This window comes from Adelges cooleyi, unplaced genomic scaffold, assembly GCF_023614345.1.
Source record: "Adelges cooleyi isolate 19-005CV unplaced genomic scaffold, UGA_ACOO_1.1 ACOO_flye_CR_arks_rails_tigmint_CR_PRNA_30, whole genome shotgun sequence".
Lineage (NCBI taxonomy): Eukaryota > Metazoa > Arthropoda > Insecta > Hemiptera > Adelgidae > Adelges > Adelges cooleyi.
Window position 1 is genome coordinate 23,512,396 of NW_026095971.1, and position 144,179 is coordinate 23,656,574.

Sequence of the window (144,179 nt, forward strand, 5' to 3'; positions counted from 1 at the left end):
AATATTCGATTTTTTCAAATTTAAGCAGTATACTATTGTAAGACTAATAAATATACCATGTTGTATGGTTTAAAAAATGTTTAACACTATACATACAGTAGTTATTAAACTATTTGCAAATTTCGATGGGTTCATTCTTCAAATTTTCAAGTTTAGTATTCAGAAGAAATGCAACTTAAAAATAATTAAGAATATTCATAGAGCCGATACTGAATTTAACAACAACGGAAACCCTACTTTTATAAATTAATTTCTTAGGTATTTCCTAAATACTATAGTGCGGTACCTAATAATTCTTCAATTGTGGTTGTAATGCTTGTTTTTATTGATAAACAAATAATTTTGAAAAAAATCACAATATAATAAATATTATTATAAAAACTATATGCCTTAAGTTTAATTCTATACAAACGCTGTTTTACATATACATTATAACTAGTTGGATAACTTTGAAAATGTTTTGATTTATATTAATTTTAACAATAACATACAAATAAGACCGAACAAAGGCAGATTAAACAGTGTGATATTATTTTTTATTAATAAGGCAACTCTCTTCGACTTTGTCGATCACTAAAAGTTGTATTTGGTTTGCAATTAACCAGTTTTATATAATTTTATAGAAAATATAACGGTCATTTTTTTTTAGTTACTTATTAAACAGATTTTTATTTGGCGTGTTGGTTTTTTTTAAATGTAACCGGGTAAATAAAAATTAGTTAATTAATTAATTTTATTTATATTGAACAAAATAAGCTTCAACAACAGATTAAGTACATGTACAGTATGTTATAAAAACATTTGTGTAGATATAAAATAGTATTGAGCGCAAAACTTTTTCCATAACATATCTATAAAATAATATACTGATTTCTTTACAGTCGAGTTGATATTGGCAATTGTCAGTATCTATAAGACTAAGACGTTTTGTCCAAAAAATATGGACGTCCGTTGTTACTCAGTCGTTTGGTCAATACTTCTACACCGGTATCGGTGACCAGGAGAGTTTCTTCGAACTGCGCCGACAACTGTCCGTCTACAGTGACTGCAGTCCAATTATCTGGCCAACATTTGTCTCGCCAACTACCTGAAATTAGTATTGTTTTGTTGTTGAAAAAAATAAAAACCAATAATAATTACCAAATTATACAAAATATGTTAAATTTTATAACAATATAAAATTTTAAATCGGTTCGGTAAACACGTTAGAAAGTGACTTTACGCTTTCAGTCTTTATTTGTACAAAATTTGGCGCTTTCCGTTCACCTTAGGTTAAAATCTCCACAAGAAAAACATGCATTTATAGTGAATTTTTATTTTTATTTTTATGACATTAAATTACTTTGTTTAAAGTAAAATATATAAATATCGGCTAGAACGTACTTAGCACCTCTGCTTTAATAATATATATACACTTTATAATTGGCTTACCTTGTGAAATCATTGGTTCAATAGTAAATGTATGGCCTGGTTTCATCACACCTACTGCTTTGTTTTCTGTAAGATTTCAACATAAATTAAGTTTTATAATAATAATATGAAGAACTGCTGATCGTGTGTTGTAAAAAAACAAAACATTTTATAATTTTCTAAGCCAAAAGTTATAGTAGATTCTACAAATTATCTTACTAGCGTAATGTGGGACTCCGGGGGAAGTGTGGAATAATTGGTGTATTCCATGGCCGCAGTAACTTTTAACTACTGAAAACCCATTGGCTTGAGCGTGTTTTTGTATAATATTTCCGAGTTCTCGATACTTTTCACCGGGCTGAACTAAATAAAAAAAAAAAAAAAAATTGTATCCATGACGAATCGTCGAGAAAAGAATTACGTACCTGCATTTATGGCTTTCTGTAAACATTCCCATGTTACATTGACTAATTTTTCAGCAGTTTTAGACACATTCCCTATTAAGAACGTTTCATTCAAATCGCCATGATATCCTCGATGACATACAGTTACGTCGACTGTAAATAATAATAATAATCGGACTTAAAAAATGGGGTACCTAATTAAAATTTGGGTATTTTTATCTTTTAAGTATGAACGTGTAAGTGTTTGTGTAGTGTTAAAAAAAACAAACCATTGCAAATGTCTCCGTCGGCTAGAGGTCTCATGTCCGGTATACCATGACAGATAACTTCGTTAACAGATGTGCAACATGACTTTGGATACTTGTAATAGTTCAGCGGCGACGGATAGCATTCTCTTACAACACACGCTTCGTGACATATTCTATCAATTTCATCGGTTACTACGCCAACATCGATCATTAATGCTACTTCATCCAAAACTTCACGGCCAAGCTTCAAAAAAAAAAATATTAAATTACATTTATTTACATTTTAAATGGGAAAATGTTATATTTGTAAATTTCTTTTTTTTTTCATACCTTACAAGCTATTTTCATTTCTTCTAGTTCTTCGTCATTCAACACTTTGATGTGAGATGCTAGTTTAACTTGTTGTTCACTTAGGGGTATACCTTCTGGATGATCGGCATAATCAGGTCGCGGTATATGATCGGGAACAGTACGCGGTGCAGATGTTTTATGGGGGCGCAACGGACCTAAATTAAAAAAAAAAAAGATATAATATTATAATGTCAACTTAAAGATCGCTAAAATCTAAAATGGTAGTGTAAACAGATTATAACATTAAATTACATTTTTTGTACCTGTAAATGCATAATCTGGCCATGGATTATAAACGTCTGGAGTACCATTTGTTGAATTGTTTTTGCCCTCTGAAAAATAATAGAAAATATTGTAAAATACAAAAATACTAAGCGCAGAGTGGACAAACGGAATAAAAATGTCTATGAATTCAATGGCAAATCGAGGTACAGGAGGTCGTGGTGTTGGTGGCCGCCACTGCAGATTCCCAGTCTGCAATGAGAATAATATAACCGAAACACTGCCACACATCAGGGGCTCCTGTCCTAAAACCGAACTCCTTCGAAACTCTGCACACCACAAAGTACGTTCATCCTTCGCGAAACTATTCCGGTGTAAAGGCTTCGAAACCTATGAAGAGGTTCACTGCGAGATTCATGATGATTCCAGCACCCAGAATAGAAGAGTGGATATTATCGTCCTAGATCGAAGAAGGGGTAGAGGTCTTATTCTGGATCCCACTATTCGATGGGAAACGAACGACGATAGGCAAGATATATCAGTTGACGAGGAAAAAAAAACAATCTACATTCCATGCATACCATACCTAATACAACGCTATGGCATAACTCATTGGGAAGTCACCGGATTGTGGTTTGGGGCCAGAGGAACAGCTTCGTCGCTGCTAGTCTCATTCTTCAAAGCGAACGGTCTAGCAGTCGACGAACTGCGTAAGATGTGTCTTTTAGTCCTGAAGGACACATTGTATATTATCAATTTCCACCTATATTCTACGTAATTGTTGTATTTTTTATTCAATCGTCCATTTATTGGATTATTAGTCTTATTACTCATTTATTAATTTTTGTCTTAAAGAATCTATGTTTACCTGTGTTACTATTATTACCATCAATGTTAAAAGAAAAATTGTGTTATGTACTATTGTATTGATCTAGTATGCTGTGTCTTATATGGCAACCTATGTTTTAGGCAGCCCGCTTGATTTTTTTAAATAAAGTTGCTTCTCTCTCTATTTGAAAACATGTAGTGTAGTGTTAATAACATATGATACCGAACTTACACCTGAATTATAACGACAGCTTCATATAAGAATTGGGAATAGTGAAATATTATAAGGAAAACAATTCCGTTATAGCTAAAAAGGTATTGAAAAAAAAGATTGAGGATAGGTTGCTATTTAGTATTTAAAGTTTGCTTACAAGACACTTCACCGCTGCACATATACATATACGTACTTCAATATTTTTAATTAAAATACTATAATCGATACAATATTATTTAACTTACGTGCTACGTTGTGAAGAACTTTATGGGTTGACCAATTGGTTTTGAAACATTGCTAAAAAAAAAAAAAAAAAACATTAACGTACAAGTATTTTTGCCAGACAGCTTCAAAATAGATCATTGCAATGACCAAATAAACCATAGTAATTAGCTACGACACTGTTAAATGACAATATTTATACACAAGAAGTGTGGCCAACTTGTTTTAGTTCATAAAACAAAATAAAATGTTTTAGTATATTCAAGATATGTCTGAAGCAATTTATTACTGTACACAGTCACACGGGTATACCTTCTTAAAAACTTGTTTGGAACTTTTTTATTTTATTATTGTGAAGGTATTCAATCGTCAAGTGTTTTCCCTCAATTTAATTGAGGAAAAATACAATTTAATTGTATTATAATTTTTTGCATCACCATGTTATACAACATAACGCAAATTCGAACAATTTGATGAGGATTTGTGACAGTTCAACACTACATCAACAAATCTTGTTAATATTTACCTGGTTACAAAAGTATGATCCTGAAATGCCCAGCTTGATGCACGTGGGGCATTGTAGGTTGGCTTGAGCGTTGCAGCCTGCAGTTTCACATGTCCGATTAGCCAGTGACGTTGACATAGTATAGGAACGCGGTAACTTTCTTCGATTTCAATTCAAACTCAACGTGAAGAGTTATTGAGAAAAATCGACATATAAAAGTGTTTCCTATTCCTAACTACAGCATTACCTATAAAATTACAGCTTACGCGCCGATGAGCATAATGTGTTTTTAATATTTTTACTTGTTTGGGTTAAGAGTGATAACATTATCCTAGTTTTGACTGCACACCAAGGTGAATGTATACATCCCCTGCGGCTGCTGTCCATGACTGATAACACACATGAAGAAAAGAAACTTTTCCTTTTTAAATCTATGGCTGATAATAACATTTTGTTTGATAATGTGACATTATCAGCTGACTCGTTATCAGTAGGTCCTTAACCAGGCACCAACGTCCAATAATATAGTCAACAACAAGTTTTCAAAATCGAATTTCTACTTAAAAATAGTAATTTGCAATCATTACACCACCACGGGCAACAGTCAAATTTATATAAATAATTTGTAGTTTTCGAATTGCAGTCATTTCGATATGGGTGTATTCCTTGGACTCGGAAGAAATGTTGCCTACGGACTCTGTAATTTGACAAGACAGTATACGACTCCCAGCACTCCAGCAACTCCAAGCCAAACTACAGCCCCAGATGCGAAACCCTCATTCGAGTCGAGTAAGTTGTTTTTCATAATAGTATGATCTATTTTGGTTGTGCTTACCTCAAGTGCTCAGCTGATAGATGTTTTCGTAAAAAAAAGTGATCGGCTTATAAAATAATTTATAGATTTATGAAAAAGTTGTATTAATTTTATGATGTAATCAAGTTACCATTTCATGCAAATTCATCCTTCTTATTTTGTTGTATACTTGCTAATTACTATACAAATATATTATGTAATATATTTAACAAAACATAAGTCAAACACTAATGTGTATGAATGTTTTGTAATATTGCTAACCAAATAAGGAACTGTTACATAAGCATTACAATATTCTATTACAACCACAACTATGTGATAATTATTAATCATAAGACTTAAAAATTAGTTAGCTATTAATCCTATGTTTTCTATGTAATTTTTAGAGGCCAATTATCCATTAACAAAAACAAAAAAAATTTTGTGTGTTTGGGCAAAAAAATACCCATCCGTAAAAGAAACACCCGACAAGATTACGTGAGTTATTATGCGTTGTTTATTTTATATTGTTACAATTTTACTGAAACTCAGTTTTACTGTGTAGTATAATAGAAAAGATGTGAAAATTATTTTATTAAGTTAATGTAAATTGCATGCATGCATTTTTTTTTTTTTTTTTTTTGGCACTGGTGCATTATTATTATTATTATTTTATTATCTTTTTCTTTTTTTATTGCAGAGCTGAGAAATGGAACAAAGTAAGGTCTGTAGTGAGAATCAAAGTAGCAAACTTAACTATGCTTTTTGTAATTTTGGGTTGTATTGGAATGGTATATACTGGCAAACAAGCCCGTGATAGAGGCGAATCACTAAATCAAAGAAACTTAGACTGGCACAAAAAGTATAGTGAAAGTAATGATGAAGAAGTAAAAAATATTGGTGTGTTTGGAAAATAATGATACTAAGCGTCAAGATAATGTAATAGATTTAATATTTTTATTGTACTGATAATCACACTTGTTTTCTAGTTATTGTTTAGGTTCTTGTTTTTGCAGATGTTTAATTAATTATAATTATAATTTCATAATTCTATCTTGTATACTTCTTATAAAAATTATTTTTATAAAGAATTATATGTTTTTGTTATTTCATTGACAGTAAATATTTTACAAGTGAACAGCAAAAATTGAGAACTAACTTAAAATACTTTAATTTAGTAATACCCAATTGTATAAATTTTTTTATGTTCGAAATAAATATTTAGAAAGTTTTTTGTTTTATTCAATCATCAATTGATATATTGGGCATTTTTATTAATGTTATTTTACAATACTATAAAACTACTTAATATTAACTTTTTTGAGTATTTTCCAGAGCTCTGTCAACTTTTGAAACTTAAATAGTAACTTATTTACTTAACTATTTTTTTAAAATTAAGAATAATTTAATAGAATAATAAGTTTAAATTTTTCGACAAGAGTCGGATAGCGTACGAGTGAAGCGCACAGATGAAAACAATACTTCACTCCGCCTTTCCTACCGTCTTAAAATTTAAACCTTAATAACTTTATAAGTAATTGTCCAAAACTGGATATCGACCAGTCAAAATTGTTAACAAATACATATAAATTAAAAAAAAATAGTTGAATATATTACGTTAACATTTAATTTTCAAAAGTTAATAAAGCTGTGGAAAATACTAAGAAAACATAAATGTTTAGTAAATGTATATTAATGTTAAAATATAATATAAATCAAAACATTTTCAAAGTTATCCAACTAGTTATAATATATATGTAAAACTAATTCTAAATATATAGAATTGCACTTAAGACCTATAGTTTTTATAATAATATTTATTATATTGTGATTTTTTTCGAAATTATTTGTTTATAGAGAAAAACAAGCATAACAACCACAATTGAAGAATTAGGTACCGCACAATAGACTTTAAGAAATACCTAAGAATTTAATTTATAAAAGTAGGGTTTCCGTTGTTGTTAAATTCAGTATCGGCTCTATGAATATTCTTATTAAAGAAAAACTGTAGTGCTTAATTTTATTCTAGTTCTAACTACTGACAAATTTTCAACTTAAAGTTTTTAAAACTAAGGCTAAAAAACAATAAAACTTGCACCCCCCCTCCCCCCAGGAGGATGGTATAATTTAAATTTGATACAACTGACGTGTGAGGGCAAACGAAATAAATATTCCTAATAAATTTCAACTCGATCCGGCTCTTTTTCTCGAATTTATAGCCAGTAAAAGTTCTAATTATAAGAGTTATAGTATGGTTTTTTTTTAAAATTTTAAACTATGAAAAATTAAAATTTATTCAACTTTTACTCCCCCAAAGTACCAGTTAGATGAAATTTGTGATTTATAGAGTTGCTACTCGAAGAATTGGTCCAGTATTATTAAAGTTACAGTGTATACAGACACAAAAAAAGCTCACATCATGGTAAAACCAATGGCATCTCTGCTTTGCATCGAAGCTAAAGATGATTCACATAGGTCGTGATTTTTCTTGAAAATCGTCAATAAGTCAGGTTGGCCATGTATTTCTTAAGACGTTCAAAAGTCGTTGTTGACGTCTTTTGAACGTGTAAAAAACAATTCGTTTTTTTCATTTATTAAATACCTAAGTTTAAGCAATACAAACATAAGAGCAGTAGTGCTCATAAAAGTAGGAGTAAAGTGAGATTATGAACTAAAGAAATAGCATACTTGGCCACAATGTAGATATCACTAAGTTAATAGGATGATTTCTTTTGGGAATGGGTCTGGAACTTGACACTTTATGTTTACTTTTTTGAGTATTTTCCAGAGCTCAGACAACTTTTGAAACTTAAATGGTTACATATATATTTAATTAATTTTTTTAAATTAAGAATAATTTAAGATAAAAAAATACTTCACTTTGCCTTTTCGTCCGGTCCTAAAATTTAAGCCTCAACAACTTTGTAAGTAATTGTCTAAAACTGGATATTGACCAGTCAAAATTTTCAGCAAATTCATATAAGTTAAAAAAATAGTTGAATTTACTATCTTATCATTGAAGTTTCAAAAGTTGATAAAGCTCTGGGAAATACTTTTACTTACGTACGCACTATAATATTAAGGAAATACCTAAGAAATTAATTTATAAAAGTAGGGTTTTCGTTATTGTTAAATTCAGTATTGGCTCTATGAATATTCTTAATTATTTTTAAGTTGCATTTCTTCTGAATACTAAACTTAAAAATTTGAAGAATGAACCCATCGAAATTTGCAAATAGTTTAATAGTAGTGATATGTATAAAACTACTGTGTGTTTAGTATTAAACATTTTTTAAACCATACAACATGGTATATTTTTTAGTCTTACAATAGTATACTGCTTAAATTTGAAACAATCGAATATTTCATATCTCATTCAAATATACGAAACCTGCGAAAAACACAGTTTTCCGTCAATTAAAGAAAAAATGTAGTGCCTAATTTTACTCTAGTTCTAACTACTGACAAATTTTTAACTTAAAGTTCTTAAAACTATGGCTAAAAAACAATAAAACTTGCACCTCCCCTCTTGGGAGATGGTATAATTTAAGTTTGATACAACTGACGTGTGAGGGCAAACGAAATAAATATTTCTTAAAAATTTCAACTAGACCCGACTCTTTTTTTCTCGAAATTATAGCCAGTTCTAGTATGGTTTTTTTTTGTTTTTTTTCTTCATATTATAACAGTGAAAAATTAAAACTTATTCAACTTTTACTCCCCCAAAGTACCAATTAGATGAAATTTGTGATTTATAGAGTTGGTACTCAAAGAATTAGTCCAGTATTAAAAAAGTTACAGTGTATGCAGACACAAAAAAAGGTCACATGATGGTAAAACCAATAGATCTCTGCTTTGCATCGAAGCTAAAAATAATTCACATAGGTTGTGATTTTTCTTGAAAATCGTCAATAAGTCCGGTTGGCCATGTATTTCTTAAGACGTTCAAAAGACGTCAACAACGACTTTTGAACGTGTAAAAAACAATTCGTTTTTTTCATTTATGTAAACAGTGGAAATAGAAACGCACATCAAGTCACCCAAGTGTTTTTCTATAGTAAAAAAAAATTTAAAAAGGTGTTTTTCTCGATTTTAAAAGAGAAGGGATGAACTTTTTAGAACGATACTGATTTGATTATGTTACAAATTATCAAACAGGGTTTCATTGAATTATGTATCTTGTATAATACTGATTTGTTGGTATACTTAGATATGTCTAAGATTACTCTTTGCCTGTGCATAACGGTTGCTTAAAAAATAAAAACGTGTACCGCTATTCCCCGACCCCACTGTGCTGGCTTTTTATACTTAACATTATTGCACATAAAAAAAAAGTCAAACTGAACGACTCATAGCCGACTTTGTCCTTGAAAGTTTTCATACCTTTATCGATGAAAAATAATATAATGTAAAAAAAAAATTGTATACCTTCTAACATTACCGATCCAATTCAACGGTAATATTCGTTTTTTAACGTGCCTACCTATGAAAGTAGGTAGGTACGCTTTATTTATTTTTACTTCATCTGTTTTTTTTTGCTTTTGAAGGTACTTATACATGGTGTTCAGTAAGTTCAAAAACCGTCAATTTTTGGAGCCGTTATTGATTTTTTTCAAATTTCGACTTTTGGATGTTGGTAGATGTTATTTTATGCACATATAAGGCTTAAATCCAAAATCATACGCGAAGTGGTTTACGCATGCGTGGTATCAACTTTTGAAATTTAAATGAAAACCCCCATATTTTTTTTAGATATTCTGTTAGAAATTAATATTTAAAAGACAACATTTTTAAAAACACTTTTCAATATCATACGGTTCAAAAGTTATTGCTATTTAAAGTTCATGTTAGTGCTCTATTCAAAAGCATTTTTAAGTATATACGTACAAGTCAGATAATTTGATGTGGCTTTTATTAAATGTGTAGTTCAATATCTGAACTATGATTAAAAAAAAAAAAAAAATCACAATTAAATTGAATTAATAGCTTAAATTGTGATTTGGAAATTTGTTTAATAAAACACCATTTTTTTAGAGACGTTAATTGGAGAAACCTAACCTAACCTTCGGTTCTTTTTCCTATAAGAGTTCGTACAGGTCTATTGTCCGATATCACAATGCTATTTCAAATAATGGTTATTACTTATCAAATAGGTACGTCAAAATTTGAAAAAAAAAAAATCAATAACGGCTCTAAAAATTTACCGTTTTCGAACTTTTTGAACACCCTGTATAAAACCTTGGGCTAGCTTCTAGCAGCCGAAATGTCGACGAATTATGACAGATGGGAAAAATTCATGTGATACAGTAATAAGACATAAATATTGATTATATACAATCAAGACAGCTACAGTAGTAAAATTGCTGAGGTTAATAGAAGCTCTAATTTCACATAGTTATGTGATTCTAACCAGTAACCTAACGGATTAGCCGTCAAATCAATTAATTCGAGATCGTTTAACAAATGAAAGGTCTGGCCATTGCATAAGGCGCATTGTTATAAATTATTGCTGCTAATGATGAATTAATTTTAATTAATTATAACACACCTATACACATATAATGTACGTTATTAAAATTTTAGTATTTCAATACCGTTAAAGTTGTTTCAAGTTTCAATATTTGTAGCCGTTGAAACAGTTTTTATAAATCCATAATAAAATTCCGACCAATAATGTATTTTTTTTATTTAAGCGTATTGCGTATAAAACATAGTCCAAACTCCGCTTTCTATGTATTGTTTGTACACAATAAATCACAAAAAAAAATGAACCGATTTTGTAAGTATATTAACATAATATTTACACTGCAAAAAATTATTTGGATTGATATTTTTCATTCGACCTAAAAGTCTAACCATATTTTGCAAGCAGTACATTTAATTTCAAAAGCAGAACAAGTCGACTGTTCTCCAAGAACTAACTTTTCAATTTAAGTAAGTATTTCTATTAAACTCTAAAAATTGTAATTATGCTAAAACTAAATAGGCATGAACCTAGATTTTGGGGTTTTTGTTATTTGGCTTGAAGTGTACTAAAGGATGTTTAGTGAAAAAAGGCATTTTTTAAAATCGTTTTCATAATACCTCACAAAATTAGATTTCGTTGTGTGTTCAATCAAAAAAAATATATCCGCCTCAAGTATAAGAATAAACCTTCTGTAATATGATTTACATTTTCCATACATACAAAATTCAGGAAGCATCTATTTTCTCGTTTGACATACTAAAAAGCCCTTTTATTTATCGTTTGTATGATAACTATGTACACATTTGAAAAAAATTATTATAAAACAAAACATTTAAAACATTTCTTTTTTAAAAAGAAATTTGCAAATAATGATTTTTATATATTTTATAAGAGAGAATAATAACACTAATATAACACAAAAAATAATTTTAATGGTAAAAAAGCACAAAGCAATAATAATTTATTGTTCGTTTGATAATTGTATACAAATTATAAATCTAATATAAATATATAAAATAAAATGTTTTTATTATCCGTGTTTTACTTTTCGTCGTTAAAATTAGTTAGTTAACAGTGATGAAAAAGTGAATTTTCAAAAAAAAAAAAGACTACCATTCACTCAAAATTAGGAAAAAATAGTTTTTGCATGTTTTTAAGTATACATTTTATTTATGACGATTTTAAAACGTAACGCTAACCTTTTTTTTTCAATTATATTAGACAAAAATAAATACCTTCCAAAAATGAGATAATTTATAATATATGATGAAAAATCATTTTGCTGAATATTCCTTTTGGAATTGGACGAAATTTTTTTTAAAATTTTATTTTTACGCTATTATCATGACACTACCTTTGTGATAAATTATGAAAACGATTTATAAAATTTTATTTTTCCACTACATCTTAGTGTACTTTATTCCTTAGTATATATATTTAAATCGGATATCACGTTCTCTCTAAATTAATGTCTTCCATCTACTATAAACAAAAAACCTCAACAAATCATGAACAAAAATTTAAATACTATGTTTGTGTTGGGTTTTTTTTGCATCTTTCCATTCCGAAAAGATTGTTTTAAAAATGTGCTTTGTATACTTTTATATTAGTTATCCATTCACAGTCGTTTAGTCTGCTTTCGAAGTGCCATCTTTTCGGTTCTTGGTTCGTTCGTTTTTACTTTAATAATTAAATTATTTAAATAATTAAAATAACAATGTGGAAACTGAAAAAAATGTTGGGTGCTGGATATATTTTTTTAAATGTTCAAAATAAATAAAATAAAAAGAAAAGACGTTTTTGGGTAAGACAAACGTTACAAAAAATAAATGTATATGAATCAATTAACTTTTAAAAGATTTACGGGATGATGGCATTGGTATAATATAAAAACAAGTTATAATAACAACTTGTTTTTATTTTTTAACACAATAATATTTAATTACAATTAACAATTAATGTTTAAACACAATTTTGTGTCCACACCGACCCATAGTGTTCATAAAAACAAAAACATCTATAAAATTTCCCACCACGAACGGGACACGGTTATGTTCTTAAAAAACAGAACATTTTGTTAAAAAAAAAAACAAAATTGCTTGGAAATTGTCAAAAAACATCGTGTTCTTGTTTTGTTTTAATATTGTTCGCTCTGTGTGTACCGGCATAACAGATTAAAAAATATTGTGGATCTGGTAATAAAATGTGTATATAGAATATACATAAGTATAAATATATTTGTCATACTAAAATGCCTTGAAAAACCATTCCTAACCTAGCTTTGAAGGCAATTATGAGTAATGTAAAATGTTTTTCGATTTATTATTATTCACAGATAAAAATGAAACTCTTCTGTTTTTTAATATATTTTTTCTTCGTGGATATTTTGGCAGATGATGATAATGGTGGTAATTATTTTGTTTTCATAGTTATCAACTAAAGGTAGTTAAACTTAAAAAAAAGTTCAATATTTCACTTTTTTACAGGTATTTATGACGATTATATTTACCAAGCAAGTCAGTGACATTTTTATTTTATAAACAAATGTTTTTAAAGTTGTTAGAATCCACTGTTTTTATACATATTTTTTAAATTATTTATTACAGATCGCACCATCATACGTGCTTATTTAATGAATGATTTAACTGTAGGAGATAAATCTGGATTAAGTAAGATATTATATTTAAAATAATGTACATATATATATATATATATATATACATAAAATAGATACTTTGTTTTACCTCATTTCATTTAATTTTAACATTTTAGTATATCCAAAGTCTTCATTTGTTTATTTTAGATGGATTGGAGTATGTAATTGAGACAATGAATGATAACACTGAAGACTACGAGGATTTCTGTAATCATAATTAAAATCATAATAAAAAACATCAAGACAAAAGTAGAAAAAAAAATTTGAAATTAATTTAACAACTGCATCTCTAGTTTATTGTTATGCAATTGATGAGTGTTATAATTGTTATATTTTTCACCGAAATCTAAATAGAAGCTTTACGAAAAAATACTGGTGTTAGCTCAATCAACCTCGTCTGTTTAATAAATTTTATTCTCATCGACTAAACTGCATAAATTCAGCTTTTACATTTCATAAGGATTCCCTAGTCTGTATTGTATAGTTTTTTTCTACTTTCACCTTCGTCTTCTAATTTGTAATTATATAATGTAATAATTTATTATAGCAAACTCAATAAAATATCATTAATTTATGTAATGTCAATTTCAGTGAAAGCTAATTTTTTGCTTGTTGCACCAGGTAATAGTTTTTGTTGAATTTTATAAAAATATTTCCAATGTTTCATTCCTATTGAATTTTCCAAAAAGACTCCAAATATACAGTGGAGCATAATTTTTCCGAGTTGATAATACACATTTTTACCTGGGAATTCGTCTTTCTGTTCATAACAGAATAGAAAACTAAATGCAATATCATTAATTTATGTGTTGTTAATTTCAGACAGAGAAGAAATTATCTGGATAGTATTTAAGAGTTTTGGTAATCATTTTCATTGCACTTTATAGAAGCGTTTCTACACAGCTATTTGATACTATTTATGATTACAAGATTTGTGTTTTAATTTCAGCACCTTCAGCACTTCGTGACGAAACACAAAGTAAAAACCCCTTTTTATATTTCATATTTATTATACGTATTGCATTCTTATAAATACTTTGAAAATGGTCATGTGTAGCTATTGTCGAATACGAAAATATGTACATTAAAATTAATTTTTTTTTACATTTTAGAGGCCAATGATTTTTTCGAAGAAATGTTACAATACATAGACAAATTAATAGGTAAATATACAATTAAAAAATTAATAGTTAAATATCTTTGTAGTTTTAAAGTATAACTCGATTTATAACTTAAAATAAAAAATCTATACATGTTTTATGTTTAAGCGTTTAAGAATCATTCAACATATAATTTAAACCGTTTATTTAAACTTCGCTATAAGCTATAAATTTAACATTTATACAATAATATTTTGCATTAATTAATATTGATTTAATTAATCTCAGTTTTAGAGTCAATGTTATGTATAAAATATATAGCTTAGTTTTATTAATTGCACAGCCATTTGATGTTTGATGTGTTTGTTACAGGATTTAGAGAAAAAGGATCTTATGATAGAAGTAATTACAAATTTTTTAATAGTCGTAAATAGCCTTAAAAGCTTGTTTTAGAGTTGATATTTGTTTAGAATTATTTATTTAATAGTTGATGTTAAATAATTGTTTTAGTAAACTAAACTTTTTTTGATAAGAGACTGGGTGTAGAGTGTGACTACAGTGTTAATGTATAATACACTTTTTATGATTTTTAGTATAGAAAGAATATATTTGTTGATTTTCAACACTAATAAGTGGTTGTACAAAAAGTTAGTTACATCACGATTCATTTAAATGTATTGTAATAATTATATTTAAAGAGGGACTAATATATTATTTATTTTTATTATTTCTTCGCAACACGGTAATTTAATATTTATTTTCATAGGTTTTGGAACATTGACAGGTTTAGTATACAATAGCAGAGAATTTCTTTCTTGGGCTTTAAGAAATATAATCAGACGTCGTATAATAGGTAAATATTATTATGGAATTGTATGGTTTTTTAACACTTTTAATATATTTATATATATATTTTTTATTTATATTTAATGTGAACAAGGATACAACTGAATTTAATTTTTAACATTTAACCAAAAAAATTATAACTACTAACACGTACGTTCAAGTAATACAAATATCATGACTGTACAATACGTACACAACGCTTATTGTATTATTTTTTATGACTTCATATTAACACAGTCGTGTTCTGCACCAAAAAGAAAAGTAATAACTATGACGCTAACAAAAGTAAATTAAAAAAAAAAATTTCAAATTTTTTAATAGGAACTGAGCATTGTGTAGATGATGAAGCCTCATTATTACTCAAGTGCCGATTGCTAGGATTTTACGCTACTACACAATCTCCATCAACATGTATAAAAAAAATTGAGATTGACTTACACAGCCATTCATGTATCTTAACGGATAGTGATAATGTAAAAAGAAGATATTTGATAGATGATGTCAAATTACTTGAGCAACAGTTACGACATGGACATCCACGAAATCCACCCACACCCTATACTAGTGTTATTTAAACACTGGCATCTGTATTATGTCCATTACATAATAAATTATAATTTATCTTATTATTATCACTATACTTAAGCTGTATTCCATAACATATTCCATTTAATACATTTTTTTTGTTAGTAGGAACATAATATTATATATCTTTTTCTGTTTCTTGTCATGTCTACCAATATAATAAATAATTAACAAATAAATAAAGTTGTATTTTTTTAAACTTATCTTTTCCAACTATTTATTTCTGCTTTTAAGTTCTTTTCTTATTGTTTTACCTCTATTAAATGACTGTGCAAGTTTGGGTGACAGGTTTATCGTTTATATTCCTAATAGATAATTCATCATAATGGTTATTATATAGAGATTTGATGTAACATAATTAATATTGATCTAATTAACCTCAGTTATAGAGTGAATGTTAGGTACTAAATATTTGTTTTATTAACCGCTTCATGATATTTTTTTTTTTTGTTGTATTTGTTATAGAACAATATTGTTATGGATGTACAAGAAGTAATTACGACATTTTTTAAATGTATTAATAGCCTTAAAAGCTTGTTTTATAGTTGATATTTGCATTATTTCATTTATTTATTTTGTACGTCAGATAACAATTTTAATAAGTTTAACTTTTTGTCGAGGAGAGTGAGACTTAGTTACAATGCACGTTGATATTTTGAGCGTTATGATTGAAAATTAAATAGAAAAACGAATCCTTTTTCACCTCATCAACCTAAAATTAACTACAATGGTGATGTGTAATAAATTCTTTGGTATTTTTAGTAAGTAAAGAAAGAATACAACCGTTGATTTTTAACACTAATGACTGGTTGTACAAACATTTAGTCGTATCGTAATTCTTTGAACTGTAAATCAAAAATAATTATGTATCACAAGCAACTAAAATTTTACTTAGTTTTATTATTTCTTTGCAACACTATCATTTCAAAATTATTTTCATAGAAATGAAAACATTGAAAGAACTTGGAGATGAAAGAAGAAAATATGTTGTTCCAGCTTTAAATAATCTAATCGGACGTCGTATTTTAGGTAAATATTATTATAAAGTTGTATGGTTTTTAAACGCTATCAATATATATATATGTAAGTTATTTAATAGGAACAAGGATTCGACCGATTTTCATTTTTAATAATTCACCTAATAAACTAAAACTACTAAAACGCACTTTCATGTAATACAAATAACATGACTGTACAATACGGACACCGTGCTTATTGTATTGTTTTTTTTCCATTCATAAAGAAAAGTAGTGAACTAGTATATTGATACTAGCAGATTAAAAAAGCAATTTTCCAAATTTTTTAGATGGATCTGTGCAGCATAAAGATGATGATGCCTCTTTATTACCGAAGTGTCGTATTCTAGGGTTATACTTGAGTACACAATTCCCAGAATCATTCATAAAAGAACTTGAGATTGACTCAACTAACCATAAGTGTATCTTCAAGGACGAAAAAAATGCGGTAAGGATATACGGAAAAATTGGCGACACATGGTATAACTTAAACGAGTCTCAACAAACACTCGAGGAACAATTACGACTTGGAGTCCACCAGTTACAAATGTAGAAGATGGCGCAAACACAATTCCAGAACATTTTGATATTTCTTTTTTTAATAAATAAATACTTATCTCTTTCCTATATTGGGCAACCTCTGTATTACATTATAGTTCACGTTACATTATGTTTTATCAGGATTTAAATAGAGTTCTATTTAACCTAACCTAATCGGTCTAGCGATTTTTGAGATATATAAAGATCTTAAGAATATAAATAAATACAAAAATCCACAGTTAAACTTACCTTTGACCTTGATTTTCTTCAAAAACTTAATCACTTTTGTTGTAATAACCCTAAAGTTAGTATCCTTTTTATAATAAATGAACAATATTTACACTGCAAAAAAATATTTGGGTCGTGATTTTTTTATACTTAAAACCCCTCGATAAGTCACAAACAGTACATATAGTTTCAAAAGTTGATCAAGTCGATTGCTGTCCAAGTACCTCATACCAACTCCACAATTCAAGTAAGTATTTTATTAAACACTAAAAAATTGTATTACGCTAAAATTAATAGGCATGAGTCTAATAAGTCAAAAGTTATACCTAGTATTAAAAAACAGTAAAAATAATTTTGTATTGCTAGTTATTTTTTTGTCGACTCTTAATCATCATTTTACACAATTCGCATTTTGGAGAGAATTCTATTATAGATTTTGGTTTTTTTTTCGTTTTTGGCTTGAAGTGTACTACAGGCTGAGTAGTTAAAACAGGCAGTTTTTAAAATCGTTTTCATAATACCTCACTAAAGTAGATCTTTTGCGTACAAAACCAAGGTATAAAATCAAAAAATATATATTTCGTCCACCCGAAGTCAAAAATGCAATATTCAACTAAGCAATTAAGATTTTCAAAATTATAAACTTGCAATAAAAAGTTTCTATTAACTTTGATTTGATTTTTTTGATAAATGTTATTTTCTACACTGTAGACTAGTTTATATTGCATCAAATGAAAAAAAAATATTTATTATATCTTACCAGTTAATCACAGTTGATAACACGATGTATTCGCCAAATATATATATTCGGTAATGTTCAGCATTCGCACAGTTTTTCCGATTGACCATCAGCCCAATAATATATCCATGTTAAAATAATTTTAATACTAATATGTAGGCAACATAATGATAACTTAACCTATGTTAGGGTTAAGTTATACATTTCTAAACAACAATTAACATTTTACTTACTATAATAAAGTATATAATACACAAACACCTATTATTTTATTATGAAATCAAATAGAAATACTGTTATTATTAGTTTGTAACGAATGTCTTACATGCAATGGTTCTTTTCAATGTTCATGTTTTATTAGATTATAGATTTATATGCAATTTTTCAGGTGAACAAAATTGACAAATTTGTAAAAACCAATAATCGTAGTCAAGTTCTGACGCTTGAAAATTAAGTGTATAATATCACTTCATAAAATAGTATAATAAATCACAATCTAAATCAGTATAATCACAGCCGTCAACAAATGCCACCCATTGTATAAAAATTTCACTGTTTTGTACAATAGTTTTTGTTACTCTAAGTAATTAGTATCGAAAAAGAATCAAAATATCAAATGTTAGAAATCGGTCAAAATTTTCGGCAAAATATTCTTTAAAAAGTCGACCTTCAAGGAATTCTTCAAACCCTTAGGAATAGTACTATGCCTTTTCTGTCGTTATTTGGCTATATTCGTTTCCTTTTACTAATTTTTGCGCATCGATAAAAAAACCAAAATGACAAATCGTTGTAAAGCAAACACCTAATATTAATAAACGTGTACCTTCATGTAAGTATTGGTAATGATACAAACATATGTTATTCTGATATTTTCGATAAATCAAAATACACTAAAAAATTGATAGATTCATTAAGGACAGGACACTCATATTCTCTTAAAATAATAGCATATTTATAATTTTTATAATTGGAGACACTTAATATGGTGTTAATTTACAATATTATAAAATAACCAGACATTTGCATTTTTTTTCATAGTTTAGATTTCCAGAAGCTTAGTGCCAGCAGAAAAAACTATACTTCACTCCACCCTTCCTCCCTAAATTTTTAAGTCTAATAACGCCAAAAGTAATTATCCAAATCGGGTTATCGACCAGTATACTATTCAGAAAATTATTCTTAGTTTAAATAGTAAGATATACGTTACTAAAATTTGATAGGGTTATGGAAAATTCTTAAAACATTTTTTATTTTTATATACTAACTAAAATCTATGTTTTCATCATAGTTCGAAACGGGATGGGTACAACTAGTATTTTTTAAAAGTCGTTTTTATATTTTCAAAAAATGCACTTCTTGCTGCATCGTTCGTATTACTCCAAAATCAAAAGGAAAATCAAATTTTTCCAAGACAAATTTTGTTTTTCTTTATCTTATTTTACAACATGTAACCATTTTTAATATCAATATTTTTTGGTTTTTTGAAAATTTAACCGTGCTCATTCCATCTTTAAACTATGATGAAAACATTTGGTCTGTGTGTCCAATAAAAAAAGTTTTATCAATTAAAAATACCCATTGCTTCGTGTTCCGCTGAATTTAAAAATATTTAAAATGACAGTGACCATAAAAGATGGTGGAAAATTGTCAACAAATTAGGGGTCTCATTTTAGGCCAATACGAACCAATAAGTCGTTAATGACAAGACCATGAAATAGGTGTACACATTTTTTTAATTGTTAGAGGGTTGGCATGTGGCATTTAAAAGTATGATTTTCTACGGAAGTATTTTTTTTTTAATTTTGGCCTAAGCGTTAGCTCGAAAACACATTTTCTTTTACTTTAGAAAAACACTTGGGTGTTGCGGTGTGGATTTCCATTTACACTGTTTACATAAATGAAAATTTACGAATCGTGTTTTGCACGTTCAAAAGACGACAACAAATTCAAGGTTTTAAGAAATGCATGGCCATTCCGCCTTATTGACGATTTTCTTAAATAATAAACAAAACGACCTATGTGAATAATTTTTGGGTTTTTTATTGTACAATGTTGTTATTTCAAGGTCATTGTAATTTTCCCCCCTTTGGTATGACGATTTAGGGATGGGTGATTTTGGAATCTCTTATTTTAAATTATTTTAATTGTTAGAGAGTAAGGGTTTTGTATAATTTTGCACATTGGCACATGCGTTTTAAAAGTAAACGAAGATTTCAAAATATGATTTTCTATGGAAGTATTATTTATCGAATTTTCGCCTAAGCGTTAACTCGAAAACACAATTTTTTTACTATAGAAAAACTCTTGGGTTGTTCGATGTGCGTTCCCAATTTCACTGTTTACATAAATGAAAATATACGAATCATTTTTTACACGTTCAAAAGACGATAATAAATTCAAGGTCTCAAGAAATACATGGCCAACCCGACTTGTTGACGATTTACTAAAAAAATAATAATTTATGTGAATCTGTTTTGGTTTTTAGCTTTGATGCGGAGCTAAGAAAGGTTGAACTTTTTCTGGCTATAATTTCTAGAAAAATAGTCGGATTGAGTTAAAATGTATAAAGAATATTTATTTTGTATGTCCCTATACGTAAATAGTTTCAAATTTAAATTATACCCATTTCCCACCTCCCTAGAGGTGGTTAAAGTTTTTTAACCGTATTTTTAAGACCTATTTTGAGGAAATAATTATATAAAAGATAAAAAAAAGTCAGTACTCCAGACTGTATATTGTAAAGCTTTAGCATACCACGTCTCGGCTTTTTTTTGGATCTACATAATATGTACATTTCATTATATAGATTACGTCGGCGTCTTACTCAAAGGTCCCAGTCCTAGTCCCAGATCCTGTTTGAACAGTGCAAAGTGTCCCCAGAGTCGTGGTACATAGAATCGGCCTGTTCCTTTTATCACCTACCTTTCGCTTGAGTATCGTGGTTACCATGATTACAAACCAAGTGTTTATATTGGGTAAGCAACGAAAAATATTTGGTATTTAAAGTAGAAATTCGTGTATGAGGCCATCCTTAGGGGTGGAATTTTCGAAAAGTACTATGCCAGTTACCTCCGCAGGAGTGTACTCAACAACTTACCTAAGTTTCATGGCTATCAGGTGAATGGATAAAGGTCACACACACATACATTTATTTTTATATATACAGATAATTTATAGTCTCGACATTTTGTAGTTTTACATTTGTTACGTATATAAGACAAATGTTAATAAGATTTGGGTGTTTTTAAAGATTTGAACATAATATGGTGAGCATTTTGTTTTTCTTTAAACACAACTTTTAGTTCTTTACTAAACCAAGAAAGGTATGATATATTATGTCTACGAATCTTAGGAATAAAATTGTTTAAAAGCAAAAAAAACAGATGATGTAAAATTAATAAGAAGTACCTACATTTAGAGTATATGCACGTTAAGAAAAGAATATTACCGTTGAACCGGATCGGTAAAGTTTTAAGGTAGGTAAATCATTTTTTTTTTTTTTACATTCAATTATTTTTCATCGATAAAGGCATGCAAATTTTCAATGACAAAGTCGGGTACGAGTTGTTCAGTTTGATTTTTTTTCTATGTGCAATAATATTAAGTATAAAAAGCCAGCACAATGGGATCGGGGCATAGCGGTACACGTTTTTATTTTGTGAACAACTGTTTTACAGGTGACGAGTAATCTTAGACATAAGTAAACCAACAAAACAGTATTTTACAAGGTGGATATTACAAAACGCGGTTGGATACTTTCTAATATAAGCAAATCGGGATCGTTCTAAAAAGTTCATCCCTACTCATTGAAAATCGAGAAAAAAAATAAAAAAATAAACTTATCGTATATCTTAAACTTACGGCGAGCAGTTTAAGTATAAAAGTATATCTTTTACAACGATAAAAGTAAGAGAGACGTATTTTGGCACAAGTGTGTATCTTCGCACGCGTTTTTCATTATTTACATAAAATACAACCTTGCGGTTTTGTTTGTACATTAAAACGACCGAGAAACTATTGAAATAAATAAGTTATACGTAGGTAATGTTCCAATAATAATTTCTACATAGAACTAGGGAAACCAACCCGCTAAATACACAACCAACATGATTATACTGTCCAACGCAATGAAGTGATTAGTATGACACTTAACTAATCTATTGCTCGTAAGAAATGATTCATTTGGGATATTATTTTTGATAAGTGTGTATTTTTTTTTATACCTCCGATACAAGTTCTAACTTTCTAACCTTACACAGTTATGTGATCCGGTCTATCCGGTGATTACCAATCCGGTTTTTAATAAATAAATTCGGAATTTTACAGATATCATTTAGTACCTATAGATAAGATGTTAAACTTCATAACAATAAAAAAACCGAGAGCAGTACAAACCAAAAAAAAAAAAAATTGAATTTGTGTAAACTTAAAGTCAAAAGTGGTAATTGAGCACAAAACTTAATAGTATTATTCTGCATAGATCTACATAAAATTGTTTTAATGATTTAATACATTTTTATCAATTGTGTTATTGTTAAAATATACGCAATCTGCGAAAACACAGTTTTCGGGCAATTCAAAAAAAATTGTAGTGCCGAATTTGTTTTCCGTTTATTATATTATGGATACATATGGGTTCTAACTACTGACAAATTTTCAACTTTAAGATCTTAAAATTACGGCTAAAAAACTAAAAAAACTTGAACCCCCTCTAAAGGGTTGGGAAATGGGTTTAATTTAAATTTGATACAACTGACGTGAGCGGACATACCAAATAAATATTCCTTATACATTTTAACTCGATCCGACTCTTTTTCTCGAAATTATAGCCAGTAAAAGTTTTAACTTACAAACTCGTACGGTTTTTTTTATTTTTTCAAATTTCAACTGTGAAGAAGTAAACTTTTTCAACTTGTACCACACCCCTCCCCCCTCAAAGTACCAACTAGATAAAATTTGTGATTTATAGAGTTGCTATTCGAAGGAATTGGTCCAGTATTAAAAAAGTTACAGTGTAAACAGATAAAAAAAAAAGCCCACATCAGAGTAAAACCAATACCTTCTCGCTTTGCATCGAAGCTAAAAACTATTTGAAAAAAAAATGTTCATAGTGTGACTACTGCCGTTTTTCCCCTGTGCCCTTCATTTAGTCCTAGTTTTCTCTTATAGTGTGTTCTAAATTTTCCATAATGACAGTTAAATTCGTGTTATCCAGACATCAGCGAAATTACTGTGTGACCACTTTTAAAGGAATAATACACGAACGCTATCTATACAGATAATACTATTGAAAATATCACAATGAAAAACATGTCTACTTTTAAATTATTAATTTATGGAAAGGTTTTGTTCATTTGTTTACTTATTGTACACACCTTTTATCAAAAAATGCACCAATGCACATTATAATCCAAAATTATGGCTATTTCGTGAACTGTTTTGGCGTTTAAGTCTGAACAATTTCCGACTTGAGAACATTTTAAACTAAAAAATAAAGAAGCAAAGTGGGGTCAGGGCTCGTAGAAGAAGGACAATATTTAAATTGTTGTTATTCACAATTGGTAGATAAATATAATGTTGTAAATTGTAAATGTTTATTATTATTTACAATCAAGGTAGATTAGGTAGCTACAGTAGTAAGCTTGCTGAGGTTGATTAAAATTCTAACTTTACACAGTTTTGTGACCCTAACCATTAACTAAACCGAAAGCCGTCAAATCAATTAATTCGAGATCGTTTAACAACTCAAAGGTCTGGCCAATGTTTTAGATTAAACATAATTAGCATAGGGCACTTTGTTGTAAATTATTGCAGAAAATAATTAGTTAATTCTAATTGATTAAAACTCATCATTATATAATTTACGCTATTCGAATTTTAGTATTTCAATACTGTTACAGTTGTTTCAAATTTCAATATTTGTAACCATTGAAACAGTTTTTGTAAGACCATAGTAAAATAAAAAAATAAATATACTATTCCGATGAATAATATATTTTTTTTTATTTAGGAGTAGTGTGTAGAATAAAATAGTCTAAACTACGCTTTCTAAGTAACGTATGTACACGATAAATCACAAAAAAAAAAAAATGAAACAGTTATGTAAATAAATGAACATAGTTACACTACAAAAGCCTATTAGAATTCTGATTTTCTGGTCGAAGTATAGGCCCAACCACAAGTCGCAAGCAGTACATTTAGTTTCAAAAGCTGAACAAGTCGATTGTTTCCAACAACCCCATACGAACTCCACAATTTAAGTAAGTGTTTTTATTAAACTCTTAAATGTTTAATCATATAGTGTTAAAAAAACCAGTACAGTGGGGTCGGTGCATAGTGGGGACGGAGCATAGTTGGGTCGGGGCATAGTGGTGACGGGGAGGTCACAGGTTTACAAGAATTTTTAAATCTGAAAGTGATAAAATCACTTTCGAAAAAACGCTTCGATGCAAATCGGTAGTTAGTATTTTCAAGCCAGTACAGTCCAAACCAAGCACAGTATAAACCAGCAAAGTTAGAAAGTTTAAAATGAAGGTTCTGTATTTACAAATGAGCATCAAAGCGTTAATTTGAAAGTGATTTTATCCGAGAGGACTAGTACAGTAGAGTATTGGCATAATGTAATCAAAGCAATGAGGAAACGGACAGGTCACAGGTCTACAAGAATTATTATAAATAAAAGTGATAAAATTGAATAAAATCGCTTTCAAATTAACGCTTTGATGCTCATTTGTAAATACAGAACCTACAGCGATTTTATTCAATTTTATCACTTTTATTTATAATAATTCTTGTAGACCTGTGACCTGTCCGTTTCCTCATTGCTTTGATTACATTATGCCAATACTCTACTGTACTAGTCCTATCGGATAAAATCACTTTCAAATTAACGCTTTGATGCTCATTTGTAAATACAGAACCTTCATTTTAAACTTTCTAACTTTGCTGGTTTATACTGTGCTTGGTTTGGACTGTACTGGCTTGAAAATACTAACTACCGATTTGTATCGAAGCGTTTTTTCGAAAGTGATTTTATCACTTTCAGATTTAAAAATTCTTGTAAACCTGTGACCTCCCCGTCACCACTATGCCCCGACCCAACTATGCTCCGTCCCCACTATGCACCGACCCCACTGTACTGGTTTTTTTGTTTTATTTCTAACAAACGGTTCCTGTGTGTACAAACGTACCGGGTGATTGGTTAACTATGGACCAGTCAATAACTTAGAAGATATTAGACTTTTTTTAATTCTATTTTTAATTAAATTGTATTGTTATTAGTTGGGACAAATTAAATATATTTTTGAAAAATATAACCCCATCCCATTTATGTTAAAACCGTATGAACTTAAGAATTTTAAACGGTAACGTATACATTTTATTAACTTTTTTAACATTTTGACTGGCCGATAACTAGTTATGGATAATTTCAAGTTTTCAAGTTACTCAGGTTTAAAATTTAAGACGGGAGGGAGGGTGGAGAGTAGAGATGTTTTTATCTGCGCGCATTGCTCAACCACCCTTCCCCTTCCGTCATCAATTTTAAAATTGAATAACTAGAAAACTAATTATCCAAAACTGGTTATCGACCAGTCAAAATATTCAGCAAGTTATTCTTAGTTCAAAAAGTTAATCCAATATATACGTTACTATTTAAAAAACTCAAGTTTATAAGATTTAAACATACAAGGAACGGAGTTATAATTTTAATAAATATATCAAATTTGTCCCAACTAATAATTATTAAATTATAAAAAAAAAAGTAATTAAAAAAAGTTTAATATATTTTAAGTTATTGACTGGTCTATAGTTAACCAATCACTCGGTATATAAAATAAAATTCGGGCGGTTGCTTTAAATGATAAAAACGCATTATTATTATTTTTACAAAAAGTATAAACGGATATATTAAAATAAAACACGACACAACATACGTTGACTTAGACCGTATTTTATTATAATTTAACTATCTTAACATAGTCCGAGAGACTGGCCTGGTTCATTTAATTCTCTCGAGAAGCGTATGCAGCTCGAGTGATCCGATTTCATTGAATTAACATATTCACTTGGAACTTGGATGCTCTCGCCAGCAATTGGAACATTTAAGTAGTTAAACAGTAAATTAGTTAGTGTTTAGCTAAGGGAAGTCAATTAGCCGCTTCTTAATATCACAGCCTGATTAGACAGAACTTCTGAACGAACTTGTGTAGTCCTTCGACTAGTTATTAGGTAGCATTGGTAGAGGATCACCAAGTTAAAAAGGTATACAAAGTACAAACAAAACAGCAACTTAATTTAAGCAAATAATTATCATACGCTGAGTGAGCTATAGATATACCATTTATAAGTATGCGCGTTAGAAAAACATATCAGTTCCTAAGATGGATGACTGATTTGAATTAGACGCAAGTGTATTTCTTTATTAAATCTAAGTGATAAATTAATTTAATCTACAAGCTGCTGCTTCAACATTGTTGCTCCACTACAAACGAGGTACGTACACTAACATTTTCACACACATCACAATAATATTTAGCGTAATGGTTTAATTTTGAAGAGGATAGCTCCGTTAGCTTCCATAATTTTTCCCATTTACCCACACACCTTGATCTAAACCATTACAAATGGTGACCAACGTGGGCTTTTACCTCTCCTTTAACCATTATACATTTAAATAAAACAGTAATTAATACGGCGATTTATATAGGGAAAAAACCGATAATAATAATATTATTTATTTTATTTTATTTTATTACAATACAAACCAAATATGCTATGGGTTAAGTGTTTCTGAAAGAAGTTTCACTTCATCCGCGCGTACTCGTAACAAGCACTGTTTTTTGTTTTATAATGGTAATAACTATATTTCTAAAGATGTTCTTTTAAAACGGATTTGACATTCTCTCTTAAATGTTATCTTCTTTACGCTATTAACTCACTAATAGTTTCGCTTTAAATCCTTTTGGGTTGACTAAGAACCATTATGTGTAGTCAAGCTTAGATGCTTGAAAATTAAATGGATATAAAATGTAACTTTAATAACAAAATTTAGCTGAATACTTTTACCTAATTTCTATTTTGAATAGTGTAACCTAAGTTTTATATTATGCAATTTAAATAGTCAACAGACTTATTTTTATTTTTGTCAATCCTCAGTATAGTGAAATTACTGTAATTTTGGCCAAATAATCAACATTTCGATTTTGATTTCTATCTCCTATACAAAAAAATCAGTTAGCGGTCTAGGAAATATTGTGGGTCAAGTAGAAAAATGTTTATACATACATATGTATATATTAATCATATTAAAAACGGGTTCGCAGAACTATAACATTCTCATCTCTGAACCGGAGGTAACTGTGACTAATATTAAATGTTTTTTTAATCATTATTATTCGCAGATAAAAATGAAAATCTTCTGTTTGGTAATAACTTTTCTATTCCTTGTGGGTATTTTCGCAAATGATTATGGTAATTATTTTATTTTCACACTTACCAACTTAAGGTAGCTAAAATTTGAAAAAAAATTAACATTACACTTTTTTAAAGCGAAATATAATGATCTGGTGGGCCTCACAAGTCAGTAACATTTTTATTTTATAAACAAATGTTTTTAAAATCCACTGTTTTTATACATATTTTTTAAATTATGTATCACAGCTGCAGGCATCCGTTATACTTATTTTCAGCCAATGTCTGTAGAAGGTAGACCTGGAGCAAGTAAGATATTATATTTAAAATTATATATTAATACATATAGAAGCTTTGTCTTACCTAATTTGATTTAGTTTTAATATTTTAGTATAGCAAAAATCTTCATTTGTTTATTCTAGATGCAACAGTATCTAAGTTGGAGTATCTAATTGAGAAAATGGTTGATGATGTCAATAATAACTATAAATACCAAGAATTCCGTAATCATAATTATAATAATAATAAAAAACATCAACACAAGAGTAGAAAAAAATATTTGAAAATAATATAAAAACGTCATCTCCTATTTACTTTATGCAACTGATTAGTGTTATAATTATTATATTTCTCAGCGAAATTTGAATAGAAGCTTTATGAAAAAATACTGATGCTCATAAATAGCTCTATCAACCTCGTCTGATTAATATATTTTATTCTCATCGCCTAAACTGCATCTAATGACTGCATCTAAATGCATCAGTCTATATAATACAGTTTTTTCTACTTTGACTTTCGTCTTATAATTTATAAATATATATAATGTGATAACTAATAATTTATTATAGCAAATTCAATTCAATATCATTTATTTATTTAATGTTAATTTCAGGTAAAATTTGTTTTTTGTTGGCTGTACCGAGTAATAGATTTTGTTATATTTTATAAAATTATTTCCAATATTTAATTCCTATTGAATTCTCCAAAGAGACTCTCATCGTATTTAATATACAGTGGAGCATACTTCTTCCAAATTATCAGCGCACATGTTTTTTCTTCCTTGAAATTTATCTTCTTGTTTATAATAGAATATAAAATTAAATGCAATAACATACATTTTTGTGTTGTTAATTTCAGACGAAATAGAAATTCTCTTGGAAGTAGACGGTAATAATTTCTCATTGCACTTTATGGAAGCGTTCCAAACAGTTGTTTGATATTCTTTATGCACACAAGATTTTTGTTTTAATTTCAGAACCTCCACCTCGCCCAATTGAAAGTAAAAACCTTTTTTTATATATAATATTTATTATTCTTATTGCATATTTATTATTTATATTAAGTTGAGAATAATAATATGTACTTATTGACAAATACCAATATGAAATATCGGTTTCAATAATAAAACATATGTGGGTACATTAAAAATAAATGTACATTAAATGTAGTTTGTTTTAAATTATAGAAGCCAATCAATTCTTAGACATAATGCTTCAACAATTAGAGGCACTATTAGGTAAATATAAAAAAGAATGTATTTTTTAATTAAAAAAAAAAAATAGTTACATATTTTTTTATTTTTAATAAAATAATAAAATAAAAATTGAAGTCATAAAGTTATATACGTTTTATGTTAAAATTTTAAGAATTATTCAAAATAAAATGTAAACCGTTTATTTGAAAATCGTTGTAAGGTATAAATTTACATATTTCATACAATAAAATATTGCATTAATTAATATTGATCTAATTAACCTCAGTTATAGAGTAAATATTTATATATAATTTATATAAACCTGGTTTTATTAACTGCATAATAATTTGATGTTTGATGTGTTTGTTACAGGACTAAGTGACATATATTTAATTAATTTTGCTCGTAATTACGATTTTTTTTATATTCATTAATAGCCTTAAAAGCTTGTTTTAGATTTGATATTTGCTTAGTTTTATTTATTTTATTTTTTATGTCAGAAAACAATTGTAATAAATTCAACTTTTTGTTGAGGAGAGAGGTAGAGAAAGTGAGACTAGAGTGTTAATGTGTAATAATTTTTTGGGGATTTGAAGTATAGAAAGTGTACATTTGTTGAGTTTCAACAATAATATGTGACTGTACAAAAAGTTGGTTGTATCACAATTAGTGAATAATGTATTATTTATCTTTATTATTTCTCCGCAATACGGTCTTTTAATAATTATTGTTTTAGCCGGGGCAACACGTGAAGACGTTAAAAATATAAGAAGAGCATATGTTGTTTGGTCTTTAAGAAGTGCAATCACACGTCGTATATTAGGTAAATATTATTATGGAGTTGTATGGTTTTTAAACGCTATTAATATATATATATATTTTTTTTTTTTAAGTTATTTAATAGGAACAAGGATACAATTTATTTTACATTTTAACAATTAACTAAATAAATTATAACTACTTACACGTACATTCATGCAATACAAACAGCGTGGCTGTTCAATACGACACCATGCTTATTGTATTATTTTTTATGACTTCGTAATAACAAATAAAATAGTTGTGTCCTGCACAATAAAGAAAAGTAGTAACTAGTAAGCTAAAATGAGCATACTAAAAAAAAAATGTTTTCAATTTTTTTAGGTGCACCTGATGACGCCCCTATATTACCTAAGTGTCGTTTGCTAGCATTGTACTTGAGTACACAATCTCCATTAGCATACATAGAAGAAGTTAACATTGACCCAACTGGCCATACATGTATCTTCAAGGATAGACATCATTTCGAAAAGAGATACAGTAAAATCGGTGGCTCGTGGTCAGAAGTAGACGGAAATGGCCAATTCCGAGAAACACTCGAGACACAATTACAACGTATACAACCACAAGTTCCACCCACATCCTAACCTAATGTCAAAAAAACAGTGGCCTCCGTATTCTGTTCTTTACATAATATATTATAGTTTATCTTATTATTATCACTATATACACTATAAAATCAGAATTTTTAAAATATTATACATATATTTAAGCTGACGGGAAAACAACCGTCTTTGGATTTTTTCAATAACATATTTCATATAATACATTTTTTTGTACAGTAAGTACGTAACTTTATATGTCTATTTATGTGTCATATCATGTCTACCAATAAAATTAATGATTACCGAATAAGTAAAGTTGTATTTTTTCATCTAATCTATTCCAACTATTTATTACTGCTTTTAAATCCTTACACTTTATATTTCTACTTTTATTAAATTACTGTGCGAATTTGGGTGACAGGTTCATCGTTTATATTTCTAATAGATAATTCATCTTAATGGTTATTAAGTATTATATAGAGATTTGGTGTTAGAGGTAACATAACCTAAACGGAGTTCTAATGATGAGTGACTAAATAAAACAGTCTAGTGTATATTTTACATAAAAAGCCAGTTATGGAAATCCTGGCTGGTCAACCACAATGGTATTAGATTGACTTAAAATATATCATTGAAATACGAACAATGCAGGGTACGATAACTAATCCTACATAATATTTTAAATCAAAAAGAATGCCGATTTAAATTTTTTTTTCCAACGCATTGTTGTGTGCTAAATTCTAAATTTGTAAAATTGTTTTTTGTGGGCTACTACTCATGTTGTATACTTTACGTGTACGTGTGTACTACTTTGATATTTACATCGCTACGAAGATAAAAAAATAAGACACTAAAAACAATGAAAACTGACCGTGGTTTTGCACACAAATTCAAGGTATTTTATGTCTAACGCATTGAATAATACACAAAATCTGGGAATTAAAGGTAAATAATGTACTAGCGCATTTCATACAACAAAATTCCAAAGTACAAAATAAAATCTTACACATTATCTAGTGGAAGTCCGAATTTGGACCTCTGATTAAAGAATTCTGAACACATTGAAAAAAAAATATCGTTCTACTCGTTAAAATTGTTCTAGATAAAAAAAAATATATATATATATAATATATATATATACAGGGTGATCCAACTAACGTAAGACACTCATTTTCAAGGAAAATATGAATATTTTGAAAAAAAAATTTTTCCTATTCTTTTAGATATAAGTTTTACTACATTTTTCAATGCTTTGAAAACTTTTATTTTCATCCCTTATACGATAAAAAGCGTCTAAGTTCACGTTTTCAAATGGCAACATATGTTTTTATGTCCATAAATTTGTAGGCAAACAATTTTAAAATATGTTATCGTTTGAATTATTGATTTTTATCCATCTAGTCGTTAGCTATGACTTTGTAAAGATATTAAATTTTCTCTTAACAATTGTTATATTTCTATGGTTTTCCAAAGACCGGGGGCCAATAAAATACTTATTTATGATCGCATTGTCCGATAGATGAGTACACAGATAATCAAACACAATAAAATGTTTTGTGATATTTTGGTTGACCAGCGACTCATATTTATAGATAACCGACTTTTCTAACACACCGTCATGACAGGTAGGTTGACAGACCTATATTGAAAGCGGCTAACGAATGGCTATTTAACCACAACAATCAAAAACTGTGGTACAAGTAGGTTGAGAACTGCTGCTATGATGATAATACAGAATATTATTATCATTAATCTAGTTATCATAGTTTTCTACTATCTATGTTCTACATTCAACAAGTAACAGCACAGGCCAACAGATTATTATCATGCCATTATGAAAATTATAATTTTTATAGTCCTTATAGGTAGTAAACAATAGCTTTAAAATTTGGCTTACAATCTCATAAGTGCATACATTGAATGGACAAGCGTCGCGAAGCGTTACTATTATTTGTTTAATTATGTTCAATTTATTCAGAAGATGTTCTGTGCTCAAATAATTGTTTTAAACAATTTACACTAAATAAGGAATTTTGGATTTAATTTGCTTACTATTTTAATTCTACAGTAAATATTTAAAATGTTGCCTATTTTACATTTATAAATAACTTTTTATATAATCAACTTTATTAATAAAAAATAATGCAATAAAGTGGACTGTGTTTAAATGATTAAGTTGTCTAAAGACTAGATATTTGTAAACAGTGTTTAAAAAAACCTACAACAAAATCACAGTTAAGTTTGAAATTGTATTAATTATCGACTTAATTTAAGTCGGTAGTTCCAAACTGTGATTCAAAGTACTTTTACTTTTTTTTCAGTTTTCCACATTCTGTTGGCAAAAAAGATTTGATTTTTCTGTAACGGTAAATTTTTCAACATCATTGATATTTAATTTTTTTTCTAAGTCAAGTTATTTCTTATCAAGATCACGTTAATAAAAATATGGTTCAATAGTTTGTGACTCAATTACACAAAATCACACTATGATACTCAAACTTCAGAAATAAAGTTAGGGGTTGTGTCACGCAAACATTAAATTATCAGAACTTGTCTTTTTTATTTTATTAATAACTATTAAATTAAATAGTTTATATGTTTCTAATCTTTTTATTAGTACTTACTAATTATTATTATAACTTATAAAATATATAATGTTATAATAATAGTGATTCTAAAGCCTTTATAATAAAATATGTCTGTTACAAAAATTTAAAATTGAAAACTTAATTCTTTTACAGTTGAATCTGCTTATTTAGATTTTATGTATAATCAGTATTTTCTTATTTTTATTATTTTTTTCACTTTTTAATATATAGAAGTGCCAATAATAAATTTAATATCTTGGAGACGCTTTCATATTTAGGTGACTAAATTAAGGTACATAATTTGTTTTGGTTTAAGAAAAATAATAGTTCAGAAAATGTATTCTACTGTAAATATTGCTTAAGAATAATTCTAGTAACTCTAGTAGTAGAAGTAGTAGTCCTATCGATAACAAATTAGTTGATCCGGATTTTATTCCGTCCTCTAAAGTAAAAGCTCAAATTCCCGTGCCTCCTTAACGAAAGTTGCAATCAGATCTCCCATCAAATTCGTCTATTAAGAAATTATTAACTGAAGGCGATACTCTACTCCAAAGCTCCTCTGAACTTTTGAACACAACTTTTGGTAAACTAGGTGAAACCGACAGTTCTCTAGGGCAGTGTAGTAACACTTTGTTAAAGTCAGCCATGAATATCTACTGAAAAACATAACCTCAGCGCAAAGTCTCCAGAACCTCCTATTACACTGACATTTCAACGTCGTTCTCATAATTTCTATATTTTTACCGACCAATCTCGCAACACGTTAGACACGACCTCAAATTTCTAGGGTGCAAAAACACAATACATTTTCATTATTTTTAGGGTCTTATTTTTTTAGTTTTGTAGCAATGTAAATACCAAATCACGAGTTATGTCCATTGTGGCCGACCGGTCAGGATATTTTTTTCCATAACTTAATAAAATATTTTAAACTTTTTTTTATAACTGTCGATATATATATATATATATATATATATGTAATTAATTATTCTAAACGTTTTATTTAGTAACCAACATTTGAACTCCATTTAGGTTATGTTACATCTAACATCAAATCTCTATATAATAACCATTAAGATGAATTATCTATTAGAAATATAAACGATGAACCTGTCACCCAATTTTGCACAGTCATTTAATCAAGGTATACATATAAGGAAAGGATTTAGAAGCAGAAATAAATAGTTGGAATAGATTAGATAAAAAAATACATCTTTACTTTATCAGTAACTATTAATTATATTTTGATAGACATGAAATAAAACAGAAATAGACATTACAAAAATTGTATTATGTGGAATATGCTATTGAGAAAATCCACCGACGGTTCATTATCCGCCAGCGTATATATGTATAATATTTTACAATTTTATATTGCATATAGTGATAATAATAAGATAAATTATAATATAACATGGAATGAACAGAATATAGATGCCAGTGTTTTTCTAACATATACAGGTTTTAAATTATAATGGTAGACGTTCAAAATGTTCGATGTGGGTGGAATCGTAGACGTCCAATCTCATTTTGCCTTCATTATTATCGATTAAGATACATTTACGGTAAGTTAAGTCAATCTCAACTTCTTTTATGTATGAACGTGGTAATTGTGTACTCAAGTATAATCCTAGCAAACGACATTGAGGTAATAAATAGGCTTCATTATTCAAAGTTCCATCTAAAAAATTTGAAAATTTTGTTTTTTAATTTAGTGATATTAGTTTACTATTTACTACTTTTTTTTGTGATCTAGCACACAAATATTTTATTAGTTTATATGAATTCATAAAATAATACAATAAGCATGGTATCCGTATTGTACAGCCAAGCTATTTGTATTACATAAAAGTACTTGTTAGTAGTTATAATTTACTTGGTTAATTGTTAAAAACTAAATTCATTATTATCCTTGTTTTCATAAAATAACTTATACATAAATATGAGCCAGTGAAAATGAAAGTTGCGTAAGTCACATTTAAGTTGTTTTAAGAAATAGAAGGGTTTGCGTTTTGTATTTCTATAGCTTTGTATTAAATAACAACATTTTAGGTGGTGCTCTCTCTTAGAGTATGATTTTTTTAAATTTGACTTACGGCACTTTCATTTTCACCAGCTCATATAATATTGATAGCATTCAAACACTTTACAGCTCTATAATAATATTTACCTGATAAACGACGTCTCATTATCGTTTTTATAGCAGGAACAACAAAATCTCTCCGGTCGTTTGCAAGTTCTTTTAATGTTCCCAAATCTATGAAAATAATTATTATATAACCATGTTGCGAAGAAATAATAAAAATCAATAATATTTTAGTAGCTCTTTATGCATAATTAATTCGTTACATTACAAAGAACTGTAAGAAGAATTAACTTTTTGTTCAACCATTTTGAAACTCAACAAATGTATTCATTCTGTACTCGAAATCCCAAAGAATGTATTACACATTAACACTGTCATCACACTCTCTCTCTCTCTCTTTCCTCAACAATAATTTTAGTTTACTAAAATAATTAGTATTTGACATAAAACATTAAATAAATAAAATGTACCAAATATCAACTCTAAAATACGGTTTAAAGGCTATTTGAAGCTATCAAAATATTCGTAATTACCTTGTTTAATTACAGCAAATACACATCCTGTAATAAATAAATCAAACATTAAATCATTAAGCAGTCAATAAAACAAGGTTTCATAACCTGTATAGTACCCCGACCTTTTCTCCCCGAATCAAAATTCCCGAATGACTTTTTTTTCCCTAATATTAAGCTATTGGTAAAATATTTTTGTATAAATGTTAATTTATATCTTATAGAGATGTATAAATAAACGATTTAAATTATATTTCAAATGATTCTTAAAAGTTTAAACATAAAACATATGTATAGCTTTATGACTTGAGGTTATAAGTTTATTTTTTGTTTAAAACTACAAAAATATGTAACTATTTTTTTTAATTTTTTTATATTTACCTATTATACTTTCTATGTCTTGTATCAGATTTTGAAGGTAATAAATGGCTTCTAAAATGTAAAACAAAAACAATTTAAATGTACCTACATATTTTTTAAGATTAAAACAGATATGTCTTATTAGTTTTTGGGAATAAGTAGATATGATTCTTATCGAATTGTTAAAAATATAAAATATAAAAATATGGTTACTTTCCATTTCCTCTTTGTCTATTTCATCTGAAATTTAAACAAAACTCTTATGTGCATAAAGAATATCAAAACAATTGTCCATTAAGTGCAATGAAAATTATTACCCGCTATTTCCGAGACAATATCTGTTCGATCTGAAATTAACAACATATTAATTAATGATATTGCATTGTTTTTTATTTTCTACTATGAACAGGAAGACGAATTCTAAGGTAGATGAAACACGTGGATTAGTAACTCGGAAGAAATATGCTCCACTGTATATTCAATACAATAAGCGTCTTTTTAGAAAATTTAATAGAAATGAAATATTGGAAATATTTTCATAAAATTCAACAAAAACTATTACCCGGTACAGCGATCAAAAAATTAATTTTGCCTGGAAATGATATTACATAAATTAATGATATTGAATTCGACTTGCTATAATAGATTATTACATTATTTAATTATAAATTAATAGACGAAGGTCAAAGTAGAAAAAACTATAATATTATATAGACTGGGAAATCGTTATGAAATGTAATGGCTGAGTTCATGCGGTTTAGGTGATGAGAGTAAAACATATTAATCCGACGAGGATGCTAGAACTAACATCAGTATTTTTTCATAAAGCATCTATTCAAATTACGGTGAAACATATGATATTAATAACACTCATCAATTGCATGCAATTTCCTAATATTTTTTTCTACTCTTGTCTTAATTCGTTTTAATATTATTATTATAATTATGTTTACAGAAGTCCTTGTAGTCTAGGCCGTTATAAGAATTATCAACCAATGTTTCGATCAGATGCTCCAATCGATCTAGAATAAACAAATGAAGATTTTGTCTATATTAAAATATTGAAATATAATAAAATTAGATACCATAAAAATGTTAGAATAATATTGAACCCGGCTTTGAGCAGTAGCCATTTAACTTAACGTTACTCCCATTTAATTAAGTTTCAGGTTCAATTATTAGAAACAGCTTATGTACAAAAACACTTCGTTAACTCAGTATAAATGGTAGATAGGTAAAAAATAATAATTGTCAACATAATCCTTAAAATACATGGTATAACATAGGAACTACCATATTGTTTTATAATATGTATTACCAGTCATAAGAATAACTAAATTAATTTATTACGGAAGTCGAAGTTTGTTTTTCTACTTCCGAACTAGTAAATAAATTTTATTATTAGAACATAGTAAGAAAACTATTGCAGGAAAACAAACTTCGACCTCCAGCCAAGTAAAGTAAAATTACTTATTTTCATGACTGGTTGAAAAACATGTAGACAGATTTTTGTTTGTTGGCAACGATGTATAATACATTTATTACATTATGGTATTTACATAGTTACTATATTATATTACATATATATTTTAAGACTTATTTTGAAATTTTTTTTTTACTTTGTGACCATTTACACTTAGTTAATGAAGGGTATTTGTTGGGATAACAGTAGTTTTGTTTATACATTTAAATAGAAATGACACAGAGTACTCACTCGTTATTACAGAATATAGAATTGAAAAAATGAGAAAAATTAAATTTTTTATTTATTTTATTTTATTTTATTATACTGTCTGTAACGCGTGGTTCATTATAAATTTATCATAAAATATTTGATAAAACAACTGTCTGGAGACCTCAGAAGTGTTGTACTATTTTGCTTGTAACTAAGAAAGTATTCGACCAATATATATGTTTATTTGAAATACCAGATCTACACAACTTTTCCAATCTAATGATATCTCATAAAACCAATTTTGTTTAGCTATTTAATCACAAAAAAGGCGCAACATTTTTGATCAAATTTTAACGCGTTTAATGGGATTGCGATACTTTGTGTGTAGTATAAACTAGGGTTGGGCCTATCCGGATATTCGGATATCCGAATTGTCCGGATAATTCGGATACGGATATCCGAAATCCGGATAGTTTCGGATATCCGGATAATTGATCAACTATCCGGATAGTTAAAAATTATCCGGATAGCTTCGGTTATTCATTTCATTTTTATAAGACAAATATATCTTAATAATATACAGTGTTTTTAAACATACCGAATAATAAAATAATGACACCTAATTAAATTTTACTATCACATGAATGATTTTTAGATATATTCGTGTCAGTGGTTGTTAACCGACTATTCGGACTCTTTGCAGAGTCCATCCTCAGGGTTGTCACGACTGTTCCGCTGCCGGTTAATAACCACTGACACGGATATATCTGAAAATCATCCACGTGATATTTCAACCCGTAAAAGTTTCAAAAAATACATAAATTTGAGTACTCAAAAAAATATAATCGGCTGGTTAAAAATTAAATGAATATCCGAAACTATACGGATAATTTTTAACTATTTGGATAGTTTTGGTTCTACGGATAATTGAAATATTATTTGATATCCGAAACTATCCGGATAGTTTCGGTTATCCGGATAGTTGATCAATTATCCGGATATCCGAAATTATCTGGATTTCGGATATCCGTATCCGAATTATCCGGATATCCGCAAAATCCGAATATTAGTCCCAACCCTAGTATAAACGGCGGTGGACGCTTCGCTATTTTTTTTACATAGTTCCACGCCACTACCGTATCGCTGGATACTGTTCTGTACACTGCTCTACATATCTGGTACACTTTTCTTAACTATTGAAAAAAACTGTAATTTTTAACTTACTAATAACTTGATAATTAGGTACATATAACAAAGCTTCTATATAATATATTAGTATAATATTTTAAATATAATATCTTACTTTTTCTAGCTCTATTTCCTACAATTAAATCATTTAGAGTAGAAGCTTGTTTGATGGCTCCAGCTGTGATACAAAATTTAAAAAATACATATAAAAACAGTGGATTTAAAAAATTAATAAACATTTTTTTTTTAAATATAAATGTTACTGACTTGTTATGTAAATACTATACAAGTAATCATCTGCAATAAAGTGAAATATTGATTTTTTTTTTAAATTGAAAGATTTTATTTGTATAACTATGAAAATAAAATAATTACCATAGACATTTGCGAAAATATCCACAAGGAATAGAAAAGTTACTAATACACAAAAGATTTTCATTTTTATCTGCGAATAATAATAAAGAAATATACATTTGATATTGGTCACAATTGTTTTTGGTTCGGAGATAAGAAGGTTATGGTATTTTGAAGCAATTTAAATAAGATAAATATATTCATATATATATATTGAATTTTAAGAGGAGTGACTTATTTACATAAATTTATAGCTCTCACAAGGCACATCTTGTGCCTAATATATTTTGTTGTTTAAACGGGTTTCTTTTTAAGAAACTTATTCATCAACGATACTCTGACCTGAGGCTCTATGTAATAATACATTTAACAACTTGGCTTATTTGGTTCTAATAATATGGGAAATATTTCAAATATTGGACAATTTTTTTGTACAACGCTAACCAAAATTGTTTTTTACTAAATATATATTTTACCCGGCTATAGTGTTTTTTAGAAACATGAACGGTCTGTTGTTATACAAATAACATTGCCATTTGCGTCATACTTTAACAATACTGTTTCTATAAAGTTTTAATAATATCTGTTAAATATTGTCCTACTTAAAATGTGGGATAATATAGGGACACGATCAATTTCTAGCGGGAACAACTAAATACATAATTGTCCCAACTAAATTATTACAGGAACAAATGTGAATTATTTATTCCAACTACAAATTTATTTTGACCCTATAATAAACAGACTTTTAGTTGGACCTACTTTGAATTTTGAGAGGAGTGACTTATTTACTTAAATTTATAGCTCTCACAAGGTACATCTTGTGCCTAATATATTTTGTTATTTAAACGGGTTTATTTTAATGAAACTTATTCATCAACGATACTCTGACCTGAGGCTCTATGTAACAATACATTTAACAACTTGACTTATTTGGTTCTAATAGTATCCGAAATATTTGAAATATTGGACAATTTTTTTGTACAACGCTAACCAAATTGTTTTTTACTAAATATATATTTTACCCGTTTTTGGTGTTTTTTAAAAAGATGAACGGTCTGTTGTTATACAAATAACATTGCCAATTGCGTCATACTTTAATAAAATGCTTCTATAAAGTTTGAATAATATCTGTTAAATATTGTCTTACTTAAAATATGGGATAATAGAGGGACACGACCAATTTCTAGCGGGAACAACTAAATAAATAATTGTCGGGGCGGACAAAATATTTTTATTTTTTTATATTTGATTTTTAATGTGTATTCAATTATCAAAGAAACGATAAATTATATTAAATGCTTTTTAGTTTTATAACCAATTTTTTTTTTCATTCGAAAAATGACTAATATTTTTCTTGAAAATTTAAGTCAAAGTAAAAAGAAACTTATTTTTGCATGTTCTTAGTGTTAACAATGTATTTTTGGCGATCAAACGAAAAACAATTTTAAATACCGTGGTATATATTTGTATATACTCACTTGGGCACACGCTGTACACAACAAGTGTGTCACAAGACCTGGCGGCGCGCGTTGGTATCGTGGAGCGGTGTAGCGGTAATCGGTACGAGATGCGGTGACACACGCGCAACAAGAATACAACTCTGTGGCTTGGAGCAAAAAGGGCCAGCGTCGATTTTGTGCACAAGCGAGTTAGTTCGCTAATTGAAAAAATTGAATCATTCTTAATATACTGTGAAAAAATCACACTCTGAGGTCAAAAAATGAATTACTCACGAAGAGTTTGATGAGAAAAAATTAACACAGAGCCTAATGAAAAATAAAAACTTCAAAGCTCATTTTCCGAAAGTTGCAAAAAGCGACATTGGCCCTTCTTGCTCCACCAAGCCACAGAATTATACGACCAACTAAAAAAAAAACAACTCATAACCGGTGGATCAACCAAATGGGAAGACTTAATACTAAAAAAATAATCATTGGTTCGAAAGACCAAATAATGTTCGTTAAAAGGAAAACTGTATAGTAAGTATGTACAAATATATAACACGGTATTTAACTCATGCAAAGAACTGCTATTAAAAAACAAAGAATACTATACAATAAGTTCTCATCACTGGCCAGCTCGCTATGACAATATAACTAACTTAAAACTAAATATATACAATTATGCAATAATATTTACATCGGTCGCTCTGGTAGTCGGTCGGTTCAGTGTTGTGGACTGTACAGTAAAACTCGGAACGGTCGAATGTGATTATTGCTCTAATACAAAACGGTTTTGAGTAAAACAAAAGGAAAACGGTGTACAGAAAAAAACCAATAAAATCAAGCAAAAACACGGTTGAACGGTAGAGAACAACGGTGATGTGGTATCAGCTGCTGCTCGGTACGATGAATCATCTGCAGCATCGTGTGGTCGGTAGTGTTGGAAAACAGAGGCAATCTTGTGTCTAACATATTTTGTTATTTGAACAGGTTTCTTTTAATACAATCTGAATATACTCAGATATATATTTTACCCGGCTATAGTGCTTTTTAGAAACATGAACGGTCTGGTGTTATACAAATAACATTGCCATTTGCGTCATACTTCAACAATACTGTTTCTATAAAGTTTTAATAATATCTGTTAAATATTGTCCTACTTAAAATGTGGGATAATATAGGGACACGATCAATTTCTAGCGGAAACAACTAAATACATAATTGTCCAAACTAAATTATTACAGGAACAAATGTGAATTATTTATTCCAACTAAAAATTTATTTTGACCCTTTAATAAACAGACTTTTAGTTGGACCTACTTTGAATTTTAAGAGGAGTGACTTATTTACTTAAATTTATAGCTCTCATAAGGTACATCTTGTGCCTAATATATTTTGTTATTTAAACGGGTTTCTTTTTATGAAACTTATTCATCAACGATACTCTGACCTGTGGCTCTATGTAATAATACATTTAACAACTTGACTTATTTGGTTCTAATAGTATCCGAAATATTTGAAATATTGGACAATTTTTTTGTACAACGCTAACCAAAATTGTTTTTTACTAAATATATATTTTACCCGGCTATAGTGCTTTTTAGAAACATGAACGGTCTGTTGTTATACAAATAACATTGCCATTTGCGTCATACTTTAACAATACTGTTTCTATAAAGTTTGAATAATATCTGTTAAAATTGTCCTACTTAAAATATGGGATAATATAGGGACACGACCAATTTCTAGCGGGAACAACTAAATAAATAATTGTCCCAACTAAATTATTACGAAACAAATGTGAATTATTTATTCCAACTACAAATTTATTTTGACCCTTTAATAAACAGACTTTTAGTTGGACCTACTTTGAATTTTAAGAGGAGTGACTTATTTACTTAAATTTATAGCTCTCACAAGGCACATCTTGTGCCTAATATATTTTGTTATTTAAACGGGTTTCTTTTTATGAAACTTATTCATCAACGATACTCTGGCCTGTGGCTCTATGTAATAATACATTTAACAACTTGACTTATTTGGTTCTAATAATATGGGAATTATTTGAAATATTGGACAATTTTTTTGTACAACGCTAACCAAATTGTTTTTTACTAAATATATATTTTACCCGGCTATAGTGCTTTTTAGAAACATGAACGGTCTGGTGTTATACAAATAACATTGCCATTTGCGTCATACTTTAACAATACTGTTTCTATAAAGTTTTAATAATATCTGTTAAATATTGTCCTACTTAAAATGTGGGATAATATAGGGACACGATCAATTTCTAGCGGGAACAACTAAATAAATAATTGTCCAAACTAAATTATTACAGGAACAAATGTGAATTATTTATTCCAACTACAAATTTATTTTGACCCTTTAATAAACAGACTTTTAGTTGGACCTACTTTGAATTTTAAGAGGAGTGACTTATTTACTTAAATTTATAGCTCTCACAAGGCACATCTTGTGCCTAATATATTTTGTTATTTAAACGGGTTTCTTTTTATGAAACTTATTCATCAACGATACTCTGACCTGTGGCTCTATGTAATAATACATTTAACAACTTGACTTATTTGGTTCTAATAATATGGGAAATATTTGAAATATTGGACAATTTTTTTGTACAACGCTAACCAAATTGTTTTTTACTAAATATATATTTTACCCGTTTTTGGTGTTTTTTAGAAATATGAACGGTCTGTTGTTATACAAATAACATTGCCATTTGCGTCATACTTTAACAAAACTGTTTCTATAAAGTTTGAATAATATCTGTTAAATATTGTCCTACTTAAAATATGGGATAATATAGGGACACGATCAATTTCTAGCGGGAACAACTAAATAAATAATTGTCCCAACTAAATTATTACAGGAACAAATGTGAATTATTTATTCCAACTACAAATTTATTTTGACCCTTTAATAAACAGACTTTTAGTTGGACCTACTTTGAATTTTAAGAGGAGTGACTTATTTACTTAAATTTATAGCTCTCACAAGGCACATCTTGTGCCTAATATATTTTGTTGTTTAAACGGGTTTCTTTTTATGAAACTTATTCATCAACGATACTCTGACCTGAGGCTCTATGTAATAATACATTTAACAACTTGACTTATTTGGTTCTAATAATATGGGAAATATTTGAAATATTGGACAATTTTTTTGTACAACGCTAACCAAAATTGTTTTTTACTAAATATATATTTTACCCGGCTATAGTGCTTTTTAGAAACATGAACGGTCTGGTGTTATACAAATAACATTGCCATTTGCGTCATACTTTAACAAAACTGTTTCTATAAAGTTTAATAATATCTGTTAAATATTGTCCTACTTAAAATATGGGATAATATAGGGACACGATCAATTTCTAGCGGGAACAACTAAATAAATAATTGTCCCAACTAAATTATTACAGGAACAAATGTAAATTATTTATTCCAACTACAAATTTATTTTGACCCTTTAATACACAGACTTTTAGTTGGACCTACTTTGAATTTTAAGAGGAGTGACTTATTTACTTAAATTTATAGCTCTCACAAGGCACATCTTGTGCCTAATATATTTTGTTGTTTAAACGGGTTTCTTTTTAGGAAACTTATTCATCAACGATACTCTGACCTGAGGATCTATGTAATAATACATTTAACAACTTGGCTTATTTGGTTCTAATAATATGGGAAATATTTCAAATATTGGACAATTTTTTTGTACAACGCTAACCAAATTGTTTTTTACTAAATATATATTTTACCCGTTTTTGGTGTTTTTTAGAAATATGAAGGGTCTGTTGTTATACAAATAACATTGCCAATTGCGTCATACTTTAATAAAACTGTTTCTATAAAGTTTGAATAATATCTGTTAAATATTGTCCTACTTAGAATATGGGATAATATAGGGACACGATCAATTTCTAGCGGGAACAACTAAATAAATAATTGTCCCAACTAAATTATTACAGGAACAAATGTAAATTTTTTATTCCAACTACAAATTTATTGTGACCCTTTAATACACAGACTTTTAGTTGGACCTACTTTGAATTTTAAGAGGAGTGACTTATTTACTTAAATTTATAGCTCTCACAAGGCACATCTTGTGCCTAATATATTTTGTTGTTTAAACGGGTTTCTTTTTAGGAAACTTATTCATCAACGATACTCTGACCTGAGGATCTATGTAATAATACATTTAACAACTTGGCTTATTTGGTTCTAATAATATGGGAAATATTTCAAATATTGGACAATTTTTTTGTACAACGCTAACCAAATTGTTTTTTACTAAATATATATTTTACCCGTTTTTGGTGTTTTTTAGAAATATGAAGGGTCTGTTGTTATACAAATAACATTGCCAATTGCGTCATACTTTAATAAAACTGTTTCTATAAAGTTTGAATAATATCTGTTAAATATTGTCCTAGTTAGAATATGGGATAATATAGGGACACGATCAATTTCTAGCGGGAACAACTAAATAAATAATTGTCCCAACTAAATTATTACAGGAACAAATGTAAATTTTTTATTCCAACTACAAATCTATTGTGACCCTTTAATACACAGACTTTTAGTTGGACCTACTTTGAATTTTAAGAGGAGTGACTTATTTACTTAAATTTATAGCTCTCACAAGGTACATCTTGTGCCTAATATATTTTGTTGTTTAAACGGGTTTCTTTTTAGGAAACTTATTCATCAACGATACTCTGACCTGAGGATCTATGTAATAATACATTTAACAACTTGGCTTTTTTGGTTCTAATAATATGGGAAATATTTCAAATATTGGACAATTTTTTTGTACAACGCTAACCAAATTGTTTTTTACTAAATATATATTTTACCCGTTTTTGGTGTTTTTTAGAAATATGAAGGGTCTGTTGTTATACAAATAACATTGCCAATTGCGTCATACTTTAATAAAACTGTTTCTATAAAGTTTGAATAATATCTGTTAAATATTGTCCTAGTTAGAATATGGGATAATATAGGGACACGATCAATTTCTAGCGGGAACAACTAAATAAATAATTGTCCCAACTAAATTATTACAGGAACAAATGTAAATTTTTTATTCCAACTACAAATCTATTGTGACCCTTTAATACACAGACTTTTAGTTGGACCTACTTTGAATTTTAAGAGGAGTGACTTATTTACTTAAATTTATAGCTCTCATAAGGTACATCTTGTGCCTAATATATTTTGTTGTTTAAACGGGTTTCTTTTTATGAAACTTAGACAGTATTATAAAATAAAATAAAATAAATAAAAATTTAATTTTTCTCATTTTTTCAATTCTATATTCTGTAATAACGAGTGAGTACTCTGTGTCATTTCACTACTTAAATGTATAAAAAAAACTACTGATGTCCCAACAAATACCCTTCGTTAACTAAGTGTAAATGGTCGCTAAATAAAAAAAAATTCAAAATAAGTCATATAATATGTAATGTAATATAGTAATTATGTAAATACCATAATTTAATAAATACATTATACATCGTTGCCAACAAACAAAAATCTGTCTACATGTTAAACCATTCATGAAAATAAGTAATTTAACTTTACTTGGCCGGAGGTCGAAGTAAGTTTTCCTACAATAGTTATCCTACTATATTCTAATTATAACAAAAGCTATATTTACTAGGTCGGAAGTAGGAAAACAAACTTTGACTTCCGTAGAAAATTAATTTAGTTTTTCTTATGACTGGTAGTACATATTATATAACATTATGGTATTTAATTAGTTCCTTTATTATATCATGTATTTTAAGGATTATGTTGATCTAGCGACCATTTACACTGAGTTAACGAAGTGTTTTTGTACATAAGCTATTTCTAGTAATTGAATCTGAAACTAAATTAAATTGAAGAAACGTTAAGTTAAATGGCTACTGCTCAAAGTCGGGTTCAATATTATTCTAAACATTTTAATGGTACCTAATTTTATTATATTTCAATATTTTATTATAGCCAAAATCTTCATTATTTATTCTAGATCGATTGGAGCATCTGATTGAGACAATGGTTGATAATTCGTATAACGACCTAGACTACAAGGACTTCTGTAAACATAATTATAATAATAAAAAAAAAAAAAATTTAAGACAAGAGTAGAAAAAAATATTAGAAAATTGCATGCAATTGATGAGTGTTATTAATATCATATGTTTCACCGTAATTTGAATAGATGCTTTATGAAAAAATACTGATGTTAGTTCTAACAACCTCGTCGGATTAATATGTTTTATTCTCATCACCTAAACCGCATGAACTCTGCCATTACATTTCATAACGATTTCCCAGTCTATATAATATTATAGTTTTTTCTACTTTGACCTTCGTCTATTAATTTATAATTATATAATGTAATAATCTATTATGGCTAGTCTAACTGAATATCATTAATTTATGTAATGTCAATTACAGGCAAAGCTAATTTATTGATCGCTGTACCGGGTAATAGTTTTTGTTGAATTTTATGAAAATATTTCCTATGTTTCATTTCTATTAAATTTTCCAAAAAGACTCTTATTGTATTGCATATACAGTGGAGCATATTCTTCCGAGTTACTAATCCATGTGTTTTATCTACCTTAATATTCGTCTTCCTGTTCATAGTAGAATAGAAAATAAAATGCAATATCATTAATAAAGTGTTGTTAATTTCAGACCAAATAGATATTGTCTCGGAAATAGCGGGTAATAATTTTCATTGCACTTAATGGACAATTGTTTTGATATTCTCTATGCACATAAGAGTTTTGTTTAAATTTCAGATGAAATAGACACAGAGGAATTGGAAAGTAACAATACTTTTATATTTCATTTTTTTAACACTTTGAAAAGAATCATATCCACTTTTTTCCAGATACTAATATGACATATCTGTTTCAATCTTAAAAAAGCCAGTACAGTGGGGTCGGGGCATAGTGGGGACACAGAGGTCACAGGCCAACAGATTTGATTATAACTGACAGTGATAAAATCACTTTTAAATAAACGCTTGGATGCGTATCTGTGGATAATATGTTCAAACCAGTTATAGCGGTTTATAAGATATCGTGGGACCAGCAATAATGTTTTTGAAATTTAATATTTAGTCTTGTGCAGGGTGAATAGGATAAGGGTTGATCGTCTGTCTATAAAAATGTACTGTCATAGTTACCCATATATCGTAATTAACAATATAATGAAAATATGTTGATTCACTCATACATAGCAACCTAGGAAATGACTACGGCCAAAAAGTAAATTTACCCTATTTTTGGGGGTTTTCCTTAATGAAAAAAAAATTTCCCCACAGATTTTTGAGAAAATTGTATGTCTAGTTTTTAGGTCTAAATTTCAAAAACTTTGAATGAAAAAGTGAAATAAAGAACAAAAAATCTATCCCTTCTAGGGGAAAGGGTTTATGACATTTTTTTGGTTAGTTAATGTTTATCGATAGTACCATGTTTAAAGAATAGTTCATATAAATTTGATACTTTTTAGACTATTTTTAAAAAGTTATAGAGCATCGTATATATAAGTAGAAAAATTGGGTTTTTTCTGAATTTTGATGAAGAAAAGGTAACGTTTTTTAATTTTTAGCCAAATAAATTACCTTTAAGGTATGATTTTTGATCTATAATGTTGCTACATGAAGAAATCGGTTCAGCGGTTTACAAGACTGTCTAGTCACAAAAATAAAAAATGAAAAAAAATAAAAATAAAAACACATCATTGTAAAAACAATACCTTCTCAGCTCCGCACCGAAGCTAAAATATGTAGGTACATTTAAATTTGTTTTATTTTACATTTTAGAAGCCAGTATTACCTTCGAAATATGATACAAGACATAGAAAGTATAATAAGTAAATATATATTTCAAAAAAATAGTTACATATTTTTGTAGTTTTAAACAAAAAATAAACGTAAAACCTCAAGTCATATAGCTATACATATGTTTTATGTTTAAACTTTTAAGAATCATTTGAAATATAATTTAAATCGTTTATTTATACATCTCTATAAGATATAAATTAATATTTATACAATAATATTTTACCATAGCTAATATAAAACTACTTAAATTCAGTTAATAGAATGAATGTATAAAATATGGTACACGGTATTTTTCCTAAATGCCTTTCTTGCGATTGTTATTGTTCCCGAAATGGGAAAAAGAAATCTAAGAAAAAAGCGCGATATTAACAAAATTGTACATCACACCTTATATTGCTGATCTATTATCGTACGGCAGGTCACCTAGTAATTTGGAACTCGCTCGATACGCTCGCTCGGCTCCGTCGTTTCGCTCCGCTAAACCAAAAATATCCTAGGTTTGCAGGCTACAGTCTAGGTGAAGATCACAGGTTTAAAGAAAAGTCGGTTTAAAACGCATAATATTGTTTTGTAAAATGTAAGTAATAAATATTTTCATTACAAGCATCGGGTATACGGACTTTCCGGAAAAAAGTCATACGGGAATTTTGATTAGGGAAAAAGGTCGGATACTATAAAGGTATGAACCTTGTTTTATTGACTGCTTAATGATTTAATGTTTGATTTATTTATTACAGGATGTGTATTTTCTGTATTTAAAGAAGGTAATTAAGAATATTTCGATAGCTTAAAATAGCCTTTAAACCTTATTTTAGAGTTGATATTTGGTACAATTTATTTATTTAATGTTTTATGTCAAATAATAATTATTTTATTAAACTAAAATTATTGTTGAGGAGAGAGAGAGAGAGAGTGTGTGATGATAGTGTTAATGTGTAATACATTCTTTGAATTTCAAGTACAGGAAGAATACATTTGTTGAGTTTCAAAATGGTTGTACAAAAAGTTAGTTACAGTACTTTGTAATGTAATGCAATAAATGTTTTTAAAGAGCTACTAAAATATTATTGATTTTTATTATTTCTTCGCAATACAGTTATTTAATAATTATTGTCATAGATTTGGGAACATTAGAAGAGCTCGCAGACGAGAGAAGAAGAATGGTTGTTCCTGCTTTAAATGTTATTATAGAGGTGTAAAGTTTTTGAATGCTATTAATATTATATGAGCTGATGAAAATTAAAGTGCCGTAAGTCAAATTTTTAAATAATCATACTCTATAAGAGTCATTTAGTCAGTGGAGTAAGTCAAGTTGAGCGCCATATATTAGGTAAATATTATTATATTCTAATGTTATTCCTTAAAACAACTTAAAAGTGCCTTACGCCACTTTTATTTTCATCGGCCCATATTTATGTATAAGTTATTTAATAAGATCAAGGATTAAAATGATTTTAATTGTTAACAATTAACCAAAAAAATTATAACTTCTATCACATTCTTACACAAATAGCTCGGCTGTACAAAACGGATACCATGCTTATTTTATTATTTTATAACTTCGTATTAACAAAAAAAATAGTTGTGTGCTAAACACAAAGAAAAGTAGTAAATAGTAAACTAATATCACTAAATTAAAAAACAAAATTTTCAAATTTTTTAGATAGAACTTTGAATCATGAAGCCTATTTATTACCTCAATGTCGTTTGCTAGGATTATACTTGAGTACACAATTACCACATTTATACATAAAAGAAGTTGAGATTGACTTAACTTACCGTAAATGTATCTTAATCGATATTATTGAAGACAAATTGAGATTGGACGTCTACGAGTCCACCTACATCGAACATTTTGAACGTCTACCATTATAATTTAAAACCTGTATATGTTAGAAAAACACTGGCATCTATATTCTGTTCATTCCATGTTATATTATAATTTATCTTATTATTATCACTATATGCATTATAAAATTGTAAAATACTATACATATACGCTGGCGGGTAATGAACCGTCGATGGATTTTCTCAATAGCATATTCCACATAATAAAATTTTCGTAAGTACATTTTTGTAATGTCTATTTCTGTTTTATGTCTACCAATATAATTAATAATTACTGATAAAGTAAAGATGTATTTTTGTTCTAATCTTTTCTAACTATTTATTTCTGCTTCTAATTCCTTTCCTTCAAGTCAAAGGCACACCGGACATCGAGAGTCAAGTATTTGAAGAACACAATTTTTTTTGAAGATCACCAAGTAAGTGAATTATAGTAATTAAGCAGCACCTGACGAAGTGTATATTGGATATACATTTATCAAAGTCGTTCAAGGGTACTATACAAGTACGTGATCTATTGATATGGAAGAATCAATAAAGATTGCCAAGCTATGCAATATTGAAGGTTGGACACTTTGGAAATTTCAGATGAAGGTAATACTAACTTCATATGAGTTGGGTAGTTTAATTACAGGAGAGTATACAAAACCAGTGCTAACAAGCAAAGAAGCTGACGCCCAGAAAAGATATAAAGAGGATCTATTATATTGGCAACGTGCTGACTCCAAATGCCAAAAACTGATAGTAACATCGGTTGACAACGGTCCAATGCAATACCTGATTAACTGTAAAACATCGTATGAAATGTGGACAAAATTACTCGCTGTCTATGAGCAGAAGAACGAGGCGAGTATACATTTAATACAACATGCATTTTTCAGTTACGTAAAGGACTCGGCTGACGATATGTCGACGCATATTACCAAATTGCAAAACCTACAGAATCAACTTAGTTTGATGGGACAACCAGTCACAGAGTCTATGCTTATGACGAAAATTCTAATGACCTTGCCATCGGAGTATAAACATTTTTACAGTGCATGGGACTCAATGCAGCTAAAAAGTAAGAATTTAAATGAACTAACATCTCGGTTACTTATTGAGGAGTCGAGAATGAGTTCGGTAGTTGAATCTGTAGAAGAAAATAATGCTTTAACTGTTAGAAAGTTCCAGAAGAATATTTCTAAAAAGACAGGCGGTGAAAAATTTGGTGAACGGAAAGTTGGGAATCCAAATGTGGGTACTAAAAATATAGGACCCTGTTTTTATTGCAAAAAGGGCGGTCATTTCAAAAGGGACTGCAGGAGTTATAAAAAGGACCAAGACGATGCCAAGGGAAATTCGTCACAATCAAGTGAAATAGGACAAGTTTTTTACGGTGAACTGTTATTCACAGAACAGGAATCGGATAACTGGTGTCTAGACTCTGGTGCTACTAATCATATGACGGGACATAAAAATTGGTATGTTCATTATAATCAATTTAAACCGCCAATTAAAGTGAAAATAGGCGATGGCACTATTTTATATGCGCAAGGTTCTGGTCAAATAAATATTATATGTTATGTTAGAAATAATCAGTATAGTAATTTTATGACTAATGTTTATTATGTACCTGAACTAAAATATAATTTATTCAGTGTTGGTTCTACGTTGGACAAGGGCATGATCATGAGATCAGATAATAAAAAATGTGTATTCTTACTAAACAACAAGATCATTTGTGAAGCGGTACGCAAAAACGGCTTGTATAATGTTAATATTAGAATACAGAACCAGCCAATTAACAAAACGGGTTTCGTCAACGATATGCAGCCAGAAGCAACGGCCGTAGTAGCGGGTTCATTAACATTGTGGCACGAACGTATGGCACATCAAAACATTGGTTACGTAAGATGTTGTTTACTTAAACATAATATTAAGGTGGAGAGTGACAATAACTTCACATGCGAGGCATGTATTAAGGGTAAACATAGTAGAAAATCATTTCAAAGTCGTACGGACAAATCACAAAAAGTGGGAGAATTAATATTTACTGATCTTTGTGGACCTTTCCAGACAGATTCTCTAGGTGGGTCAAAATATTATCTTGTTTTTAAAGATGATTTTTCACACTTTAGAACTGTATATTTCTTAAAACATAAAAATGAAGTTAAAGACAAACTTGAATTGTTTATTAAATGTTTTAAAAATGAAACAGGTAATAAAATAATAGCAATACGTTCGGACAACGGCGGAGAGTTTGTTAATAAACAGGTTTTAGGAATATTAAACAAGTATGGAATCCGTCATCAGAAAACAATAGCCTACACACCACAACAGAGTTCTTCGGAACGCGAAAATCGTACGTTGGTGGAGGCTGGTCGATAAATTTTATATTCCAGAAATATGGATTTATCATTATGGGCAGAAAGTATATCATACGCTAATTATACTTTGAATCTCACAGGTAAAAGCTCAATTAATAATAAAAATCCATATGAGTTGTATTATAATAAATTGCCTGACATAAATCACTTAAGAGTTTTTGGAACTAAAGTGTATGTACATGTACCCAAGGAAAAACGTCAAAAGTTAGATGCCAAGTCTAGAAGCGGTATTTTCGTTGGATATTCTATTCACAAGCGCGGGTACAGGGTTTATTTTAATGATACGAAAACGGTAAATGATTGCCGGGACGTTATATTCACTAAGGAAATAATAAATACAAATGAAATTAGCATAAGCGAAAGTGTTACACAGGTTGACGACGAGAAGGAACAAGTCGTGAATGAAAAACCAGTTCAAAACGAGGAAACGGTAACCATACCTATAGTCACGAACACTCATGGGTACAGTTTACGAGACCGCAGCCAATTACAAAAACCGGTAAGGTATCGGTGCATGCTAAGTATATCAGAACCAGTTAACTATTATGAAGCGATAAACAGTGAGTATGCAAATAAGTGGGAAGAAGCAATGAATGACGAGCTTAAGTCATTAATTGAAAATAAAACGTGGGAACTTGTCGACAGACCGATAAATAAAAGTGTTTTAAACAATATGTGGGTATTTAAAAATAAGTACAATGTAAATGGTCAAGTCGAGAGATTTAAGGCGCGTTTGGTGGTTAACGGGTCAAGACAAAAACCAGGCGTGGATTTTGGAGAAGTTTTTAGTCCAGTATGCCGATATGAAAGCATACGTACAATATTAGCGGTTTCTGCGGCTAAGAAACTTGAACTCAAACAATTCGACGTGAAAACGGCATTTCTTCATGGAGAATTAGATGAAGAAATTTACATGGATCAACCATTGGGTTTTAATGACAACTCGGGTAGAGTATGTAGATTACGTAAGTCTTTGTACGGATTAAAACAATCACCAAGAAATTGGAATTTTAGATTTAGACGTTTTCTAGAAAAATATAATCTTAATCCAACTGATTCAGATCCATGTGTGTATATAAATCATGATAATAATGAAATAGTTATTTTAGCTATATTCGTCGATGATGGTTTAATTGCTTCAAACAGTATTGCAAAATCACAAGAACTCATTTCAAGTTTACAACAAGAGTTTCAAATCACACAAGGAGATTTAAATAATTTCCTAGGTATGTCAATAGAGAAACAAAATGATGGTTCATTATTCATTCATCAGGCCAAGTATGCAAATAATATTATTGAAAGATTTAATATGAATAATGCTAAAGAAGTTTCTGTCCCCATATCTCGAACAGACACGTCATTCGATAACACAGATACGCAGGTATTACAGCCAGGTAATAATTTTTATAGACAAGCAGTAGGGTCACTGTTATTTCTGTCACAAGTAACAAGACCGGATTTAGCGTTTGCAGTTAATTATGCAAGTCGTTTTCTTGCAAAACCTACAAATGCACACTGGCAAATGGTCAAGCGTATAATGCGTTATGTTAAACATACATTAGATTATGGTTTGTGTTATAAATCAGATGATAATTTATTGTTGAGTGTCTACAGCGATTCGGACTATGCCGGCGACATTCAAACACGAAGATCTACTTCGGGACATTTATTTGTTGCGGGACCTTGTAAAATAGGGTGGAATTCACAACGTCAAGCATCAGTTACTCTGAGTTCAACTGAATCTGAGTTCGTCGCTAGCTGCGAATCGATAAGAAGTTTAATTTGGTTTAAAAGATTGTTAACTGAATTAACTAATGAATAAGGAATTGTATAAACCTTTTTTGTATATAGATAATCAAAGTACTATTCGTTAGAATGCAGTTTTTCACAAGAGGTCAAAACATATTGATGTTCGTTATCATTTCATTCGGGAGAAGTTTGAAGAAGGTGTATTTGAACTGCAGTACAAAGAAACAGAAAACCAACTAGCTGACATCTTCACGAAGCCATTAGCCAAGGACAGACTTGAAAAGTTACGGTCAATCATAGGCGTGAAGAGGATCACAGAAGATTAATATAGTGTTAAGAAAATATTAATTAAGGGAGTGTGTTGGAATAATAATTAATATTCTATATATCAGGAAGTATTTCACAATATATAAATATGTTGTTTATCTGTATAATAAAAATACGTAGTTGTTAACCAGGAAATGTTATAGAAAAACAAAGTTGTTTTTGTAAGCACACGTGTATCTGTAGACGCGTGCAACCTTGTGAGTTAATATAAATAGCATTTGATCTAAGGGCTCGGGGCTCAGTATTTCTATTCAGCTTATACATATTACTAGTGTATTATTGTTTCACTGTGTTGTATATATTCTATGTATAATATATCTGTTATTGTAATAACTTTATTTGTGTTAAATACTTGATTATAATTACTACTCGCACTCTGATACTATATGTATGTATAGTATTACAACAAAATTAAGGTTTAAATAGTTTTATTTAATGTTTAAACTCCAAAGAATATTTAAGTAGTATTTATTTAAGACACAAAAAAAATTAATTTGCAAAAATAATAATAATCATAAATCAAAGTCATCAATTGCATAATTGCATTATGCTCAATGAAAGTGATCAAGACAATTATAAGCCGCTTATGACTGAAAATATTTGCAAGTTCTGTGCATTCATGATACATCTAATAAATATTTAAATATTTAATAATATTTCATTTTTTTGTATCTAGAACAATTTTCAAGAATAGAACGGTTTTTTTTCAACGTGTACGAAATTCTATATTCAGAGGCCCAATTTTGGGCTTCTTATTGATAATGTGTTAGATATTATTTTATACATTGAACTTGCGTTGTATAAAATGTGCAAGTGTATTATTTACCCTAAATCTTATAGATATGGAATAACATACGAGTAACAATAATAATACACATACAAATTCATAATAACAGTCTATGTACCCAGATTTTTTGTAATATTTAATGCGTTTGTTATGAGCCTCTGTTTTAGGAGTTTGTTTATATTACTTACAATTTTTGAGGACACATCCATAATTATCACAAATTCACCAAACCGAAACAATGAAGTTAATATTATTCCGAAACGTTTATCGGTTATAATGTCACAGCTAGACCAACTTGAACTCTTTCATAATAAGTTGAAATATATAACCCAATGAGATAAACAATTGTAAAAAAAATACATTACCGTTAATCCGCAAAAATTGAATATGAATTTAGTAGCAATGTAAATAACAAAACATGAGTAGTGGCCCACAAAAAAACCCTTTTCTAAATCAATACACATCCACATAAACAATTTTACAAATATGGAATTTAGTACACAATAATGTGGTGCAAAAAAATTTGAAATTTCCCTTTAGGTTATGTTACATCTAACTTCAAATCTCTATATAATAACCATTAAGATGAATTATCTATTAGAAATATAAACGATGAACCTGTCATCCAATTTTGCACAGTCATTTAATCAAGGTATACATATAAGGAAAGGATTTAGAAGCAGAAATAAATAGTTGGAATAGATTAGATAAAAATATACATCTTTACTTTATCAGTGATTATTAATTATATTTTGATAGACATGAAATAAAACAGAAATAGACATTACAAAACTTTACTTACAAAAATTGTATTATGTGGAATATGCTATTGAGAAAATCCACCGACGGTTCATTATCCGCCAGCGTATATATGTATAATATTTTACAATTTTATATTGCATTTAATGATAATAATAAGATAAATTATAATATAACATGGAATGAACAGAATATAGATGCCAGTGTTTTTCTAACATATACAGGTTTTAAATTATAATGGTAGACGTTCAAAATGTTCGATGTGGTTGGACTCGTAGACGTCCAATCTCATTTTGCCTTTAGTATTATCGATTAAGATACATTTACGGTAAGTCAAGTCAATCTCAACTTCTTTTATGTATAAATGTGGTAATTGTGTACTCAAGTATAATCCTAGCAAACGACATTGAGGTAATAAATAGGCTTCATGATTCAAAGTTCCATCTAAAAAATTTGAAAATTTTGTTTTTTAATTTAGTGATATTAGTTTACTATTTACTACTTTTCTTTGTGATCTAGCACACAAATATTTTATTAGTTTATATGAAGTCATAAAATAATACAATAAGCATGGTATCCGTATTGTACAGCCAAGCTATTTGTATTACATAAAAGTACTTGTTAGTAGTTATAATTTACTTGGTTAATTGTTAAAAAATTAATTCATTTTTATCCTTGTTCTTATAAAATAGCTTTAATAGCTTTGTATTAAATAACAACATTATAGGTGGTGCTCTCTCTTAGAGTATGATTTTTTTAAATTTGACTTACGGCACTTTCATTTTCACCAGCTCATATAATATTGATAGCATTCAAACACTTTACAGCTCTATAATAATATTTACCTGATAAACGACGTCTCATTATCCTTATTATAGCAGGAACAACAAAATCTCTCCGTTCGTCTGCGAGCTCTTCTAATGTTCCCAAATCTATGACAATAATTATTAAATAACTGTATTGCGAAGAAATAATAAAAATCAATAATATTTTAGTAGCTCTTTAAAAACATTTATTGCATTACATTACAAAGTACTGTAACTAACTTTTTGTACAACCATTTTGAAACTCAACAAATGTATTCTTCCTGTACTTGAAATTCAAAGAATGTATTACACATTAACACTATCATCACACACTCTCTCTCTCTCTCTCCTCAACAATAATTTTAGTTTAATAAAATAATTATTATTTGACATAAAACATTAAATAAATAAATTGTACCAAATATCAACTCTAAAATAAGGTTTAAAGGCTATTTTAAGCTATCGAAATATTCTTAATTACCTTCTTTAAATACAGAAAATACACATCCTGTAATAAATAAATCAAACATTAAATCATTAAGCAGTCAATAAAACAAGGTTCATACCTTTATAGTATCCGACCTTTTTCCCTAATCAAAATTCCCGTATGACCTTTTTCCGGAAAGTACGTATACCCGATGCTTGTTATGAAAATATTTATTACTTACATTTTACAAAACAATATTGTGCGTTTTAAACCGACTTTTCTTTAAACCTGTGATCTTCTCCTAGACTGTAGCCTGCAAACCTAGGATATTTTTGGTTTAGCGGAGCGAAACGACGGAGCCGAGCGAGCGTATCGAGCGAGTTCCAAATTACTAGATGACCTGTCGTACGATAATAGATCAGTGATGTACAATTTTGTTAATATCGCGCTTTTTTCTTTAATTTCTTTTTCCCATTTCGGGAACAATAACAGTCGTGAAAAAGGCATTCGGGAAATAAGTCATTCGGGAATTTCGATTCGGGAAAAATACCGTGAACCATATTTTATACATTCACTCTATTAACTGAAGTTAAGTAGATCAATATTAGCTATGGTAAAATATTTTTGTATAAATGTTAATTTATATCGTATAGAGATGTATAAATAAACGATTTAAATTATATTTCAAATGATTCCTTAAAGTTTAAACATAAAACATATGTATAGCTATATGACTTGAGGTTTTACGTTTATTTTTTGTTTAAAACTACAAAAATATGTAACTATTTTTTTGAAATTTTATATTTACTTATTATACTTTCTATGTCTTGTATCAGATTTCGAAGGTAATAAATGGCTTCTAAAATGTAAAACAAAAACAATTTAAATGTACCTACATATTTTTTAAGATTAAAACAGATATGTCTTAATAGTTTTTGGGAATAAGTAGATATGATTCTTATCGAAGTGTTAAAAATATAAAATATAAAAATATGGTTACTTTTCAATCCCTCTTTGTCTATTTCATCTGAAATTTAAACAAAACTCTTATGTGCATAGAGAATATCAAAACAATTGTCCATTAAGTGCAATGAAAATTATTACCCGCTATTTCCGAGACAATATCTGTTTGATCTGAAATTAACAACACATTAATTAATGATATTGCATTGTATTTTATTTTCTACTATGAACAGGAAGACGAATTTTAAGGTAGATGAAACACGTGGATTAGTAACTCGGAAGAAATATGCTCCACTGTATATTCAATACAATAAGCGTCTTTTTAGAAAATTTAATAGAAATGAAATATTGGAAATATTTTCATAAAATTCAACAAAAACTATTACCCGGTACAGCGATCAAAAAATTAATTTTGCCTGGAAATGATATTACATAAATTAATGATATTGAATTCGACTTGCTATAATAGATTATTACATTATTTAATTATAAATTAATAGACGAAGGTCAAAGTAGAAAAAACTATAATATTATATAGACTGGGAAATCGTTATGAACTGTAATGGCTGAGTTCATGCGGTTTAGGTGATGAGAATAAAACATATTAATCCGACGAGGTTGATAGAACTAACATCAGTATTTTTTCATAAAGCATCTATTCAAATTACGGTGAAACATATGATATTAATAACACTCATCAATTGCATGCAATTTTCTAATATTTTTTTCTACTCTTGTCTTAATTTGTTTTATTATTATTATTATTATAATTATGTTTACAGAAGTCCTTGTAGTCTAGGCCGTTATAAGAATTATCAACCAATGTTTCGATCAGATGCTCCAATCGATCTAGAATAAACAAATGAAGATTTTGTCTATATTAAAATATTGAAATATAATAAAATTAGGTACCATTAAAATGTTTAGAATAATATTGAACTCGGCTTTGAGCAGTAGCCATTTAACTTAACGTTACTCCCATTTAATTTAGTTTCAGATTCAATTATTAGAAACAGCTTATGTACAAAAACACTTCGTTAACTCAGTATAAATGGTAGATAGGTAAAAAATAATAATTGTCAACATAATCCTTAAAATACATGGTATAACATAGGAACTACCATATTGTTTTATAATATGTATTACCAGTCATAAGAATAACTAAATTAATTTATTACGGAAGTCGAAGTTTGTTTTTCTACTTCCGAACTAGTAAATACATTTTATTATTAGAACATAGTAGGAAAACTATTGCAGGAAAACAAACTTCGACCTCCAGCCAAGTAAAGTAAAATTACTTATTTTCATGACTGGTTGAAAAACATGTAGACAGATTTTTGTTTGTTGGCAACGATGTATAATACATTTATTACATTATGGTATTTACATAGTTACTATATTATATTACATATATATTTTAAGACTTATTTTGAAATTTTTTTTTACTTTGTGACCATTTACACTTAGTTAATGAAGGGTATTTGTTGGGATAACAGTAGTTTTGTTTATACATTTAAATAGAAATGACACAGAGTACTCACTCGTTATTACAGAATATAGAATTGAAAAAATGAGAAAAATTAAATTTTTTATTTATTTTATTTTATTTTATTATACTGTCTGTAACGCGTGGTTCATTATAAATTTATCATAAAATATTTGATAAAACAACTGTCTGGAGACCTCAGAAGTGTTGTACTATTTTGCTTGTAACTAAGAAAGTATTCGACCAATATATATGTTTATTTGAAATACCAGATCTACACAACTTTTCCAATCTAATGATATCTCATAAAACCAATTTTGTTTAGCTATTTAATCACAAAAAAGGCGCAACATTTTTGATCAAATTTTAACGCGTTTAATGGGATTGCGATACTTTGTGTGTAGTATAAACTAGGGTTGGGCCTATCCGGATATTCGGATATCCGAATTGTCCGGATAATTCGGATACGGATATCCGAAATCCGGATAGTTTCGGATATCCGGATAGTCATATCCGGATAGTTAAAAATTATCCGGATAGCTTCGGATATTCATTTCATTTTTATGAGACAAATATATCTTAATAATATACATTGTTTTTAAACATACCGAATAATAAAATAATGGCACCTTATTAAATTTTACTATCACATGAATGATTTTTAGATATATTCGTGTCAGTGGTTGTTAACCGACTATTCGGACTCTTTGCAGAGTCCATCCTCAGGGTTGTCACGACTGTTCCGCTGCCGGTTAATAACCACTGACACGGATATATCTGAAAATCATCCACGTGATATTTCAACCCGTAAAAGTTTCAAAAAATACATAAATTTGAGTACTCAAAAAAATATATTCGGCTGGTTAAAAATTAAATGAATATCCGAAACTATACGGATAATTTTTAACTATTTGGATAGTTTTGGTTCTACGGATAATTGAAATATTATTTGATATCCGAAACTATCCGGATAGTTTCGGTTATCCGGATAGTTGATCAATTATCCGGATATCCGAAATTATCTGGATTTCGGATATCCGTATCCGAATTATCCGGATATCCGCAAAATCCGAATATTAGTCGCAACCCTAGTATAAACGGCGGTGGACGCTTCGCTATTTTTTTTACATAGTTCCACGCCACTACCGTATCGCTGGATACTGTTCTGTACACTGCTCTACATATCTGGTACACTTTTCTTAACTAATGAAAAAAATTGTAATTTTTAACTTACTAATAACTTGACAATTAGGTACATATAACAAAGCTTCTATATAATATATTAGTATAATATTTTAAATATAATATCTTACTTTTTCTAGCTCTATTTCCTACACTTAAATCATTTAGAGTAGAAGCTTGTTTGATGGCTCCAGCTGTGATAGAAAATTTAAAAAATACATATAAAAACAGTGGATTTAAAAAATTAATAAACATTTTTTTTTTAATATAAATGTTACTGACTTGTTATGTAAACACTATACAAGTAATCATCTGCAATAAAGTGAAATATTGATTTTTTTTAAATTGAAAGATTTTATTTGTATAACTGTGAAAATAAAATAATTACCATAATCATTTGCGAAAATATCCACAAGGAATAGAAAAGTTACTAATAAACAGAAGATTTTCATTTTTATCTGCGAATAATAATAAAGAAATATACATTTGATATTGGTCACAATTGTTTTTGGTTCGGAGATAAGAAGGTTATGGTTTTTTGAAGCAATTTAAATAAGATAAATATATTCATATATATAACAAAAATTTTATTAGACCTACATCTCCTAGATCACTAACTAATTTTTTTGGATAGCAACACATTAGTCTAACCTACATGGTACTTTATTTAACCAAAATTGGTGTTATTCCACTCTAATGAAAATAAATAAAAAACAAAGTTTGCGTCATTTATTTAAATTGCATTATATAAAAAAGTTAGGTTACACTATGTTTTGTATTGTTTCAGCATGTTTTTATTTGGAATTTTGTTTTTGGCGATCACAGAAAAATGTTAAAAATAAAAAACTGTGCTCGCATATTATGCAAAATTTAGTTCTCTACAAAAGTATATTTTTTTTTTCATCTTTGTACAGATAAAATGTTTTTAAATTATAATGGAAAATCTTAATCATTATGCTAAATAAGGCATTTTTGACTTGGGGCAGATAAAATGTTTTTAAATTATAAAGAAAAAATCTTAATCATTATGCTAAATAAGGCATTTTTGACAAAATATTTTTATTTTTTTATATTTGATTTTTAATGTGTATTCAATTATCAAAGAAACGATAAATTATATTAAATGCTTTTTAGTTTTATAATCAATTTTTTTTTTCATTTGAAAAATGACTAATATTTTTTTTAAAAATTTAAGTCAAAGTAAAAAGAAACTTATTTTTGCATGTTCTTAGTGTTAAAAATGTATTTTTGGCGATCAAACGAAAAACAATTTTAAATACCGTGGTATATATTTGTATATACTCACTTGGGCACACGCTGTACACAACAAGTGTGTCACAAGACCTGGCGGCGCGCGTTGGTATCGCGGAGCGAGTTAGTTCGCTAATTGAAAAAATTGAATCATTCTTTATATACTGTGAAAAAATCACACTCTGAGGTCAAAAAATGAATTACTCACGAAGAGTTTGATGAGAAAAAATTAACACAGAGCCTAATGGAAAATAAAAACTTCAAAGCTCATTTTCCGAAAGTTGCAAAAAGTGACATTGGCCCTTCTTGCTCCACCATGCCACAGAATTATACGACCAACTCAAAAAAAAAAACTCATAACCAGTGGATCAACCACTTGGGAAGACTTAATACTAAAAAAATAATCATTGGTTCGAAAGACCAAACAATGTTCGTTAAAAGGAAAACTGTATAGTAAGTATGTACAAATATATAACACGGTATTTAACTCATGCAAAGAACTGCTATTAAAAAACAAAGAATACTATACAATAAGTTCTCACCACTGGCCAGCTCGCTATAACAATATAACTAACTTAAAACTAAAAATATACAATCATGCAATAATATTTACATCGGTCGCTCTGGTAGTCGGTCGGTTCAGTGTTGTGGACTGTACAGTGAAACTCGGAACGGTCGAATGTGATTATTGCTCTAATACAAAACGGTTTTGCTTAAAACAAAAGGAAAACGGTGTACAGAAAAAAACCAATAAAATCAAGCAAAAACACGGTTGAACGGTAGAGAACAACGGTGATGTGGTATCAGCTGCTGCTCGGTACGATGAATCATCTGCAGCACCGTGCGGTCGCTGGTGTTGGCAAACGGAGGCAATCTTGTGTCTAATATATTTTGTTATTTGAACGGGTTTCTTTTCAATACAATCTGAATGTACTCAGATATATATTTTACCCGGCTATAGTGCTTTTTAGAAACATGAACGGTCTCTTGTTATACAAATAACATTGCCATTTGCGTCATACTTTAACAAAACTGTTTCTATAAAGTTTGAATAATATCTGTTAAATATTGTCCTACTTAAAATATGAGATAATATAGGGACACGATCAATTTCTAGCGGGAACAACTAAATAAATAATTGTCCCAACTAAATTATTACAGGAACAAATGTAAATTATTTATTCCAACTACAAATCTATTGTGATTCTTTAATAAACAGACTTTAAGTTGGACCTACTTTGAATTTTAAGAGGAGTGACTTATTTACTTAAATTTATAGCTCTCACAAGGTACATCTTGTGCCTAATATATTTTATTATTTAAACGGGTTTATTTTTATGAAACTTATTCATCAACGATACTCTGACCTGAAGATCTATGTAATAATACATTTAACAACTTAGCTTATTTGGTTCTAATAATATGGGAAATATTTGAAATATTGGACAATTTTTTTGTACAACGCTAACCAAATTGTTTTTTACTAAATATATATTTTACCCGTTTTTGGTGTTTTTTAGAAATATGAACGGTCTGTTGTTATACAAATTACATTGCCATTTGCGTCATACATTAATAAAACTGTTTCTATGAAGTTTAAATAATATTTGATTAAAATGTATATTATATCCATTTAAATGTTATTCGACACATTATAGTTTCCAAACTAATTAATTGTAAATAATTTAAAAAAAACTAAAAATTACAATTATTTAAAAAAACGATCTATTTTATTATCCTTAATGAATGATCAGTTTAAGTTTAAAATAAAATATATGTCATATATATTTACTTTTGATATGTATACCTCCTGCTTACTACACACGTATCCGTTTAAGAAAGTGAATACACAATTATTTAAAAAGTAATGATTAACCCATATAAGATTTTTTTTAATATGAATTTTAAAAAAAACCAGTACAGTGGGGTCGGGGCATAGTGGGGACGGAGCATAGTTGGGTCAGGGCATAGTGAGGACGGGGAGGTCACAGGTTTACAGGAACTTTTAAATCTGAAAGTGATAAAATCACTTTCGAAAAAACGCTTCGATGCAAATCGGTAGTTAGTATTTTCAAGTCAGTACAGTCCAAACCAAGCACAGTATAACTAGCAAAGTAAGAAAGTTTTAAATTAAGGTTCTGTATTTACAAATGAGCATCAAAGCGTTTATTTGAAAGCGATTTTATTCAATTTTATCACTTTTATTTATAATAATTCTTGTAGACCTGTGACCTCGCCGTTTCTTCATTGCTTTGAATACATTATGCCAATACTCTACTGTACTAGTCCTCTCGGATAAAATCACTTTCAAATTAACGCTTTGATGCTCATTTGTAAATAAAAAAAATTGAATTTGTAAAAACTTAAAGTCAAAAGTTTTAAAATTACGGCTAAAAACAAAAAAACTTGTGCCCCCCTAGGGGGGTGGGAAATGGGTATAGTTAAAGTTTGACACAACTGACGTGTGCGGGTATACCAAATAGTTATTTCTTATACATTTCAACTCGATCCGACTCTTTTTCTCGAAATTATAGCCAGTAAAAGTTCTAACTTAAAAACTCGTACGGTTTTATTTTTTCAACTTTCGTCTGTGAAGAATTAAACTTTTTCAACTTTTACCCCCCAAAAGTGTATACAGATAAAAAAAAACACACATCAGAGTAAAACCAATACCTTCTCGCTTTGCATCGAAGCTAAAAATATAGTAACAATATTCATGACCAGATGTAGATATTTTTAGGTATTCTAAGGTTTCATAAAATCAAACTTTAGAGCAAACTTTAAAAAAAACCATAAAACTTGAGGCCTCAGGTTAAAGAAATCTGTAAACGTTAGAAAATAATTGTTGTGCTCGTTAACATTTTTCGAAAAAAAAAGCCAGTACAGTTAGGGCGAGGAAAAGTGGGGAGAGGGAGTTCACATGTTAACAGGAATTATTATAACTAAAAGTGATAAAATAATTCTTAAATAAACGCTTCGATGCGAATTTATGGATAGCAAGTTCAAACCGGTACAGTCCCTTCTAAGCACAGTAGGAAGATATTATAGGTAAATGAGTGAGTAGTAGTATGTGAGTAAGTAATAGTTGTCCAATGGTCACTGATATCGAAAAAACATTTTTACCTATTAACAATTATTTACTTAAAAATTAATTTTTAGTTTAAAAATGGAGACGATTAGGGTTCTTCACAATTTAACTTAACCATGACCTCGGCTTCAAAAACAATATAAAAAAAATTATGTAAAATAAAACAGTTTCTTGTGTTTTTCGGGGTTGATAAAATAAGGGTTTGTCATTAGTCTGTTATAATTTATTCCTATAATTAACTATACCTTTTGTACCCTCATTTCTTATGAGCAATACATTTGATAAGTGTTATGCTAAACAATACATTAAGTTGGATACTATAATCTTGTTGGCTGTGTATTTAGCAGGTTTGTTTCCCTAGAACTATGTAAAAACTATTATTTGAACTTTAGCTACCTAAACATACTAGCTTTAACAGTTTCTCTGTCATTTTGATGTATACGCAAAAACCATAAGGTTATATTGTATGCAAACAATGAAAAACGCGTGCAAGGATGCGCACTTGTGCCAAAATATGTTTTTTTTACTTTGATTTTTGTAAAGACGAATTTTTATAGTTAAACTACTAATTGAAGCAAAAAAAAAATATTACACAAAATGCAATATATTTACAAACTTAAAATAATTATAAGTACATTTTTATAATGTTTTTCTCGATTTTGAAAGAGAAGGGATGAAATCTTTAGAACGATACTGATTTGTTCATGTTACAAAATATCAAACCGTTTTTTATTGAATTATCCATCTTGTATATTACAGCTTTGTTGGTATACAAATTCTATGTTTAAGATTACTCGTTTTTGACATTTTCATGTGTTAGAACTGGCACATAACCGAAAAAGTATTAACAAAAAAGCGTTACTTGTAATATGTTGTAATTTATTGTAATGTAATTCACGACAAGTGGATCACCCTGTATAACTAAATCCGAAAGAAAACTGACAATTGGCTTACAATTATAATTATAAAAAAAAAAAGTTTGCACCAAAATATGGTTATAAAATAACTTTTGCCTAACTTGGTTTACTAACTTAATTAATTTGGTTAACTATTTATCTAGCAAATTATGTTATTTAATTTGCAACTTCACTAAATGAATTCAAAATTATCTTAAGATTACAATTAACTAATTAATTTACAAACACATTTTGTGGACTGGCAAATTCTAAAACACAACTTGCAAATTAAATATTGGAGTATATTGTATTTTAATATAATTTTGAACATATTTAGTGAACTTGAAAACAGTGTTGAGATTTATCTTAATTAAAATGTTGTAACTATTTTACATCTATTTGGTTATCTAGATAACTTTTCTGTTATAATCTCGTCCCACCACTGCTTGCTATATCTAATACTAAAATGGCAAATTGAATATTGTTTTTTTACTTTTTCATGTTATAAGAATTCGAACACACTTTGTGGAATTTTTACTTCTGGAACTCGACTTTCATTAATAGAATTGAGTTTGACGCATTCTTTGCTATGACTTTGAAAGATATTACATTACTTTTTAATATAGTTAACATTTGATTTTTAAATTCCTAGTAGCCCATAAAATTCATGTTTGCATCGTCTTATGCACGAGAACACCAATCAACTTTGAACCAACTAGTTTTTTTTATTACTAATTATCGGTTTCAAACATTTCAGTGAAAACTACCTTACTTTAATGACCCACAATACAAATGCGACTTTACGGTGATGGAGAACTTATTTTAACATATAAACGATGAAGGTAAACACTTTCTAGGTATTGAAAAATATAATAATTTTTACCATGTTCAAGGTTCCATGGTTACCAGGGTTATAGTTTCTACGGTTGCCGTGGTTAAGGTTACCATGTTATATAAAAAATAATTTAACACCTCTTTGTGAACGCATGGACAACTTGATTTGGCTAACTTTATGACAGAATAATGGCACGTTGAGGATGGAAGCTTACTTGTAAATTCTTGTCAATTGCAACAATTAATTTGATATCATTTTGGAAACTCTTGAGACAACTTGAAAGGTTCAATATTACCTAACAGATCACAATCTCATAAGAATTTTTTTTACCAACGTTTTTTTTTTTTATATTTTAATTTGATTTTCTAACTATTCTAAGACATTTGTTTTGTACATGATTTTTTTATATTATTATAAGAAAATTTTGATTTTATTGAATTAATAACTTATATATGACAGTGGAATAATTAAGTTCATCCTAATAGAATACACTCGTAAAATAATATTTTTTATTACATTTTATTTTAGAGAAATATTTAGATTTTTATGAAAATTTTAATTCTGATATTCTTAAATAATTTGACTTCTTTGCTCTTGGAGGAATTGTGTTTTATATAAACTGCATATTGCGGGGTTGGACTTGCAAATAGTTGCAAACTGAGACGGATTTACAAGAAAGCGGCCCACCTTTTATAAAATCAGTCATATTATCTTGTGTAATATTTACCACCACACCTTTAAAATAGAGTTCCCTGTCACCCAAATTTGCACGGTCATTTAATAAAGGTAGAAATATAAGGAAAATATTTAGACGCATATATAAATAAATGGAGTAGATAGAACTTTACTTTTCCGGTAAATATTTATTTTATTGGTAGACATGACGTAAAACAGGAATAGACATACATATTATAATGTGGAATACGTTATTGAAAAAAATCCACAAACGGTTCTTTACCTATCGGCTTAAGAATATAAATAATATTTCAAATTTCAGATATTATAATAAATTAAGTGATAATGATAAGATAAATTATAATATATAATGGATTGAACAGAATGTAGATGCCAGTTTTTTTCTAACATTAGGTTAGGCTATGGGTCGACCTTGTGGATATCCAAACCGTAACTGTTGCTCAAGTGATTTTATGAATTGGTTTTCCTTGCTTATTTCAGACCATACGTTATCAATTTTTCTATATCTCCTTTTGGCACCTTTTTTGTCCGTAAACGTACATGTAAGGTTAGTTGAGTCAACCTGAACTTCTATTATGAATGTTTCTGGAGATTGTGTACTCAAGTACAATCCTAGCAAACGGCACTTAGGTGATAAAGAGGCTTCAACATCTACATGCTCCACAGATCCATCTGAAAAATTTTTTAATTTGCTAATATTAGCTTACTAGTTACTAAATTTCTTCATGGTGCAGGACACAACTATTTTATTTGCAAAAACGAAGTCATTAAAAAATAATACAATAAGCATGGTATCCGCATTGTACAGCTGAGTGAACGGCAGTACGCCAGGCTAAGTTCCAGCTATCTTTAAACGAGCTAATTCACCCAGTTTTTCTAACCCACATATCTTTGTTTCCTTTTAAGATAAGCATTTGCAATTTGAAACAAAAATTAAGCTCGAGTAGCTTAGGGTAGTGTAAAAATTTGAGCCCTTAAAAGTAAGCCTTGTCAAAAGGGGAGAATATCAAAGTTTTTATTTTTGTTACTGACTGAGATGGGGGGGGGGGGTAAAAAAAAAATTGTGAAAAATTGAGATCACATTGTATAAAAACAACATGAAAAAAAATGTATTTCTTATTAAACCCTATAAGATAATGAGTGGATCACCCTGTATATATTGATAGCATTCAAAAATCATACAACTTTAAAACAATATTTACTTAATAAACGACGACTGATTGAATTTTTTAAAGCTGGAACAACAAATTCTCTCCTATAATCTGCATAGGCATCCAACGTTTCAAGATCTATGAAAATAATAATTAAATGACCGTGATGCGAAGAAATAATAAAAATAAATAATTTAATAATAATAATAAATTTGAGTCGCTCTTTATACAAAACTATTGCATTACATTACAAAGAATTTTGATGTAACTAACTTTTTGTACAATCACTTATTGGAGTCAAATATCAACAAATGTATTCTTTCTATACTTAAAATCCTAAAGAATTTTTTACCCATTAACACTGTTGTCGCTCCCTCTCTCTCTCTCCACAACAAAAAGTTTTATTTATTGAATTAATTATTTGACATCAAACATTAAATAAATTAAAAAAGCTAACATCAACTCTAAACAAGCTTTTTTGGCTATTTACAACTATCAAAAAATCGTAATTACTTAGGTCTTTTTTTTCTCCACCCATTCTAAAATCTGTAACAAATACATCAAACATCAAATCATTATCCAGTAAATAAAATCAGGTTAATATATTATAATTTTATTATTATACTTTTTTTAAATTTGATATTTACCAAATATGCTGTATATGAAATTAAGCATTTCTCTAAGGAAATGATTGGCTTCTAAAATTCAAAACAAAATACATTTTAATGGACCCAACATTTTTTTATGATTGAAACCGATATGTCATATTGGTATTTTTCATTAGGTACATATGATTCTCCTCAAAATATTTCTAATAATAATTATGCAATAAGTATAATAAATATGAATTATAAAAGGGGTTTTTACTTTCCAATGGGGTAATGGATTTAAATCCTAAAATTAAAACAAAAATCTAGTGAGCATTACGAATATCAAACAACTGTGTGGAAACGATTCCATAAAGTGCGAAGAAAGTGATTACCCGGAATTCCGAAGACAATATCGATTTGTTCTGAAATTAACAACGCATAAATTAATGATATTGCATTAAATCTTCTATACTATTGTAAACAGGAAGGCAAATTTCAAGGTATGAATAACATGTGTATTAGTAAGTCGGAAAAATATGCTTTACTGTGTGTTCAATACGACGAGTGTCGCTATGGAATTTTCAATAGGAAATAAATATAAGAAATATTTTCATAATATTCTACAAAAACTCTTACCCGGTACAGCGATCAAAAAATTAATTTTGCCTGAAAATGATATTACATAAATTAATGATGTTGAATTGGATTTGCTGTAATAATATATAACATTATATAATTATAAATTACAAGACGAAGGTCAAAGCAGAAAAAAACTGTATGATATAGATTAGGGAATGAAATGCAATGGCTGAGTTGATGCAGTTTAGGCGATGAGAATAAAACATATTTATCAGACGAGGTTCATTTAGCTAACATAAGCATTTTTTCACAAACTTTAACAATTGCAAAAAGATAAACTTGAGATGCATTTTTTATATTATTTTCAAATATTTTTTTCTATTCGTCTCTCGATGTTTTATATTATTATTATAATTATAATTATAATTACAGAAATCCTTGAAGTCATTATCGATACCATCAGCCATTTGTTCAATCAGATACTCCAATCCATCTAAAATAAACAAATGAAGATTTTGGCCATATTTGAATATTAAAATTAAATCAAATTAGGTACTGTACAAATATTTAGAATAATATTAAACCCGTCTTTGTGCAGTAGCCATTTAACTTAACTATTCTCTCTAGATTAGATTATTAGAACTCTCTAATGTATAAACTATATTGTTCTGTTGTACATAAATGGTGCACTTGTCTTCACTATTCATAAAAACTGCTTTGTTTAATTTACTAATAACTTGACAGTTAGGTACATATAACAAATCTTCTATATATTATAACAGTATATTCATCATCATCGTGTAGCTTAACGGGCCATGAAGGCCGAACGATGCCATCATGAGATGGTTTCTTGACGAATACGCTATCCGGGACGGGTGATCAATCCGGCGCTAACACACTGCCGCCTTACCCTCTCAGTCACTCCTCCTCCTCATAACAGTATATTATTTTAAGTATAATATCTTACTTGCTCCAGATATATCTCCTACAGTAAAATTATTCATAAAAAACAAACGTTTGATGGAAGTAGCTGTGGTAAAAATTTGAAAAATATATATGAAAACATTAGATTTAAAAAAATTAAAAAACATTAGTTTATAAAATAAAAATGTTACTGACTTGTAAGATAAAACACTTTGAAATAATGATCTGTAATAAAGTGAAATATTATTATTTTTTTCTTCAATTTTTAGTACTTTAAGTTAATAATTGTGAAAATAAAATAATTACCTAGTTCGGTGGCCGAAACATCCACGAAGAAAAAAGATATTATTAAAAAGAAGAGTTTCATTTTTATCTGCGAATAATAACAAACAAAAATAGGTACATTCTGTATTATTCACAATTGTTTCCGGTTCAGAGATGAGAAGGTTATGATTTTGAGAGGCAATTTTAATATGAATATATTAAATATAACCCTATTATGCTCGAAGATTTTTTTTTATCCATTTACAATACTCAATATTGACTTGATAAGACAAATATATTATTATTTATTATGACATATAGATATTTTATTTTCATTTTATTCTAATTAAAAAATTAGAATATAAAATGTATTAAATTATATTCTAAAATATTGACTAAGACCATTGGACAATAAAAATTATATTTTATTATATAACATACCTATCTACATATTTATAATAGGTATATGATTTAAAATAAAATCATGAATAACTAATGAGTATTATGCAAGTACTTTTTAAAATTATTTATTAAATTATATTTTAAGATAGGATTCGATTAATCATAAGTGTTACTTTAGTTTCAACAACAATAATACCTCATTTCAAATATTTTACTGCACAATGTTATGCAGAATTTTATGAATCATTAAATAAAATATTATTTTACATTATGCCTTAGAACTCTTTAATTTAAATCTATTTTAGAATTCAAATAATGTACAGTTGGCTAATGAAAAATAAAAGATTTGTCGATAAAATTGTTGAACATTTAATGTTAAATTTAAAATATTAACTTTATTAATTGTGTAAAAAATATTATTTTTAAACTAAAAAAAAAAAATGATGTGTTATTAAAAGGTAGAGCTAAAACATTAATACTTAATCAAAGAGTTGAATGTTATTTGTAAGCGAGTATATATGTGATTTTTTTCCCCTTGATTTGTGTAAAATAATAATAAAGTATAAATTCAATGTTTAGATTTGTTATATCGAATAATATGCAGAGATCTCCTCAGTTTGGTATCTATTATTTAATTCTTCTATTTCTCATTTATTAACACAAAAACAATAATTATAGTACTTATAAGCAATGTAATATTAAGTAGTTGTTAATAATATCACAGAATAAACATAAGCAGAAGGGTCACTTTCAATGTAAGCCAAAAACCATTTGGTAAAGACCATTGGTCTTACCTATTTAGTATTATGTGTTATATCTAAGCACGACTACAAATAATAATTTATAGATATAACATTATAGTGGTGTAGCCTTCAGAAGATTGCCGCCTCGGTTATGTGTGATAAGTATCTTCCCTGTGTTAATTTTTATCAGTGTCTGGGGCTTGATAATATTAATGGACGTATGGTTAGGAGGTGGATGTTGCAAAATGGTAGTGTAGGGCGTTAAAAGAATCACCGTGTAAAAATATAACTAGCAATAAAAAAATCCTTATTACTGTTTTTTAACACTATAACTTTTGACTCATTAGGCTGGTGTCATTTTAGTTTTAGCGTAATTACAATTTTTAGAGTTTAATAGAAATACTTACTTTAATTGTGTAGTTCGTAAGAGGTTTTTAGACAACAATCGACTTATTCAGCTTATGCAAGCTCACAGCCAAATTTTTTTTATAAAAAAAACTACTACCTATGTTTTCGTTTATGCAAACAATGGAAATGGGAACGCTCATCGAATCGCACAAGTTTCTTTTTAAAGTAAAAAAAATTATGTTTTCGAGTTAACGCTTAGCAAGAATCCGATAAAAAATACTTAAATAAAAAATCATATGTTTTTATTTTCGTTTACTTTTGAAATCAGGGTCACAAAAATATGTTGTTTCAAAATGAAACACAAGCGCCAATGTGCGAAATTATACAAATACCTTACTTTCTAACATTAAAAATAATTGATGTATGTATACTAGGTCTTATCATTAAAGACTCACCCTGAATATGTATATATAAAATCCCTGAGATTCAGACGACCAGTGAGCTTATTAATTGGTATTAGCCTAACTTGGAACCTTCTAAATGACCTTTTACCTCTTCGGTTGACGATCTAAGCGCTAACTTTAAACTCAAGCAGCCACCCATATATTATTTTAAATAATATGCATGCTGAGCTTTTATGTTTTTTTTTTCAATTATGCATACTTTGTCTATTTTGAAGACTTGCGGTTGTAACTATTGGCGTTTAAAAGCTTAGAAAAATATCTTCAAGGCTGACTATAGCTGTAGTTAAGTTTTAAAAAATTTTTTTGTTTAGTTTTCCAAAGATTTTTTCTAGGATATACCTATTAAGTCACATACGATTACCTTAAAAATCTGTGAAAAACTTTTTTAAGGAAAACCCAAACTAAAGCGGGGACTTACACTTTGACGGTTGTAAGATTGTAGGTGGAAATTAGTGAGAGTAAATCAACAGTCAACGGGTGTCTAAAATATATTTTCATTGTATCGTTGATTACATAAAATATGGGTACAACAATTGTAACAAATGATTACCGAAAAACTATCAACCATCATCGTAACCACCTTTTTAGTAAAAAAAACAATATTAAGAACATTACGTCATTATTTTGTCATTACGATACTATTATCGATAGTTGTGTATCAACATATTTGCATCGAAACATTTATTCGAAAATGATTTATCATCACATTCGGTCAGCTCGGTCAACTCAAGTACGGCCCCAATTTTATTGGCTTTTTACTTTATGAGTATCCGTTAGCGCAAGGTTTTTTTTTTATTCAAATTTACTATTGGTTTTACGGATTATTAAAAGCAGTAGCTGTGAAATTTATAAAATATCTACATACGTGAGAAAATCGTGTGTAAATAGTATATCTGGTTCGATAAAATAATCGACTTTCGTTGCGTTTTCATAACCTTCGAATTTTCAGTACAAAAAATAATACTCATAAGTGCACAAAAAAAAAAAGAGGAATTCTCAAACATTGACAATTTTATATACAGGGCGATTTTTATATCATAGGCCACACAATATCTCATATGGCTTAATAAGATATTAAATATTTTATTTCAAATTGTTTTTGTATAATGTGTAAAAAAGCTGTCAATTTATGACAAATTTTTTGTTTTAACCCCCCTCCCGTCTTAGTTTTTTTGATAACAACTTTTGATACTTAAATTGTAACGCATATATTTTATTAATTTTTTAAATTTAGAATAATCTACTAAAAAATTTACTAATTGATAACCAGATTCAGACTTTTATTTTTTAAGTTTTAAGAATTTAAAAGTTAAGATGGGAGGAGAAGTGCGGTTAGGAAATGCGCGCATATAAATATGATACTACACTCCACCTTTCTTCCTGTCCTAAACTTGAAACTTCAATTACTTCAAAAATAGTTATCGGAAACTGATAATCGACTAGTCAAAATTTTTAGTACATTATTCTCAATTTAAAAAGTTAATAAAATGTATACGTTACCATTTAAGTTTCAAAAGTTACTATCAAAAACTCTAAGTTGGGAGGGGGGTAAAAAAAAAAATGTAAAACATTGAGATCACATTGTATAAAAACATGAAAAAAAAAACATTATTATCATAATTTCTTATTAAACCATATTAGACATTGAGTGGCCCATGATAAAAAATCACCCTGTTTAATTTTGTTGACGTATTTTTCTGTTTTAAATTAAAATTATGATTTATGAATATTCTTACCGGTAGCGGTAAAAAAAAATGTACTGAAACATTAACGTGCACAAGTGCCGAAAATATGTACGTGTTTCGAAAATATTTTCGATTTACTATAAACTAAGCATTTTTGCTAAAAAAAAATGTTATCAACAAAATTGCACATAGAAAAACCCAAATTTCTGCAACACCACCCCTCCCCTTTCCACGGAAAAACGACAAAAAACACACATCAGAGTAAAACCAATACATTCTCGCTTTGCATCGAAGCTAAAAATATAGTAACAATATTCATGACCAGATGTAGATATTTTTAGGTATTCTAAGGTTTCATAAAATCAAACTTTAGAGCATAAAATAAAACCTTACACATTATGGTTTGGAAACCCAAATTGAGGCCTCAGGTTAAAGAAATCTGTCAACGTTAGAAAATAACTCCTGTAGACCTGTGACCTCTCCGTCCCCTCGTTGCTTTGATTCCATTATGCCTATACTCTACTATACTAGTAGTCTCAGATAAAATCACTTTCAAATTAACGTTTTGATTCTTATTTGTAAATACAGAACCTCAATTTAATACTTTCTAATTTTGCTGGTTTATACTGTGCTTGGTTTGGACTGTACTGGCTTGAAAGTAGAAAGATAATTTGCTTTATTGTTTAAAATGTCAAAATCAACCCTGCATTTTGTACTGGTTTTTTGTATTACAAATATACATCGGTAGCAATACTTAATACACGTTGTCATTGTCTTTAATCGTTCACAACAGTTTTTTTTTTCATTAAAATATGCCATATATTTTATGGATTATTAAAAGCAGTAGCTGTAAAAAAATGAAATATCTGTGCGTACAAATCGTATGCAAACAGTATATCTGATTTGAAAAACTGACAACTTATGGCTTATACAATTTAACCTTGCATTTTTTTTAAGAGTGTCGGTGACGACCATTAAGGAGTAAAGTATAGGCAATTTTTTACAAAATCTTAACTTAAAGGTTGTACTGTGATGTGTAATTATTAGTTCAGTAGTTAGGACTAGTTTTATGGTAGTTGAATTATTCAACGTGATCGATCATAATTAAATAGCGCTTATTAAATGAATAAAAATGCTTTTACAGGAAAAACACTCACGCTTTGGAGACAGATAATAGACACGTAGGATTTTAATAATTTTTTTTTTATTTGAAAGGGGAAAACTTTATCATAAAAGCCCAAATTATACGTTATACTATGCGTTATATGATATACTAAAAAGTACACACACGAAGATAAAAAGTTGAGAATTTCCAACGTCGACATATTTTTCTGACTAAAATTCAGTACTTGGCCTGAGTAATAAATTCACCGATGGCAGTAAAAAAAAATGTATATACTTAAACATTTACATATGTGCACACGTGCCGAAATTGTATGTATTTCGAAAATATTGTCGGCTTGTGATTTATTATAACCTGCGAAATTTCAAAACGAGAAAGTGTATCGAAAAATGCACGCACAAAAAATATAAAAACAAAATTGGATGCCGACGATTTTATAAAATGAAAATTCTATTGGCTATTCATTTGAAATACCTAAGTAACAGAAATTTGAGTATAGAAAAATTTGTAGCGTTAAATCCATCAAATTACGTACATTTATTGTAAACATAAAATGTCGCTTCTCAAATGATTAGTTATGAAGGATTAATCATTAGCCCTTAATAACGGAAAAAAGCATTTTTTTTTACAAATTTTCGACTTTAAACTTTGACTCACAATAACTTCTGGAAAAATGGGTGAATCGAGCCGAGATCAAAATTACCTATAAAGTATAAACTATTCTCGATTCGGTATGATGGAATAGTAATAATATTAGAGCGTTAAGTCTTCTTATTTATAATTGTTTCACCGTCAAAAAAAAACATATATTTAGTAATGGCTGCAATAGAAATTTCGTCAGATGAGTGATGATTAAACCGACCACAAATTTCCCAACACAATTGATATCAGTTAAGGGCTGGTTTCGTGTTCAAAATTACTTCGTTAGCCAAAAAAAAGTCACCCGTTTTTTCCACATTCGGGGGTTCGAAATCCGAGAGTGGTAGAAAAGGTGGTGTGCATTTTTAAAATTGACAGTGGCTTAGCTTAATATATAATATTATATAGTATGTTTTATACACGCAAGTTTGAGTATCTATTTTATTTTTATTTTAACTTTGAAATTAAAATATGACGTACATATGGTTTTTTTTTTGTTTTTCAAATTTTAACTGTGAAGAAGTAAACTTTTTCAACTTTTACCCCCCCCCCTCCCCAAAGAACCAACTAGATAAAATTTCTAAATTATAGAGGCGCTACTCGAAGGAACTGGTCCAGTAGTAAAAAGTAATAACAATATGTTCCATAATATGGAACGATTGTATTTATTGTTTCTATCTGCTCATGCTATACATCTTTGTATGCACAATGTTCTATAATGTTCCAAATTCTTTAATTAGCGTTTTCCATGAAACCAAAACTCAAAAAAAATTTATTTTTATTTTTTTAAGTAGTATTAAGTACATTTATAGCATATGGTTAAAAAAAAAAATTATTGAGTGAAGGGTTAAGTTATATAAAAAATATGTCATCTATAAATTACGAGTGTCAAAATTTTGAAAATGTATGCTTACACGCTAACTTACTTACTAACTATTACAATCTACTTCTTTTTGTTTTTTATTTGTTCTTATAATATTGGTATATTATACTGTTATTTTTCATTTGTAAATTATCTAAATATTGAAAACAGAAAAATGTATAAATTTAAGACATGAGATATGAACTCTTGTCTCCTCCACAAGCATCAGGCTTTTGGAGACAAACTTTTTCCTTTATTACTGATGTATTGTAAACTATGTATATTCTGTTTGGAAATAATAAATAAATCATCATCAAATCAAATAAAATCTTAATTGCTAAAAAAAAAATAAAAAAGATAAATAACTGAAATTAACATGTATAAAATTATAAATTATAAAATAGATAAATAAATAGAAAAAAGTGCCTGCAACACGCGTATCTAGCTCTAAAGGTGAATTTACAGGCTACTTAGCCAATCATGGGCCTCACTGTTAGGGGGCATACCTCTGCAACGTGTTTGATGTTTTGTACCTGTCCACACACGCACAATGTTGTATCTACAATTTTCCAATTATTTTAAACGAAATTACAATTTCCCTGTTCTGTTCTGATCCGGTTTTGAGCGGTCCACAACACGAGTTCAAATCCTGGGCCTCTCTGATTCGGATCATTGACGATGAGGCCATTAACCACGTTTTCATCTCTCCAAATTTTCTTCCACAAATCCTCCGGATTATCTGTTGTGCTGTCGATAGACCATATAGTGCGAAGTTCATTTGCCCTACACTACCAGCTTGTTCTGATTATATTGCTTCTTGTTTTTATTTTGTTTTTTACTCCTTCTAAATGTTGTTTGAAGGTCAAAGTCCTGTCTTACTTTAATTCCAGGTATTTCGGGGAGTCTTCTCAATGTATATTAAAAGTAGAAAAAGTCAACTCATTCATCCTCGTAACCGGGAAAATTTTATCGATTTCTTCGTGCAGCAACTCAAAAGATCAGAAATTTGTGTCTGAAAGATACATTATTGGGCCGAATATTTAAAAAATTAACCCCTTCCCCTTAAAAATCAAACAAAACATGCAAAAAGTTTTGCATGTTTTGTTTGGTTTTAAAGTGTACGGAATATTTTTTAACCATAGTAATATCGATACACATTGAGAAACTAAAAAACATTTCATAAACCCTTTCCCTATAATAAGGATAGAAATGTTTTCTTTTTTTTAATTTTTTCAAGCAGTGTTAGGGGTTTAAGTCGGTTCATTTAGACCAAAGGTAGATATGGAACGGGACTATAACATATATAATTTTGTCAAAAAATCAAAATTTTGTTTAGCTTTTATTTTATCTTATATTTCTTTATCCAGAGGCCCAAATTTAGGTTTCCAATTGATGATGTATTAGGTTTTATTTTATACTCTTAATTGTCGTTGCATTGTAAACGCGCTAGTATATTACAAAAAACGATAAAGTATGTAATATTTGTTTGCGTCTATTTACCTTAAATTCGCATAACAATTTCTTACAAAATAAAAATGAGTACCGCCATGCCCCGACCGCACTGTGCTGGCTTTTTACACTCAATATTATTGCACATAGAATAAGTCAAACCGAACGACTCCTAGCTGACTTTGTCCTCCAAATTGTGTATGCCTTTATCGACGAAAAATACTTAAATATATTTATAAAAAAAATTTTACCCTTTATCTACCAACTCAAAACTTTGCAAACGCAATGATATATTATGACATTGAGGCCCCCGCGCCTGATAAAAAAACCAAAGTGACTGTAATGTAATATATTTTTTGGCTGGAAATCAACTTTAAATAATCCAAAATAATTGAAAAAACACTTTTATTATATCAGAATTATTATTATTATTACTTTTATAAAATAAAACTTTTTTAGAATAATATTTACAATGTGTAACAAATAAAAATAAGCAAATGTTTTGACAAAAATAAAAAAAACAAGCAAGTGACGTTTCTCGATGACCTCTGTAGCTGTATTACAGATAAAACTTTCTTTAATTTGGAGCTACCGAATCTGATCCCTTGGCCGATTTCGGTGAAGACCATAATGTCCAGTAGATTTAGATAGTAGCGAGGTTGTAAACGAGTTGGTTTGGATGACCATTGAGTATAGAGTGGAACCTTCCATAGTAGATTATGGCAGTTTCGTAAACTATTTTGGCGTTTAAGTCGAAACCATTATGTCGTTTAATGCAAACGTGAATATTTATGTATAAAAAATAAAAAAACAGTCCATCTTATCTAACATTTTGTACATAATGATTGGAAAATTTGTTAATGATCATAACTTTATCTAAAGTTAAAAACAAAGTCGTTTAAATTCTTTACAATTATTGTAGAAATCACATAAAAAAAAAAATTAAAAGGCTACGGCCCTTTAAAATGTTATTATAAACTTCAAAGTTCAATTCAATTCTATTTTACTCAAAAATAAAAAGTAACTTAACATGCATATTTAAATTTACTATACAGATTGCTTTATGTGATTTCAAAAGCACCACTTTCCTAATTTCTCTTACCGAATGGGGAAAAATTACGATGACCTTGAAATAACATTGTATTACAAAAAAAAAATGAAAATTATCGACAAAGATTTTTTATTATTATTCTAGAAAATCGTCAATAATTCGGATGGGCCATGAATTTCTTAAGACCTTGAATTTGTCGACGTCTTATAAACGTGTAAAAACGATTCGTATATTTTCATTTATGTAAACAGTGGAAATGGAAACGCACATCGAATCACCCAAGTTTTTTTCTGTAGTATAAAAATTGTGTTTTCGAGTTAACATTTAGGCGAGAATTCGATAAATAATACTTCCATAGAAAATCATATTTTTATATCTTTCTTTACTTTTGAAACGCACGCACTAGTGTGCTAATTTATACAAAAACCTCACTCTTTAACAATTCAAATAATGTATACACCTATCTCGTGGTCATATCATTAATGTCTTACTGGTTCGTATTGGCCTAAGACGAGAACCCTAATTTGTGTGAAAATTTTCCACCATCTTTATGGTGTCCGTCATTTTAAATATTTTAAAATTGAGCGGAACACAAAGCAATAGGCATTTTTAAAATTTATAAAACTTTTTTTATTGGAAACTCAAACCGAATGTTTTCGTCATAGTTTAAATAAATTAAAAAAAATCAGGGGCCTCATTTTTGGCCAAGACGAACCAAACAAATCCACTGGTATTAGAATCCCAAGGGGTGAAGCATATAAAAAATATACGTATATAAATATACAGGGTGATACATTAACGACAAGACGCCTGTATAATAATAAGACGTCTTAGAATAATTGCATTTTTTAGTACCGCTATTTCTATTATGAAAACATTTTTTGCTATCATATTTTACAATATTATAAAAATACTAAACATTAACCTTTTTTTTTTTTATTATTTTCCATAACCCTATCAACTTTTTAAAACTTAAATAGTAACTTTTGAATTCAATTTACAATTTAAACTGAGAATAATCTTCTAAATATGTAAACTGGTCGTTAACCAGTTTTGGAGTTAATAAACTTAGTAAATTTAGGACACAAGGAAGGCTGAAGTGAAATATTATTTTTTTTTTTTGCTGGAACTACGCTTCTGTAAAAACACTGAGCCGTGAACAAATAAATATAAAAGGTAAGTTTACTTTTGTAGTTTTATAATATTGTAAAATAACACCAACATAAGTGTCTCTAATTATGAAAACTTCAAAAATGCTATTATTTTAAGAGAAAACGAGCGTCCTGTACTTAATGAATAAATCAATTTTTTTAGTGTAATTAGATTTATCGAAAATATTAGAATAACATGTTTTTGTAATATACTTGAAGGTACACGTGTATATTAATATTAGGTGTTTGTTTTATCATTTTGTTTTCTTTACCGATGCGCAAAATGTAGTCATAGGAAACGAATATAACCAAATAACGACCGAATGGCATCGGTGAAATCATAGCAAACTGCCACATTTTGTCTTGTTGCAATAAATTAATTTAAAAAGAAAAATGCCACATCAAATTTGGCAGTTCAGTTTGTTAAAAACCTATAGATAAATAGCCGTAACTTCAAATTGTGTTGTCTTGCTGAGATTTTAAGAGAACTAATTAGCTTAAAAACAAAACACAATCACCGGGTAACACAAATAACTGAGAAGTATTAAAACTAAAGCTTTAAAAGTTAAAATTAACCATTTGGGAGCATGTCTAATCTTTTAGTTGTATTTCCTCAAAACTTTATTTTTTGAGTTGTGACAGTCTTGCTCTTAGGGTGCGATATAATTTGCACTAACTGTATGTAATAACTGTAGGCTAATTTTAAGTACATTATTGTCTTTACGGTGCTTTTATCAATACCTATTTATATTATTAACTTATAAAATGTACTATCGGCGGCCATATCCAAAATACAATTTTACGCGTTATTTTCAAAAAAACATTTTTATCAACTAGCAGTTGTTTTTGTGATTAGTTTGCACAGTTTTTTTTTATATGTGAATGAGCTTTAATGACTGGAATAATGCTTTTGTCTTAAATTCTTCCGTTTTTCTTTCCTCTAATCCTAATTAATTTTTATCACAATTGTTGCTATTTAGGTACTTTTTCTAAACACTATGGACATTTTAAATGTAATAGTATTTGCTTTGTTTGATTTTTAAACCGCAAAAAAACCAAACTTTAGGACAAAGTGTAAATTATAGTTTTTTCAAAATTTAAATTTCTTACTTTTTTCCAGAAACTTGCAGAAAATAATTACAGTAATAAATATCCAGCCATTGTCTTACATTAAAATATATATAAATATATATATATATATATATGAATATCATATTTATACAGGTTAAAAAATCCACAAGACAAATGGGTACATCTAGGTGAAAACAAGTATTTTTTGGCTAGTCGCAATAGTATTCTTCATTACTCATTTATAGACTACAAGATGAATAATTTGTTTTTAAGTTAAGCTTAACTCGGTACATTTTTCCTCTAACTACTGGCATTTAGAAGAATATGAAAAGACTTTCGAGATTGATTATGTATTAATAATTATAGGTACTATAGTTAAGTTTTGACTTATTAAAAAAAAAAGTTGGTTTTCCTAGAATGGGCTATAACGGGTCACATACAATTTTCTTAAATATCTGTACAGATATTAAGGAAAAACCAAACTAAAAGGGAAATTACATTATGAAGGTTGTAAGTTTGTAGGTTGCAATGAGTAAGGGTGAATCAACATTGAACAGGTATCTGACATATATTTGCATTATGATGTAGGTTTTTACGTCATCAGTTACGTCATTACCCTAAATTTAAATTATATCCATTTGCCAGCTCAAAGGTGCAAGGTATTTTGTGTTTTTAGCCGTAATTTTAGGACCTTTTAGTTGAAAAAATTTGTCAGCATTGAATATGTATCCATAACATATTAGATGATGAAAGAATTGGCAAATACAGTTTTTTTTTAATTTTTGGAAAACTGTGTTTTTTACAAATGTAAAAAAAAAATGTTTAGCAAATCATGCCAATATTTTTACGGATACTTTTTATAGTGGTCCCAGTAAGTTTTGAGTGCTCAAAAAGTAACCAGTTTTTGGTTTTAATTATATTTTTTAAAAGAGATTTTATCACATTTAGTCAGCTCGGTTTTTTTCCTTTGTGAATATCCCCCGATAGCCATACATGTTTTACGGATTTTTAAAGGCAGTAGTTGTAAATTAATAAAATGTCTATGTGCGCAAGTCGTATGTAAATAGTATATCCGATTTGAAAAAAAAACATTTTCTGATGATTTGCTATGAATTTCGAATTCTCAAACCACTAAGCTCTCTACAAAAAAAAAAATTTTTAATATAGAAATTTGAACATTGACAATTTTATATTTTGTTTTGTCGATAGATTGGTGTATTATTCTGCTTAAAATTTATGAATATTTATGGATGGGAAAAAAACTGTACTAAAGCATTCTCGTGTGTGTACAAGTACCGAAGTTGTATGTTTTTCGAAAATATTTTCGATTTATTATAACCTTAGCAGTTAGCATTTTCAATATAAAAAGTCTTATGAACAAAATTGCACATCGAAAAACCGAAATTTTGACAGCCCCCGTCCCTTAGCGAAAAAGATTGAAATTTCTAGGTTATTATGTGTGAGTGAGTCAGCAGTAAACAGGTAATGAAAATATTTTAATTATACTGTTAACTACGATATATTATGGGTTACCATAACAATACATTTATATAGACAGATGATCAACCTTAATCGAATCCAACGAGTACTAAAATGTATAAACACATAATTATTGTCATTAGGTACAATGCTTTTATTGATATTTGTGTTTTTATCTGGCAATTAACCAGGATACTACAGGACAATGAAGGTGTTTTATTAATTGGTCAGAATAGAATACGGCTCCTTGGTTTCGCTGACGATTTAGACGTAATAGGTGATTCGCTTGCACACAGCTAACGCGGCCAGAGTGTTAGAAGAATCGGCAAAGAAAATAAGTCTTGATATAAAAAATTAAAAATACAAATACAATGGAACTCATTGATAGTTGGGAGGACTTAACTTATGAAAAAGTTAGCGATTTTAAATATTTGAGAGCATGATGTGGACCTATCATCGATGAAACAACGGGAAACTGGCGAAGAAGATATAACAAAGAACTGTACGATATGTTGGAACTAGCACCAGTAACAAGCTTTATTAAGGGCCAAAGGATACAGTGGTTAGGTCGCATAATGAGAAGAGGGGAGAACGAAACAGTTAGAGTAGCATTGGAATGGAGACCGCAAGAGAAAATACCTACAGGAAGACCTAGGAAAATATGGGTTGACGTGGTGGAAGAAGATCTAAAAACCCTTGGAGTTGAGGATTGGAGAGAAGCAGTCCAAGATAGAGATATGTGGCGAGGTGTAGTAATGGCAGCAAAAACTCTTAGAGAGTAGACATGCCAGAGGAAGAAGAATTAACCAGGCAATATCTCACTGGGTTTAATTAATAATTGAATTTTTTTTTATAGAATGTTTTTATAAAACGTGATCTCAATTTTTTTTGTTTTTTACACCCTCCCAACTTAGTTTTTTTGATAGCAACTTTTGAAACTTAAATGGTAACGTATATATTATTTTATTAACTCATTAAATTGAGAATAATGTACTAAACATTTTGACTGGTCGATAACCAGTTTCGGATAACGATTTTTGAAGTTTCAAGTTTAGGGCAGGAGGAAAGGTGGAGTGTATTTTTTATTTTATCTGCGCGCATTTCCCAACAGCTCCTCTTTTCCCGTCCTAACTTGATTTCTTTGATTTAATTGAGAAGAATTTAAATATTTTGTATTATGTTCAGCCTCGATACGGAGCTGAGAAAGTATTGTTTTTCATGGTGGGTTTTTTTTTTAAACTCTTTTTTTTGTGTTTTAGCTTATAATTTTTTAAACCAGTAAATCCAGTGAGTTTTTTTAGGCAACAAGTCAAAAGATCAGATATCGGACCTGGAAGGAATATAATTTGACCAAGTTTATCCTTTCCCATTTCAAATCGAAAAAAAACCAACAAAAGTATTACATATTTTAAAATTTTTGTTTAAAAAAGATGAAATGCATGAAATATTCTTCAGAGAGTACACTATCGAAAAAAGTTGACAATATAATATATTCTAAAATATAACAGTGGGAGAGTGCGTGTACTAAAATGACATGCAGCGCAAATAAAAACGCTCTTTAATATTTATCGTTTGCTGCATGTCGTACCACTCAGTACTAACAAACTCAAAGCAGTGTTCATTCCTAAAGTATATTTTCTTGTTGAAGGTACTGCAGTACAATACTAACATTACATCATAAAATCGTCTTAAGTACTATTATCGAATAGTTTCAAAACAGTTTTTATTTCCAATACAAATAATTAAATATTTTGAATCCGAGATTATTTTTTGATAAGTTAACATGCATTTGAAAAATATACTGTTTTTCTGCGTGTCGTTATGCTTTTTCCATTGTCAGGGTGTTCCCCCAACTGATGAACAGCTTGTAAGTAAACGAGCACTTATTATTATTTATGATCGAGATATAACGGTGAGATTCTTTTTTAACTATATACAGAAATGGGCATTGTTTAGATAATTTTTTATCTAAATAATATTTTTTTTCGAATAATATTTTCGAACGACTGACGAATAATTATTATTTAAACTAAAAAAAAAAAAATCTTGCGCCAACAATTTAATTAATAATATATTGTTTCGAAAATGTATTTAATGTTCTTACAATTATCATTTTCTCTTCGAAGAGTTTTTTAAGTGACTTTTTCAATTAAAAACAATAACGAAAAAAATGCCGTAACTAATTAGAAATTAATGTTATATGTCGAAAAAATCCGTAAACCATATTATATGTCTAGTATTTTGGCATTTTAATTTGGCTAAAGAAGGCACAGAATAATGGGTATACATTTTAATGTTTATTTATTACTCTGAAAATTATAGAATGAGATTAAACAATTAATCAGGTCACACTTGGGAGAAGATGACTTGATGGACTTTGAGCAGCTGTTAGTAATATTATCCGAAGTAGGAAATATAGTCGGGCAACGTATGAATATACCCAGTGTTGAAGACATCAAAATAAGTAATATACAATAGAAAATATTGAATAAATATGTTGAGAAAAATTATCGAAAACTATTGAAAAGACGTTTCAACAATCGAGTTTGTTAATCATCCAGCTGTAAATTAATTAATTTTTTTATACTAAAAAATCATAACTTGCCAACCAAATAAAAAATATAAAAAACAAGGAACCTTTTTATAATGATGCACAAAAAAAAAGTAGAATATGTGATATGTATAATGTTTTATGGCGTCATTATTCTTAAATTACAATACCTTAAAATACAAATGTTTGCAATAATTAAAACACACGGTAATATTCTTTTGCTGTTAAATTTGACTGATTTGGTTGTATAAATGATGTACCATACTTTTTACTTTCAGAATTATCACTAACAAATGATGAAGTAGAAATCAGCATGCTATCGTATATATCTAGAGCAAAACCCATAACAAATGTAAATAAAAACTATTACACTGTATTACAGATAAAATTCTCGTTAGGGTATTTGTGTGGTGATTTTCGAAATAATCAAACTTTAATTATTTTTTGTGAAATAAGTTTAATTATTATAACTATAACAAGTACATAGTATTTTTGCTTATTAAAAATTCTCAGCTTTATGCTGTTATATACCGAATGAAAATTATAGTTTAGTAACTTAACCTTATGTTTTTACCGTCATCATTTTCGCATTGAAGTGTTTTGAAATTATTTCTTCACTTTTAGTCATTTTTTCCATTTTTTTTTTTTTATCTTTTCGAATCTCGAACGATATTTTTATTCTCTAAAACCAAAAAATGTATACATAATCCCGAACAGTAAAACGATGCGATTTTCATGCTAAAATGATTTTGCCAGTTTTTTAAATATAAAAAAAATAATAAATAGAAGAAACTTTTCCGAATAATTTCTTCCAGTTTTTGACACAAAAAAAGAGAATTCAAATAAAATATTATTGCCTCATTTTTTTTTTAAATAAAACTTATGCTGCATGTCTGTTACGATTAAATGAATATTCTCAATTTTTTTCGGTTCTTTTTTATTATTTTGGCAATGGTCGTATAAAGTAATTTTAGAGTTTTTCTTTTTCACTGCTTAATTTTTTTTTATAGTATCTTCAACCATAAAAAAATAATTAAAAAACAGTTTCTAATGTAAAAAAACCTCAGCTTTTTGAAAAATTAATAATTTTTTTCAGTAACAGAAAATCATTGAAATTTATTTGATTATCTAAAAAGTTGGTTTTTTAAAAAAACGGAAAAATATTTTTTTTTACACATAAATTAAATTTTTTTTAGATAATTATCTTAATTTTATTGACTGCTACTCAAAAAAAATCAATATTTTTTTTCTGGAAGTTAGATTATTTTAAATAAGAAATTGATTATTAATAAAACATGTTGATAGCCTAAAATAATATAAAAAAAAAAGATGAAAAAGAAGAACTAAACCTAAAACACTTAACACGAAACATGGGCAAAATATTTAAAAAAAAATTTTAAAAAACCAGTACAGTGGGGTCGGGGCATAGTGGTGACGGGGAGGTTACAGGTTTACAGGAATTTTTAAATCTGAAAGTGATAAAATCACTTTCGAAAAAACGCTTCGATGCAAATCGGTAGTTAGTATTTTCAAGCCAGTACAGTCCAAACCAAGCACAGTATAAACCAGCAAAGTTAGAAAGTTTTAAATGAAGGTTCTGTATTTACAAATGAGCATCAAAGCGTTTATTTGAAAGCGATTTTATTCAATTTTATCACTTTTATTTATAATAATTCTTGTAGACCTGTGACCTCTCCGTTTCCTCATTGCTTTGATTACATTATGCCTATACTCTATTGTACTAGTCCTCTCGGATAAAATCACTTTCAAATTAACGCTTTGATGCTCATTTGTAAATACAGAACCTTCATTTAAAACTTTCTAACTTTGCTGGTTTATACTGCGCTTGGTTTGGACTGTACTGGCTTGAAAATACTAACTACCGATTCGCATCGAAGCGTTTTTTCGAAAGTGATTTTATCACTTTCAGATTTAAAAATTACTGTAAACCTGTGACCTCCCCGTCACCACTATGCCCCGACCCAACTATGCTCCGTCCTCACTATGCCCCGACCCCACTGTACTGGTTTTTTCAACTTTCGTCTGTGAAGAATTAATTTGTTTCAACTTTTACCCCCCCCCCAAAGTACTAACTAGTACAAAATTTGTGATTTATAGAGTTGCTATTCGAAGGAATTGGTCTAGTATTAAAAAAGTTACAGTGTATACAGCGAAAAAAAAAGCCCACATCAGAGTAAAACCAATACCTTCTCGCTTTGCATCGAAGCTAAAAAACCAAATAAATTTGAGAACATTCTTTTTATTGTAACAGACATGCAGGGTAAGTTGCGGTAAAACCTAGGTTAAACAAATAATAGTTTGGTCGAATCTCGACTAATTTTTGTATATCAGGCTTTTACAAATGAGTTTGAATAAATTTTAGAATAAACATTCAGTGGAAGTAAAAATCTGAAATTTCATTTATTCACCAATTGTATGATATTTTTCCCTTTGCTTTATGCTATTTTTATTTTTTTTAGGTATTAAAAGAATGTGTACTGTGATTAAACATTAAGTCACAAATTTATATTATTATTATTTATTATGACACCAAATGTATACAATTATATTACATATTAATATAAAGTTAAAATTATTAATATCTATTAGGTATATTTTATTACAAAAATTATTAGTTATTTGTGCAGGCTTGGCTACTGTAACATAACATATATTATATTGTTTAGTTAATGTATTTAATGTTCTTACCATCAACGTTTTCGTTTCGAATACTTTTATAAAGTATTTTTTTACTTATAAACAATAAGAAAAAATGCCTTACTACTTTGAAATTTCATTTTAATTATGCTGAAAAAAAATTCTCAAAGAATATTATATCATAACTGTTAATTTGGAGTTTTGATTTTTTACCAGTGAAACTTTACTTTAATGTGTAATTATAATATACATTTTACAATTTATTTCTTATTCTAAAAACTATAGTACTATATTACACGCCTAATCGCGGAAACTATGGGAGAAAATGGCTTCATGGACTTTGCTACATTTATGTCTGTATGTCGAAGAGTAGCAGATGTTTTCGGTATAAGCAAAGAGATCCTCAGTATAGATATATTTCAAAAATATATAACACCAAGTAATTAAAAATAGAAAAATATTCTTTAATTATGTTGAGTAAAATGTTCAAAAACATATAAAAAGACATTTAAACAATCGAGTGTAGCATTTGTATAACTTTTAAACCTGATAAAACGTTGAGAAAACCGTGAATTAGCAAAATATGAAATTTAAGAACAATTAAAAAAAAAAAAAATTTTATATAATTTAATAATATATTATTGTTCTATAAACTACAATTATCTTAAACCAAAAAGTTTCTTCACATAACAAATTGTTTTTCTTAACTCATTTGTCGTGATTCGTTTGTTTAAAAAATGTATAATATTTTGTACTTCTAGATATGGTATTTTCAATGTCGAAAGCTGTAGTCTACGCCCTAGCATACGCTTCTACACAGAACCCGGAAGTACATGTAAATATAATAACTATTATTCTACATTAAAGAAAAAAGGCTAGTTAGGTGATTGGTGTGGGTAATTCAAAATATTCAAACTTCAATTCTCTTTAGTAAAATAGGTTTAGTTCTTATGACTTCAACAAGTACATAGTGTTTATGACTATTACAAATTCTCAGCATTGCGCTGTTACAACGTCGTTGCCGTGAGAAAAACTCCCATGTACTAAAACCTAATTGTTCAGGAGACATTAAAACGTGTAAAACGATTTATAGTAGGTAACACATAGGAGGTTTTTTTTTCATTCATTCTACAATGAAGACAGCACGTTGGAGATTTTATCATATGATAGCTTATTTTTTCTGTATAAAGGGGTATAGAAACATAAAAATCGTAAAATTAGCACAGAAGGTTTTTTGGCGGCGACGACGATGTAGGTACTAAATGTAAATTATAGTTTAGTTACTTAATCTTATGTTTTACCGTCGAAGTGATTAAAGCGATTTATTCACTTTTAGTTATTTTTTCATATTTTTATCTTTTCGGATCACGAACGATATTGTCTTTCTAATCAATCAAAAATTTTATACATACTTCCCAACAGTAAAACGATACGATTTCCATACTAAATGATTTTATTATTGTTTATTTCACAAATAAAATAAATAATAAATAGAAGAACTATTTCTTCCAGTGCGCGGTACAGAAAGGTATAATTTAAATTTAAAAACTATTCGTCCGATTTTTTCCCTATTATATGGATTTGTTGTGTATGTTTTTACGCAGAAAACACCATAAGGCATATTATATTATGTGTCGCAGTTTTTATTTCGCTTAAGAACAATTAGTTTTATTACAAAATTGTTATACACTATTTAATGTCTAATTATAACTCCTCTAACAATAGGAAGCAGTAAGGGACGTGATCGAGACATATGAAAATCATGATCTCAAACAATATGAAGATTTCAATATCATTTTCAATAGAGTAAGAGAAAGAACGCCCTTGCATATGCCATGCCCCACTTATGAAGAATTCGACAAGGAATATAAAAGTAATATAATAATATGATTATATTCAATAACTAACAAATTAAAAAAACGGGGCACCTTTTTATGATGTTGTACAAAAAAAAATTCGCCAAATGTAAGATACCTACAAGTTATTTCACTAATATCGTATAATTTAATATTACATTATTATTCTAAAATTTTTTGAAACAATGATGTTTTTCTAGTGTGACATTGTTGTTTTAAACTTTTTGGTCTGATTTGTTTTTTTTTTAAATTGTGTAATGTTTTGTGTTTTTAGAAACAAGACTCAGTAAGGAAAGTGTTTTACAAATCGTCTTTAATACTTATTTCGACGATTAGTTTGATTTTAATAAAAACTGTTATTGAAAAACTGCACGTATTTAGTTTATCACATATTCACATAAAAATGTAGATTTGATTTATCAATAAAATATTATGCTCTAATAATTCGTTAGTAGTTATTGTATTACTTTTAAGTATTATTACCCAATACCAGTAAATCAGTCCACGGTTCAATCCCGTGGACAAAACCAGTGACTTTTGTTTTGTAACTAGTCTCACTTATAATGTAAAAATATTATTTTAAACATTTGGAATTCGTATGCTTCGTAAAAATGTTCGAACACTGTTGGTAAGCTAATTTCGAATTAAGTCCAATGGTTCATAAATTATAAAAGGTAAAAACATATCAATGAAGCTAGGTTGATTGATATTGCACCCATTATGCTCCACTTGGAATCTAAAATGTTAATTGCTTATTGTAAATTAGCATTTCTAAAATAAAAAAAAACCCTTAGGCAAAATTTTAACCGATTTTTCAAAGTTAATTTCAAGACATTTTGTCATGGCATGCGACCACTTTATCTAAATAAACCAATACTGTTTTGGCATTAACAGTAAACATGTAAATTTAAATAAAATATATATTTTGTACAAAAATGACGTTGCTACGACAAAACATAAAACAATTTAGATAATACATAGATAAATAAATGAATTACAAACTTTAAAACAGATTTGTCAAATGACACTTAAAGTAAGATTGATATATAAAGAGGTTATGATTATAATATAACCTAACAAAGTAAAATATAATGATTGGAAGAAATAATAAAATAAATTAAAATTAAAAAAATAAAATAACTTAATAATAATTTAATTATTCAATTAAAACAAAATAACTGCTAAGAACCGACTATAGTGCACGTTATGTTATTATAATGACCATTCAGCGCTCGGACGAACCAGAAGTAGTACATAGATAATTAAAGATGTTCATCAAGCATCCCGGTATGTTACTAAAGGATCTTAATAATATATAAACAGAGTCTAAATGAGCTTGTTAGATGGACTATAATCAGGCCACGGGCATATACTCAAACGGCTACATACTTTGGGAGTTACAAAAACCCCCATATGCAAAAAATGTGGAAAAGAGGTGGAAACGTCACACAATCTCATGTGTGTTTGTAACTATCCCTAGCTACCGAAAGGCAAATTTTCTTAGGAAAACCTTTTCTATCAAAAGGTTTTACAACTGGCTGTATTATACTACTTTGGGCTGTGCACAAGATTCCCCTATTCACCAATAGTTTTAAACTTGTGCCAAGACTTCGCTTTGAGGCTGATTTCCGACATAGATATGGTGAACGTCCATGGCTTCGAACTTTCACAAAACTATGAACAGATTGTCAGCATATAATTCCGATATATTATATTACAAATCACTAAACAGCTTTCTTCAATTAGGAGCAGTTCGTACATGAAAGGTACTTTATTTGACCAAAAATTTAAAAAGTTCCCGCCTTCCCCTTCAAACCGTTGACAAACCAAAAACATTTTTTTAACCTTTTCTTCATAACGGAAAGAGATTTTTTCTTTATTTCACTTTTTTAGCTAGTTTCAGGGCTTAGGGTCTGAAAATTAGACTACAGGTAAATCTAGAGTGGAGCTATAACACGATATACGAATATCTCACAAGTTTGTGGTCAAACTATATTTTATTAAGAAAAAACCTAAACGAGTCAACAGGTATCTAAAAAAAATGTTGAATTATTGCTAACAATTAACAGTTAATACAATGAAGGAAAAAAACCGACTACAATGTATTACAGACATACGACCAACCCTAATCGCATCCACCCTAATACTCAAAGTACAGTTTTAAGCACATATTGGTATTGCAAGTGTTGTCTCTGTTATATAGTTATGCGTAGGTGTTTTGTATATATTTTTTTAGAAAAATTTAATATTTAAGAAATACGGTTGAAATACATTCGGTTGTTCAAAGAGTCTACGAATAAAAGTTTTTTTGTAACATAAATTTCACATGCCGGGACACGCGCGAAGGGTAATAATTGTTTTCTTAGGTGTTAGTCGACGTTCCATTTTTTTGTACGGGCAAAAAAAACACACATACTGTTGTTGTGCTGTTATCGAATCGTCATGTTGTAAAGACAAACAATTCGATAAAACCATACATCTACGTGCTCGAGTAGAAAAAATTGTTAGAAAAAATCAATTTTACCGACAAATACACATTTTACAATATTATAATTATTTCTGATTAACAACTTAATGCTACTCGAGTAAGCCGTTCCAGAAATAAATGAAAAAAATGTAACTAGTTTACGAGCATAAAAAATACGTTATTTTACAAAATTACATTTATTCTCTACTAACAAAAATGTCAAATCCAAACCTAATAATATTACATCAGTTTTCGAATCAAAAACTATAGGTACAAATTTAACTGCATTGGGCTCCAACAACACCATGCAGATTTGTTATGTATAATAATGGTGACTAGTGTTATGGGTGCTTATTCTACTAAAAGTGGTGTATATTTATATATTATCCGCCAATAATTTTGCTTACAAATTGTCTTACTAAGATTGTACTCGTTGTAATAATTGTAAAGCTTTTTGAAACGTATACGTTTTTTTTCTAATAACTCATTAGCTTATACAGCGTGATCTATCTGTTGTAGACACTCAATTTCTCGGAAAATATGAATATGTGGATAATAATTTTTTTCCTATACTTGTAGTTATAAATATTTTACTATATTGTTCACTGCTTCAATATAGATAGGCCATGAAATTCTAAAGACTCAGTATTTGTCGATATTAAATGCAAATTATTAAAACGTACGATCGATATATGTATCTAAATAATGTTTACAGTCTTTTGAGCGTATAGAAACTTCTTTTATTTTAACGATCACTATATTTTCATTTATGTAAACATTGGAAATGAAAATGCACATCGAATCACACAAGTGTTTTTCTGAAGTAAAAAATTGGTTTTCAGTAAGGCGAGAATGCGATAAACAAGATTTTAGTAAAAAATCATATTTAAAAATGTTTATTTACTTTTGAACTTGGCGTCACTTTTGAAACACATGCGCCAATTTGCGAAAACTTCACTTTATTAAACTTAAAATGATTTATACATGTAAGTATACAATATAGTCTTCTCATTATTGAGTCGATTCGCCCTGTATATAAATATACAACCCTTGGCATTTTGATGTCCAGTGGACTTATTTGTTTGAGTTGACCTAAAATGAGACCTCTAATTATTTGAAAAATGTCCACCGACTTTTAATGTCAATGTGAAAAAAAATACCAATTTTTTTCACAAATTCTTACGATAAGTGCATTAAAACCCGTGGTGCTTATAGCGCAAATGAGTATAAATTATTTTAAAAAAATAAATCTCAAAAATATTCACTAATACAAAAGTTATTTTATTTGTCAAATCATTGTGGGCCATCCTGTATATACAGGGTATAATGTAAAGTTCTACCGAGCTTCAAATGAGACATTCAGGATGCTCTATGGGTACAATCAATTGTATTTTTTTTTTAATTAGTATGTAACATGATTTTTTGGTATCTGGCCACACATACGTCTATAGGGTGGCCGGCATGTGGCTAAAACCAACATATGGCATGCGACACACCACTTAACATAAAATACTTCTAAGGACACCACTGAGTTGAGAATAAAATTCTAACCCAAAATGATGTCTCACATGCCTTATGTTGGTTTTGGTCACACGCCGGCCATTAAATGGCCACTCGGTGGACGCAAGTGTGGCCAGATATCAAAAAATCATGTTACATGTCAATTCAACAAGATTTTTTCTCCCGATTGCAAATTTGAAATTATTTTTTCTTGAGTCATTTTTTTAATGTAATACAAGCTCTATTTAAAATAATTTTTAAATTAATAAAAAATGAATATCATTTATTGTACAGGTCAATAACACGATGTTCAAAATAAAGTTAACGGTGATGAAATAATTTTAAATCACTAACCTAGCAAAACGAATATTTTTGACAGTACTATTACCATCACATAACGTCATCTGCCGTCCCCATCATATTATCTGGGCACCACCCGGCTATCGGGTGTCCTCTAGATTTTTAAGTCGAAATTTTATTCTTTAATAAAAAAGGTAGAATAACCCCATCTCTTTGTGAAAAAGAACGCGCTATTTTTTGGTTAAAATTCGAAAATCTACTTTCTAAGGAGCACCCTAATATCTTTATATATATATTTCTTCTGTGCGTGTATAAGTATGCAAACTCCTTCTAAACGACTGGACAGATTTTTATGAAATTTTGTGTGCGTATTAAGTTAATTCGAGAATGATTTAGATTCACAATTTGATCCGATAGAACATTTTTTTAATTTTTAATTAATTAAAATGACTAGTTATGATTATCAATAGTATCAATAGTTATCAACACATCTCTATGGTTTTTCATACCACAGAGATACAGTGATCCGATCAGCTGATTGTGTGTCTATTCTAATACACGGGCAACACCGGGTCGGGACAGTTTGTCTATATATATAAATATGTATAACAGTAAATACAAATTATTGAGTACTGAGCCGATAGGAACAAATAACGTTAATTTAGCTGATAACTAACCTCCTTCAAGTACTCGTTGGTCAAATACAGTCCTTATTGAATAATAGCTAAAATTTATCTCTTTTTAAATTACTACTAAAATTATAGTAATTTCTCTTTATTCGTATAAATAAAAGTAATATTGTATAAAATGTAAGTAACCGGTGTTTATTTGAAAAGAATTAGACATTTTAGAGTCGCTAAGAAGTATTCATTTTGACAGTTTTTTTTTTAACATTTTAAGTAATTTTTAAACACTTTTGAAAAAAATGTAATTATTATTAGACATATTATTATTTTTATAAATTATATTTTATAATTTTAACTGTCTTTTAATCTCTGTCTCCGTTTTTTCCAGTATTCCAAGTCTTGTCTTTATTATTATGTCATTCCTTTGTTCGGCGCAATCTTTAAGGGTTAATTTTCTAGAATGGTTTGTAAGAAGTTTACCAAATAGTTGTAGATCTACATGACCTAAAATAAAATGGATCTAATTCTTTTAATTTAAAAATAAATTATATATATATTACTCTATGGGCATGATGTAGTGCAGTTGTCAAAGAAACAATTTACTTTAGTGTCGATGTGCAAAAGAAAAGTTATTGTTTTTTAAATTATGTTTTTAATTTTTTTAACTTGTATCCGGATTAGGGAGCGGTCATTTTTTTTATTCTATTTTTTTGAGCGTATTTTTGGGTATAATATATTAAACAATGTGTGAAGTATATGTTTACATATTTGCAGTGATTTCGTCGATGTTCCTCGAAGTACTTTTGCTTGATATAGCAATCTATTTGAACGTCACCCATGCACATGCAAAATTGATATTCAGTAAGAATATCAACTATAATGTCGTTTATGTCACTGCCACTGTTCAATTCTCTAAAAATCATCAACAAATCTTTTATAATCTGAAAATTGTTTATCAATACCAAAAAAAAATTCAATAGTAAAATTTAAATATGTATTGACTTAAGTATACGTCTAACTTTGATGCTACTTAACTAGTAATAACAATATATTTTCTAATTAATTTTTTATAAATAAAAATATAAATGTGGTTTTTGTATTTTTATTTTTTGTTTTTGGGAGAAATATATTTTTTAATTTTCGTATTATTTTACTTAAAATAAAATAAAATATTTAAATGTACAAGCCCGTAGGCGCAAAGTACACGTCATATTATTACAATCTTGTTTTATTACCCAAACTTAAAAATAAAAATTACAGACACCAATAATTGGTTATTAAATCAAAGAGTGATAAAACTTAGTATCTATTTAATAATTTACAACTTTTAAGTTGTACTATAAATTAAAAACTGGTGTTAAACTGTAATACAAAACCAATGATTTTTACCATCAGCTCTACAGAAAGGCTATTGTTATAATATATTATAGAGATAATTTTTTGGGGAAATAAAAACTTATACGAATAACTAAATAAACAATTTGGACGATCGTCTTCTGATAGTTTAGTTTCGGGAAGGGGACTACAAGTTCCTACGTGTTTTCTTCATGGAAAAGATGGTCTTTGTTTTTTGTTTTGTATTTTTAAAGTTTCTTTGAAAATTATTTCGAGTTTTTAAGCTATCAAAATTAATACATAGGTCGAGTTTAAAGTAACCGATCAAAATCCACCTTGATATTATTGAGGGGCCTCAACACCTGTGTATGTTCTATCAAAAACAAATTTTTCTAAATTTAACCGTACACTGAAGCGCAAAAAACGACAATGATTTTGACTGCTGGTATACATTTTTCAATACTGGTTTGATGTATAATTCTTAGTACATTTGTATTTTAATTTAAAAATCGTATTTTAAATATAATTAATATTTTTATAAATTGCACGTTTTTTAACAGAACTGTTGTGCTTATATATTTCAATATATTAGATTCCCAAAGCCCATACAACTCTTGACCTATTATAGCTGATCCGTACAATGCTTATATAGAGTGTAGAAAGCAGTGAATATTGAATAAGACAGGGGATTCTATACCATAATTGCTACGGTTCGTTAATTTCCAACGATATTCTTGAACTAGCTTTCAATTCATAGACATAGCAAGATGCGACATACGTGTCATTCTTGTCCAACCATAGGCGCTGTGGCAAGCATGACATTGGTGAAAAAGAGAGACTAAAACTTATTCCCACCGTAAATCAAGTAATATTGCCGTTATTCTTCAATATTGGGATGAGTTCCAATCAGTTTCTGTTACTCATGTACTCAACACTTTTACATTTTGTCTGAGAGTTAACTCCAAATATCAAAGGAATTTGTAATCAACGACAATGAACTCGTTATAATGGTTAAGTATATTAACCTAAAAAAAAAGGACGTGAAAAATTTTAAGGAACTCGTTGTGGGAAGGTTTAACTAGTTTGTGTGAAATATCTAAAGACCTACGATTAGATGTATCTGTATATATTTATAATTATTGTAATCAAATTATTGTCATTATTCGGACCGTTAAGGCCCCGTTATCATTGAAACCGCGGTTTGTTTCATTAAGCAACATAGTTAGTCTTAGTTATGTTTTCACATATCGTAAATTATTCTCATAATATACAAATTAATTATTCTTTGTTTTCTTTCATTTTTACCTGTAATAAAAATGAGTGACATCAAGTCTTTTGAGGGACAACTCGCTGAAGAGAAGCCAGCGTTGTCTGGAAAACGTGGACGGTCGGTTGATGGTTAACTCGACAAATTATTATAAAAAAAAATGATTTGGTTTTTCTCATATGTTTGCAGATCCGACGACGGTGTACCGGATTTTTCGCTTCCACCGCCGTTTAAAATACAAAAAACCGTCGACTCGCATGCTTCTTGCACGGCTATCATTGCTGAACTCAGAGAACAAATAGTTAAGATGCAAAAATCGTCGAAGCAAAAAGATGCGCAAATTTTGATGAAAGATAAATTGGTAAGGAGAAATTTACACCGGCTCCGGTAGGGCTCGAACAAATGAGGGAGATTCCAACCTGAATTTTTTTTTTGTTGATAGATTTTCGATCTGAGAGCAAAACGTTTCGCCACCGAAACTGAGCTGCTCAAAAAAAAATGACTCCGATAAAAAAGTTTATAACAGGAACGCGGAAATGTTAACGAATAAAGTCCAAACGCTACAAAAAGAAGTTGACGCTTTAACCATAATCAATCGCAAACTAAGTGCAAAGTGCGGTGGCAAGGCGAAATAAATTCCATATGGGTAGCTACTACAAACTTTATATTTATTTACGGCGTGGTGGTAAACATGTGATATTTGTTAAATATGTATTTATTTTGTACGATATTTATATACATTAATATATAAATAACGTAAAAAGGATTACACATTAAATATAAACTCAACGTGTAATCCTTTTTCGTGTACCCTTGTCAATGTAATAACCTTGTATAATGTCTTGTGCTATACATAATATATTTTGTGTTTTTATGTTTTGTATTTAATATTTTCAATTATTTCCAATGTTAAACTTGTTGTATACCCTGTGCTATAAATCATTTTTGTGTTTTCATGTTTTGTATTTAATTATTTTCAATTGTTTAACTATGTAAATTGTTATATTGTTGGAAAGATATTATTATGTTGTTTTTTTTAATTTGTTAAAATGTGTTGAATGCTGTGTAAAATAATAAATTATGTGTTTTGATAATGAAAGTTATTTTTTGGTCGTTATTAGGTATCTTAGGAGAAAAAGTATAGATGATTTTAGCTCCGATGCGGAGCTGAGAAGGTATTGTTTTTAAAATGATGTTTTTTTATTTTTTTTTTTTTGTGTCTGGACCCATGATATCTCGTAAACCGCTGAACCGATTTCGTCGTGTAGCAACTCTATAGATCAGAAATCATACCTGGAAGGTACTTAATTGAGCCAAAAATTAAAAAAAGTCACCCTTTCCCCATCAAAATCGAGAAAAACTCCTAAAAAATTTACAAATTTTTCAACTTAAAATTACAATGCTCTATAACTTTAAAATGTTCCAAATTTATATGAATTTTTTTTCAAACATAGTTCTATCGATAAACATTAACAAACCAAAAATATAGCATAAACCCTTTCTATCCCTTAAAAGGGGTAGAATTTTTTCTTTATTTCACATTTTTCAAGCAAAGTTTTAGAGATTTTTATCTGAAAATTAGACCGAAGGTAGATCTAAAATAGAACTATAACATATACAATTTTCTCAAAAATCTGTAGTCAAATTTTTTTTTATTAAGGAAAAACCCCAAAAATAGAGTAAATTTACACTCTGGCCATAGTCAGTTTCTAGGTTGCTATGTGTGTGTGAATCAACAGTCAACAGGTAATGAAAATATTTTCATTATATTGTTTATTACGATATATGGGTAACTACGGCAATATATTTTTATAGACAGACGATCAACCCTTATCGTATCCATCCTGCATAAGACTAAATATTATATTTTAAGTACATTATTGCTGGTCCTACGATATCTTCTAAACCGCTATAACTGGTTTGAACATACTATCCACAGATTTTTTTATTTTATATTTCATGGTTTGAAGATAAGAATTATGTTTAATCAGGCTTACATAATTTTATCACACTCCTAAAATCTAGGTCTTATCATTATCACTATTATCATTATTATATCTGAAATTTTAAATATCATACATATTCTTAAGCTGACGGGTAAAGATCCATTTGTGGATTTTTTGTGGATTCCACGTCATACATTTTTAAGTACATAATATTGTATGTCTATTTTTGTTTGACGTCCTTTCTACCAATAAAATAAATAATTACCGAAAAATTAGTTGTATTTTTTTATCTATCTATCTAACTATTTATTTATGCTTCTAAATCTTTTCCTTATGTCTACCTTTATTAAATGACTGTGCAAATTTGGGTAGCAGGTTCGTAATTTATATTTCTAATAGATATTTCAACTTAATGGTCATTATATAGAGTATTATTGTTAGAGGTAACATAACCTAAATGGAGTTCTAATATTGGCGACTAAATAAAATTAAAATTATATTATCGAGTTGGGAAAAAAAATATTCTGGCTAATCAACCACAATGGTATTGGATTTACTTAAATGTGATTAAAATAAGAACAATGCAGGGTACACACATTAATCCTACATACTTTAAAACATAATCCTATATATCCTACATAAATGCTCAAATATTAACCAATTTACTGTTGTGTGTAAAAATAAAAAGGTTGGAGCAACAGTTATAGATGTATTAGAAACAGAAAATATCGATTAAGAACATGAGGCGACTAGTGAAAAAGAGTGTTTTACTGTAATAGCATTAATTAAGACAATAAGATAAAAAAAATAAAACCAGTACAGCGGTGACAAGGCATAATGATGATGGGGAGGTCACAGGTTTACAGGAATTTTTAAATCTGAAAGTCATAAAATCACTTTCAAATAAACGCTTCGATGCAAACCAGTAGTTAGTATGTTCAAGCCAGTACAGTCCAAATCAAGCACAGTGTAAACCAGCAAAGTAAGAAAGTATTGAATTGGGGTGCTCTATTTACAAATACGCATCATAGAATTTATATGAAAGTGATTTTATGTGAGAGGACTAGTACAGTAGAGTATAGTCATAATGGAATCAAAGCATAGAGAAGTCGGAGAGGTTACCGGTCTACAGAAATTATTATATGTAAAATGTTATATGTAATTTATAGTGTAGAAATATTATATATATATAGCCAGTTGTGAAAAATCGTTAAATTGTTCTAGATACAAAAAAATAAAATAAAATATTATTAAATATTTATTACAAAGACTTGCAAATGCTAAAACACAACTTGCAAATTGTATATTGAAGTATATTGTGTTTTAATATGATTTTGAACACATTTAGTGGACTTACTTGCAGTGTTGAAATCTATCTTAATTAAACTATTGTAATTATTTTACATCTATTTGGTTATCTAGACAACTTTTCAGTTATTAGATTGTCCCATCACTGCTTGCTATTTTATTGATTTTATTTTTTTGAGTTTTTCATATCATAAAATGAATTGTAATGAATATCCAGATACAATAAAATGTCTATGCGATAATGAGAGAAAAACGGACCTTATCTAAGTATACAAACACATTGACAGTGTTATCGACAAGATCGATATTAATACTAACTAGCCAGTTACGCTATCGTTGTACAAACCGAAAGAATATTGGTCTTAAACATAAATCTTTACAATGTCATAGGAAACGAATAGATTGATGAAAATTAAAAATTGAAACACTAACGGTTTTTTTGAATTCGTTGTCAAAAATGGCATGGCGAGGAAGAGAGCTTTTTTGTAAATTCTTGTTAATTATAACAAATTGCACTTTTCTGAGTCGATTGGAGCAAATTACAGAGCTACAAGAAATTGGCCCACCTTTTACAAAATTAGTCATATCTTGTGTAGAATCTACTTGCAAACTTTAAAAAGAGAGTTGCAAACTTTTGCAAATTACTTGTTAACATTTTGATTGTATTTTTGATAAGATCAAATAATGTGGGTAGGCCAAGTTCAGGTGCTTATAAAAATGTCCACATTTTAAAGCATTACCAGAATAATTAATTTTTTCACATAATTCTAAATTCAATGGACTACACACTATCTAAATACAAAATATCATTCCACTTCTTCCCTGGTAGTTAGTTCAGACTGTGCTGGTTTTTTGCTATTGTACCAGCAGGTAACGACATAACCGCTCCCTTAATCTTTTTCAAAGTTTGCCAGAAATAGTTGATGAGAGTTTAGAAATGAAAGTATTAGGATGATGACTTGTTCGGTTTCTAGTGTAATTTGGCATTTTCATAGATTTACATAGATCGTTTCTGATCTGACTCAGGACTTTGTATTCGGTTAAAGGAAATAACACTGCTAGGTGTTTTTAACCAGGTAACATTCGGCATCATGCGAAACACCTGAGTATACATAAGCATTTTCGCGATTTTTATACTTTGGTGTGCATAAGCACAAATACAATTTTTTTTAAATATTCATACCGAATTTTAGTTGCAAGTTTGCAAATTATACATAAAATTAGCCACGTGTGGGTGACACAGTGCTAAATATTTTCAGGGCGATCACAGATTCCCAGGGGGGCCTAGCTATGCCATTTATACAGTTGAACATGTAAGCAGAAATTAGCAAGAGCCATAAAAATATGTTTATAATATTTTCCAAACTAGTAAAGTCTGAACCAAGCACAGTAGGTACATGCCATTTTAAGACCAGTTAAAATACTTTTACAATTTTTCTTATGGCCATTTACGGAGTGTAGGCAATAACTCGATAATAAGAGCCAACAACTCAAAGCGGACATCATTTTTTTTGAATCGGTGACTTCCGGATCCCACAATTAGTTTGAGGGGGGGGGCACCAGATTAGTGTGTTCTAATAATAAAAGTATATACTAATTTCTAATTTATGATTATACGTCAATAATAAATAGTAAGAAAAACTATAGGTTTTCGAGAAAATTGTATAACATTATGTTATAGGGCCATTCTAGACATATCTGTGGTCAAATTATCCGACTTTAAACTCTAATACTTCGCCTAGAAAAGCGAAATTAAGAAAATGTTTTCACCCTGTCTGGGTAGAAGAGATTATGATATTTTTTTCGTTTGTCAACGTTTGCCGGCTGTACAATGTCTAAAGAATATTTCATAGAAATTTGGAATTAATTCAACTATTATCAAACAAATTATAGAAAACTATAATTTGTATTTGATAAATATGTACACTCAAACCTACAAAAAAAGAACTATAACCTTGCCAACGAGTACTATAGACATTTGTATAACTCTATGAATATCCATACAAACCCTCTTGCGTTGCCCTCAAAGCTCAAAAATTCACCTAAACGATTAAAAAAGAGTGGTGCGAGACCTTCTCTCTCATACGTAATAAAAAACCAAATTAATAAGAGTGTCCTCAATGGGCGGCTTTTCTTTTTAAAGTAACAATGACAATATCTTCTACTTATATAAATGTATAACACAAAAAAATACTCTTGAGAAATATTTCAAATTTTTAAAAAAATATTATTTCCAACTTAAAAATTACGACGCCCTATGCGCGTTTTAAAAAATAGCCAAATTAGTTCCAAATTTGTATGGAATTTTTGCTTTACCCACCCTGTATACTCTTTTTATACTTAATATTATTGCACATTGAAAAAAAGTCAAACTGAACGACTCATAGCCGACTTTGTCCTTGAAATCGTTCATGCCATTATCGATGAAAAAAAATTTTAAATAAAAAAAAAAATTATATGTTTACTTTAAAACTTATAACGATTCGGTTCAACGGTAATAATCGTTTTTTTAACGTGTCTGTATTTCATATGTAGGTATCAATTTTACTTGATGTGTTTTTTACATTTTTTTTTCTTTAACTCTCTAACACGTACGGGTATTTTTGTACCCGTAGCCGTTTTGACCGGTTTTGTAAAACCATGATAAAAAAGTGTATCGCAAGTATTATACGTACACGATAAATCACAAAAAAAAGAACCAGTTGTGTAAATAAATGAATATAGTTACCTGTTAAATCCCCATATGGATTGCGATTTTTCGGTCGAATTATAAGCCCATCGATATGTCTCAAGTAGTACATTTAGTTTCAAAAGCTGATCAAGTCTATAGTTGTCCAAAAACCTCATACCAACTACAAAATGTAAGTGAGCATTTCTATTAAACTCTAAAAATTGCAATTACGGTAAAACTAAAAATGCATGAGTCAAAAGTTATATTATTTTTTATTGCTAGTTATTTTCTTATCGATTCTTAATCATCGTTTTACACAATCCACAATACAAACAAAAAATATAAAAACCAGATTAGAAAAATTTTTGAGACAATGACTTTTATATTGAAAAGAGCATGACTGCGGTCCAGAAAAGAAATGCCTATATTTTACAAAAAAAAAAATGTATGCAAAACAATGTAGGAAACACCTATGTTCTTGTTTGACTTAATAAAAAGCACTTATAATTTATTGTTTGTTTGATAATTGTATACACATTTAAAATCTAATATAATTATATAAATAAAATTTTTTAATCATTTGTGTTTTTTACAGTAAAAAAAGTCAATTATAAAAAAAAAACTAAGTCAAACAAAAGAAAAATTGTTTTTGTATGTTTTTTTTTTAAATTTTATCTTTGACAATTTTAAAACAAAACTCCAAAAAAAATGTGTATATGTATATTTAGAAAGAATTAATACTCTCAAAAAATAAAATTTTATTTATGAGTTATGATGAAAAATGTGAATTATTTTACATTGTAACAATTATAAAACTTTTGTTTTTATTTATTATTATTCACAGATCAAAATGAAACTCTTCTGTCTTTTAATATCTTTTTTCTTCGTGGATGTGCTGGCCGATTTTGGTATTTATTAAATTTTACAGTTATCAACTTAAAGTAGTTAAAATTAAAAATAAACTCAATGTCTCACTTTTTTATAGAAACATACTTGGAGTATATTTTCACTACAAGTCAGTAACATTTTTTATTTTATAAACAAATGATTTAAAGTTTTTAAAATCCACTGTTTTTATACATATTTTTTAAATTATGTGTCATAGCTGAAGCCATGAGACTTGCTTATGAAAAGAATGATTTAACTGTAGGAGATAGATATGGAGCAAGTAAGATATTAGATTTAAAATATTATGCTAATATAGATAAACGCTTTATATGTACCTTATATGTCAAGTTATTAGTAAATTAAAAACTATAGCTTTTATGAATAGTTAAGAAAATGCAACAGATATGTAGAACAGTGCACATAGCAAAACTATATTAGCAATATATACATTAGTCAATTCTTATAATATAATCGAGGAAGTAGCTTTAAGTTAAATGGCTATTGCTCAAAGCTGGGTTTATTGTTATTCTAAACATTTGTATGGTACCTAATTTGATTTAATTTTAATATTTTAGTATAGCCCAAATATTCATTTGTTTATTCTAGATGCATTGGAGCATATGATTGAGACAATGGTTGATGATGTCAATAATGACATTGACTACATGGATTTCTGTAATCATAATTATAAAAATAATAAAAAACTTCAACTCAAGAGTAGAAAAAAAATATTTGAAAATAATATTAAAAAAATGTTCTCAAGTTTATTTTAATGCAATTAATAAGTCTGTGAAAAAAATGCTGATGTTAGTTTAACTGATGAGTTAACACTAATGAGTGTTATAACTATTTTATTTTCTACCGAAATTTAAACAAAATCTTTATGAAAAAAATACTGATGTTAGCTCTATCCACCTCGTCTGATAATTATATTTTATTTTCATCGCTTAAACTGCATAAACTCAGCCATTACATTTCATAGGGATTCCTTAGTCTATATAATATAGTTTTTTTCTACTTTCACCTTCGTCTTCTTATTTATAACTATATAATGTAATAATCTATTATGACAAATTAAATACACTATCATTAATTTATGTAATGTAAATTTTAGGCAAAATTAATTTTTTGATCGCTGTACCGGGTAATAGTTTTTGTTAAATTTTGTGAAAATATATCCACTATTTCATTCCTATTGAATTTTCCAAAAAGTCTCAGTGGAGCCTATTTCTTTCGAGTTTTTAATACACATGTATTTCCATCGTTAAAATTTATCATTCTGTTTATAATAGAATACAAAACTAAATGCAAAAACATTAATTTATGCGTTGTTAATTTCAGAAAATACGGAAATTGTCGACAGAATACCACGTAATAATTTGCATTTTTTCTTATGAAAACGTTTCCACACAGTTGTTTGATGTTTTTTATGCACACAAGATTTTTTTTTAATTACAGAATTTCCAGATTATCCAACATTGGAAAGTAAAACTCCCTTTTATGATTCATATTTTTTATACTTATTGCATATTTATTATTTATAATTTCTTTGAGAAAAATCATATGTACTTATTGACAAATACCAATATGACATATCGAGTTCAATCATAAAAAATATGTAGGTACAGTAAAATGTATTTTGATTTAAATTTTAGAAGCCAGTTTTTTCCTTCATATAATGCAAGAAGAAATAGAAAGTATACTGGGTAAATATAAAATTAAAGTTACAAATTTTCGTAGTTTTAAAGAAAAACTTAATTTATAACTTCAAGTCACAAAGCTTTTATATTTTTTGTTATTAAGATTTTAAGAATCATTCGAAATATAATTTAAACCGTTTATTTAAAAACCACTATGAGATATAAATTAACATTTGTACAATTATATTTTGCATAAAATAATATTTATCTAATGAAACTCAGAGTGAATGATACATATAAATATATTAATCGGGTTTTAGTTACTGCATAGTGATTTGATGTTTGATGTATTTGTTACAGGATATAGTGTGATGGGATATAATCCGGGTAATTACGAATTTGTTTATAGTCGTAAATAGACTTAAAAGCTTATTGATATTTACTTAATTTTATTTATTTAATGTTTTATGTCATATAATTATTTTAATAAGCTTGTGACCTCCCCGTCCCCACTATGCTCCGTCCCCACTATGCCCGGTCCAAACTGTACTTACTCCACTTTTTTATTATTTCTTCGCAACATGGTCATTTAATAATTATTTTCATAGTTTTGACAACACCGGAAACCATTGCAGACCAGAGAAGAGAAATTGTTATTCCAGCTTTACAAAATATAATCAAACGTCGTTTAATAGGTAAATATTACTATGGAGTTATTTAATAGGAACAATGGTACAACCAATTTTTATTTGTTAACAATTAACCAAATAAACTATAACTACTAACACGTAATTTTCATGTAATACAAAAAACATGACTGTACAATACGGACACCATGCTTATTGTATTAATTTTTATGACTTCGTTGTAACCCAATAGTTATGTGTTGCACCATACTAGTAAAGTAGTAAGCTAATGTTAGTAAATTAAAAAACAAATTTGTTCTAACGTTTTAGATGAATCTGTGCAGGACGAAGAGGACTCTTTATTACCGAATTGTCGTTTGCTTGGATTAAACTTGAGTGCACAATTTCCAGAATCATTCACAAAAGAACTTGAAATTGACTCAACTAACCATATTTGTATCCTAACGGACGAATCTAATGCGAAAAGGGTTTACAGAAAAATTGACAACGCATGGTCACTGACAAGCTTAGAAAATATAAACCAGTCTTTACAAACACTCGAGGAACAGTTACTGCTTGGATTTCCGCCAATTACACCTTCATCAGACGAGAGCGGAAGCTCCACAGATGAAGACAGTTTGCACGACCGCTGCACAGTGAGCTGAAATCCTAAAAACGCGATCGAAAATAATATCTCCTAAATTCATGATTTAAAACATTAAAAAAAGTTCTAATTATATGTTTATTTGGATTCGTTGAATTCAACTTTAACCTTAGATTTACAATAAGATATTTAGGTAATGATACATAATTATTGTTGTATATTATACAGTATACATATGGTACGAATAATTCACACCTCTAATTAAATAAAATGTATAAACAAATAAATTTATTTTGCCATTTGAGATTTTAATTAACTTTCTTTTTTTTACCTAAGATTTTTTTGGCCGGTGAAAACTGAAAACTGTTATCAAATATGAAATCAGCGACCACAAAAACATGTAATTCGACCACTTTTCAAGTCTTTTACACGCGAATAAAATATTATATAATATCAAATCTAAATGTATAAACCTTAGGCTAAATGTAAAAAATAAAATTACTTTTTGTTCAATTAGCCAAGACTAAAAAGCATAAGCTCAAAAAAAAAAAAAAAATGTATGTATAATCATTTTATTTGATACATTAGGTCGTCGTGCTTGTCCAATATGGTACATTATACGTATAGAATATAAATTTGTTGGAATTTTAGGCACATAACATGGTATAGTAGATTATGACAGTTTCGTGGAAGAAACATTGAAACAAAGAACACATTGAGGTCGAGGCACGTAAAAGAAGGACATATTGTTATTATTCACAATTTGTAGACGAACATAATGTTGTAAACGTTGATTATTAACAACCAAGGTAGCTACAATAGGAAACTTGCTGAGGTTGACTAAAATTCTAATTTCACACAGTTATGTTATTCTAACCAATAACCTAACCAATATGCCGTCAAATCAATTAATTCGACATCTTTTTATAACTTCAAGGCCTGGTCATTGTTTTAGATTAAACATAGTTAGCATAAGGTGCTTTGTTATCAATTACCGCTGTTGCTGAAATGATTAGTCTATTTTAATTCATTATAACACATCTTAGAATAATGCACGTTATTCGAATTTTAGTATTTCAATATCGTTATTTAAAATTGTAATATTAGTAATCGTTGAAACAGTTTTTATAAAACCATAAAAAAATGTTTTAAAAAACATACTATTCCGCCCATATCGTTTTTATAAAAGTGTATTGTGTAGAAAAACGCAGTCTAAACTCCGCTTGTTATGTAATGTGCGTGCACGAAAAATCACAAAAAAAAAAATGAAATAGTTAAGTAAACAAACGAACATAATATCTTCAGTGCAAAAAAATATTTGCATTGTGTTAGTCGGTTTTTTTGCTCTCCTGTAAAATTGACAAAAATGAGATAAGTGGTGTTGCTTCTTAAGCGACGATATTGTAAGTTTTAAAAAGGAAAATACATCCGAGACATGTACAAACGGATAAATCACTTTAAACGAGGGTATAAAATGTATAGGTAATTATGGGAATAAATTATAGTAGACAAATGACAAACTTTAATCGTATCGACCCCGGAAAACAAAAAAAATTATTTTATTTTATATAATTTTATTCATATCGATTGTGAAATCGAGGTCATGGTTAAGTTTAATCGTGAAGAATGTCTTAGAATGTATTATTTTATTGTTGGTTTTTTTTTTAAGTCGTTCGATGATAACTGAGCAGGAAAAAAAGTAAGCCAGCATCCTGAGAACAATAATTGATTAATGAAATCAAAAAAAAAAAAAAAGAAGACCACTTAGACGCCCCAGACCGCTGATTTAGATGGATGGAGTGCGGAAAGACCCACTAAGAATAAAAACAATCACGAAGGAATGGCTAAAGATAGTTATTAAAACTAATAGTAGTATAAAACGACCTGTATCGAATGAAAAATAAGTTGTTTATCGGTGAAATATTTTCGCAAATGAAACATTAGTACAAATAAGAACAGTTACAACGACCAACAAAAGCAGAAACCATAAAAACAATTTCGTTTTAACGACAAAAGAATAGATTTTCAATTGAAACCTACGCGTCGATAAAATATATGTTTATACTTGTTATTGCAACTTGAGAACAATTTTCAAAAATACCGGCCATAATGTACAGCTTTGATAATAAAAAACGAAAACAAAATAATTATAAGCAGTACGATGAATTGTAAAAAAAAAGCCAAAATATGTAATATGTTATGTAACAAATAATGGAGTATTTAATACATTTTTTCTATTAACCCCATAAAAAAAAAACAATAATATTATTGTTAAAAGTAATCGGTACATTTTTTAAATAAAAATGGCTTTGCCACGTTCGAGAAGTTGTATTTTATAATTATTAAAAAAACATTTTTGGATACTCACATCGAGCATTTTTCAATAAAACTACTTTTTGTTTACCGATATTTTTTTCAATAAATTACCAAAAAAATAAATAATTATGTTCACTACCGCTCCTTATGTAGAGATTTTATAGTTGGCCAAAATGTGAGTTATTTGAGATGGGTGTATATTTTTAATAGTTGTTATTTCGGCTCCATGAAGCCATGGAAAGAACATACTATGCAAACGCCTTTTTACGATATTTATATGTATATTTGGAGTGTTCTCTTTAGTGAAGACTACAAAAACCGTTGAGCAATTGATAATTCCTAATTTGTATAAAATGATTTATTTAGCTTTCTCTACACAAATTAGAAGTATGTATTGTGAAACGTCCTTTTCGGTAATGCGTCGCATTCAAAATATAATAATAATCAAAACCGTTTTAACGTTGGACACTCCAAAAAATACAACTAGGTCAATTTTTAAGATGTTGTTTTTGTTTTAAAATAGTTTATTATTTAGTTCATTGGTGTACGACTAACAAGTGACTATTTGAACAAGCATGGAAAACATCGCATCAAAATATGTGGTGGTGTTATTTAAATAAATAACACAACTTAAAACGTTTACACGATTCGTTGCCGAGTAAAAAATGTAGTAAACAAGAATTTAGAAAAGCAATAACAATGATAAAACCATATAATATTTCAAAAGGGTTTAAATTAATAAAGAATTAAAATAGTAAAATTATTCATGACCGGGTGTACCCAATAGCCTTAAGTAAAAAAGGAATGGTCCCACAATATAATAATAATCAAAATCTTTTTGACTTCGGAGAGCTCAAATAATACAACTAGGTCGGTTTTACAAATGTTGTTTTTAGATATATTTCTTATTATGTGCAACGGGTAACGGTTTGAACAAGCATAGAAAACATCACAAGCAAATAGTTTCTTCTTATTTCGATAAATAACACAACTTAAAACGTGTTTTCAATACGTTTCTCTTTAAGATAGTGAATATACAATTATTTAGAAAAGTAATGATAAAGCCATATAAGATTTTTTAAAAGGTATTTAAATATAAATATAAATATAATATAGTAACTATGTTCATGACCGCATGTAGACATTTTTAGGTGTTCTCAGACTAATTGTAGGAATATGGATAAAAACAAAATTAATGGTTTCATAATAATTTATAGTTCTTTTATTATTATATAAATAATATATTGTATACGTATTAAAAATAAATGTATTTAACATTTTCTCATTTCTATAAGTTCTGCCTAAAGGTATACAACACATATTTTGTGTCTATATAGAATATGTTAAACATAATAAAACTTTAAGGTCTTTTATATACTAACGCATTTAATAGTACGAAAAATCCGTGTACATCTACCACTATGGAGCTTTTTTATGTGCATTATTATTACTAATATTTTTTTTCACGCCGATGCAAATTTAAGGTAAAGAAGACGCAAAAAAAATTTTACTTACCGTGCGTTGCTTACAAACTTTATGGTTTTTTATAATATACCAACGCGTTTCATACAACGAAAATTCATAGCATAAAATCAAACCTTACACATTTTAGTTTGTAAACCCAAATTTGGGCATATGCTCAAGAAATCCGAACACGTTAGAAAATAATCTTTCTAATCGTTAATTTGTTTTGTAAAAAACCAAGCCAGTACAGTTAGGTCGAGTCATAGTGGGGAGGGGAGGTCACGGGTCTACTAGAATTATTATAACTGAAAGTGATAAAATCATTTTTAAATAAACGCTTCGATGCGAATCTATGGATAGTAGGTCCAAACTGTTACAGTAGAAAAATATTATATGTAAGTGAGTGAGTGAATAATAGTAGGTAGTAGTAGACAGTAGTAGTAGTATGTGAGTAAGTTAGAGCGGTCCAGATAAAAATACAAATATCGATGAGAGCATTGTACCTAATGACCATTATTTGCTTAAGAATTAATTTTTAGTTGAAGGGTGGTTGCTGTTAAGGTTTTTCACATGACCTCGACTCCACAATCAATAAAAATAAAATTGTATAAAATAAAACGGTTTCTTGTTTTTATTGGGGTTGATACGATTATGGTTTGCAATTTGTCTGTTATAATTTATTCCCATAATTATCCTACACACAACATATCCTATACATAACCCTCGTTTAAGGCGATTCATCCGTTTGTTCGTGTCTCAAAGGTAATTCCTTTTTTTACACCTAAAATATATATTTTTTTTTTGCGTTTATTTGAAAAATTTACAATCTACAAAAAATAATGTACTATAAGTAAATAAGATGATGATAATAATAAATAAGGCGTGAACAAATACTTGAGAGGAAAACTCACATTAGAGTCACCTGTACATCAGTTATAAAAGTGTTATTTACAAGTTTAGTTTAGAAGGTGGGTTGTTTGGTAGGGTCCGAGCTGGGCGATAAGACTATTTGGATGGTCGGCTAGTTTACTGTGGTATCTAGAGTAGTATAAAGAGGCAACTTCTTGAACAGTTCTTATTTTAAGTCGTTGTGTTGGTGACAAACTATGGCACCATAGTGATGATGCGCAAGCATGTTGACTGAAATGCCTGGATTGCTGTATCCCAGGAGAGGGGTCGTAAGACAATATGGGTTGGAGAAGAAGAATACAATATTATTATTAAAAAAAAAAAAAAGTTACCCACTTTTAAAAAATAATATCCCAAACGAATCCTATCTTACGAGCAATGAATTAGTTAAGTGTTATGCCAAACGTTTCATTGCGTTGGCTACCATAATCATGTAAAATACAGTTTTGTTGGTATACCTATGTCTAAGATTACACATCGCCTGTAATACAATTGTTTACAAAATAAAAACTTGTACCGCTATGCCCCGACCCTCCCACTGTGCCTATTGCGTAGAAAAACACAGTCTTAACTCCGCTTTCCAAGGAACCTATGTTCACGATAAACCACAAAAAAATGACCCAGTTGTGAGTTGTGTAAATAAATGTACATAATATTTACACTGCAAAAAAATATTTAGTTTGTGATTTTTCGGTCGAAGTAAAAGCCCATCCATAAGTCGCCATTAGTACATTTAGTTTCTGAAGCTGAACAAGTCGATTGTTGTCCAAGAACCTCTCCACAATAATTTAAGTAAGTATTTCTATTAAACTCTATGAAATTGTTATTACGCTAAAACTAAAAAAGCATGAGTCTAATAAATCAAAGGTTTTAGTGTTAAAAAACAGTAATAAGGATTTTATATTGCTAGTTATTTTTTTATCGATTCTTAATCATCGTTTTACACAATCCACATTTTGGAGAGAATTTTATAATAGATTTTTTAGTGAAAAAGTCAGTAGTTTCATAATACATCACTGAAGTAGAGTACAACCAAGATAAAATTAAAAAAATATATTTTGACCGCCCCGAGTCAAAGAAACAACATTCACCAAAATTATTTAGATTTTCCATCATAACTCAAAAATGTTCAACAGCACAAAGATAAAAAAAAAACAGTTTTGTAGGGAACATAATTTATATACGTATACAATTTTATTTATACATTTTTTTTAATCGCCCAAAATAAAATTTCAAAATTAAATACGTCATGCAAAAATAAGTTTTTTTTTATTTTTACTTAAAATTGATTATAATACAACAAAAATACAAACAAAAAATATAAAAACCGGATTATAGAAATTCGCAAATAATGACTTTTATATTGATAAGAGCATGACTGCGGTCTAGAAAAGAAGTGCCTATATTTTACATTTAGCTAAAATGCAGGAAACATATATGTTCTTGTGTGACTTACTAAAAAGCACTTATAATTTATTGTCTGTTTGATAATGATTTAATTGCCCCTGCGTGACGCATTTGGGTGAGTTTTAGTTTACATAAAATTTATATATTTCATAAGATCTCTGAACACAGATGAAATTGCGCGAGTGTTTTTTCCCATATCATCGCGTACCTAAATTTCATGTGAAGTTTTAAAATATCAGCGTTAATATTAGTTTCATAACTTACTGATTATCAGAACAACATCTTCGCCAAGGTCACGCGTTTCTCCTACTACCTTCGGAAATGCCGACAAGCTTACCGCTATGTAACTACAGCGTTGTTCGCTACCATATGAAAATAGTTAAAATAGCAAATTCCGGGCAGAGTTGATATTAGTGCGGGCACAGCCACGAGCTCTAAACCGAAATATAAATACGATCTCATACAGCGGCAGTATGCAAACCAGCGTCGCAAAGTAGCGCGGGCCCTATTAAATTCAACAAAGTCGGCCAAGCTTAAAATGGAAATGCCAGCTGTTATAGATCAATATTATCGTTCCCTTTTTGAGGTATCCGACAATCAAATACGTGATACACACGACCCCAGCGTAGATACCGACGGGACGTTTATACTTACAAAAGAAGACATTGAGTCGTCCATCATACAGATATCTATAGAAACATCCCCAGGCCCAGACGAAATCGTTCTTCGTTAGCGTAAAGTGCATAAATGCTACACGGGCTATCGGAAAAGTGATGCTGGAATGGAATGGAACAAGGAGAAAGGTGATGAACAAAACTTAAGCAATTGGTGGCCAATTACAGTTTTTAGTGTACATCAAACTCAATCAAAATAGAGGCGAATAAGCAGACAACCGACTGTATTACGCTACGCCGCGGGGTGGCACAAGCCTCGGGGTTGATGGTGTGGGTCGCCGCTAAAAATCCGGGTGGTCACCCATCCGGGTTCAAGCGGCAACGGCCCCAGCTCAACCTCAAGTGCCATGCGGCAGCTGAGGTGTCCACTGCGCCACACCGCCCCATTTACTCGAATTAATAGAATTAAAAGAAATGTGCTTAACTACCATGCGTGACACGCTTAATGTTATACATAAACATCTATATTCTAAATATGGTTATAAATTATACAAACTAATTTTCTTTTTTACTTTTAAACTAGACTATCGTGATCTGAATTATATTATTTTATCATTGTATTTTAAGACTACATTATATTATTGTATTTTATGTGATTTATTTTTATTGTTTGTACTGTATTATGTAATCTTTTTGAATTTTGTAACAATTATGTCCGAATGTGTACACTGTGTCATGTAGGCAACCCGACCGTCGGGCAGTTCACTCCAATAAAGATTGTTTCTCTCTATTATAAATTTTACATGAATATATAAATTAAATCTTTCAATCATTTGTGTTTTTACAGTGAAAATAAGTCAAACAAAAGAAAATATTGTTTTTGCATGTTTTTAATTTTATCTTTGGCGATTTTAAAACAAAACTCTAAAAACAAATTTGTACACGTATATTAGACAGAATTAATACCCTCAAAAAATAAGATTTTATTTATGAGTTATGTGTGGACAATCTAAATTATTTTGCTGAATATTCCGTTTTTGATTTAGATGAAATTTTTTTTTTAAAAATTTTTTTTCACTCTATATCAAGATTCTAATCTAGGCTATTATGATAATGATTTATTTTTTCAGTAAACCTTAGTGTACTATTTAAAAAGATATTTCAATATTTTTTATAACAGTTATAGCTATATTTCTAAGGATATTTTTTTAAAATGTTATATTCTATCCACTCATGAATAGTTTCGCTTTAAATCCATTATGGGTTGAATAAGAATCATTATGCATATTCAAGTTTAGACGCTTGACAACTATTGAGTGTGTAATGTCACATAAAATCTAGGTAACTTTAATAACAACATTTAGCTAAATACTTTTTTCTAATTTATATTTTGAATAGTGTAACCTAACTTTTTTATACAATAAAAAAGTAAGGTTAATTTAAATAGTTAACAGATTTATTTTTATTTTTGTCTATCTTAATTCTAGTGAAATAACGTCTAATACAAAAAAAAACATTTAGCTGCCTTGGAAATAATGTGGGTCTAGTAAAAAAATGATTATGTATATATTTATCATATTAAAACTGCCTCGCAAAACCATAACCTTCTCCTATCTGACCGGAGGCACTATGACTATTATAACATTTTTGTTTTTATTTACTATTATTCACAGATCAAAATGAAACTCTTCTATTTATTAATATCTTTTTTCTTCGTGGATGTTTCGGCAAATTATTTTCGTAATTATGAAATTTTCACAGTTATCAACTTAAGGTAGTTAAAATTTGAAATAAATTTAATGTCTCACTTTTTTACAGTGACTTACTTGGAGTATATTATCACTACAAGTCAGTAACATTTTTTATTTTATAAACAAATGATTTTAATTTTATAAAATCCACTGTTTTTATACATATTTTTTAAATTATGCGTCATAGCTGAAGCCATGAGACTTGCTTATGAAAAGAACGATTTAACTGTAGGAGATAGATATGGAGCAAGTAAGATATTAGATTAAAAATATTATGCTAATATAGATAAACGCTTTGTTATATGTACCTTATATGTCAAGTTATTAGTAAATTAAAAACTATAGCTTTTATGAATAGTTAAGAAAATGCAACAGATATGTAGAACAGTGCACATAGCAGAACTATATTAGCAGTAAATACATTAGTCATTTCTTATAATTTAATCGAGGAAGAAGCTTTAAGTTAAGTGGCTACTGCTCAAAGCTGGGTTTAATATTATTCTAAACATTTGTATGGTACCCAATTTGATTTAATTTTAATATTTTAGTATAGTCCAAATCTTCATTTGTTTATTCTAGATGCATTGGAACATGTGATTGAGACAATGGTTGATGATGTCAATAATGACATTGACTACATGGATTTCTGTAATCATTATTATAAGAATAATAAAAAATCATCAACTCAAGAGTAGAAAAAAAAATTTGAAAATAATTTAAATAATGCTTCTCAAGCTTATCTTTATGCTATTGATGAGTGTTATAATAATTATATTTTCCACCGAAATCTAAATAAAAGCTTTATGCAAAAATACTGATGTTAGCTTTATCAACCTCGTCTGATTAGCACATTTTATTCTCGTCGCTTAAACTTCACCAACTCAGCAATTATATTTTATAAGGATTCCTTAGTCTATATTATAAAGTTTTTTTCTACCTTCTTCTTTTAATTTATAATTTATTGAATGTCAATTTCAGGCAAAATTAATTTTTTGATCGCTGTACCCGGTAAGAGTTTTTGTTGAATTTTATGAAAATATTTCCAATATTTCTTTCCTATTGAATTTTCCACGGAGACTCTCATCGTATTAAATGTACAGTAGAGCATATTTCTTCCGAGTTTTTAATATACATGTATTGCCTACCTTGAAATTTGTCTTCCTGTTTACAACAGAATACAAAATTAAATGCAATATCATTAATTTATGTGATGTTAATTTCAGAAAATACGGAAATTATCCCTAGAATACTGCGTAATAATTTGCATTTTTTTTTATGAAAGCGTTTCCACACAGTTCTTTGATGCACTCAAGATTTTTTTTTTATTACAGAACCGCCAGTTTATCCAACATTCCAAAGTAAAAACCAATCAATCATAAAGCGTATGTAGGTACAATAAAATGTATTTTGTTTTAAATTTTAGAAGCCGCTTTTTTCCTTCATAAAATGCAAGAAGAAATAGAAAGTATATTGGGTAAATATAAAATTAAAGTTACATATTTTTGTAGTTTTAAAGAAAAACTGAATTTATAACTTCAAGTCATAAAGCTTTTATATTTTTTATTGTTAAGATTTTAAGAATCATTCGAAATATAATTTACACCGTTTATTTAAAAACCACTATGAGATATAAATTAACATTTGTACAATTATATTTTGCATTAAATAATATTTATCTAATGAAACTCAGAGTGAATGATATATATAAATATATTAATCGGGTTTTAATTACTGCATAGTGATTTGATGTTTGATGTATTTGTTACAGGATATAGTGTGATGGGATATAATCTGGGTAATTACGAATTTGTTTATAGTCATAAATAGACTTAAAAGCTTATTGATATTTACTTAATTTTATGTATTTAATGTTTTATGTCATATAATTATTTTAATAAGCTAAACTTTTTGTTAAGGAGAGAGAGATAGAGAGCGAGTAGGTGACTACTAAGTGTTTAATGTGTAATAAATTGATTGGGATTTCTATTAGAGAGAGAACATATTAGTATATTTATATTTATTTGGTATGCCCCCACACGTCAATAGTTTGAAATTTTAATTATACCCATTTCTTAAACCCCTAAGGGGATTGCATGCATTTTGTTTGTATGGTTTTTTAGCCATAATTTTAGAACCATTAGGTTGAAAATTGGTCATGAGTTATGACTGATATGTATCGATAACTTAATAAACGAAGAAAAAATTCGGGACTACAGTTTTTATTAATTGCCGGAAAATTGTGTTTTTCAAAATTTTATATATTTTAACAAAAATACCTTAAATCTTAAAAAAGGCAGTACAGTGGGTTCGGAGAATACTAGAGGCGGAGAGGTCACAGGCTTACAGGAATAATTACAACTGAAAGTGATAAAATCACTTTCCAATTAAGTCCAAACCAGCATACAAAGAAAGATTTAAAATGTAGGTTCAGTGTTTACAAATTAGCATCAAAGCGTTTATTTAAAAGTGATTAGATCACAAATTCAGTTGTAATAAATCCTGTAAACTTGTGACCTCCTCGTCCCCGCTATGCCCCGACCACACTGTACTTACTCCACTTTTTTATTATTTCTTCATAGTCATTTAATAATTATTTTCATAGTTTTGACAACACCGGAAACCATTGCAGACCAGAGAAGAGAAATTGTTATTCCAGCTTTACGAAATATAATCAAACGTCGTTTATTAGGTAAATATTACTATGGAGTTATTTAATAGGAACAATGGTACAACCAATTTTTATTTGTTAACAATTAACCAAATAAACTATAACTACTATCACGTAATTTTCATGTAATACAAATAACATGGCTGTACAATACGGACACCATGATTATTGTATTAATTTAACAATAAAAGTAGCAAACCAGTAAGCTAATATTAGCAAATTAAAAAACAAATTTGTTCAAACACTTTAGATGAACCTGTGCATGACGAAGAGGCTGACGACTCTATATTACCGAATTGTCGTTTGCTTGGATTATACTTGAGTACACAATTTCCAGAATCATTCACAAAAGAACTTGTAATTGACTCAACTGGCCGTAATTGTATCGTAACGGACGAATCTAATGCGATAAGGGTATACAGAAAAATTGACAACGCATGGTCACTGACAAGCTTAGAAAATATAAACCAGTCTTTACAAACACTCGAGGAACAGTTACTGCTTGGAGTTCCGCCAATTACACCTTCATCAGACGAGAGCGGAAGCTCCACAGATGAAGACAGTTTGCACGACCGCTGCACAGTGAGCTGAAATCCTAAAAACGCGATCGAAAATAATATCTCCTAAATTCATGATTTAAAACATTAAAAAAAGTTCTAATTATATGTTTATTTGGATTCGTTGAATTCAACTTTAACCTTAGATTTACAATAAGATATTTAGGTAATGGTACATAATTATTGTTGTATATTATACAATATACATATGGTACAAATAATTCACACCTCTAATTAAATAAAATGTATAAACAAATAAATTTATTTTGCCATTTGAGATTTTAATTAACTTTCTTTTTTTTACCTAAGATTTTTTTGGCCGGTGAAAACTGAAAACTGATATCAAATATGAAATCAGCGACCACAAAAACAAGTAATTTGACTACTTTTCAAGCCACCATTTGTTATAAATTTCACAAATGTCAATATTACACTACGACTATGCTTATGGGTTGTACACACGAATAAAATATTATATAATATCAGATCTAAATGTATACGCTTTGGGCTAAATTTATAAAAATAAACTTACATTTATAGATGTAAGAAATTAAAGAATTACTTTTTGTTCAATTAACCAAGATTGAAAACCTTAAGCCTTAAATTAAAAAAAAATATATATACACTCATTCTATTTAATACACTCGGTCATCGTTTTATATGGTACACTATACAGTGTACGTACTTACAATATATTATATATATTGGAATAAGCTATATTAGGAAAATGAATAAAACAATTTTCAATTTCGAACTTGAAGGTCACACATAAGCTAAGATTTTTAGCAATTTTCTTTATATTAAACCAAACGTTCAATTGTTTTGTACGTTTTTAACAGAATAGTTCACAACGCCTGTAGCAATGTAAACAAGTAATAACAGATATATGTGGGATATTCTTCAAAAAAAGAATATATCATAAGAAACAGAAACTAATGCAGTAAACACTACACTAGTATATTACACTAAATTATTTATGACTTATGAGTTAATGTCCCTCGCTAGAATTCTCTCAAATGGATTCTGTATTTGAATTTAAATATAATGTTTAAAAAAGCCAGCTTAGTCTTGAATTTTTTTTATACGATTTCCGATGTCCGGTGGATCGATTTGCTTTGATGCAAATCAGTAGTTAGTATTTTCAAGCCAATATAGTCCAAACTAAGCACAGTGTAAACCGGGAAAGTAAGAAAGTGTTAAATTGAAGTACTGTATTTACAAATTAGCATCAAAGCGTTTATTTTAAAGTGATTTTATTCACTTTAATCACTTTTAATAATAATAATTTCTGTAGACCGGTAACCCCTCCGACTTCTCTATGCTTTGATTCCATTATGACTATACTCTACTCAGTACTAGTCCTCTCACATAAAATCTCTTTCATATAAATTCTATGATGCTTATTTGTAAATACAGCACTTCAATTCAATACTTTCTTACTTTGCTGGTTTACACTGTGCTTGATTTGGATTGTACTGGCTTGAAATAACTAACTACTGATTTGCATCGAAGCGTTTACCTAACCAAACCTGAGACCTCCCCATCCTCATTATGCCCCGACCCCACTGTACTGGTTTTATTTTTTATCTTATTGTCTTTATTAATGCTATTTACAGTACAACACTCTTTTTCACTAATCGTCTCTTGTTCTAAATCGATATTTTTTAACTGTTGCTCCAACGTTTTTATTTTTACACACAACAGTAAATTGGTTAATATTTGAATTAATGTGTGTACCCTGCATTGTTCTTAATTAAATCATATTTAAGCGAATCCAATACCATTGGTTGTTGACCAGCCAGAATATTTTTTTTCCCAACTCGATAATATAATTTTAATTTTATTTAGTCGCCAATATTAGAACTCCATTTAGGTTATGTTACCTATAACAACAATACTCTATATAATAACCATTAAGTTGAAATATCTATTAGAAGTAAAAATTATGAACCTGCCTCCCAAATTCGCACAGTCATTTAATAAAGGTAGACATATAAGGAAAAGATTTAGAAGCATAAGTAAATAGTTGGAACAGATAAAACCTAACTTTTTCGGTGATTATTTATTTTATTTGTAGATATGACGTAAAACAGAAATCGACATACAATAATATGTACTTAAAAATGTATAATGTGGAATACGTTTTTGAAAAAATCCACAAACGGTTCTTTACCTATCAGCTTAAGAATATAAATAATATTTCAAATTTCAGATATTATAATAAATTAAGTGATAATGATAAGATAAATTATAATATATAATGGATTGAACAGAATGTAGATGCCAGTTTTTTTCTAACATTAGGTTAGGATATGGGTCGACCTTGTGGATATCCAAACCGTAACTGTTGCTCAAGTGATTTTATGACTTGGTTTTCCATGCTTATTTCGGACCATACGTTATCAATTTTTCTGTATCTCCTTTCGGCATCATTTTTGTCCGTAAACGTACATGTAAAGTCAGTTAAGTCAATCTTAACTCCTACTATAAATGATTCTGGAGATTGTGTACTCAAGTATAACCCTAACAAACGGCAATTAGCTAATAAAGAGGCTTCATCATCTACATGCTGCACAGATCCATCTAAAAAATTTGAAAACTTTTTTAATTTGCTAATATTAGCTTACTAGTTACTACATTTCTTTATGGTGCAGGACACAACTATTTTATTTGCAAATAGGAAGTCATTAAAAAATAATACAATAAGCATGGTATCCGCATTGTACAGCTGAGCGAACGGCAGTGCGCCAGGCCTAGTTCCAGCTATGCCAGGGTATCTTTACAAGAACTAATTCACCCAGCTTTTCTAACCCACATATTTCTGTTTCCTATTAAGATAAGCGTTTGCAATTTGAAACATAGATAAAGCTCATGTAGCTTGGGATACTGTAAAAAATTGAGCCTTTAATAGTAAGCGTTTCAAAATCGGAGAATTTCAAAGTTTTCATTTTTGTTACTGACTCACTCATCGTCAAAATTATAAAACGCTTCCCGTATAGGTAAAATCGTGAAATTTAGCACGTAGGCAGGTCTTATAGTTACTATAGGGGAAAATCTAAAATTATCATTATAAAATATACTCAGCTAAGAGTTACGTAGGTGGTAGGAAGGAGATAACTCAGAAGAAAATAAAACAATTTCAGATCACCTCCCAAAAAATTCAGCCAATTAAAGTAGTGGCATCTACATTGAGGCCAAGTCTGTTTTATACCTCATTCGGAAAGGTCATGTTTCATTAAGAAACTGGTCAAGTGTTAACCAATACAAAGAAAAGAGAAGTGTTACCCATGAAAGTAGGAGTAAAGAGAGGTTATGAACTAAAGAAATAGTAGTCTTAGCCACAATTTTGATATCACTACTTTGTTATGCTGCTTTTTTTTTGGAAAGAGGTCTGGAAATTTGTCCTTTTTAACTATTAGGCTTTTGTTGTTTGTATTACATGAAAGTTCGCGACAGGAGTTATAATTTTTTTGTAATTTTGTTATTTTGGTTTTTTTGGTTAATTGTTAAAAATGTAAATAGGTTGTATCCTTGTTATGTTAATAATTAAAAAAAATATACATATATACAGGTTGATTTTTTAATCATGAGCCACTCAATATCTCATAGGGTTTAATAAGATATTAAAATATTTTTTTTTAATTGTTTTTATACAATAAGATCTACAAGAAATCTACAATAAGATCTTTAAGAATGAACATATATATTTTATTAACTTTTCGAATTGGGAATAATGTACTTACAACTTTGTCTGGTCGGTAACCGGTTTCGGATAACTATTTTTTAAGTTAAAAGTGTTTTAAAGTTAGGATGGGAGGGTAAGTGCAGTTGGGAAATGAGCGCAGATAAAAATAGTACTACACTCGACCTTTCCTCCTGCCCTAAACTTGAATCTTCAATAACTTCATAAATAGTCATCCGAAACTGGTTACCGACCAGTCAAAAATGTTAATACATTTTTCTCAATTTAAAAAGTTAATTAAATTTATAAGTTACCATTTAGGTTTCAAAAGTTGGTATCAAAAAAACTAAGTTGGGAGGGGGATAAAAACAATATGAAAAAAAAATTTTAATTTTATAATAAACCCTATGAGATATTGAGTGGCTCATGATAAAAAAATCACCCTCATATCAATATATAAATATATTGATAGCGTTCCAAAACCATACAACTCTAAATAAATATTTACCTAATAAACGACGTCCAATTAGATTTCTTAAAGCTGGAACAATATATGCTCTCCTATGGTCTGCATAAGGTTTCAATGTTTCCATAGCTAGTAAAAAAATGATTAAATGACCGTTTTGCGAAGAAATAATAGTTATAAATAATATTTTAGTCACTCTTAACACATAATTATTACATTACATTTTAAAGAATTGTGATATAACTAACTTTTTGTACAACCACTTATTAGTATTAAAATTCAACAAATGTATTCTTTCTATACTTGAAATCCCAAAGAATTTATTACACATTAATTTTTCTCTCTCTCTTCTCAACAAAAAGTTTATTTTTGTTGAAATAACTATTTGACATAAATTATTAGATTTATAAAACGAAACTAATATCAACTTTAAAACAAGCTTTTTAAGCTATTTACGACTATCAAAAAATCGTAATTACTTAGGTCTTTTTTATATCCACCCATTCTAAGTCCTGTAACAAATATATCAAATCATTATGCATTTAATAAAACCAGGTTAATATATTTTATACATAACATTCAATTAATAACTAAGGTATAATTAAACCAATATTAATTAAGGCAAAAAATTGTATTTCAAATGATTCTTAAAAGCTTAAACATAAAACATATATAGCTTTATGACTTTTATTTATAAATCCAGTTATTCTTTAAAACTACAAAAATATGTAACTCTAACTTTTTTTATTTAATATTTACTTAGTAAACGGTGTATGAGTTCTTTCATCCCTCGTAAATACCAAACGGCTACTAAAATTTAAAACAAAATTCATTTTATTGTAATTACATGTTTTTTATGATTGAAACCGATATGTGATATTGGTATTTGTCAATAGGAACATATGATTGAAGTATTTATAAGTAATAAATATGCAATAAGTATAAACAATTTGAAATATAAAAAGGAGTTTTTTCTTTCCAATGGGAGAAAAAATTGAACAGTTAAAATTAAATCAAAAATCTTGTGTATATAAAGAATTCAAACAACTGCGTGTAAACACTTCCATAAAAGTCTAAGAAAATTTTTACCTTCAATTCTGGAAATAATTTCCAATTGTTCTGAAATTAACAACACATAAATTAATGATATTGCATTTAATTTTCTAATCAATATAAACAGGAAGACGAATTTCAAGGTAGGAAAAACACGTGTATTAAAAACTCAGAAGAAATGTGCTCCTCTGTAAATTCAATACAATGAATGTCTTTGTGAAAAATTCAATAGGAAAGAAATATTGTAAATATTATCATAAAATTCAACAAATACTCTTACCCGGTACAGCGATCAAAAAATTGATTTTGCCTGAAATTGACATTATACATAAATTTTAAATTAAAAGACGAAAATCAAAGTAGAAAAAAACCATATTATATAGACTAGGGAATTATTATGAAGTCTAATGGCTGAGTTGATGTAGTTTAGGTCATGAGAATAAAACATATTAATCAGACGACGTTGATAGAGCTAAAATCTGCAGTTTTTTACAAACTTATTAATTGCATAAAGATAAGCTAGCAATGCATTTTTTATAATATTTTAAAATTTAAAATTTCTACTCATATCTTGATGTTTTTTATTATTATTTTAATTATGATTACGGAATTGCCCGTATTCAAGGGCATTATTGACATCATCAGCCATTGTCTCAATTACATGCTCCAATCCATCTAGAATAAACAAATGAAGATTTTTGCTATACTACAATATTAAAATTAAGCCAATTTGGTACCATACAAATGTTTAGAATAATAATAAACCCGGCTTTGAGCAGTAGCCATTTAACTTAACGCTTCTCCCTATATTAAATTATTAGAAATTTCTAATGTATATATTATATTGTTCTGTTCTACATAGTTGGTGCATTGATCATAACTATTGATAATAACTGTAATTTTTAATTTACTATTAACTTGAAAATTAGGTACATATAATAAAGCTTCTATATATTTTAGTATACTATTTTAAATATAACATCTTACTTAATCCAGATCGATCTCCTATAGTTAAATTATTCATAACATAAGCACGTTCGATGCTAATAGCTGTGATACATATTTATTAATACAGTGGAAATTTATAAGATTAAAAAACATTTATACATAAAATAAAAATGTTACTGACTTGTATGATAAAACAATTCCAAAAAAATTCCTGTAATAAAGTGAAATATTGATTTTTTTTTTTAATTTTAAGTACTTTTACTACAGTTGATAACTGTGAAAATAAAATAACTACCTGTATAATCTGCCAAAACGTTCACGAAGAAAAATGATAGTAATAGAAAGAAGAGTTTCATTTTTATCTGTGAATAATAATAAGGAAAAATACATTTTATATTATTCACAGTTTCCTCCGGTTCAGAGATGAACAATTTACGATTTTGCGAGGCAATTTTAATATGATAAAAATAATCATGTATAAAAAATATGTTTTACCACACTCACAGTTTCTCTTAGACCGCTAACTGATTTTTTTGTACAGCAGAGTAAATAACTAACTTAAATGGTACTTTATTTAGCCAAAATTGATAATATTTCACCCTATTTAGTTGGCATGGTCGATGATTCAAGTGTTTCAATCGTATGTACTCGATAGTTTAAATTATAATCGTTTATTCTCAATAAAAATAATATTTATGTAGTAAGTATAATAAATATTATTATAATATTATATACTTCCATTAGAGTAATCTCACACTAACTATTTATACTTCATAGATTATGTTCTTTCATAGCTATATTATACTTCTATTTTACTAGATTGACAATGTACAAAACAAAATGCAACTAAAAAACCTTTTCATAGATCCTACCCGTGTTTGTAATTTCAACTTAAGGTCTTAGAACTATGGCTAAAAACCCAAAAAACCAAAAAAAATTGTACACCCCAAGTACCGACTAGATAAAATTTGTGATTTTTATGTATACCATGTCTGTAATTTATACAAATTTATTTATCAAAATTGTAATATATTTTATTTTATAGATAAATTATTATCAATTGAAGTCGAGGCACATTGATGTCAAAGCATATTAGGGACGGGAATGTCAAAGATGTTTAGAAGTATATAATTTCATTTAAAAGTGGTTAACCGTTTTCAAACAAACGATTCGTTTTGAAACTGTGGATTCAAAATAATTATTCAATTTACACTTTTTAAAATGCCCTGTTTTTCTTTAATAAAAAAACACTACGATATATTCGAGGATTTGGTGAAATTTAGATTTTAGGTTATCCCTTCGTTAGTGTGTTGGGTTTATTAAACCCCACGTGATAAGATTTTGTGTGATACTAATAGTTATCAAACTAGATCAAATTGTCTTTCCATGAAATCCTTCTTTCTATATTCCTTTATGATTAAAAACCGTTTCGGTTGATAAATAAATACATGTTTTACTGTTATTGGGTTTTGAACTGAGTGATATCGATAAACAGGTATTCAAACCCCAACACATTATTCATGTACCGATATATATTTATGTTACCAAAGACTTGAAAAGTGATGAAGATGACTGAAAAATAAATTTGTCTACTGACGAATGGTTAAACCTAAAAGTGTTTATTTTATTTAAAAAAAACAACAAGTTTTAAGAAGAGGGTTTTATTTTTTTTTATGTTATATTAGCGTTCTAACTTTTTTTTTGTGTAAAATATAGGCATTTTTTCTAGACGGTAGCCAAGTTCTTATAAATATAGAAATCATTATTTGTAATTTTTTAAACATTACAGTAAGGAAAAAAGAAACTTATTATTGCATTTTTTTAACTTTGAAATTTAATTTTTAGCGATTAAAAAACAAATTTTGAAAATAAAACTGTACACGTATATGAATTAAGTTCAATACAAAGCTATTTTTTCCATCTTTGTACTGTTGACAATTTTCAGTTATGATTAAAATCTAAATGGTTTTGCTGAATATTGCTTCTTTAACTTGTGGCGGACAAAATATATATATATATTTTTTTAACCTTGGTTGTATACGCAAAGTCTACTTTAGTGAGATATTATGAAAACGATTTTAAAAACTGCTTTTTTACACTACACATCCAGGCAAATAACGGAAAAACCCAAAATCTATTATAAGGTTATCTCCAAAATGTGGATTGTGTAAAACTATAATTAAGAATCAATAAAAAATCCTTATAACTGTTTTTTTACTTTATAACTTTTGACTCATTAGGCTCATGCCTTTTTAATTTTAGTGTAATTACTATGTTTGAAATTTAATAGAAATACTTACCTTAATTATTGTAGAGTTCGTAAGAGGTTCTTAGACAACAATCGACCTGTTCAGCTTTTGAAACTAAATGTACTACTTGCGACTTATAGATGGGCTATCACTTCGACCGAAAAATTTCAAGGCATATATTTTTTACAGTGTAGATATTATGTAGGTTTATTAACACAACTGCTTCACTTATTTTTTTTTTTTTGCGATTTATCGTGTACATACATCACTAAGAAGCATACTGGTGACGGGGTGTGATAGGGTGAGGAGCGGAGGGGGCATTGGTCTGTATGAATTATTAAAGTTGAAAATATATACATTGTTTGGGCGTTTTTTGGTGTATACAAGTGTTTCACAATATATATAGCGCTTTAAAATTGAACGACTCAAGTTGAAATTGTTAAGAATAAAAAACTGCCGTACTTACAAATAGTATATGAACACGTATAAAAAATAATTGCTAGATACTTCTAAGTGGCATTTATAAGTACTACTATGTCTAAAAGCAAAAATTCCATACAAATTTAGTACTAATTTGGCTGTTATTTAAAATATTTAGAGCATCGTTGTTTCGACATTTTATTAGTTTACTTTGGCACACAGTCGGAAAAAAAAATAGTTGACATTTTTCGTGAGGGTTTTTGGTTACGCTAAAATAACTGGTAACTGATAATAAATAAGATAAGATAAGATAGATGAAGGATAAGACATAAGAGATTAGAGATGTGTCTTATGGATGGGGATGGGAATGGGGTTGGGCATGGGGGTGGTCCACTTGCTGATCAGTCAACATATCCTTATATCCTCCCGTGGACAAAACATATCTTCCGTGGTTGCGTACGAGTTGTACCCAAGATGTTATATACAAAACACTTAAGCTTTACTTGACTTTGGATTCCTCATATTTTTCGGTAAAATCGGGATTTTGATGGACCAAACCAATTATCGGCTGGTTTTAGCTTCGATGCAGAGAAGCGAAGGTATTGGTTTTACTCTAATGTGTATTTTTTTGTGTCTGTAAACACTGTAACTTTTTTAACACTGGACCAATTCCTTCGAGTAGCAACTCTATAAATCAAAAATTTCATCTACTTTAGACGGTACTTTTGGTGGAGGGAGGTAAAAGTTGAAAAAGTATACATCTTCACAGTTAAAACGAGTTTTTAAGTTAGAACTTTTACTGGCTATAATTTCGAGAACAATTTTTCCGGTTGTGTGCCATAGCAAAGACATAACGGCTCTCGTGGTGGTAACGGGTAGCCGCGCTAAGGTTTTTAGCAAAGATAAGAGAGATAAGAGAAATGTTTGCAAGGCTATATTAAAGGTTTTCACATAGGTATTATATATTACATTTTAACAACTTACGTACGAGTCCGCAACACCACGGTATACATTTTTATGTATCTAAGGTGGCTAGTAAACATATCAAGTTTCTGGCTAATATTTTAGTGTTTTCATAATGTCTGGCCCATAACAATTCATAGAGAATTTGGCCCCTTAAATTATTGATTTTATTATTCATTTCTATTTTGAACGTTGTGAATACAACATATGTGCCCCCACCCCCAAACCCAACCCTCATCTCTTACCCCTATCTCTATCCCCTATGTCTCACCCCCTAACTCCTTCTCTTATCAGATAAATCAGCTGTTATTTTTCGTTATGATAAGAGGTGTCGGTGTCGGTATCGATTTTCCATGTGTGTACTATAGCAAAGACATAAAAATGTCAAAAGTCGGATCGAGTTGAAGTTTATAAAAAATATTTATTTAGTATGCCCACGTACGTCTGTTGTTTCAAATTCCCATTTCCCACCCCCCCCTCTAGGGGGGGTACAAGTTTTTTTTTTCTAGCCGTAATTTTAAGACCTTTAAAATTTGTCAGTAGTTAGAACTCATATGTATTAAACGAAGAAAAAATTCGGCACTGCAGTTTTTCTTAAAATACCGGAAAACTGTGTTTTGCAGATTTTGTATATTTTAACAGAAACACCTAAAATCTTAAGAATCTTAAATAAATTTCAAATAAACGCTTCGATGTTTATATGTAAATACAGCACCTCAATTTAATACTTTCTTACTTTGCTGGTTTACACTGTGCTTGGTTTGGTCTGTACTGTCTTGAAAATACTAACTACTGATTTGCATCGAAGCGTTTTTTCGAAAGTGACTTTATATCGAACGCAATGTTACAAGACCTTGGGCTAGATTCAAGAAGCCGAATTGTCGACTAATAATGTAAAAGTGAAAAATTCATGTGATACAGTATTAAGACATAATTTTTCAAAGTCATAGTGTGTGAAATCTACTTTTAATTATACAAAATAATTAAAACAAATCACATCAACAATATGGAAATTACTATTGTTATTATTATTATTTTTTTTTTTTTAAATAAAAGATTAATTTAGATATTTAAAATCTATAAGTAAAAAAAAATAAGCCAATGTTTTGAGACAAAAAACAGTCAGTGACGTTTCTCGGTGGGAGAGTCCAACGGCTAGAACTACGGCTATATAATAACCATTGAGTTGAAATATCTATATGAAATATAAATGATGAACCTGCTACCCAAATTTTCACAGTCTTTAATAAAGGTAGACATATAAGGAAAGGATTTAGAAGCATAAGTAAATAGTTGGAACAGATAAAACTTAACTTTTTCGGTGATTATTTATTTTATTTGTAGACATGACGTAAAACAGAAATCGACATACAATAATATGTACTTAAAAATGTATAATGTGGAATACGTTATTGAAAAAAATCCACAAACGGTTCTTTACCCATCGGCTTAAGAATATAAATAATATTTCAAATTTCAGATATTATAATAAATAAAGTAATAATGATAAGATAAATTATAATATAAAATGGATTGAACAGAATATAAATGCCAGTTTTTTTCTAACATTAGGTTAGGATATGGGTCGACCTTGTGGATATCCAAACCGTAACTGTTGCTCAAGTGATTTTATGACTTGGTTTTCCATGCTTATTTCGGACCATACGTTATCAATTTTTCTGTATCTCCTTTCGGCATCATTTTTGTCCGTAAACGTACATGTAAAGTCAGTTAAGTCAATCTTAACTCCTACTATAAATGATTCTGGAGATTGTGTACTCAAGTATAACCCTAACAAACGGCAATTAGCTAATAAAGAGGCTTCATCATCTACATGCTCCACAGATCCATCTAAAAAATTTGAAAACTTCTTTAATTTGCTAATATTAGATTACTAGTTACTACATTTCTTTATGGTGCAGGACACAACTATTTTATTTGCAAATAGGAAGTCATTAAAAAATAATACAATAAGCATGGTATCCGCATTGTACAGCTGAGCGAACGGCAGTGCGCCAGGCCAAGTTCCAGCTATGCCAGGGTATCTTTACAAGAACTAATTCACCCAGCTTTTCTAACCCACATATTTCTGTTTCCTATTAAGATAAGCGTTTGCAATTTGAAACATAGATTAAGCTCATGTAGCTTGGGATACTGTAAAAAATTGAGCCTTTAATAGTAAGCGTTTCAAAACCGGAGAATTTGAAACGTGATAGAAAGAATATAACTCAAAAGAAAATAAAAAAGGTTCAGATCACCTCCTATAAAAGTCAGCCAATCAAATTAGTGGCATCTACATTGTGGTCGTCTATTTTATACCTCATTTGGAAAGGTCATATTTATTTAGAAACTGGCCAAGTGTTAAGCAGTCCAAAAAAAAGAGGAGTGTTACCATGAATGTATGAATGAAGTGAGGTTATGAAGTAAAGAAGTAGTAGACTTGGCCACAATGTCGATATCACTAGTTTGATATGATGACTTTTTTTGGGAAGGAGGTCTGGAAATTTGCACTTTTTAACTATTAGGTTTTTGTTGTTTGTATTACATGAAAGTACCTACGTGTCAGGAGTTATAATTTATTTGTAATTTTCTTAATTTGGTTTTTTTGGTTAATTGTTAAAAATGTAAATAGGTTGTATCCTTGTTATGTTAAATAATTTAAAAAAATATAAACATATATACAGGTTGTTTTTTAATCATGAGCCACTCAATATCTCATAGGGTTTAATAAGATATTAAAATATTTTTTTTTAATTATTTTTATACAATAAGATCTCAATTATCCACAATTTGTTTTGTTTTTACCCCCTCCCAACTTAGTTTTTTTAATAGCAACTTTTGAAACTTAAATGGTAACATATATATTTTATGAACTATTCGAATTGAGAATAATGTACTTACAACTTTGACTGGTCGGTAACCGGTTTCGGATAACTATTTTTAAAGTTAAATGTGTTTTAAAGTTAGGATTAGGGGGTAAGTGCAGTTGGGAAATGAGCGCAGATAAAAATAGTACTACACTCGACCTTTCCTCCTGCCCTAAACTTGAAACTTCAATAACTTCATAAATAGTCATCCGAAACTGGTTACCGACCAGTCAAAAAAGTTACCATTTAGGTTTCAAAAGTTGGTATCAAAAAAACTAAGTTGGGAGGGGGATAAAAACAATAAGAAAAAAAATATTTTAATTTTGTTTCAAACCCTATGAGATATTGAGTGACTCATGTTTAAAAAATCACCCTCTATAATATATAAATATATTGATAGCGTTCCAAAACCATACAACTCTAAATAAATATTTACCTAATAAACGACTTTGAATTCGATTTTTTAAAGCAGGAACAACAAATGTTCTCCTATAGTCTGCATAAGATTTCAATGTTTCCATATCTATGAAAATAATGATTAAATGACCGTGTTGCAAAGAAATAATAATAAATAGTATTTCAGTCGCTCTTTATACATAATTATTACATTACATTTTAAAGAATTGTGATATAACTAACTTTTTGTACAACCACTTATTAGTGTTAAAACTCAACAAATGTATTCTTTCTATACTTGAAATCCCAAAGAATTTATTACACATTAAGTCCTTTTTCTCTCTTCTCAACAAACAGTTTATTTTTATTGAAATAACTATTTGACATAAATTATTAGATTTATAAAACAAAACTAATATCAACTTTGAAACAAGCTTTTTAGGCTATTTACTATCAATAAATCGTAATTACTTAGGTCTTTTTTATATCCATCCATTCTAATTCCTGTAACGAATATATCAAACCATTAAACATTAAATAAAACCAGGTAAATATATTTTATACATAAAATTCACTATATAACTGAGGTCTAATTAGATCAATATTAGTTAAGGAACAACATTATTGTACAAATGTTAATTTATATCTTATACCTTATGTTTAAATAAACGGTTCAAATTATATTTTTAGTTAAAAAACTAGTTTTTGTTCAAAACTACAAAAATATGTAACTCTGTGTTCTTTAATTTAGTATTTACCTAGTAAACGGTCCATGAGTTGTATCATCATTCGTAAAAAATAATTGGCTTCTAAAATTTAAAACATAATACATTTTATTGTACCTACATATTTTTATGATTGAAAACGATATGTCATATTGGTATTTGTCAATAAGTACATATGATTAAAATATTAATAAGATATATGCAGTAAGTATAATGAATTTGAAATATAAAAAGGCGTATTTACTTAACAATGGGGGAAGAAATGAAAGTTCTGAAATTAAAACAAAAATCTTGTGTGTATAAAGAATATCAAACCACTGCGTGAAAACTTTTCTATAAAGTGCAATGAATATTATTACCCGCTATTCTGGGGAGAATTTCCGTTTGTTCTGAAATTAACAACACATAAATTAATGATATTGCATTTAATTTTCTATTATTTTATGAACAGGAAGACGAATTCCATGGTAGGAAAAACATGTGTACAAGTAACTTTGAAGACACATGCTCCACTGTATGTTCAATTCAATGACAGTCACTTTGGAAAATTCAATAGGAATTAAATATTGGAAATATTTTCATAAAATTCAACAAAAACTCTTACCCGGTATAGCGATCAAAAAATTAATTTTGCCTGAAATTGACATTCCGTAAATTATAAATTAGAAGACAATAAGGTCAAATTAGAAAAAAACATATTATATAGACTAGGGAATTCTTATAAAGTTGATGCAGTTTAGGCGATGAGAATAAATCATACTAATCAGACGACGTTGATTGAGCTAACAACTGCATTTTTTTACAAACTTATTAATTGCATAAAGATAAACGTGCAATGCATTTTTATATTATTTTCAAAAACAAATTTCAACTCATATCTTGATATTTTGTATTAGTATTTTAATTATGATTACAGAATTCCGCGTATTCAAGGGCATTATTTGTATCATCAACCATTGCCTCAATTACAAGCTCCAATCCATCTAGAATAAACAAATGAAGATTTTCACTATACATCAATATTAAAATTTAATCAATTTGGTACCAAACAAATGTTTAGAATAATATAAAACCCAACTTTGAGCAGTAGCCATTTAATTTAACGCTTCTCCCTAGATTAAATTGTTAGAAATTGCTAATGTATATTTTATATTGTTCTGTTCTACATATGTACATACGTGCACTGATCTTAACTCATGATAAAAACTGTAATTTTTTATTTACTCATAACTTGAAAATTAGGTACATATAATAAAGCTTCTATATATATAATAGTATACTATTTTAAATATAATATCTCACTTAATCCAGATCGATCCCCTATAGTTACATTATTCATAGAATAAGCACGTTTGATGCTAGTAGCTATGATACATATGTAAAAAAATATTTATGAAAACGGTGAATTTTAAAATGTTATAAAAACATTTATATATATAAAAAAAAATGTTACTGACTTGAAAGGTAAAAATAACTCATATAATTATCTATAATAAAGTGAAACATTGATTTTTTTTTTTTTAATTTCTTGTACTTTAAGTTGATTACTATGAAAATAAAATAATTACCTAAATCTTCGTCTGCCAAAACATCCACGAAGAAAAAACATATCAATAAAAAGAAGAGTTTCATTTTTATCTGCGAATAACAATAAACAAAAATTCATTTTATATTAGTCACAGTTGTCTCCGTTTCAGAGATGAGAAGGTTTCGGTTTCGCGAGGCAATTTTAATATGATAAATAATACTCGCATATATATAAACATTTTTTTACTAGACCCACAATATCTCCTAAACCGCTAAATGATTTACAAATCTATCTTGAAGGGTACCTTGCTACCCAAAATTGGTGTTATTCCCCATTGAAAATAGACAAAAATAAGTCTCTGTTAATTATTTAAATTGCATTGTACACAAGTTAGTTTGCACTATTTAAAATAGAAAACAGAAAAAATGATTTACTTAATGTTGTTATTACAGTTATGAAGTCATATTGTACTCTTTTCAAACGTCTAAACTTGATAACGCATAATGCTTCTTAGCCAACCTATCAACCCATAATGGATTTAAAACGGGACTATTTATCAGTTTATAGTGGAAAGATGATAATATATTTTTAGAAAGGATGTCAAATCCGCTTTTAAAAAATATCCTTAGAATGTTATTACCATTATAAAAAGTATTGAAATATCTTCTCAAGTAGTACACTAATTTGTAGTAAATAAAGAAATTTTTTGACTATTTTTTCTTCATTTTGATTTAATTTTTAAAGTGAATAATAGTTGACTTTTTTTTCATTATAATCTAATTTTGTTTAACGATGAACAAATCAATTAATAAAAAATAAATAGTATTATTGTGAAAAACGTGTGGGGCGCTTTTCAAGAACTGATATATGTAGCACTCCACGCTTTTTTCACAATAATACTATTTATTTTTTATTAATTGATTTCTATATTGAAAATTATTTTCTACTTTTTAGTTTATTTTACTATTTAAGCGTGTTTTTTAGTTTTTTTAAACTATATTTATTTTCCACTTTTTAGTTCGATGTGCTTTAAAATCGTGTTTTTTAATTCTAGTACATACGTGTCTCTATTACTTGAAAACTTCAGGTAAACAACAATGAATACACGCATGTACGTTCGGTTGCCTATCTCTTTTAGTTACATAGTTACATACAAACATACAAACATACATACAAGTGAAGCTAATATAAGCGTGTTAAAAAACACAGATGATGAATACATTTTTTTATATACACAGTATATTTATATTAGATTTTTAATTTGAATACAGATATAAAACAAACACATTACAAGTACTTCTTTGTAAGTAAAAACAGGAAAATAAACGTTTCCTACACCTCATTGAGAATTAAAAATATTTTTTGTGAAAACAATAAGCATTCCTTTCGTCTAGAAAGCAGCCACGTTTTTATAAGTATAGAAATCATTATTTGCAAATTTCTATAATTCGAGTCATATGTTTTGTTATTTTCTCAATAATTGCTGTTTAATAATAATTTTTTTTTCATTTGATGTAAAATAAACTAGTCTACAGTGTAGCAAACATTATTAAAACAATACAAATGTAACATTTACCATAAAAATTAAGTGAAAGTAAAAAAAGGTATTTCCAAAATTATTCAAAATTCATAACGTTTTTTCTTAATCTCGGCCTGATTTTTAAAGTAAATAACAAGTTTTTTTTTTAAATTGACTTTTTCTTCGCTAGTTGTAGACCAATTTATTTAAACGACAAACACCTAAACGAAAAACACGGATGATGAAAACATTTGTTATAAATATATATATATTAGATTTATATTGTGTGTAAAAATATCAAACGAACAGTAAATTATAAGTGCTTTTTAACAAATCAAACAAGAAAATAGACGTTTTCCAAATTTTAACGTTAAAAGGAAACTTATTTTTAATTTTGTTTTTGGCGATTAATAAAAAAAATGTAAATAAAATTATACACGTATATAAGTTTAGTTCCTAGAAATTTTTTTTTTCATCTCTGTGCTGTTGAAGTTTTTAGAATTCTAATGGAAAATCTAATGGTTTTGCTGAATAATCGCTTCTTTGACTTGGGGCGGACAAAATATTTTTTTTTTTTCTAACCTTGGTTGTATACATAAGTGAGATACTATAAAAACTGTTTTAAAAACTGTTTTTTTCGCTATACGTCATTTGATACACTTCAAGCCCAACAACAAAAAAAATCCAAAATATATTATAGAATTTTCTCCAAAATTTGGTTTGTGTAAAACGATGGTTAAGAATCGATAAAAATATAACTAGCAATATAAAATCCTGTTTTTTCAAACTATAACTTTTGACTCATTAGGCTCGTGCCTTTTTAGTTTTAGCGTAATAAAAATGTTTAGAGTTCAATAGAAATACTTACTAAAATTATTGTGGAGTTCGTAAGAGGTTCTTGGACTTGTTCAGCTTTTAAAACTAAATGTACTACTTGCGACGAATTGATGGGCTATTACTTCGACCGAAAATTTACAATGCATATATTTTTCACATTGTAGATATTATGTTGATTTATTTACACAAGTGGTTCACTTTTTTTTGGTTTTTTGCGATTTGTCGAGTACATACATTACGTTCAAATTAATATTATTTTCTTATTTAATTTGAAATTTGTAATTCCTTTTAGTTGCATTATAATATATTATAGCTACTATGGTACGACTATTGTTTTGTTTCATATGAAAAAATATCACTGTAATTGTTACAAAGCCCGGTCGAACCTTTTTCATTTATTTGTACTATTAAACGACTTAAATGTATGTCAAAACTTGCCTGCTGTAATAGTTTAAAAAGATCATAATGATTGAAGTAAATTAAACGAGAACCAAACAGAAAATAACAGGTTTTCTTTGAACGTGGAAAATATCATAAACACATACTTAACATATTTTTAAGTATTTTGCTAATTTCTGCTTATCTATATATTCAATTATATAAATGGCATAGCCAGGCCCCCTTGGAACCTGTGACCGCCCGGGAATTACTTTGTACCCTGTCACTCGCCCACGGCTGGTTTTTTTTATATAATTTTCAAACTTGTAACTAAAACTCGGTATGAATATCAAATTTCATTTGTGCTTAGGCACACCAATGTAGCGCAAAATACTCATGTATACTCAGGTGTTTCGCATGATGTCGAATGTTACATGACTAATGCAACACCTAGCAGTGTTATTTTCTTAACCGAATTTGGTTTCATTTAATTTCTAATTTTTTTTTTTATTATGTTTATATTCCCCGAATTATTATTTTTTGTATTATTTTAAAAACCGACGGGCATTCAACAAAATGTAAAAACATTATGTTTTAAATATTTTCTTTATATAAAAAAAAACCGTAGTTTTAAATCCAATTTCCTGTTTCTTATGAAATATTTCAAATTTTGAAAAATTTGCATTTTCTTCTTAAAAATTACAACGCTCTTTGCATTTTTAAAAATAGTCAAATTACTTCCAAATATGTATGGAATTTTTGCCAGCTAAGTTGGAAAATATTAAATTGAGGTGCTGTATTTAAAAATAAGCATCAAAGCGTTTATTCGAAAATGATTTTATTCACTTTCATCGCTTTAATTTATAATAATTCCTGAAGAACTGTAACCTCTCCGTCCTTTCTATACTTAGATTCCATTATGACTATACTCTACTGTACTAGTACTCTCATATAAAATCACTTTCAAATAAACGCTTTGATGCTTATTTGTAAATACAGCACCTCAATTTCATACTTTCTTACAGGTTTGCACTGTACTTGGTTTGGACTGCACTGGTTGGAAAATACTAAATACTGATTTGCACCGAAGCGTTTATTTGAATGTGATTTTATCAATTTCAGATTTAAAAATGCATGTATTTAATAAGGTCATTCAATAAAGTTAGACATATTATAAGGAACGAGTTTAGAAGCATAAGTAAATAGTTAGAATAAATAGATAAAAAAATACAACTTTACTTTTTCGGTGATTATTTTTTATGTACTTAAAAATGTATAATGTAGAATACAGTATTGAAAAAATCCACAAACGGTTCTTTACCCATAAAGCTCAAGAATATAAATGACATTTAAAATTTCAGATATTATAATAAATACAGTGATAAAGATAAGATAAATTATAAAATATTATGGAATGAAATGATTATAGATGCCAGTTTTTTTCTAACATTAGGTTAGAATATGGGTTGACCTTGTGGATATCCAAACAGTAACTGTTGCTCAAGTGATTTTACGGATTGATTTATATTGTCCATGCTTATTTCGGACCATACCGTATCAATTTTTCTGTATCTCCTTTTGGAATCATTTTTATCCGTTAAGGTACACGTAAGGTCGGTTAGGTCAATCTGAACTCCTACTATAAATGATTCTGGAGATTGTGTACTCAAGTATAATCCTAACAAACGGCACTTAATTAATAAAGATGCTTCGTCATCTACATGCTCCACAGATCCATCTAAAAAATTTGAAATTTTTTTAATTTGCTAATATTAGATTACTAGTTACTACCTTTCTTTATGAAGCAGGACCCAGCTATTTTATTTGTTAATACAAAGTTATTAAAAAATTGTACATTAAGCATGGTATGGCCAAGTTCCAGCTATGCCAGTGTATTTTTACAAGAACTAATTCACCCAGTTTTTCTAACCCACATATCACTGTTTCATTCAAAAACTGGTCAAGTGTTAAGCAATCCAAATAAAAGAGAAGTGTTATCCATGAAAGTAGGAGTGAAGTGAGGTTATGAACTAAAGAAATAGTAGACTTGGCCACAATGTCAAAATCACTTCTTTTGATATGATGACTTTTTTTTGGAGGGGCTCTGGAACTTGGCCCTTTTTAACTATTAAGTTTTTGTTGTTCGTATTACATGAAAAAGTACGTGTCAGGAGTTATAATTTATTTGTAATTTGGTTAATTTGGTCATTTGGTTAATTGTTAAAAATTAAAATCTTTGTTATATTAAATTATTTATTTTAATATATTGTGTGTAAATATATTAAAAGCGTTCAAAAACCATACAACTTTTAATAAATATTTACCTAAAAAACGACGTCCGATTATATTTTTTAAAGCTGAAACAACATATGCTCTCCTATGGTCTGCATAAGGTTTCAATGTTTCCATAGCTAGTAAAAAAACAGATTAAATGACAGTGTTGAGAAGAAATAATAATAATAAATAATATTTTAGTTGCTCTTTACACATATAATTATTGCATTACATTTCAAAGAATTGTGAAATAACTAATTTTTTGTACAATCACTTACTAGTGTTGAAACTCAACAAATGTATGTTTTCTATACTTGAAATCCCAAAAAGTTTATTACACATAATTCCTCTCTCTCTCTCTCTCTCCTCAACAAAAATTTTAGTTAATTAAAATAATTTTTTTACATAAAACATTAAATAAATAAAACGAAGCAAATAACAACTGTAAACAAGCTTTTAAGGCTATTATGATTATCGACAAATCGTAATTACTTAGGTCCCTTTTAAATCCTTCCTTTCTAATTTCTGTAACAAAAATATCAAACATCAAATCATTATGCATTTAATAAAAACAGGTTAATATATTTAATACATAACATTTGATTAATAACTGAGGGCTAATTAAATCAATATTAATTCAGGCTATATATTCTGTACAAATGTTAATTTATATCTTATACCTTATGTTTAAATAAACGGTTAAAATTATATTTTTAGTCAGAAAACAAGTTTTTGTTTAAAACTACAGAAATATGTAACTCTATGTTGTTTAGTTTAGTATTTACCTAGTAAACGGTCCATGAGTTGTATCATCATTCGTAAAAAAAAACTGGCTTCTAAAATTTAAACATAATACATTTTATTGTACCTACATATTTTTTACGATTGAAACCGATATGTCATATTGGTATTTGTCAACAAGTACATGTGATTAAAGTATTTATAAGTTATATATGCAATAAGTATAATACATTTTAATTATGAAAAGTGGTTTATACTTTGATAAATCAGAAGAAATGGAAGTTCTGAAATTATTACAAAAGTCTTGTGTGCATAAAGAATATCAAACAACTGTGTGGAAACGCTTCCATAAAATCCAACTAAAACTATTACCCGCTATTCTGGGGAGAATTTCCGTTTGTTCTGAAATTAACAACATATAAATTAATGATATTGCATTTAATTTTCTATTATTTTATGAATAGGAAGACGAATTTCATGTTAGGAAAAAAATGTGTGTTAGTAACTTTGAAGAATCACGCTCCACTGTACATTCAATAATATCAGTCTCTTAGGGAAATTCAATAGGAATAAAATTATGGAAATATTTTCAAAAAATTCAACAAAAACTCTTACCCGGTACAGCGATCAAAAAATTAATTTTCCCTGAAATCGAAATTAAATAAATTATGTAATGATGTTGAATTGGAAAAATATATTACATTATATAATTATAAATTAGAAGACGAAGGTCAAAAACAAATTTCTACTCATATCTTGATTTTTTTTTATTATTATTATAATTAAAATTACAGAATTCCTTGAAGCGACGGGCATTATCGATATCATCAACCATTGTCTCAATTACATGCTCCAATCCGTCTAGATTAAACAAATGAAGATTTTGGCTGTACTACATTATTAAAATTAAATCAAATTAGGTACCATACAAATGTTTAGAATAATAATAAACTCGGCATTGAGCAGTAACTTAACGCTTTTGTCTAGATAAAATTATTAGAAATCGCAAATGTATGTATTATATTGTTGTGTTCTACATATTTGGTACACTTATCTTAACTATTGATAAAAATTGTGATTTTGTATTTTCTAATAACTTGACTATTAGCTTCTATATATAATAATATATTATTTTAAATATAATATCTTACTTGCTCCAGGAATACCTCCTACTGTTAAATTATTCATAGAATAAGCACTTTTGATGTAAGTAGCTGTGATACATGTTTAAAAAAATATATATAAAAAATTTGGATTTAAGAAAATTAGAAAAAATTTGGTATTAAACAAAATTGTTACCGACTTGTAATATAAAAATATTGCAAATAAACATCTGTAATAAAGTGAAATATTATTTTTTTTTTTTTTAATTTTAATTATTTTGATTACAGTTGATAACTGTGAAAACAAAATAATTACCTGAATAATTTGCCGAAACATCCACGAAGAAAAAAGATATTAATAAAAAAAAGAGTTTCATTTTTATCTGTAAATAATAATTAGCAAAAATATATTTTGTATTAGTCACAGTTGCCTCCAGTTCAGACAAATATAACCATGTTTCAATCGTGTGTACTCCATAGTTTAAATTATAATCGCTTATTCTAAATAAAAATAATATTTATGTATTATATACTTCCATTTGAGCAACCCACAACTCACACTAACTATATATACTTCATAAATTATATTTTTTCATAGCTCTATTATACCTACTTCTATTTTACTAGATTGACAATGCACAAAACAAAATGAAACTAAAAAACCTTTTTATAGATCCTACCCGTGTTTGTAATTTCAACTTAAGGTCTTAAAACAATGGCAAAAACCCCAAAAAAAATTGTACCCTCCAATGTACCGACTAGATAAAATTGTGATTTTTATGTATACCATGTCTGTAGTTTATACAAATTTATTTATCAAAACTGTAATATATTTTTTTTTATAGATAAATTATCAATATAAGTCGAGGCACATTGGTGTCAAAGCATATTAGGGACGGGAATGTCAAAGATGTTTAGAAGTATATTATTTCATTTGAAAGTGATTAACCATTTTCAAACAAACGATTCGTTTTGAAACTGTGGATTCAAAATAATTATTCAATTTACACTTTTTAAAATGCCCTGTTTTTCTTTAATAAAAAAATACTACGGTATATTTGAGGATTCGGTGAAATTTAGATTTTAGGTTATAGTAGGAAAGGGTTTTGTAGTAAATGTCACATTTTATACTTATAATAAATGGTTGTAACATGATATACATGATGTATTTGATTTTTTCAAAGAAAACAAAACATTTGGTTCGGTGTAATGTCAAATAATTTTGCCATTGTAGTATTTTCAATGTATAAAATTATTGTCTAACATAAGATAGGTTTTTTTCTTCATAAATGTGAACACTTAATATATTTTTACAAATATTTTAATGTGTAGCGTGTCTGAATTATGAAATGCTTAAACAGAAAAAATCTTAAATTCATCGTTTTCACTGTAATTCTTAAGAAATATAAAAAATTTTGATTCATCTTTGCATTTCTATCTCACAAATTACGTCGCTCAAGTAATTTTTTAAAATAGTCAAATAAGTTTTAAATTTGTACCGAATGTTTGCCTTTACACACAAAAGATGGCACAACCCTCATTTTAGAGAGAATGTCAAATTCGTTTTAAAAAAAATATCATTAGAATGTTATTGTCTTTATAAAAAGTAGCGAAATATCTTCTCAAGTAGTGTACTAAGTTGTAGTAAATATAGGAATTTTTTTTTAACCGTTTTCCTAATACCTCACAAAAGTATCGTCTCGATAATAATGTAAAAAAATATTTCGCCCAAGTCAAAAAAGGAATATTCAGCAAAATGATTTAGAATTTCCATCATGACTTATAAACAAAAGTCAAAGTAAAAAAAAAACTGGTTTTTGTGTGTTTTTAAGTTTAGAATTTTATTTTTGCCGATTAAAAAAAAAAATTTTTTCGGGTATTATGTATTATCTTTTCGTTAATTATTTTTAAATAATAATATCACTTTAAAAAAATTAAGTCAAAGTAAATAGAAACTTATTTTTGC

At 28.5% G+C, this 144,179-nt stretch overlaps 7 protein-coding genes and 1 long non-coding RNA gene across 17 annotated transcripts; 5 read left to right on the forward strand and 3 right to left on the reverse strand.

The window, feature by feature from the left end:
• Positions 1-723: 723 nt before the first annotated feature.
• LOC126839123 (methionine aminopeptidase 1-like) lies at positions 724-4,738 on the reverse strand. The gene is made up of 9 exons (XM_050574187.1): positions 4,426-4,738; positions 3,923-3,974; positions 2,677-2,745; positions 2,393-2,568; positions 2,084-2,306; positions 1,836-1,967; positions 1,630-1,773; positions 1,432-1,497; positions 724-1,087 (listed from the first exon to the last, which is right to left on the reverse strand). Exons 1-9 carry the CDS (start codon positions 4,540-4,542, stop codon positions 918-920), a joined length of 1,149 nt encoding a protein of 382 aa, XP_050430144.1. The 5' UTR covers positions 4,543-4,738; the 3' UTR covers positions 724-917.
• Positions 4,739-4,874: 136 nt separating this feature from the next.
• Positions 4,875-6,443, forward strand: LOC126839139 (UPF0389 protein GA21628-like). Of its 2 annotated transcripts, none has more exons than XM_050574222.1 (4): positions 4,875-4,973; positions 5,048-5,193; positions 5,605-5,695; positions 5,898-6,443. In XM_050574222.1, the coding sequence occupies exons 2-4, from the start codon at positions 5,058-5,060 to the stop codon at positions 6,112-6,114; spliced, it is 444 nt and encodes a 147-aa protein (XP_050430179.1). In that variant the 5' UTR covers positions 4,875-4,973; positions 5,048-5,057; the 3' UTR covers positions 6,115-6,443. The 2 variants fall into 2 exon arrangements, with proteins under 2 accessions (XP_050430179.1, XP_050430178.1); XM_050574221.1 differs by having other exon boundaries at positions 4,883-4,973; positions 5,034-5,193.
• An 18,104-nt stretch (positions 6,444-24,547) lies between these two features.
• Positions 24,548-30,854, forward strand: LOC126839132 (uncharacterized). Its single transcript, XM_050574205.1, has 11 exons — positions 24,548-24,634; positions 27,776-27,845; positions 27,924-27,953; positions 28,035-28,094; positions 28,208-28,288; positions 28,678-28,707; positions 28,923-28,952; positions 29,041-29,064; positions 29,251-29,301; positions 29,996-30,082; positions 30,403-30,854. The coding sequence occupies exons 2-11, from the start codon at positions 27,782-27,784 to the stop codon at positions 30,663-30,665; spliced, it is 720 nt and encodes a 239-aa protein (XP_050430162.1). The 5' UTR covers positions 24,548-24,634; positions 27,776-27,781; the 3' UTR covers positions 30,666-30,854.
• A 3,610-nt stretch (positions 30,855-34,464) lies between these two features.
• Positions 34,465-63,396, reverse strand: LOC126839133 (uncharacterized). 3 transcript variants are annotated; one of them, XM_050574207.1, is made up of 12 exons: positions 63,259-63,379; positions 39,408-39,477; positions 39,300-39,329; positions 39,148-39,210; positions 37,123-37,191; positions 36,732-36,761; positions 36,487-36,516; positions 36,383-36,409; positions 36,191-36,241; positions 35,831-35,857; positions 35,382-35,468; positions 34,465-34,892 (listed from the first exon to the last, which is right to left on the reverse strand). In XM_050574207.1, exons 2-12 carry the CDS (start codon positions 39,469-39,471, stop codon positions 34,681-34,683), a joined length of 690 nt encoding a protein of 229 aa, XP_050430164.1. In that variant the 5' UTR covers positions 39,472-39,477; positions 63,259-63,379; the 3' UTR covers positions 34,465-34,680. The 3 variants fall into 3 exon arrangements, with proteins under 3 accessions (XP_050430164.1, XP_050430163.1, XP_050430165.1); XM_050574206.1 differs by lacking the exon at positions 63,259-63,379 and adding an exon at positions 41,529-41,738; XM_050574208.1 differs by lacking the exons at positions 34,465-34,892; positions 35,382-35,468; positions 35,831-35,857; ... (6 more) ...; positions 39,300-39,329; positions 39,408-39,477 and adding exons at positions 56,589-56,974; positions 57,376-57,462; positions 57,818-57,844; ... (6 more) ...; positions 61,677-61,706; positions 61,783-61,852 and having other exon boundaries at positions 63,259-63,396.
• A 22,328-nt stretch (positions 63,397-85,724) lies between these two features.
• On the forward strand, positions 85,725-91,644 carry LOC126839129 (uncharacterized). The gene is made up of 7 exons (XM_050574200.1): positions 85,725-86,002; positions 86,458-86,599; positions 86,965-87,038; positions 89,630-89,783; positions 90,106-90,179; positions 91,070-91,217; positions 91,475-91,644. The coding sequence occupies exons 1-7, from the start codon at positions 85,919-85,921 to the stop codon at positions 91,534-91,536; spliced, it is 738 nt and encodes a 245-aa protein (XP_050430157.1). The 5' UTR covers positions 85,725-85,918; the 3' UTR covers positions 91,537-91,644.
• Positions 91,645-104,698: 13,054 nt separating this feature from the next.
• Positions 104,699-120,296, forward strand: LOC126839125 (uncharacterized). 3 transcript variants are annotated; one of them, XM_050574189.1, is made up of 12 exons: positions 104,699-104,810; positions 105,465-105,528; positions 105,606-105,635; positions 105,726-105,788; positions 106,115-106,183; positions 106,623-106,652; positions 106,850-106,879; positions 106,967-106,993; positions 107,164-107,214; positions 107,509-107,535; positions 119,442-119,528; positions 119,758-120,296. In XM_050574189.1, the coding sequence occupies exons 1-12, from the start codon at positions 104,733-104,735 to the stop codon at positions 120,096-120,098; spliced, it is 897 nt and encodes a 298-aa protein (XP_050430146.1). In that variant the 5' UTR covers positions 104,699-104,732; the 3' UTR covers positions 120,099-120,296. The 3 variants fall into 3 exon arrangements, with proteins under 3 accessions (XP_050430146.1, XP_050430147.1, XP_050430148.1); XM_050574190.1 differs by lacking the exon at positions 107,509-107,535 and adding an exon at positions 118,608-118,634; XM_050574191.1 differs by lacking the exons at positions 119,442-119,528; positions 119,758-120,296 and adding exons at positions 107,757-107,843; positions 108,105-108,644.
• Positions 113,784-116,936, forward strand: LOC126839144 (uncharacterized). The gene is made up of 3 exons (XR_007685793.1): positions 113,784-113,859; positions 116,762-116,828; positions 116,907-116,936. It is a non-coding gene; the product is annotated as an uncharacterized LOC126839144 (long non-coding RNA).
• Positions 120,297-122,118: 1,822 nt separating the features above from the next.
• LOC126839128 (uncharacterized) lies at positions 122,119-137,841 on the reverse strand. 5 transcript variants are annotated; one of them, XM_050574196.1, is made up of 12 exons: positions 137,749-137,841; positions 135,402-135,471; positions 135,291-135,320; positions 135,136-135,198; positions 134,748-134,816; positions 134,438-134,467; positions 134,193-134,222; positions 134,078-134,104; positions 133,867-133,917; positions 133,580-133,612; positions 133,149-133,235; positions 122,119-122,647 (listed from the first exon to the last, which is right to left on the reverse strand). In XM_050574196.1, exons 2-12 carry the CDS (start codon positions 135,463-135,465, stop codon positions 122,370-122,372), a joined length of 762 nt encoding a protein of 253 aa, XP_050430153.1. In that variant the 5' UTR covers positions 135,466-135,471; positions 137,749-137,841; the 3' UTR covers positions 122,119-122,369. The 5 variants fall into 5 exon arrangements, with proteins under 5 accessions (XP_050430153.1, XP_050430156.1, XP_050430154.1 ...); XM_050574195.1 differs by lacking the exon at positions 122,119-122,647 and adding an exon at positions 131,181-131,696; XM_050574197.1 differs by lacking the exons at positions 133,149-133,235; positions 133,580-133,612; positions 133,867-133,917; ... (6 more) ...; positions 135,402-135,471; positions 137,749-137,841 and adding exons at positions 124,255-124,341; positions 124,692-124,724; positions 124,972-125,022; ... (5 more) ...; positions 126,509-126,575; positions 128,514-128,614 and having other exon boundaries at positions 122,126-122,647.
• Positions 137,842-144,179: the final 6,338 nt, after the last annotated feature.

Bases quoted from the DNA above. Each gene is read 5' to 3' on its own strand.
- LOC126839123 (XM_050574187.1), bottom strand. From the start codon at position 4,542: ATGTCAACGTCACTGGCTAATCGGACATGTGAAACTGCAGGCTGCAAC. The intron at 2,307-2,392 runs GTATGAAAAAAA...TTTTTTTTGAAG, and splicing joins AAATGAAAATAGCTTGTAAG to CTTGGCCGTGAAGTTTTGGA. The intron at 1,498-1,629 runs GTAAGATAATTT...GAAATCTTACAG, and splicing joins CGGAGTCCCACATTACGCTA to AAAACAAAGCAGTAGGTGTG.
- LOC126839139 (XM_050574222.1), top strand. From the start codon at position 5,058: ATGGGTGTATTCCTTGGACTCGGAAGAAATGTTGCCTACGGACTCTGT. The intron at 5,194-5,604 runs GTAAGTTGTTTT...TGTAATTTTTAG, and splicing joins GAAACCCTCATTCGAGTCGA to AGGCCAATTATCCATTAACA. The intron at 5,696-5,897 runs GTGAGTTATTAT...TTTTTATTGCAG, and splicing joins GAAACACCCGACAAGATTAC to AGCTGAGAAATGGAACAAAG.
- LOC126839132 (XM_050574205.1), top strand. From the start codon at position 27,782: ATGAAAATCTTCTGTTTGGTAATAACTTTTCTATTCCTTGTGGGTATT. The intron at 27,954-28,034 runs GTCAGTAACATT...TATGTATCACAG, and splicing joins TGATCTGGTGGGCCTCACAA to CTGCAGGCATCCGTTATACT. The intron at 29,065-29,250 runs GTAAAAACCTTT...TTTAAATTATAG, and splicing joins TCCACCTCGCCCAATTGAAA to AAGCCAATCAATTCTTAGAC.
- LOC126839133 (XM_050574207.1), bottom strand. From the start codon at position 39,471: ATGAAAATCTTTTGTGTATTAGTAACTTTTCTATTCCTTGTGGATATT. The intron at 37,192-39,147 runs GTAAGATATTAT...TGTTTATTCTAG, and splicing joins AGGAAATAGAGCTAGAAAAA to ATCGATTGGAGCATCTGATC. The intron at 35,469-35,830 runs GTAATTACGAAT...TTATTTTCATAG, and splicing joins ATTTGCTGTAATTAAACAAG to ATTTGGGAACATTAAAAGAA.
- LOC126839129 (XM_050574200.1), top strand. From the start codon at position 85,919: ATGCATTTGAAAAATATACTGTTTTTCTGCGTGTCGTTATGCTTTTTC. The intron at 86,600-86,964 runs GTAATATACAAT...TTTTACTTTCAG, and splicing joins TGTTGAAGACATCAAAATAA to AATTATCACTAACAAATGAT. The intron at 89,784-90,105 runs GTAATTAAAAAT...TTGTACTTCTAG, and splicing joins TCAAAAATATATAACACCAA to ATATGGTATTTTCAATGTCG.
- LOC126839125 (XM_050574189.1), top strand. From the start codon at position 104,733: ATGTCTCAAGTAGTACATTTAGTTTCAAAAGCTGATCAAGTCTATAGT. The intron at 106,880-106,966 runs GTAATAATTTGC...TTTTAATTACAG, and splicing joins AATTGTCGACAGAATACCAC to AATTTCCAGATTATCCAACA. The intron at 107,215-107,508 runs GTAAATATAAAA...TATTTGTTACAG, and splicing joins AGAAATAGAAAGTATACTGG to GATATAGTGTGATGGGATAT.
- LOC126839128 (XM_050574196.1), bottom strand. From the start codon at position 135,465: ATGAAACTCTTCTTTTTATTGATATGTTTTTTCTTCGTGGATGTTTTG. The intron at 134,817-135,135 runs GTGAGATATTAT...TGTTTATTCTAG, and splicing joins AGGGGATCGATCTGGATTAA to ATGGATTGGAGCTTGTAATT. The intron at 134,105-134,192 runs GTAATAATATTC...TTTTAATTTCAG, and splicing joins AATTCTCCCCAGAATAGCGG to AACTTTCATTTCTTCCCCCA.